This window comes from Glycine max, chromosome 18 (genome assembly GCF_000004515.6).
Source record: "Glycine max cultivar Williams 82 chromosome 18, Glycine_max_v4.0, whole genome shotgun sequence".
In the NCBI taxonomy this organism is placed as follows: Eukaryota; Viridiplantae; Streptophyta; class Magnoliopsida; order Fabales; family Fabaceae; genus Glycine; species Glycine max.
This window is the reverse complement of record NC_038254.2, coordinates 4,897,044-5,036,113: the sequence shown is the minus strand read 5'-3', so window position 1 is coordinate 5,036,113 and position 139,070 is coordinate 4,897,044. Positions and strand designations below refer to the sequence as shown.

Genomic DNA, 139,070 nt, shown 5'->3' with positions numbered 1-139,070 from the left:
TTCTCTAGGAACATGAGGAAAATAATGGTATGATGGAAGATGACCCAGTCAACTTCCATCAAGCCATGCAAGATTCCAACTTAGAAAAGTGGATTGAAGCAATGAATGAGAAGTATAAGTCCATGCAAGACAACAAGGTTTGGGAACTTGTCCCATTACCAGAAAGTGTGAAACTCATTGGTTGCAAATGGATATTTAAGACCAAGCGGGGTTCCAAAGGTAATGTGGAGAGCTATAAGGCTCGTCTTGTGGCAAAAGACTATACCCAAAAGGAAGGGATTGACTTTAAAGAGACTTTCTCTCCAATTTCATAGAAAGACTTTTTTAGGACAATCATGACTCTTGTTGCACATTATGATTTGGAGCTTCATCAAATGGATGTCAAGATGACATTTCTCAATGGCAACATTGATGAGACAATTTATATGGTGCAACCAGAAAACTGTGTCAGGAGACCCAAAGAATATGGTTTGCAAACTGACAAAATCCATTTATGGGCTAAAACAGGCATCTTGTCTATGATACCACAAATTTCATCAAGTAATTCTCTCATTTGGTTTTGAGATGAATCTTGTTGATGATTGTGTGTATCGCAAGTTCAGTGGGAGCAAGTACATTTTTCTAGTCTTATATGTTGATGACATACTGCTTACCACTAATGATATAGGTATGTTGCACGAAACCAAGAGAGATCAAGAAACTTCGAAATGAAAGATCTTGGTGACGCCTCCTTTGTATTAGGAATTCAGATACATTGAGACCGATCTCGGGGTATTCTAGGATTATCACAAAGGAGTTATATCGAAAAGATACTTAAAAGGTTTGGCATGCAGAAATGTAAATCCGGGGACACTCTAGTTGCTAAGGGAGACAAGTTCAATCTCAAACAATGCCCAAAAGGAAATTTGGAAATTCAGGAAATGCAAAAGATTTCCTATGAATTAGCTGTAGGAAGTTTGATGTATGCCTAAGTATCTATGCGTCCGCATATAGCATACATAGTTGGGGTATTAGGCAGATATTTGAGCTATCCAGGAATGGATCATTGGATAACAGCTAAAAGAGTTATGAGGTATTTGAAGAGAACAAATAATTATATGCTCACATACAAGAGGTTAGATCAGTTGGATATCACTGGGTATTCTGACTCGGATTTTGCAAGATGCCTAGATAGTTTGAGATCCACTTCGGGTTACATTTTCATGTTAGTCGGTGGTGCGGTTTCTTGGCACAGTGCCAAACAAACCCTTACTACTTCATCCACTATGGCAACAGAATTTGTGGTATGCTATGAGGCATCAAGTCATGGAATATGACTGATAAATTTTGTCACGGGGCTGCAAATTTTGAAAGGAATTGAAAGACCACTTATGTTATATTGTGACAATAAATCAATTGTATTGTATTCTAACAACAATAGGAGCTCGACCAAGTCGAAGCATATTGACATAAAGTTTCTAGTTGCTAAGGAAAGGGTACAGACTAGACAAATTTCCATAGAACACTTATGGACAAACTCCATGATAACAAATCCTTTTACTAAGGGACTTCCACCCAAGGTCTTTCATGAGCATATTGCTCACATGGATGTTTTACCATTAGAGGAATCTTTGATTTAGTGGGAGTTAGTCACTATTATGTATTTTATGTTCTATGTTAGATTTTATGTATGCATACATATACTTTTGGATATATTTGGTTATATATATATATGATTTATTATTCAGTTATTACACTTTGTACACTAAGGTTATTAAATGATCTCATTGAGGTAAAGTAGGACCAGTTGAAAATAAACGTGTATAGGCCACCTTCACTTAATTTTCATGTTACATATTTCATGATAAGTCTATGTCATTTGATTTTGTCAGTATTAGTGATCATTGATGAGTTTAGTTGTGATTGATACAATGAAAACTATTTTGGTTCTACATGCGGATGTAATCAATGGACAAGATTTTTGGAATATGCTCAAGGCATGTAATGACAAATTTTGAACTCATAAAGTCTAACACATTCATAAGGATTGTAAGGATATATATATATATATATATATATATATATATATATATATATATATATATATATATATATATATATATATATATATATATATATTTGTGATCAGTGGGAGATTGTTAGTATGGTCTAATCAATATAAAATTATGACTAAGGGCATATATGTCATAAAAGGCTAAGTGTGTAGATATCATTAGTGATATTATAATTTGATGAATGATCAAATTACAATTATTAAATTTGGGACAACTGATGATAATTACCAATGTAAGAGGTTTAGCTTCCTTTTTCTCCTTTTCTCTTTATCCTCGTCAGAAGAGAAAATTCAGAGAACATAAAGGGCTCTCTATATTTGGAAGATTATAAAACGAATCTTCTCATCAACCTTTCATCATCATTCCATTCATTTTTATGCAGTCATTTTTTCTCTACATGGATAGAAAATATGTGGTTATGATTAATGATTGTCTGCGAGAATCAAATTAGATTGATTGAATACAACACATAATAATTGTTAAAATCAAATTAGGTTGATTGATTGAATCCCAACACATGATAATTAATTATAAAGATATACATCTAACTTAGAGGGAGACATGTGACAAATTATATTAATTTAAAATATACTAATGAAGATGAGTTTAATAGAAAGAATTAATTTTTCATAATGGTAAATCAAGATCCGAATCTTTATAGAAGATGTGTTCATATTTAATATATTTAACATCTAAGTATGTCTCAACACAATATTGTGTTCAAAGAATAATATTTGTGGGAAACTAAAAAAGAAATTACACTGAAGAATAATAAAAATAATATTTTTAAAAAAATCATCAATAATTATATTTCTTTTATTTATAACTAATTATCTTTTCATGTTTTGGATACAACAAACCATAACTGATCATGTTTTCAAACTTAGAACGAACTATAATTCAAGTTTTTAACATATAAAGACTTTCCTCTAGCCAATGAAGAGAAAGATATTTTTTGCCAAGGTTTATTAGTATTATATATTCATAGTCATGAATTTTGGTGAATATCGAACTATGTTATCTTAAGAGGAATGAATTACTTTTTATTCATATAGTTTTGACATTGGGAAATTACTTTTTACATTTTTAATAAAAATATGTTGAATTTATTACTGAAATTAATTAATTTAAATACATATCTGAATTACGTTTAACAGTTCAAAATCAAATTTATCAAGATTATTTTTTGTCTAACTTCAAGATAAGCAGACCCTACATAAACTAAAGAGAAATAAAGAAATAACAAAAAATGTTGCCGTGGATGAAAAAACTTCCTAACTTTATTTCCACCTCCAAATAGGGTTATGTTGACAATATCTATTTCATCAAATATATAATAATTCTATGTGTCTTTTAAATTGGATTCATCATTAAATCGGTAACTTTTTATTTCTTATTTAATTGTGATTAAATAGGTGATAATATATATAATTTAACTATATATTGAAAATAAAACACAATAATTACTCACTATTAAACAAATAATATATGATTTAAGAAAATTAAGTAATGGAATATTTTAAACAATATTATATTAACACTATTAACACTAAGCCCCTATAGTAAGAAGATTTTGTCTTTTTATAAGTAAATATTAATTTGTTAGTTTTTATTAAAAATATTAGTGAGAAAATGTTAATTATTCACTCTTAAACTTTTATTCACAATCACTACTAGATTAAATTTATATCTATGGCAAGACTTTACCTTTAAGTCAAGTATTTGCCATCACTTAGAAGTAAAGTGGTCTTCCTCTCATAATCAACTAAGATGATCGACACGATGCTAGGAGACCACCACACCCCGTTGTCCTTGCCGTTTGCTATTGGTTCATTCCTTCTTGCTCAAATTGAGGATTAGATGAACGGGTGGTAGACTGGGCTTGATATTAATTAACTAATTGATCGTTTAACTTAACCAATCTTTTCAAGCAAGTTGGATTAGGGTTTAGGGTATTCAATCCATCAACATGTTTATGTTTTGGCTTGCCAAAAATTAGTTTTGCAATGAGTTGAGGGCAAATCAGTTTGTCGAGCAATTTTTAATTATTTTAAAATTAGGTAAAGAATAATATAAATAAAAAATAGTGTAAGGTTTTAAATTTCAAGTATAAGGTTTTAAATTGCAGACTTAATTATGATTTTATCATTTTTTATATTTGGAAATTACAAATAAATGTGACTACAATTTTAATCACGTTTAGTCACAAATAAATTTAAATATGTGTTTAATTTTTTAAATTTGAGAGTCTAATCTCTTTTAGTTCATCAAATTAATATTTTTAATTCGTTAAATTATTTTTTAGTTCTTTTAATAAAAATCATCACAAATTAAACATCCAAATTATCAAAAAGCAATCATAAAAGATAATATTACTAATACATTATTTTAAATATGTTATTTATTTTTTAGTTAAAATTTATTAAAAATTACAAACTTTTATATATATGTATATATATATCTTCTTATTTAACGAAGTCTCATTCCACTCATTGAAATGAACATATAATATGGATTTAAAATATTCTTAATGGTAAAAGGAGGTGATCTGGTGGGCCATAAATATGTATAAAAATACATTAATTAACCATCGAATCTATTTTTTTCACGTATACTATTTTTTATATTCAATATATGCTATATATTTTTAATTATTTATAATAAAACATTAGTTTTATATTAATTTTATTGCATAGTAGTGTAAATTTGAAGTTTTTTTAACGAAATCATATTTTCTGTTTTTGCTATCTTAAACTAAATTTCAGGTTCCGCACCTAAATATTTTTTATATTTAATTTAAATTAACACAAAAATATTTAAATTAGAAACCCTCATTTAACTTATATCTCATCTATTATGATAAATTACTATAATAATATTTATTAAATAACATTAGATTTATTAAAGAGAAAAAAATTATGCATCCAAAATATAAAAGGGTTTACACAGTTATTTGATGACAATTCAATAAATTTATTAAATTTTAAAATAATTATTTTAAAATAATTCATACAGTAATTTATAATTAAATGATAATGTTAAAATTTTACATAGGCATTAGACTCTTTATTCAACACTACTCCTTCAAATTTATAAAACATCAATAAATATAAGATCTTACAAATTAATATTCTTAAAATATTGGTTAAAGAATTAATAAAAAAATATTTATTATATAAATCATAAAAAAATTACAAACAATATAATTTTTTTATCTTTCAATAACAATTTTTTACTTTAAATTTCTTAATAAGTATCTTACCATACTAACTAACATTTGCCATAAATATAAACGATGAGGTGGCATTTTCAAAACATTCCTCCTTAAAAAAAAAAAATGCAGCACATTCCTTCATGCCTTTTTATAATTTTATAATCCACTCCCCTTGACCACTTCCCATTCCTGTGATCCCCGTAATTCCAAGTTTTGACAAGAAAAATATCGTAGTCGGCAGCGTACAAGGTTAAGAATACGTAGCAGCAATTAAAAAATAGTTTTATGTGATAAACTTTTTGAAAAAACACAAATTAAAAAAAGAAAAAAAAAAAGGTCTTTTGCCCACTAATTCAGCCACAAAAGCAATGGCATGCTCATTTTACCAGTCTAATTAAGCTGCTGCTTTCGTATACATGATTTCCAAAAGCAAAAGCGCTTTTAACTTTTTCCAAACTCTTCATTTCAATTTTCAATTGCCACGTTCTTTGTTTCTCTCCTATAAATTGGCTTCTCCACCTTCCATTCTCCCTCCTCACCCATCAACCCCAGCTTCCTGTTTTATTCTCTCTCTTTCTCAGAAATTTTTTCAGTCTTTTTGGATTTGTGGCATGGAAAAAAAAAGTGTTGCCGCTAAGAGAGTACAGAAGAATCTGTAAAGCTCAGGAGGGATAGCGCCACGACACTCATGATTTTCACATCATAGTGTATTTGGCGCTATCTATCCTGAGTTTCACGGGTTTTTCTTACTGTATATATCATCAAAGGTGCAAGTGCAAGTTCCAATCACCATGCCCCTCCTTGTCTCTCCGATCAACTCACTGAAAACTATACTTTTTTTTCTCTCTCTGAATGTTACTTAATTTGCTTGCTATATATGAATATGATCATAGTGGTTCAGAAATTATTAAGATCTTGGTAGCTTTGAATCTTTGTGGACGATTAATAGTTGTATGAATGTGACCTTTATCAGCAAGTTTTTTGTTTTGTTTTGACTGAACTTTTACTTCCTCACTTTGCATTTTCTTCTTCTTAATTACCCCTCCTATCTCAGGTTATAACTTGTATGCATGCTATTTCTTGTTTTCGTTTCCTTAATTTCTTTTTGTGCTTCTGATCGATTCATGTAAAACAAGAGAAAGGTGAACAAATTAATGCTTTGTACTTTTTAGTAATCTTCTTCAACTTCTTCAATAAAAAGTAATCTAGCTTTCTTCAACCTATTATTAGTGTGTTTGGGTACGTTGACAGTAGAAAATACTGGTGAATTCAACTTATTATCACCAATCGCAACACTGTTGTTTGGTGTTTTGGTGTTTTATTTTTCATGGCCTCTCCTGAACTTTACAGCTTACAAAAGCTTGCCTTGTTTTCTCTTAATTGTGGACAGAAACTCGCTTACAGAAATGAATTTGCTTATTTTGCATACTAATTTCCAATACTACATTACTACATACGGTGTGCATCTTAGAACCAGGTAGGAGTGCTTCCAGGAGGATTGTTGCATGGTTTTAAATTGCAATCAAGAGTTGAAGCTGCAATTATTGAGATTTTAACAAATTGTTTTTCCAATACAATTTTAGTCATATCAGCTGCATTTATTCAGATAATTTCTTACAATAATTGATCACAACGTAAGTGAGACTGTGTATTTTAAAACCATGACTGGTTGAGTCCATGTATGGTTATGAGTATGCATACCCGTTTTTGTTCAATGCTAATAATTTCTTGTCAGAAGTGCTTTTTCCCAGATAAATCAAGGACTTCTGCCATGGACATCAAAATTTGTATATTGGCTTCGAGATCTAAGTAGTAATACATTTTTGAGAAATTGTATGTTACCCTTGAAAATTCTCTTCTTTTTCTTTCTCTCCCCTTTTCTCTCTGGTGTAGTATCTAGTTTTATATAATTATAGATTCAAAATTTAATTGTACAAAAATTCTTAAATTTCTTCAAGTATTATAAGGTTTTAATTAAATTGCAAACTTAATTATGATTTGATATTTTTTATATTGGAAAAATTACAAATAAATGTGGCTACAATTGTAATATGTTTAATCAGAATAGATTTTAATATATTTTTAGTCTTTTAAATCTATGGATCTATCTATTTTAGTTCCTCGAATTAAAATGTATATTTTTTAATCTTAAAATTCTTTAAATATTTTTTGTAGTTTTTCCTTCAATAAAAAAAATCATCACAAATTATATATATTCAGATCATAAAAAAAATGGGTCACGAGAGACTAGAAAGAATATTTCATAAAATTTAAAATAAAAATATAAATTTTAAACTAGAGAAATAAAGAAATAGATCTCAAATTTAAATATCAGAAATGTTAATCGTGGATGTTTTTAAAACCTTGAGTATTATGTTTACACAAATACTAGCAAGTAACAAATATTTTATTGATACGTGTAAAATTGTATTGCTTATATTATTTGAGTTTTTAATAATTTTTACAATAAATATTTAATTACTTCTTTTAATTTTTTTCATATACTAAAAACCATTGATTAACAATTCCTTTATATTTATAATTTTTCTCTCTTTGATATATTTACATTTTTTTCCCCCTTCCCATTAATTGTTACAGGCCTGGTTCACTGATCTAGAATCTGTAGCCTTTTCTTCAGAAGGACCTATTCTGCTAAAAAGTTCGTAACGCATATTTTGAAGCCAGTTACTGTCTGAGCCTTGACCTGTTGACTGATAAGTGCTATACACAAAAAGATACGAGTGACTAACTGAGAGGGATCTGAATTATTGCTTTTGAATTTTTTTATATTTGTTTTCTGAAAAGAGATATTGAAGGGAGTAATGAGTTAGTTCGATTTTTAATGGCGAGTTCTGAGGGTAGCAGTCTTTCTCTTTCTGGCCTAAAGCTAAACCCTAGTGTTTATTTTTTTTTTGTTTTGTTTTTCTCTTTTACTACCTTGGAACTAGAAAGCTATATATTGTAACTACAAGCTAGGGTTTCCATGAAATTCGACTACTGCAACTTCTGCATAACTTTTTCATCAATTATTATAAATTCGACTGTGGATGTTGACTTGTTTTTGCAACTTGGTTCTGGTCCCCGGTCTCATGGCTTTCTTTCCTACTACCATAATTAACATTTTCATAATCTCCATCATTAAATTTCCATTAAAAGTAAAGTTTATAGAACAACCAGTTACTCCCTTCAATTGTCGAGGTGGATTGATATAATTGGTAGGATCAATTACTTGGCAGAAAGTGTTGTGAAATTAATTTTTTTAAGATATAGTTAATCATATAAGATATTGATTAAAGAATTAAAAAAATATTTATTATAAAATTACAAAAACGTAAAAAAATTATAAATAACACAATTTGATGTATTTTAATAAAACAAATTTCTTTAACCAATATCTTAAATACGCTATTAACATTAATTATATTTTTTATTAATGCGTTATTTAATTTGAACAGTATAAAGCTGTAAGAAAGAAAATGTTTCTTATGAACTTCATATAGTAATAGATACTCGCCAGAAAAAAACAATCCCAAAAGCGTACTGATGCTATTGTTATAGTTTAACCCATATTTTTAATTAAATTCAATTTTTAAATATATGGTTGGTTAAATGTTTAATATTTGTTCATAATCATTTTATCTGGATTAGCATATGGACACATAAGATACTTGTGGTTTTGTAAAATAAAAAAAATGAGAGTATTCAAATTGGGGAGATGTTCAAAAATCAGAATCCTAAAGCAGAAACATATTTTGTCTTTCAATTAATTAATTTTAATTCTTATTTTTATTTGATAATTTTTTTAAAAAAATATAGTTAAACTTAGTTGATATTTTAAATTTATTTTATTAACCGATAATGTAACATAATTAAACTATACTATATGTAAATTACTTGTTTATAGATAGTATTATCTTATGTAACCACATGGATTGTTTTTTTTTAAATAATAACTAGAAATCAAACACAAAATTATAGGAATTAATATATTAAAATTAATTTTTTTAAAATATATTTAACTCAAACTTTTATTATGATTTGTAACACGATCTTATTATTTGAAGCAATTTTTCTTTAATAACCTTATTACAGTTAAACCAGAAAAGCAAAAAGCTACCCATTCAATTCTTTCTTTTCCGGTCACTGTAAATCTTTTCTAATGTTCTTTTTACTCCTAATAATTCGTATCTAATAATTCAGTTCATGCAAATTGATTAGCCTGAGTTCCCATAGACGATGATGCTAAGTTTGACCCCCAAAATAGGACAATCTCCAAAAGAACTTTCTCCTTTTTTCCCCTTCCACATCTATATATTCCCGTGTCAATAATCTAGTTCCTGTTAATGCATGCAAAGGAAATCATCTGGTTGGCCATTAAGTGCGATTGGATCCAATAAAATATTCCGGTATTGTTTCGAATTTGAGAGGTTTGATTCAACTTTAGGGTACAGGAGGTGTCTTGCTATATGGGGACAAAACAACCAACTTTCATATATAATATATCTCCAAGCTTTTACTGTTATTATTGGGAGGCTTTTTATTAAATTAAATGTAAATTCCATTCCTCTTTTCAAACGTGTTTATACTTTATACTATTACATACTTTTCTCTTATTTTCATATATATATATATAGAGAGAGAGATTTCCTAATTTACTTTCACTTATTTTTTAGACCAATGCTGACCAATATTCTTGGAACATTGATTATAAAAGTAAAATCATTTTTTTTTCCAATTGGGACGCATAAAATTATATTATCTATTTTTTTTATATTTTCTTATAATTTTTACAATAATTTTTATTGGTATAAGAATTCTTACACCAATGTCCTAAAGACATTGATTATCAATATTTTATTATTTTTATAAAAAAATAAGTTAATAAATTATAACTACAAGATTGTTAAAATACATGGAAGAACTTGATGTAACTTACACCTTTAAAAAAAAAAGAGTATGGTTAGCTAATCCTATAGACATTTGTTAGAGAGAGATTTTTTTTTATAATTTTTTTATTATATTTACGTATATTTTAATATAAAATAAGTTTTTTTTAGAGATTTTGTTTTTTCTAATAGTATTCTTGAATCATCGACGTGATTAACAGTTAGTTTGGGACATTTACTATCAACTTTATGAGATGAAATAAAAATTATAGATGAAATTCTAAAACCAACAATAAAAGTATTTAAAACTTTACTATACCATCTGAAATACTAAAATTAACAATAAGATATTTAAAATTGGTTGATGGCGATACTAAGAAATAAGAATAGTACAAAAAGACAAAATATCATGAAGAGACAAATTCGTAACTATTCACTATTGTTAAAAGGTTGTTTATTTGGAAAAAAAAAGAAACAAAAAATGTAACTCATATTTATCCCTTAAGGGTAGGAAGAATATAATTTAAAATAAACAGAGAAAAAAATTAATTTAAGCGTATCTCAATATACATGATTAATGTAGCTCAATTGACAATATAACATATACTAAATTTATGAAGAAGAACTAAGTTCTATTCTCATAAAATATATTCTTATTGGGAGAGATATCTCGGGATCTCACTAGGAAGGAAAATATTAAATAGTATGATTAAGAAGAAATATCTTTCAAGAGAATAAGAGAGAGTAATTTACTGAATCTTAGCTTTTGTAATTTTTATTTTTGATTATTAAAATTTTAAGCAAAAATTATTTATAAGTCTAAGTAAGAAAAGTTTCTAAATTTGAAAAGTTATACAAAGGCTTATATTAATTTTTGTTATAATTTCTAATTTTTGGAGCATTTTGCTTATGTATCCATTCTTATTTTTTATTTTTATTATGAAGATAATATTTTTTTTTATATTTTGCTCATATTGATCTTTTTATTTAATCTTCTGTCTTTTCTCTTAGTTTTATTTGGTCATTTTTGTTAATGTCGAAGATCTTTTTCCACAAAAGATTACTATTATTTTTAAGCAAGTAGAATTAATAGTTTGAATAAAAGGATAAAAAAATAAAAATAATACTTTAAAAGTTAAAATAAAAATATAATTTAGTCAATTTAAATCTTACGTGTTAACTGATCTATTTTCCAAAAAATCTAAAATCTATAGTGAAAGTTATAAAAATTATAATATGTGAGAAACATTAAACTCGTTGCTTTTCTATGATAAGTCATCGATTAAATAATACTAACATGTTATTTTTCTAAGTGAAAATGAGGTTTTATATTTGAATTTTATAGATGAAAAAAAATTATTTGAGAATTTTCTTTTTTACTATTACTGATTAACCAAATTTTTTGATAAAAATTAATCATCAATAAAATTAAGAAATATTTTACACTAATGTTATAATAAAAAAATATTATATAAAAAATAATATATTAAGAGAAATTATATTTGTATAATAAAAGAGATATATGCAATGTTGGAAAAAAATGTAAAATAAAATAAATAAATTTAATAATTTATTAAATATACAAATGTGTTATAAAAGAATATTATATGTGAATAATATAACATATATTAATGCATATAATGAACACTAATTCTCAATATAGCTAAGTTTTTTCTTTTTTTCTTTCCGCTGTTTCTACTAATTTTGTGAAAATGGCCAATGGATTTTGAAAATTCACCTTCCTAATAAGAACATGATAATGAAGTATTAAATAATTATACAGTAAAATAAGATTTTTTAGATATAATTTACTAGTAAATGATAAAAGTTTAAATTTAATAATAAATTTTAAGATAAAATATCAAAATACTATTTTATAAATGTATAATAATCAATCAAACTTATGCTCCTACTCCTTACTCTCTCTCTCTCTATATATAGGTTTTAGAGATCAAATGCTTTGGAAAAACCCAGCTGTATGTGCATTGAATGATGTTTCTGTCTTATGAGAACAACTAACTAATTAATTTGGGCATTGGAGAATGGCAGTAGGAGAGTGGCAGACCAAAATGATTGTGCTCCATGAAAATGAATGATTTCTACCATCAATAGCTCAAACTTTTAGCTAATTTTTGTAATACACTTTGGGTCTCTAGCTACCATGAATTTGTACCAGAAAATAATATTAACACTTAACACTAATATGAATTCATAATTCTTCTAATAGGGAAAATAAAATGTAAAGCATATTAAGAATTCTCAAATAAGTTTATATTCTATTAGAATGTCAAATGTTACTATAATGTATCATATATCATCATGTACTTCTTTAATAATTCTGCAGCGTATATATTTTATATTATTATATATATAATTTATTTATTGTCTTTTTTATTTATTGAAATGAATAACTCACATTGTCCATATCAATATCATTTTCCATATCTTTATAATTAGAAATCAATATTAGGCACGAAAATTTTATATAGGTAGCATTATCCATTATATATTTATATATATATATATATATATATATATATATATATTATCATTACAAAAACCGGATTCGACGAAGGCTTTAAATTCTGTACCCTGACATTTGGCAGCTAAAGTTGAGCTGAACCATATTCAATTCCTCTGAATCTCTGATGCTTGGCTGAAAATTCATTCTTCATGGCCCTACTTGATTGTGATTAATGGGCCTACAACAGTGTCATAATTTATATTATGGGCCCCCATTTTTGTAGTCTCTCTCCCTTGGCCTTTCACTCTTTTCCACAATTTAATTTTCTGTCCATAAAATTACTCATGGGATCCACGAGAGCGTCACAATAATTAAAAAAAAAGTTGAATTTAAAATTTGGTAAGAGAAAAGTTGCAAAGTGAGATTTGTATTCTTTGATTTGAAGGAGACCAAACAAGAGATTTAATCACTCAAGAAAATTTAATATTTGAATTGTTAAATGATACAGAGAATGTTCACATGAATTTTAATTTTAACGACAAACAATGAGCTTGAATATGATTAGCCAGACAATACATGTAAAAAAAATGTCAAAGATTGGATGGAAATCACGTGTGAACCTTTTCTTTTTTTAAGAAAAATTATGTGTGAACTTAAGAATTTAATTAAAATGTATGGATAATATTTTTTTTAAATTATTATCTAATGATTGATTCTTCTGTATGGTAAGATTAATAAATTTTGTAAGTTATTTTAAATTTAATCTATAATGATTTTTAATTAGTTAAGAGAAGAAAATATTAAAACTAAATATTCTTATGAAAATTAAATTTGTGAAATTAATATAAAAATATTTAAATATGTGTGTGCACTTTATTCTTGCACTATTCAGTGTAAATTATTCCAAGTCTCACTCGATCATATTAAAAACCGTATTGGGAAATAAAATTATTAACAGTTGATATACATTAAAATTAATCTAATACATACTTTTAAGATATATAAAACTAATTACTCTTTGATAATATATTTATAATTTTTTAATTTTAATAAAACTGATGCAATTATAATTTGAAGATGGATAAATTAAAACCATATTCTATATAACATTATAATTGATTATATGAGAGTTTTTTTTTGAGAGGAGATTATATGAGAGTTAGTGTAATTAATCTATCTATATATATAAGAGTGATAAAAATATGTGATCTTACGAATTTGTAATGTAGAGACACAATGATTTCCGCCAAATAAAACATTATTTTCAGAATAAAAATATAAAATACTATTTTGCATTTTTTATCAATATTTGTTCAATAAAATTAAAACACATGCATGACCTTGTTGATATATATGATTTCTACGAGAACTATTTCATATTAAATACTACTAAAATTATGTAAGTATATATAATGTTTACCTCACAAAAATGAAGAATAAATGGTCAAGGTCAAGTTAAGCACTAGAATGAAAAGGAACACTAGTTCTCCTACTTTAACGTATATCCACTATCCTTTAACGTATATCCACTATCCTTTGTATATAGGATCTAGGATCTGCTTCTTCTCTCCCTCTCTCTCTTTGTGTTTTTCCTTTGTGATTTCGCATGCATGTGCATGGTTTTCTGAAAGTTACATGACAAGGGTATTTCCAGTCCAGCGTTTGCTACAAGCATCCAACAATGGATTGCTGCAGAAAGGCCTCATTAATCCTGCTCATATCCTGCCACAAAACATGGTTAACATTACTATCAATAACTCCACATTTTCTTACCCCATTTTGTGTCATTCAGTTCAAGATTCTCACTCTGTTGCTATCTTCTATGGTGACAATCCTTTTGTTCACTCCTTCTCACTTGTAATGTTCAATCTCATGATCATCACTGCCATCACGAGCATTTTCCGTATTCTTCTTAAGCCCCTCAAACAACCTCTAATCATATCCCAAATAATAGTAAGTTCCTCTTGTCACATTTATCATATTGTCAATTAGTTAATATATTAGAGCCAGTAATATTATATCCTCCTACAAATCTTTCTTATTTTTTTTACCGAGAATATATAAAATGAAAAAGTAAATGTATTGAAAATATAAAACATATTCAATTCTTATCATAAAGTAAAATGATTATTTAATAAGATATCGTAAGAGGATTTAGAATTATTGTTTGTACCTATATAACACCTTGTGTGGCATTGTGATTATTATTATCATCTAATAATTGAATGTTGTTAAAATTTTCACGTGTTTCCAAGGCTGGTGTGATTGTTGGGCCTTCCTTTTTGGGAGGTATTAGATGGTTCCAAAGTAACATGGAGACTGAGTCAACCAAATTCCTGATAAAAAATCTTGGAAAAATGGGATTCATGTTCTTTGTCTTCGTCTATGGTGTGAAGATGGATCCAACCCTTTTGAAAAAATCAGGGAAATTGCATTTATCTACGTCATTAATTGGCATAATAATACCCATAACGATAGTCGTTGCTGTGGCCCTAAGCATGAAAAAGATCACGGACAAACAAGAGGCCATGATTCCTTCACTAGGAGCAATAGCAGGTTACTTGGGGGTCACATCATTCCCTGTTCTCTACATCATCCTCAAAGAGTTTAACCTTCTAAATTCAGATATGGGTCGATTTGCATTGTATACAGCATTAATTGGTGACACATTGGGTATGATTTTTGTCGTGTTCGTTGAGAAAGGAGAAACAAAGATGTTGACTACCTTATGGTATATAATTTCTTTTGTGGGCTTTTTAGCATTCCTTGTTTTTATTGTTAGGCCCATAATGACATGGATCAATAACAATACCCCACAAGGGCACCCAGTGCAACAGTCCTTTGTGGTTGCTATTCTTCTTGGGGTTTTTGTGATGGGCTTCGTAACTGACATGTTTGGCATCGCAATTTGTAATGGGCCATTGTTTTTGGGCCTGGTAATTCCTGATGGGCCTGGTGTGGGGGCAACACTTGTAAAGAAGGCCGAAACAATTATGAGCGATCTCCTTCTACCATTCTCATTCATTATGGTGGGATCATACACTGATTTCTATGCCATGAGCGCTTCTGGTTGGTCAAGTTTGTCACCATTGTTTGTCATGGTTGTTACTGGCTACATTATCAAATTCATTTCCATTTGGATTGTTCTATATTTCTGGCGAATGCCACTCAGAAATGGACTAGCCGTTAGCCTCATTATGAGCTTAAGAGGCCATGTTGAACTTATATTGTTTGTGGCATGGATGGAGAAAAAAGTAAGCTCCACCTTTAATAGTTACACTAATTTCTTTTATATTTTTAATTCTGATTAGAATTTGGTTTAAGAAGAGTCTAACAACACATATTCTAACACATCCTCATATAACCCACTCTCTATGTTTATGAAAACTAAAAAAAAAATTATAGGGAAACTTGTTAAATAAAAAATTGAAACCATAAAAGTTATAATTCTTGATATATTTCAATCTATAATATTGTGTTCAAAATAGAGTAAAAAAATACTAACAATACACTCTTTTCAACACTCTTTATTATTAATTAAAACTAGTTTGATGAAAAGAATATGTTAAAAATTATGTTGTCTGTGCTAAAGTATATTATTATCATTTCTCTTTTATTTCAAAGACATACAATTATATATGCACATCTAGTCTAGTACAATTGATATATCATTGTTGTGGTTACAGATCTTGAAGGTTCCAGCCTTCACATTACTGATTATTATGACAGTAGCAGTGACAGCAACATGCTCTCCTTTGATCAACATATTATATGATCCAACAAAGCCATACATGGTGAGCCAAAGGCGGAACATTCAACACAACCCTCCAGACCAAGAGCTTAGAATAGTGTTATGTATTCTTGACACTGAAGCCATAAATGGTCTCATCCGTTTGCTTGATATCTCAAATCCAACCTCAAGCAGCCCCTTTTCAATTTCTGTTGTTAGACTAACTGAGCTTGTAGGGCGTTCCAGCCCTTTGTTCATAGACCATGAAAAGCAACAAGTTCCTCCCATTTATCAATGGACAAACACCATAAACGTCCTTGAACACCATCAGGAACTCAAGGGAATGTCCATGCAGCTCCATTTCTTCACATCTGTGGCCCCAAAGCAGTCAATGTTCCGAGACATATGTGAGCTTGCCCTAGAACAAGAAGCTTCTTTGATCATCTTACCTTTCGACAGTGCTGATGTTCACGACCATGCAGCGAGAGCAGTGAATTCACAGGTCTTGAACAATGCACCTTGCTCAGTTGCAATTTTTGTTGATAAGGGTCTTCTTGAAATCAACAAAATAGGTAGTTCCATTCGTCGAACTCCATATCGATTCGCCGTGTTGTTTCTTGGGGGTGGAGATGCTAGAGAGGCTCTTGTTTATGCAGATAGGATGGTTGCTAACCAAGATGTGTTCCTCGAAGTTGTAAGGTTTCTCCCTGAGAACTTTCTAAGGTACAATGATATTGAGAGGAAGCTTGATGATGGAATTGTGACTTGGTTTTGTGTTAAGAATGAGATGACTCAAAGAGTGGTGTATAGAGAGGTACTGGTTAGAAATGGAGAGGAAACAATTGAAAGAATTCAAGATATGAATGATGGTGCTTTTGATCTTTTCATAGTGGGAAGGAAACATGGAATAAACCCTATTCTTCTCACTGGATTATCAGAATGGAGTGAAAGTGAAGATTTGGGACTCATAGGAGACTATATTTCCTCTGCAGATTTTTTTGGCTCGGCTTCTGTTTTAGTTGTTCAACAACAAATCTTAAGAGGCTAAAATATGATAAATGTAACAAAATTAAGGATATAACATCCAAAAAAACATTATTTAGGTTTTTTTCGTAAATATACGTTCTTTCTCTTGTTTTTTTTTTTCTTCAATTTATACTACTTTTCAATTTAATTCTCAATATACATTATTTGGACTTTCTCTTTTTTTTTTGTTTTTTTAAATTTAAAATATTATAAAGTATAAATATTATATTATATAATTTTTTAATTGATTTTAAAATTACTTATTTATTAAATTAAATTTTATAATTTTTTTTAATTTCTTTAAGAAAAAATATACAGATAAAAAAATAAAAAAAAATTAGATAAAATTTTTTAATTACTTTGTATGTACTTTTATAGTTAAATTTATGTGTTGTTGATATTTTTTTTTTGTTATGTTGGTTAATTAAAAAAATAAAAAAATTAGTTAGTAGTATTAAAATAAACTAAAAAATACAGTAAAAAAAATAATTGGTACATCTATCTTATACAATAGACATAAAATTTCGAAGAGTAGCAACTGCTCTATTAGATATATCCTTAAAAATATTTATTGAAAATATCTTTAAATAAAAATATATTAAAAATATCTTTAAAATATTTATTTAACAATTATTTTTTGCTTAAGTGATAAGAATTGATATTTTTATTATTTATGGCTTGCAAATATAAAATGAAAAGATTAAAATATCCAAGATACTGATAACTATATTAAAAATATCTTTAAAAATATTTAATTAGCAATTATTTTTTGTTGTCATCCAAATGCAAGAATATGAACAGTATCAGTGGGGTATGTTCTTCTATTAATAAGTTGTTGTTAAACAAAGTCTTCTCATTTTTAATTAAATCTAATGACATAAACAAACTAATTATATTTAGTAATATAATTATATTAAAAATAATTATATTAGAAAATTCAGATTTTAAATAAAAATGTTCACCTAAAAAATATGTTAAGTAAATTAAATAATAAAATAAAAATAATTATATTTAATAATATCATTTTTCTTAAAAAAATTAAAAATAAAAATTATAAAATTTAATTTAATAAATAAGTAATTTAAAAACCTATTAAAAAAATTATATAATGTAATATTTATATTTTATAATATTTTAAATTAAAAAAAGAACAAAAAGGAAAGAGAAAGGTTCAAATAATATATATTGAAAATTAAACTGTCAAATAATATATAGATTGAGAAAAAGTAAGAGAGAGAAAGTGTATTTTTTTTTTATAAAAAAAACCCATTATTTAGCCACTTTCAGGTGCCTAATAGATAGCCAAATTAACTAACTAAATTACTTGTGAATAGTTAAGAGCTAGTATTTAGATGAAGACAAAAGTTTATTGTTCTTCAGAAAGGAATAGATAATGTATGTAGGTTCTTGTAGAGCTGAGTTATGCATCTCTTACTTCATAATCACAGGTGAATAGATAAAATGAAAAAAAAAAACTCATTTTTTAGTTAGTGGGTAAAAAGTGTTAATGACATAAAAATTGAAAAGATTAAAATATCCAAGATACTAATAACTATATTAAAAATATCTTTAAAGATATTTAATTAGCGATTATTTTTTGTTGTCACCCAAATGCAAGAATATAAACGAGTATAAAGTCTTTTCATTTTTAATTAAATCTAATGACATAAAAAACTAATTATATTTAGTAATATAATTATATTAAAAATAATTATATTAGAAAATTCAGATTTTAAATAAAAATATTCACCTAAAAAATATGTTAAGTAAATTAAATAATAAAACAAAAATAATTATATTTAATAATATCATTTTTCTTAAAAAAAATTAAAAATTAAAATTATAAAATTTAATTTAATAAATAAGTAATTTGAAAACCTATTAAAAAAATTATATAATGTAATATTTATATTTTATAATATTTTAAATTAAAAAAAAGGAGAGAGAAAATCTCAAATAATATATATTGAAAATTAAATTGTCAAATAATATAGATTGAGAAAAAGTAAGAGAGAGAAAGTGTATTTTTTTTTAAAAAAAAAACCCATTATTTAGCCACTTTCAGGTGCCTAATAGATAGCCAAATTAACTAACTAAATTACTTGTGAATAGTTAAGAGCTAGTATTTAGATGAAGACAAAAGTTTATTGTTCTTCATAAAGGAATAGATAATGTATGTAGGTTCTTGTAGAGCTGAGTTATGCATCTCTTACTTCATAATCACAGGTGAATAGATAAAATGAAAAAAAAAAAACTCATTTTTTATCTGGTTGAGCGTTGATGTTTTCTTTGTGCAGTCTTATTACACAATCAAAACTAAAGAGACTATTAATTAAACATGAAAGTTAATCTAGCATGACATCTTATATTTCATAGCACGAGAAATTCCCATAATTAACTCTATTGCTTTGTATTTTGTGAAGCACCCAGTGTGAATTTGGGTTTAAGTTGGACAATTTCCACTTTTAATTCGGTTTTTCATTTACCTTTTTTACATAATGAATCTAATGACATGAGAAAGAGTCATAAAGATAATGATTTAATTTAACCTTTAAAAAGCATTATATTTTTAATCTGATTTTTTTAATAAATTAGTTAGTTTTGTTATAAATATAAATATGAAATAGAAATTCAAACTCACAATCTCTCTTTTTTCTTTTTCTCTTATTATCTTTAAACCTTTGTTTTCAACCATCAAATAATCCTTATATCTTCATATTTTTAACCTAATCTACATAAAGATAAACTTATTGAAGAGAATTAGATGATTTTGGCATGAAGGTACAACTGAGTTCATGGGAAGTTATTTAGAGCTTCTAGAACACTCTACTTAACCCAATTTATTTGTTTTTTTTAAGATGTTAGGTAATTAATTAATACATAATCATATATTATATAATACAATAAGATAATTATATATTTAATAGAAAAGCATCATAGTATATATGCACATGATTTATACCATAAATTAATACTAATTTAAAAAAGAAATTAAAATTAGATACTCATATTTAATCATCAGTTATAGTTACAGTTTTAAAAAAAAGGTTAAAGAGTCAAATGAACTAGAAAAACGTGTACAGCGAAATTAGCATTTTCTTTATAGATTATAATTCTTAATTCAAGGAGATTATTCTTCGTAAATTTTGAGTGTACTTAATTAAAATTCAAAGCAATAATAATTTTAAAACTAATTAACAGTCAAATATTCCTCGGAGTGACAAAAAGTTCTTACTCTTCAAAAATAAAATAACTTCCCTTAAAAAATATATAACTTTTCTTATCATATGTATTTCATATTAATTAATAGTAACATTAAGAGTTACAAATAAGATTCAACACATTTAATAAATGATTGAATTTTTTAAATATTTTTACAGCAATTTAATCCTTCTTAATTTTTGATTGTGTGTGTGAAAAATATTATATTTTATTAGGAGAGACAAAATCTATTTTGATGATGAATCAATACATTAGTGATGGTTTTCAGACTCTCGAAAAAGTTCAAGTATGTTTATAGTAAATTTACAGTATGAGTTTACCATCCAGCTAGCATATCCGGTATGATAAACTCGCGGAGTTAACTTTTTGGACCTCGGCTACCTCTCTTTACAAAAATGTAATATTGAGTTAACTAACTACTTAAAAAAAACTTTGCAAATTAAAAATACGAGCTTAAGGCCGTGTTTGTGTGTTGCGTTTGAGTTGGCGATTCCGAAATGGAGGACGACGGTTCCAACTCGATCCGCCGCATGTCAAGCCGAACGCGAAAAGTTGCGTCCAAAATGGCCGCCGCGCTTGCCAGCGCTGACAACCGCACTCAGGCAACTATCTCCGCTCAATTTTCCCTCTTTTTTTTTCAGTTTTTTTATAAATAAAATACTATGAATTGAAATCTGAATAATTAATCTGATAGACGCGCGATTTTGTAACAATTCAATTTAGGCGGCACTTGCACGCTTGGATGCATTGGAGAATGACAATGCGGGTTTTGAAATCGCAGATGCCAATAATGATGACGATGACGCTTCTCTAGACGAGGAGGATCAATGTTAGGGTTTCTTCTCTCTCTTTTTTCATTTCATAATTTTGTTTCATTCCTTTTTTCTTATTCTAATGTTAGTTTTAATTTGTGGTGTCATTTTTTGAGTAAATGGTCTATTTGGTCTTATGAAATTGTGACTGTCACTTTAGTCTTTATATTTAAGAAAATGTCAAAAAAGTTCCTAAAATTATAATTGGATAAATGATGATTTTGGTACTCAACCGAATTTCTTATTTGGTCTTAATGTGTAAAAAGTGTGACATTAGTTGTAATTTTTGTGGAACCATTTTGTCATTAAGTTGTAATGTTTAAAAGACCAATTTAACATTAGTTGTAAAGTTTTGGAACCAATTTGTTATTAAGTTATATAGCAGGATGTAATTGTTGCACTTTTTATATATTTAGGGACTAAATCAGAATTTTTGTTCTTTTAAGGATTAATTCGTTTCATCTAAGTCTCCATTCGGGTCCTGAACATATACTAATATTCCTTCTTTTTGCAGTTTATATGCAGAAAAAGCAGTCTAAAGGCACCAAAAGGAAAACTAGGCAGGCAAAAGCACTTGAAGCTAGAAGGGCCCCAAGAACATTCCTTGAGCTCTTACATGAGGTCAGTGATTACAATTACACCCACAACAGGTCATACACATAAGTAGCACTCTCATGTTGTACTCTTGCCTTGATTTTTGTTTTTGTTAACCCACCTCCTACAAATGCAGGCTAACTTAGAATCATTGCCTCCTCATGTGCCCTCCTATTGGAAAGCCGCAGTTGGACCCCCAAGCTCAACCTCCCGTCGCCACTTCTGTACCGTTTGTGGTTTTTCTGCTAATTACACTTGTGTGAGATGTGGTATGCGGTTTTGTTCCCATAGATGTCAAAATGTACACAATGATACCCGTTGCTTGAAATTTGTAGCCTGATTGATATATATAGCCCATAAAAATGTGCACAAGTATTGGATACATACTGCTGTAATTTGTTATATATCAGTGTTCACTAGCACTGTGTAAAAGCAAGTTCTTTGCTCAACTTTTCCTCTTTTGTTGCCCTTCAGACTAGTGTTTTCAGTTAGTCAGTTACAATTCTGAAAACTGCATAATCTGACCCCTATTGGATCCTGTTAATCTAGTTAACCTTGTTAAAGATGTCCCCCATAGTTATTAGAATCTTATAGTTGACGATTTCAATTCTATGATTCAATATAATTTGGTTACCTATCGATAATCTCAAATGACTTTGTATCTTGCAATACATGAATGAATATGTGCAATTTTGTACCATCGATATGAATCACACAATTCACAATTTGTCATTTTTTCTTTTTACTTCTTTCATCAATTCTAAAAAAAAATATAAAAATTGGAAAGGCATATATGCTTAAATTGTTGAATGAAAAGGAATTGAAGGAGGACTTTTGAAATTATCCTATTTGATTCTATTCAACTACTTCATTTGTCATTCAATGCATGCACTCTATTTGGCTATTTCATTGCTTCATTTCCATTCTTCTAAAATAAAGCCTTCACAAACTCAAATATAATTAATAATTTTGTTTTTCAAGACTTATATGGTTAAGGTTAAGTTGTTTTATCTATTTCTAGTTTAAAATTATTACATTGAACACTAAATATATATGAAGTAATTTTTCATTGTTTTTTAATCTTACGATTTGATGCAAACTATGATTCAAAAATTAGCTTGGCGATTCACAATTTGAATCTTGATTTGATAACCTTGATGTCTTTAGTTGCAATAACTGAAGTTATTATTTAGAAGATCATCTTTATTATGTAACATGGATTATTCTGTTTTACTTTTATTATGGAGCATCCCTTTGTTTATGAGCTTGTATGTGTGTGTGTGCCTTTGTTAGACTGGCACCGAGGAAGCTTACTTCGTAGAGCTTGCTGGATAAGTTTTTCAGTTTCTTATTATTATATACACAAGAGCCTTATAACATGACAGTTGATGCATGGTGCGGATTTAGGCAATCCTGTTAAAGAGGTCCAATGATGTCTTTGCATGTTAGATATCCAGGTACAGTCAGGATCAACTTCACATGCTTGTTCATGGTGGCCTGCTAAAAACTAAATGTACCTTGTCCTTGTTTTAAGTTGCTTAGGGTGCTTTGTACAAAATAGTCCACCTGCACATTGCAAATTGCAATATGTGGACAATTCTTCCACTGAAGGAACAAATGGGAATTGGTTTCTGGTACTGAAATATTTTTTCTATAGAATGAATTAGTTATTTAGTTTTTCTCTGAAATATTAAACAGGTATTAGTAATGAAAAGAAATCATTTAAATTTTATTTTTGTTAATATAGGTTTGCAATGCCACCTAATCAACATACCGCCAACATACAGCTCAATTAAGCATAATCTAATTCTGGTATTGGAAACTGCAGAAAGCCATACTGTTTGTTTGGCAAATTCTTGTAGAACTTGTAATACAGAACAATAAATTTATTAACTAATGATGCTTCATTAACCTTAACATTGGGGTAGATCTGGTGGTGGAGGTAATACTGACTGTGAAAGGCCAACTCCATTTTCTACCAGAAGTGCCATTCCCAAACCCCAATTCAGATGTGAGTCTATGTGACAATGGACAAACCAAATTCCTGATTCGCAGCAGTGAAAGAAAACCATGTAACAGATTAATATGTGATCGTGATACAAACTGCAGAAGAAGACAAAGTTATGCAGTAGTATAATAAGTTACCTGGATTGTCAGCCACAAAACGAATGGCCACCCATCCTCCAGGAGGTGTTCCAATGGTGTTCCTCACGGGTGGGTCTACAAGGTTGAACTTGAGGGGATCAGTTGCTGGGTTGAAGTTGCCAAAACCTGAACCAACTACAAAGAAGTGGAATCCATGAACATGCATAGGGTGTTCCTCAGTAGTCACTATGCTTGTGTCCTGCAGAACAATTTGCACCTTGGAGCCATACTTCACCTTGTAGAGCTTAGTTCCTCGAGAAGGTGTCCATAGCCCCGGTGGCACATTGCCAGTGTAATCAAATTGTAAAGGGGGAACGGGGGGAAAGTCTGTGGTGAAGACACCGGGTATTCCTTCATAGTAGGCTTGCATTAAGGAGGTAGTACTTGGGAGTACAAAAGATACATTATTCATGCTGGCTGTGAAGCGGGTTCCATTTGGTCCTTGACACCGGGGACTATTAGGATTAGTACAGTTGATTAACCCCAATCCCACTATGAAATATAGATTCACATCAACTTTCTTAAAGACTCTAACCCGGGTAAGACCCCTGATCCTAGCAGTGAATGCAGTTGCAGTGGGGGTATCATTGAAGGCTGGCAAAGCTGGCAAAACTGGTCTTGATCTGTTTTGGTTTCTGCGTCTAGTAGATCTGTATTCAAGGATTGCAGTGGTGGTGGTATTGTCAAAGGGAGCATTTACAGCTGATTCATAGGCATGTGCCGCCATGTAGTAGAAACCTGGGGGTTGATCAGCAGTGACTATGACATTGAATGTCTGACCAGGTCCTATCATGAGGACTGTGGTTTTGAAGGGCTTAGTATATGCAGCATCCGTACCAACAACAGTCATTGTGTGGTTGGCAATGGAGAAGAAGAGTTCTTGATTAAGTGTACTGCTGATGATTCTCAACATAATTGTCTCCCCAGCATCTACTGGAACACGAACAGTTTCTGCATTGTATGTTTGTCACATCAATGAATCTGGAACATCTCTCAAAAAACAATTTAATGCGTAACATTTATTCAACCATGCTTTTCTTTAAGGTTTTGTCATAATAATGAAAAATACTTTAAAGGTTGAGATAATCTTTCATTTGAAAATAACTGTAGAAGATCCTAATCCATTATCAATCATTTTAACATCCTTTTTAATAGTAAGAGAATGTAGACATATAGAGAGAGTAATAATTTCACACCTTGGCTTGAGCATCTGTACAGATCACCAGGTTGCCCATTAATGGTGTATGCAACAGATGTATTTGGAGGTAATCCTGCAAAATCTGCCTGCCTTTGGAGAAGCACAAGATCCGTATCAAACCATTCCCCTGTGGCATCATCACAATACAATCTGTTAATGGCACTATAAATGAGAAGCTCATTAGCTTTTTGAATGCCCAGAAGTGAGGTAAAGTTTGATAACAGTGTTAGGAGATTCATTATGCAAGTGAATTGGGCAGAATAAGGAATTGGAAGATGGTTTTAGAGATTATACCAAGAAGGAGGGGAACTTCTTGCTTAGGCATAGAGAAGGGATAAGGAGAACCCAATCTAGGATAGATGATGAAAGCTCCATAAACAGTGGCTCTTAGGAAGCCGGTGTGAGCATGCCACCATAGTGTCCCTTCCTGGTCCCTGATTCTAAATCGGTATGTATAACTTCCCCCTGGTTGGATGGGACACTGAGTCACATAACTTGGTCCATCTGCCCATGGATTTCTCAGCATCCTTAACCCATGCCTGATGCACATAACCCATGATCACTTTGTGAGGAAGACAAATTTCATGTATCATTAGCATAGTTAATTAATACATGGACCAAGTATGTATCATCAGAATAGTAAATTTATTCATGGACCATGTATGAATTATTAGCATAGTGAATTTGAAGCCTAGAGATTTGTGTGGGGAAAAGTTCTGACTGGAGTAAGATGTTTTTAAGCATGGAATTCATGTGAAAGTGAATGATGATGCTATTTACCAGTGGATGGAGATGTTGTACTGTGCTGCATTTACTACTTTGATTACAACAAAATCCCCGTTTCTAGCTTCCACTGTTGGCCCTGGGAACTGCCCATTGACAGTGATTATGTTTTGGGTTTTGCACAGCCTCCTCACTGGCTTAGCTTGAATCTATTACAATCAAATTATTGATGGAATGATAATTACTAACCGTTTCTTAACCATATTAGAGAAATGTAGTGAATAGTTTATGATAATTAAACCAGCACTTACGACAAATTCATGAAAATGAATCTCTGTAGCTGAAGCAAGGGAACCAATAAGAGCAAGCAGGCCAAGTAAGAACCAAGAGCAACATAACTTACCAGAGAGTTGGAAAGTCTTCATTGTTGCTCTGGTTTTGTTTAATGGAGTTTCTTGGGCTGTGGAGGATTCGTTCTAAAGTGCAGCTATTTCTAGACTTATAAAGCGGGAAATGCTTGGAAAGAGAAACACTTGGGTCGTTAATTTGAATAATTAGTCTAACAAAGTAGATTGCAAGGTGCACAGCACAATCAACTGAAGAATAAATGCTAGATTGTGCGATTTAGATGTAAAGAGGTGCACAAGAGTAGAAATACATATGAATTATCAAATACTTTTCTGAAATTGCTTGTTAAGATACTAATAATCTTCTAAGGAGGTCCATCAAACGATCTTAAGGAAAATGACGTTAATAAAGAGAAAATAATTAGACCCAACCAAACCAATATTTCACTATTCACTAAGTGCTAGATCAACTAACGTCTTGAGTTTAATCCTAGGTATATTTGTGTTAAATATTTAGTGAAAGATTTTTGTTACCTATAATAATCTCAATTGATACGAATAAGATTAATTCAGATGAAAGATCTTTGGAATATAAACAAAAAATCAAAATTTCTCCATCTAACTAGGAAGGGAAAAGGAAAGATTATAATTTGTTTTTCCATTAAAAAATTGTCCTTTTAAAACATTACCTAAATAATCAAGAGTTTAGAAGTAGACATATTACAAGTAGGCACGGCAACGGGGCGGGTCGGGGTCGGGTTTTGTTTACCCCACCCCCGACTCCCCATTTCCCTCCCCGCCCCCGCCCCCGCCCCCGCCCTCGAAACCGACGGGGATGTATATTTACATCCCATCCCCGTCCCCGACAGGGGTCGGGTTTTCCTCGCCCCGCCCCCAACATTTTTATAAAATTTCATTAAAAAATATAATTTTAAATAAAACATAAAATTCAATTCAACACTAACATGAAATTTAATCTAATAGTTTCATATTTCAATGTGTTATATATATTAATAATTAGCGGGGCGGGTATTGAGAATCTCATCCCCGACCCCGAACCCGAATTTGACTATTGGGGAAAACCCGACCCCGGTCAACTCGGATTTTTCCCGTGAAGATCGGGTGGGTCTGGGGCGGGCCCCACGGGTTCAGGCCCCGTTGCCATGCCTAATTACAAGACTACAATTATCTTTTAATTGCCTTTATTCATATTACTTATAAGCTAGATCAAGTTAGTAATTTTCAATTTTCATCTCTCCTACTTCCATTCCCTGATAACTTCATCTCCAAGCAAAATATTATAAACATTATTTTTTAGTCAAAATAATGGATTAGAAATAATATTGAGTGGCATGGTTAATAAATAACCTTATTCTTTAAGTATGTAGTGATGAGTTTAATCCTTAATATGTGTCTATGAAAAAATATCTATTGGGAGAGACAACCCCTTAAATGAATCTCAATATTTTGAGAGACTAATCTTCGACTTTCGATAAAAAAATACCATATTTTACTAAAAAAAATGAGCTAGAGTCTAATTGTTTGATACAAACCATTTTAATTCAAGTTCTGACACTTTGTGCAAGTGTAACATATAACATTTAGACCAAAGAATCAATTTTTTTTTTTGAAGTTCACTTCAGTCTTTTATGTTAATTAAAAGGTTTAAAATAATCATTCATCTTTCAAAAAGTTCACTTTAACATCTTGTTTTATTTGAAAGGTTCAAAATAATCATTTAACTATTTGAATATATTCAATTTTGTCCTTCAATAATACTCAAATAAATGATTATTTTTAATATATTTAAATAGTTGAAGGATCATTTTGATTTTTTAAACAAGATAAATAATCAAATTAAACTTTTTAAAAGATAAATGATTAAATTGAATAAAAAAAGATAAAAGACAAAATAAATTTTTAAGTTTTTTTTTTAATGAAATCACAGATTCACGGTTATTTATCCTTTTTTGGGGGGTGAGTATGGTTGACTTGAATGTACATCTCCAAAGAAGCAGAAGTTGAATTTGTAGCTAAAGGCACTGAAATTTTCAAAGAAAATGACAGTAATTCCAAATAAGGAAAAGTTGCTCATTTCCAACATGATGAACGGGTTTTTATCATACACTGTAAAAACAGTGTAGTAAAACCCATCTCAGACCAGCTGGTAGCAACGATTCGACAAGTATCGGTAATATAACTAGTTCAAACTGTTAGGTGGATTGAAAATATTATAGTGGTGTGATTTGGCTGATTTTTTTAGTGAAGCGGTCGACCAAACCGATCGGAGCAAACCACTGATGTAGCCAGTTGAACCAGTTCAAGTGAACTAACTAGCAACCACATCAATTGAAAGTGAACCAACTATCCAGTCGATTTTTGGAAGAGGCAATTTGTGGGGGATTTTGTACGATATAGTATGTTTTTTTATAATTTTAAAGTACGAAATTTACAGATTATGAATTTTTTTATTATACATTGATTCATGCAGTGTGATCAATGACTCATTGATTGAGTGTCATGACTAAGTAAGTTAGTAATATCAGTCATTTGATTCAGCAATCCAAACATCAGTATCATAAGTCAATGGTTGATCTAGTTGGTGATGAAGATACAACTTATATATCACCCAAAAACTAGTGAGTAATATATATAAGGGTGTTAATAACTAAAAAGAAGAAAATATTTATTGTAGAGATTATAAGAAAACATAAAAAAATATATACATTATAATTTTACACATCTCAATAAAAATAATTCTCTTTTTAGTTCTTTAATCAATATTTCAAAAACACTAATTAGTATTACATAATACTACTTTTATAAGCGTGACAGTGATTCTAGTGAGACTCCAATACTAAACTCAACTACTACTCTTTCATCATGGGAACCATGAGTTTTTCTTAACATATGAATCCGATAGTCTTCATTTCCTTTATTTGTGCTCTGACAGTAACACATGGCAACAACTGAAACTAGGGAAAAACGAGAACTAAGAAGAAAGAAAGATAATAGGGCAGTTAAGATCAGGTTGAATTTTGTTTTTGTTTGGTGGTTATGAAAAAATGCTGTTTCTGCGGTTTAAGTCCACCATGTTGAATTGTTGACAAATGACAACACTTAACAGTTAAACACAAACAAAACTGGTAGTGATATTTTTTGCGTGGGTGATTCCAACATAGAAGTAGCGAGTGTCTATATCCTATAATGCCATGATTTAAAGAACTCATACCACTTCTGCGTAATTTGAAAGTGGCACTAGCACCTTCACTCCTTCAAATTACCAAAACTCAGCTTAATAGAATACGAAGGATAACATGGTCAGAACTAGCATTTTTGCTTGTAAAACTTTGGAAGGATGTGGTTTAGTCAAACATGAATCCTGAACATGGTAAATTGAAGGGAAAAACTTTTCTCTCAATGCCCCTTCGTGTTAGCTATAAAGCAGACACATAATTAGTAACTAGAAATTAATATGCATTTTTCTGACCTTGGTGAGATCGATCCATTAACCAACTCACCTAATTTTTTTAACCCGAAAAAAAAATACACATTTTCACGTTTTTTCAACATAAAGTTTTTGTTTAATCATCAATTTTGACACTAATTAATTTGGGCAGCGCATCTCTTTCACATAACATATTTCAAATGAGGCAGGATGATAGATTTAATTTCCATGTTCCCAATGTAAATGGTACTTGTAATATTATTAGAATAAATAGTGTATATATGACGGTATAAACAGTATTTACATTATTAAAAAATTATAAACTATCATTTATTTTAAATTTATTAATTTTTATAATAAATATATTGAAAACATATTAACGATGATGATTTATGATTAAGTGAAAATATAAAATTTATTATACTAACAATGATAGAAATTAAACTGATTATCATTATTATATTGGTTGTTTGCTAAACCTTATTTATTTCTAATGTAAGTACTAGTCACCCAACTGCTTTAGAGCAACCATAATTAGACACACGTTGGATGCATGGTACGTTTAAAAGGCTAGGTACCCTGTGTCAATCAACATTGAACAGTGGATCGTTTTGTCAGTCTCTAATTTCAAAATCTTAACATATAAAGCATCTTGCCGACCTTGACATTTTCCTTGGGCTACTTAATACACTTATACGTTGAATATAACACAAGATGACCAATAAAAAAATTTGGCTGTTGGAAATTTATATGGTTTTTACTTCTTATTAAGAGGTACAAACCAAATAAAAGCTTTGAAACCAGGCAGCATGCGAATTGAAACTTGTATCCTAAAAGGCAAGCAGCCACATTACCATATACATAGCTATTTCGAAAGCATCCTAAAACCATCGTGTGAACATTGCCAATATTTCACATAATTTGTATTCAAAGCATTTGAAACTTAAAAAAAAAAAAAAACGAAGTTATAACTTTGGAGGACAGGAGGAGGAATTTCTAGTATTTATTTCATTCGTGTGTACGATGCACTGTTCTGAACACTTTGTGAGTTGCCCCTGCACATAGCTTCCAAAGACAAAAACTCTTTTTCGTCCACATCGATTAATAAAACATTACATAAACTCAATTAATTGAATACAATTACGGGTGGAAAATGATATATATACTTGCACGAACAAATTCCTTAGAAACTCCCAATCACCGAGAAACTGAAAAGGATTTGCAAGGGAAGGTAAAGTTTGTGCCTTTATGTTTTTAGTTCTTGTGAATAAAATCATGTTTGTTTTAAATCTCTTTAAAGTAGATAATCTCTTTTTGTTCTCTTGTTTACTAAAATGTGTGAAATGTAATTCTTATCTTACACAAACTTATATATCTCCACTTATGAAAATAAGACTACATAAATATTTTTTTAATCTTTGATGGATATATGAATTTTGTGTTACTTTCATTATTGACACATCCCTTAAATATTTCATAAAATAATAAAATAATTTGTGACGACTCAAAAATTACTTGAATAAGAGGAGCGTTTCATCTTCTTCCTTCCACTGCATTTAGAGTCATCGCTCCCACTCTCTTCACTCTCATCTGAATCGCTATATCTTCTCTTCTTCTTGCTCTTGTTACTTCAATTCTTCTTACTCTTTCTCCATCTACATTCCTCTTCTTCTGATTTAGATTGAGAATCGGATTCTAATTCACTCTCGCTATATGATTTCCTCGAAGAACTAGCAGAACCCTTCCTTCTCTTCTTCATTGAACACAACTTGTTTGATTCACTACTGACAGATTTCTCTGACTCACAATCGGAGTTAGAATCTGATTCCGGTTTTGCTTTTGCTTTTTATTTAACCTCCTTATCGATCTTCTCGGCACCATTGTTTTGATCAAAAATTTCATCAGGTTTGTTATAATCTTCTAGATCATCATTCTCGCGCCTCGGAGGATTAGGCTTGACTTTCCAGATGTAGTGCTTCAGCGATTTTCTCATCTTCTGCACTTGAGCCTTTGGTATTCCTTGAAGTTCAAACCCTTCAACTCCTCGGCGGACTCAAAGTCGTAGCACCACCAATCGCCGCGATCATGATGCAGGATCATTACTGTAATCTGTAATTAAATTGCAGATTAGATGATAATAGGAGGATGGGGGAGTTAGTTGGCAGTATCACATGTCATTAGGTAGTTAATTCTGTTAGGATTTTCAAGTGAGAAGTTTGTTAGGAAGTAGTTAGTAACAACTTGCTACATATAGCAAGCTGTTGTGCAGGCTCATTCGCATTTTGGAAAAAATTCTCAATACCCTTGTAACCTCTCCATTCTTCATTCTATATCAATAGTATCAGAATCTCTTCTTGCTTGGGATTCTCTTCTACCTTTCTAGTTCTTCGATTTGATCCAAAATCCTAGTACTATATCAATTGGTATCAGCTTGGCACCTTCTAGATTCATCTCAAAATGGCAGAAAACACTAGAAATCAGTCCCTTCTTCGTGAAGTAGAAGAACGTTTGAGCTCGAAGCTGGATGAGAGGTTCTTGCAGCTTGCGGGTTCGTTATGGCAAATGCTACATGAAGACATCGATGAACTTCTGCAACAATAGGCAGCGGGGCATTCTCCTTCTCCCAGCGCGGGAATTGCGACACACGATGAGAAATCTTCTACCTATTCTTGTTATACACGTCTTGCAAGACTAGATTTCCCTAGGCTTAATGGCGATGGGATTAAGAATTGGTTGGTTCAGTGTAAGACTTTTTTTTTTCAGTGGATAATACTCCAAAAGATTTCAAAGTTAGGTTAGTTGTGGTACATTTCGAGGAAAAAACATTACAATGGCACAATGCTTATGTTAGAACAGTGGGATTGAGAAATTTTCCTTCTTGGAAGGATTATTCCCAAATTTTATTGGATAGATTTGGTGAAGTCTGTGAGGATCTTGTGGCTGAGTTGATGAGGTTAAGGAAGAAAGGATCCGTGACTAAATTTCATGAACAATTTGATGCAATTGTCTCAAGAGTGGAACTGGTTGAGGAACATCAATTGAGTTGTTTCTTGGGAGGGCTCAAACGGGATGTGCAAATGATGGTGAGGATGTTCCAGCCAGATTCAATTAGGAAGGCTTTTTCTTTAGCCAAAATGTATGAATCTCTGTTAACCCCCAACAAAAACTATTTTCTAAATCAGCCAAGACCAGTCACTTCTTGAAACCACCCTTGTTACCTACACCCCCTAAACCTACTGAAACATCTAAGCCCAAAACACAAACTACAAGAAATATTAACAAGAAATCTTACATCTGCCTATATGAGTGAAAGAAGATGAAAGGGGTTGTGTTATTTATGTGATGAGCCCTTTACACCAGAGCACAGTTTGACACATAAGAAATTACAGATACATGTTATGGAGGTTGATGATAATTCAGATTTAGAAGGGGAAGATGTGGTGGGTGAGGAGTTGGCTGTCTCTTCAGCTAGTGAACCACTAATATCAGTAAATGCTCTAACTAGAACTACTAGTTTCAGAACAATGCGAGTCACTGGTTATTACAGAAAAAAAAACCCCTTCATATCCTCATTGACAGTGACAGTACACATAACTTCTTAGATGCACATGTGGCCAAGAAATTAGGATGAAGAATTGAAGTGATTCCCTCTTTAAATGTAGTTGTGGCTGATGGAAATAAGGTACATATTTCGAATATGGTTAAGATTTTTACATGGGTGATTCAGAATACCATTTTCTCATCTGATATAATGTTGCTGCCCCTAGGTTGTTGTGATTTGGTGCTTGGGGTGGAGTGGTTGGTAACTTTGGGTGACATTACTTAGAACTTTGATAAGCTGACTATGGAGTTTGTTACACAAGGAAGGAGACATGTGCTAAGAGGGGCTTCTAATATAAGCTGAAAACAGTGAAGAAGCAGCAATTGCACAAGGCATTTTCTTCGGGTGTGCACATTTCTATGCTGCAGTTGTGTGAGGGAGAAGAAGACTTATTGTTGAATTCACTTACTACTCATGCACCTGCATCTGCCATTCCTACTAGTGTTGCAGACTTGCTATGCAGTTTTGATGATATTTCCCAGGAACCTACCAATCTGCCTCCTGTTAGGCCTGCCCATGATCACAAGATTCCTCTAGTCTCAGGTGTTGTTCCTGTAAATAAAAGGCCATATAGATATGCTAAACACCAGAAAGACATCATTGATGGTCTGGTCAAGGAGTATCTGCACTCAGGCATAATACAAAATAGTAGTAGTCCCTATTCTAGCCCAGTTGTATTGGTGGGAAAAAAAGATGGTAGCTGGAGGCTTGTGTGGATTATAGGGAGTTGAATAAGGCTACAATGAAGAATAGATTCCCAATCCCTCTTGTGGATGATCTTCTAGATGAGTTGCATGGTTCCAAGTGGTTCTCTAAGGTAGACTTAAGATCTGGCTACAATCAGGTGAGAATGGATGAAAATGATGTGCACAAAACAACATTTAAGACTCATGCAGGTCACTTTGAATACCTGGTTATGCCCTTTGGTTTAACAAATGCACCAGCTACATTTCAAGGTCTTATGAATGTTGTGTTTCAAGAATATTTGAGGAAATTTCTGCTAGTATTTTTTGATGATATTCTCATCTATAGTAAGCCATTAGAAGACCATGTGTCTCACTTACATATTGTCTTTTCTACAATAAGGTCTAATTCATTGTTTGCAAAGAGGTCTAAATGCTACTTTGTTGTAGCTAGAGTGGAATACCTGGGTCATTTCATTTCAGGTGAGGGTGTTGCAACTGATCCAACAAAAGTTGAAGCAGTTAAACAGTGGCCTCTGCCCCAATCCTTGAAGCAGTTAAGGGGATTTCTTGGGCTTTTAGGGTACTATAGAAGGTTGGTGTTTCGATATGGAAGTTTGGCAAAGCCCCTTAATGACATGCTTAAGAAGGATAACTTCTACTGGACTCAAGAAGCTAAGTTAGCCTTCCAGAAATTGAAGGATCTATTAGTCTCAACACCTATCCTTGCTCTACCTAATTTTGATAAGGAATTTGTAGTAGAAGCAGATGCCTCAGGTACGGGTATTGGAGCTGTCTTGATGCAGGACAATCATCCCATAGCCTTCATCAGCAGGAGCTTGAATGTGTAGCAACAGTCCCTATCCACTTATAAGAAGGAATTGCTGGTTGTTGTCTTTGCAGTGCAGAAGTGGAGACATTATTTGTTACCTAAGAAGTTTGTAATAAGAACCGATCATAGGAGTCTCAAGTATATTTTGGATCAGAGGTTAGCTACAGCATTCCAGCAGAAATGGTTAGTTAAACTCATAGAATTTGATTTTTGCATAGAATAGAAGCAGGGTTAAGAAAATATGGTGGCTGATGCATTGTCTCGAGGAAGTTTAGTTGAGTGTAATGCTATTTCTGTGGTTCAGCTTGAATCAGACATGCTCATCAGAATTAAAGCTTCTTGGCAATCTGATCTAGATGTTCAAAAGCTAATTTCTGAGTTGCAAATTGATTCAAACTCCCATAAACACTTTTCCTGGGTAAGGGGGAATTGAGGAGGAAATGAAGGTTAGTAATTGGTAAAGATTTGGAATTAAGGAAAGATATTCTGAAGTGGTTACATTCTTCAGCTTGTGGAGGCCATTCTGGTAAAGATGCAACCTTGCAAAGGGTCAAGGCAGTTGTCTTTTGGAAAGGAATATCCAAGGATGTTAAGTTGTTCATTCTTCAGTGCAGTACTTGTCAAAGGTGCAAATATGACTCTACTGCATATCCTGGACTGTTGCAACCTTTACCTATACCTGAGCATGTATGGTAGTACATTACAATGGATTTCATTGAAGGACTTCCTGACTCAGGGGGCAAACAAGTTATTTTTGTGGTGGTGGATAGACTCAATAAGGCTGCACACTTCATGGCTCTCTATCATCCTTATTCTGCTGCTAATGTAGTTTAATGTTTCATGGACAATGTCTTTAAGCTGCATGAGTTTCCTGACTCTATTACAAGTGACAGGGATCTTATCTTTGTTAGTCAATTTTGGCAAGAGTTTATGGCTTACCAAGGCGTGCAAGTCCAGTTGTCTATTGCCTATCACCCACAAACAGATGGGTAGTCTGAAGTGGTTAATAGGTGCTTGGAAACTTACTTGAGATGTATGTGTTATGACAATCCTAAACAGTGGTCTAAGTGGCTTCCCTTAAATGGTGGTACAACACAACCTACCACAGTTCAATTAAAGCCAGCCCCTATGAAATAATGTATGGACAAGCTCCACTTGCTTACCTTCCCTATCTACCTGGTGAATCTAAGGTTGAATTGGTTGATAGAAGTTTGCAGAAGAGGGAGAAAATGCTTAAATTGGTGAAGTTTCATATGAGAAGGGCTCAGGATAGGATGAAACAACTAGCAGATAAGCATAGATCTGATCGAAAATTGCAGATTGGAGATTTGGTTTATGTAAAGCTACATCCTTATAGACAGGTCTCTATAGCTTTCAAAAACAATGCTAAATTGGCCCCTAAATATATGGTCCTTATCCTGTTCTGGATCAGATTGGTACAGTGGCTTACAAGGTTCAAATTCCGCCTAATTCTTTGATCCATAATGTGTTCCATATCTCCCAACTTAAGAAGTTTATAGGGGAGGCATCAACATCTGTTAATTGTCCAAGTACTGATGAAGAAATTAGTCACAAGGAGCTTGAGGTTATACTCGATAGGATGACAGTAAAAAGAGGCAACAAGGCAATGACAAAAGTGCTCATCAAGTGGAAACATCAGCTTCCAGAGGATGCCACATGGGAATTTTACTATGATCTAAAGAAAAAGTTTCCTGAATTCAATCCTTGAGGTCAAGGATTTGCTTGAGAGGGAGGAATTGATGCAGGATCGTTACTGTAATCTTTAATTAGATTGTAGATTAGATGATAATAGGAGGTTGGGGGAGTTAGTTGGTAGTGCCACATGTCATTAGGTAGTTAATTCTGTTAGGATTTCCAAGTGAGAAGTTTGTTAGGAGGTAGTTAGTAACAATTTGCTATACATAGCAAGCTGTTGTGCAGGCTCATTTACGTTTTGGAAAATTCCCAATACCCTTGTAACCTCTGCATTCTTCATTCTATATCAATAATATCAGAATCTCTTCTTGCTTGGGATTCTCTTCTACCTTTCTAGTTCTTCGATTTGATCCAAAATCCTAGTACTATATCAGGTCGCGGTCTAGATACGTGGTGTTTCCGTGACCGAATTTCTTTGGTATAACATTTTCGTTGTAAGTTCTGTTGGTATGCCTAAGGTTTTTGTGCTCAGGCAATTCTGAAAGGCAATGGTGACGCTCCGTGTGGCGGTCATATGAGTCATAGCTAGGGTTGCGATGACAACGATAGTTGTCGGAGACATAAAAGTCAGGGGTGTGACGATCATTTTGTCGATGGCGTTTGTGAGGGATTTCGATTGTGGAGGATAGTCTTCCCATCGCGGAAAGAGTGAATTGAACAATATGAGACGTTTACTGGCTTCCGGCAACGCAAACAGTGCACGCATGAAGAAATCTTTGTCAGACATGGGTTAGTTCTTGGTGGTCCCTTTTCTGGTTTAGGTTAGTTTGCGGTGGTTTATAGTAATAGTGGATCTTTTAGATTTGGCGGTGATGGTGGGTGGCCAGAACTGGTGGAGCATCGGTGAAGAGTGGCCGGAGGAGATGGAGGGTCGTGTCAGAAAATGGGTTTGCACTTAACTCAACCCTACAAAACCTGGCTTGCATGATGAGGATTGCTCCCCCTTGTATAGTTTATTTTGACACTATCTTTATTCGGTGAGGCTTCAACATGCCCCATTTTCCTAATGGCTACTCACCATGTGATAAATATAGGGATCCATTTAGGATAAGCTTTGGTACTATTTTTATTCAAGTGAGACTTCAACTTGCTTCATTTTCCTCATGGCAAACCCTTCTCCTTCACAATGTTTGATTTATTTATTTTTTATTTTAATTGATTCTGGCGATTTTTAATCACCAAGAAATTTAAATTTGATTTTTAAATAAATACTAGCGATTTCTGAGTTGTCATAAATTGCATTATTAAATATTTAACAATCATCATTTAACTAAGGATAAATAGTTATTTTTGTTCATAAAAGTGTAATTCGCTGATAAATGTGTCCCTGAAAGATAAAAATACAAAATTTAGTCTCTGAAAGTATAAAAATACAACAAATATATCCGACCGTTAACTTTCGTCTGTCATCATTAATAAAATAACCTACGTGACATAAAGAGACAAATTTGTCACTGAAATGATTGTCAACATGATCATCTCTAATTGTCAACATAATTGAGCTCTTTCTACAAATCCTTGTTTCCATGGTTGTCTCTTCGTGTTCTCCCTTCTCAAGGATCACCATCAACCCAGCCACCAACCACCACTGGCACTACCAGTCGCATCGCCACCACCATCTTCTTCCAACTCTCAAACCTCACTTCTCTCCTTGTCTCTCTCTCACACCCCTCAAAACCATTCATGTCCTATAGGTGAAGAGAAGAGAAGGAAATGATGAAAAAAAAGAAGAGAGAACATATTTGTCATATAATATTTTATTGACTTTTTGTCTTCTCACACTTTGGAAATATGAATAGGGTAAATAGTCACTTTTCTCTTTGAATGTATAATTCGTTTACAAATTAGTCATTGAAAGATGAAAATACACAATTTAGTCCCCGAAAGTGTAAAATGTGCGAAAAATATATTCGGCCATTAATTTTCGTTCGTCACCGTTAATAAAATAATCAAAATTCGAAGAAGCCAAATATAAGATATATTTATTTTTTATTTATAGTAGATTGTGACTAATTATTATAATTTAAAAAAAATTATAATGATTGAAACACTATTACAATGTTTATTTTGATAAATTGATACAATGTTTATTTTGAATAATTTCTATTGTGACAGATAAATTATGGTTGATAATCAATATTATTGTTATTATTATGTTTGTTTTAAATTATGTTTGCCAATATATTTTTTAAGTGATTATTGTAATGTTATGTTTGTAAGGATAAAAATGACAAAAATTTACCTTTAAATGAAACGAAATTTCGAGTCAAACAAATTAGTCCAATAGAGACATATCGATATTTAGGTCCAATATATACCGACATTTTGGTCCAATGAAACTTACTGACATTTAAGTCCAAAAAAAATTACTGACATTTTTTTCCAATAAAAATTACTAACATTTACATCTAAAAATGGTATCTTACTGACATTTTCATCCAATATAGTCAGCATGATCACGTTGACAATTATTTTAGTGACAACTTTATCCTTCTATGTCATATAGGTTATATTTTATTAACGATGACGGACGAAAATTAACAGTCAAATATATTTGTTACATTTTTTACACTTTCCGGGACTAAATTTCGTATTTTCATCTTTCAAGGATACATTTATCAGCGAATTACATATCCAGGGGCAAAAATATTTATTTACCCTTTAACTAACAATAGAAATTTAAACAAATTGTTTAAATATCAAAAAAACAAATGACAAATTTTTTTTTTATCAAAATCAAATATAAAATTCAAATATATATTAAAGATAAAACATATTTAACTCTTTTCACAAATATATATCACATATTCAAATATATATTAAAGATAAAAACATATTTATCAAAATCAAACACAAAATTAGGGACAAAAGTGTTTGAATATTAAATAAGAATAAATAAATGAAACTACCAAAGAAAAAAAACAAATTGTGTCAAGCTTTGTTCTCTATGTTAAAATAAAAATTTATAGACTCACGATTTAGACTTGCAATAAGTTTTAGCATTAATTGAAAAATATTAAAATCGACTAAATTTAAAACAGTAGAATTTAACCGGAATAAAATGATATAAGAAAAGGTGAAGCACTTATATGAGATTAAGAAAAGTCACCATCCTCATTTAAAGGGTGTAGATTAAAAGAACTCTTCACTCTTAAGAATGAAAATTCAAAATACGCAATAGTTGCTAATCAAATATGTGGTGTTAATTGGAACAATGATGGATGATCTGATCAGAATATTTTAAAAATTTACTTTCATTAAAAAAATTCAAACCAATAATACACTGCCAAAATTTCTGCTCAGACAAACAGCTACATTTCTGAAAAAAATCCGGCTAACAGCTCAAAAGGGGGGAAAATATTTAATGTACACTCTGCAGAAAATTTTACAGGAAAATGACCAACAAAAACTAGAGCCAACAATAACCTAGCAACAAACTGTGATGACTGTTCCGACAAGGTATTGTTGAAGATGAAAATAACAGCAGAAACAGAAGCACATTTTCTCAACCCCTGGCATTGAATATATATATATATATATATCTGTTGAAATTGAAGACCCGTTTGTCAAGCTGAAATAAAACTTCAGCACCAGTAAATGATGGAGAATTCTTCACAGTTGAGCTATCTGCTGTTTCATAGAATTAAATAACTTCAATTTTGACTCACAGATGGCAGAAAATTCTGTCAGTACTTTTAGCTTCCCAGTCATCATTTTCCTGAAAACGTCAGCAGGACTCCAAGACTTTAGAGATTGGGAGATGCGATCACCAAGTTCTGCATCATTCATAGAGGAAATGAATGTTTCTAAAATGTGAAAGACCTCCCCCGGTCCATCATTATGCCCGTCTTTCCGAAGAAGTAAAAGAATATTCTCCAAATGCTCATCTTCAGGTCTTTTGTTCCATTCAGTTATCCATGTCAAAACATCCTCTAATACGTGAGATAAATGCACGACAGAATCTGTGATTGCTTTAGTCAGATTCATGCTAGACTGATAAGCTAATCCACTTTTCTTTTTCTTTTTACCAGATGGAAAACAGGATCTCAGACAAGATTGGATTACAAGTCCATGCCACGCCAAAGGTTCTGTAACTAACTGCATCAGAAGTTCCATGCCACTCCAAGGAGAGCAGAGCTGAGGCTCTTGGAACCTAACCTTCTCTAAGATATACTTCTCCAGCATAGAATCTAAGATATTCCAAATTCGAGGCCTACATCCATTTCCGTCTGGCTGCACAAGTTCATGGGAGCTCAAGCTCCATGCATTTAAAAATACAGTGAAATTCAACCAGTCAATCAAGTTGGAGTCAGAAACCTGCAACATTTTTAGAAGAGATGGATTAAATTGCAAGTAGCACCCCTATATGATAAGATATTTTCATTACAAAAAAAATAATTGAACAGTGCCTAAAAGTAGTTGGAAAAGAGTTATCAGGTGCAATTGTTTAAAAGAAAATGCCCTCATACTGCAAACCCTATAATAATCTGCACATTCATTTCTACTACAGCTCATTTTTCTATACCGTCACATCTAGTTTACAGGCATCATTGTCTGTATTATTAATATAAAGAATGTCTTTCCATTTTGCTTCTTAATTCTGAAATATCTTAGCTCATGGCAGTTATGTCAATTTAGCTCTCGATAGGAAAAATAATTATGTAGACGTAGCATCTGGATTCATGTTGGTATAACATCTCTGTTTAACAGATCTCCACAAAATATTTGAACAGTAGCATAAAAAATTGAGCAATCATACCACACAAGATCTTTCACCATTGGAGAAACCCATGACCACTTCTATTGCTTCAGTGAGAGAAAAGCCCAACAATTGTGCATAGCACTCCAGCAACAATTTCAGCTCTGAAATGATGTCTGGGGTAACAGAACCATTGACCTCAACATGCTCCTTGATTGATGCTGAAGCACTTTGAATCGAAAGATATATCATCCGTGGAAGTAGGGATTTCTTTTCAATGACTCTCTTTAAACTTGTTTCCCTATCTTTGGTCTACATTGATTAACAAACCATGCAATAAAAGGGGAAAAAGAAAAAGGCCCATATAGATAGTTTAGATTTTACTGAAACAAGGTATAAATCAGCCACAAATCATCCAGGACGGAATTGACCTACCAATATTTCTCTAGGATAATAAGAAATCCCTTCAAATGGCCCTGAAACAGACGGCAACCATCCATTAAGCTTAATATAGCAATCATCAATCACAGATACATTAGAAAATAACACCAGATTATAATCTGATGTCCAAACCATGACATTAGTCAGTTACACGCAAAAAATACCATTGAGTCCTACCAGCTATAAGGATGCCACGCCCTATCATTTTCCAATTTATTTAGATTTTTAAAAGCTCATACATAAATTCATCCATCCAAACAGACCAACCCCATTCCCATCCAGTCTGTCCAATCACTCTAAATTGAATATCTTGAGGAAACCAAGTTAAGAAACAACTTAAGGTATCAGGTTAAATGATTTGTAATTGTAAACAACGTACAAGGAAGTATTCCGTAAGCTTTAATTAGCTTTTCTTATAAGAGGTCAATTTTGATATTCATTCTAACTTAGACGCATACTTTGAGGATTCATATTGTTTATATATTGATGCTAAAAGTCGCAAGAATACAGCACACATTGTTTCTAAGCTAGAAATATGATTGAAAAACTAACCTAAAAGGTAATTTTTCTCTGAAGTTGGTGTCCACCAGGGCCGTGACTGCAAGTCTTCATTGAAGGTCAAAGACTTTGACCCTACCTCCTTAGACAGCTCAAGGAACTGAATACCACATTTCAAGCTTTGAAGGACACCCTGACAAAATATGAACTTGTTAAACCTACACCATCAAATTAAGAGGTCATAAAATATACTATAGTATCAAGACACGAATCACCTCCTCTTCTTCAATGTTATCTGCATTCTGCTTTAGTTGTAAAATGGATGTTTCAACTCGAGCCACTAAATACTGACTAGAGTGCTGCAACCTATCTTTGAACTGGACAAATTCAATTACCTGGAATATAACATTGGATCAATTCAATCAACTCCATGGACGCGGTTCTTTCAACATTACGTCAGAACCGACATGAATAGAATATTATCATGCAATGTGTACTTCTTTATTTTGCACATACATGAGCATAACCATGTCAATCAAACTATGCACCACATGGACAGATGCACTACTTATGTTTTGAGTATGTCATTCAATTAAGAAAACAACAAAACAGGGTCAAATCTTGACTTCATTTCTAACAAGGTTGCGCAGAGATTAAAAAATTTAAGAAAAAAGTTCCTTTAATGTTTTTGACTAAATTAACCATGTTCCCCTCAGAATTTAGAATTCTAACAGAATTGCCTCCATCAGTATTATCAATGGCAGACAGCAGATTATGGCGGCGAGTCAAAAATTTGCATATACATATGGCAGATGGCATGGCAGCAGATGGCAGAAGCATGGTGGACAAGATAGAAAAAATGTGTCTGTGTATGTATAAATACTAAAAAAACAGCAGAAATAAATAAATAAAAATTAAAATAACAGAAGTAAAAGGAACAAAATTAAAAGAACAAGAACAAACAGAATTGAAAAACAGGAATTTCAAAGAAAGAAACTATTACAGTATACAGAAACTGTCTTGTACCACACATGCTGGTTTATTTATAATCATAAGGATGCTACAATTAAGAATATAATATGGAACAGGATCCCTAAATATTAGCTATTTAACATTCCCCGTCTAGCTGGAGCATATATGTCATATGAACCAAGCTTGTTACAAATATAATCAACACGAGATCCCTTGAGAGATTTAGTGAATAGGTCCGCGATCATTGGAGCGGACAAAATCGGTGGTGACTTTTCCTGAGAGCACTTTCTCTCTCACAAAGTGACAATCGATCTCTATGTGCTTAGTCCGTTCATGGAATACCAGATTAGATGCAATGTAAAGAGCAGCTTGATTGTCACAAATAAACTTAGTGTCCTAAGTGTCTCCAAATTGTAACTGTTGGAGAAGTTGCCTAAGCCCAATAATCTCACATGTAACTACTGCCATAGCACGGTATTCAGCTTCGGCACTGGATCTGGCTACTACATTTTGTTTTTTGCTTCTCCATGAGATCAAATTTCCTCCAATAAAAACACAATAACCAATAATGGACCTTCTGTCTGACAATGAGCCTAACGATCTTGGCATTGCCTTTGTCTTCATATAGTAGTCCGCAACCTAGTGCATTCTTGATGTATTGAAGAATGTGCATGACAGCATCCCAATGGCTATCACAAGGGGCATTCAGAAATTGGCTTGCCACACTGACTGCAAATGTGATGTCTGATCTTGTGACAGTGAGGTAATTAAGTCTACCCACAAGTTGTCGATATCTTCCCAAGTCTTCCAATGGTTCCTCTGATACGGAAGAAGCTTGAAATTGGGATCCATAGGAGTGTCACTTGGGCGACAATCAAGCATGTCGGTCTCTGTAAGTATATCCAAAGCATTCTTCCGCTAGGAAATAGCAACGCCAAAAAAGGATTGAGCAACCTCAATGCCTAAGAAATATTTGAGCGGTCCCAAGTCTTGGTCTGAAATTGGCTGTGTACATGGGATTTGAGCCGGCGGGATATCGTCAAAGTCATCACCAATAATGATGATGTTGTCAACATAGACAACAAGAGAAATGCACATGCCAAATGGAGAATGGAGTGAAAACACAAAATGATCAGCCTCGGCGAGTCATACCAAATTGAAGTAAGGAAAAACTAAAACAGCCAAACCAGGCACGAGGAGACTGCTTCACGCCGTAGAGAGAGCATCGAAGGCAACAGACAAGGTGAGATCCACCAAAAGCAGTAAAACCAGGGGGCAGATCCATGTAAACCTCTTGTTGTAACTCACCATGCAAGAAGGCATTTTTAATATCTAGTTGGTGAAGCGGGCAATGGCGAATGACAACCATGGCAAGAAACAAATGAACAAAGGTGATCTTTGCCGCAGGGGAAAAGGTGTCCCCATAGTCGACGTCAAAGATCTAAGTATAGCCTTTAGATACCAAGTGAGCTTTGAACTGGCCAATATTGCCATCCGGTCCAACTTTCACTTTATAAACCCAGCGACAACCAACAATAGTCTTCTCAGGAGGCAAGGGAACCAGCTCCTAAGAGTCACGGGCTTGTAAAGCAGCCATTTCATCTAACATCGCATGTTGCCAATGGGGATCAGACATGGCTTCACCTATAGACTTGGGAATAGACACAAAATCCAAAGAAGAGATAAAAGAGAAATAGGAAGGATATAATCGGTCACGATGAAGAGTTAGGATTGCGAGAGTACCGAATACCTTTGCGTAGCGCAATGGGAAGCTCATGTACAGGAGACATTGGTGGAGGGACATTTGGAGTAGGACATGATTTTGCAAGATCAGTAGGTGGAATTGCCAAAGGAAGCTGCAACCATTGCTGATAGATAATAAGTGGTGGTGGAGCAACGACAATAGCCGGGTTTGGAACAACACATGGAGTAGGGACAACAATCGGAGCTGGATTTGAAAAAATAGATGGAGCATGTAGAGAAGCAATGTTGTCAACAGATGCAGAGAAGAAGGGAGTAGACTCAAAGAAGGCGACGTCAATAGAAACCAGATACCATTTAACTGTAGGGCAAAAACAATGATATCCTTTCTAAAGGTGAGAGTAACCAAGAAAAAGACATTTCAGAGTTTATCTTTACCTAGGGTAAGGTCATGAACAAATCAGGTGGAACCAAAGACATAGAGGGGAACAGGGTAGAGATCCTGTTGAGGGTACAAAATGGAGTATGGAATCTTGTTGTAGAGGACAGATGATGGCATGCGATTAATCAGATAACATGTTGTAAGTGCATCACCGTAGAAGCAAAGTAAAACATTATAATAGAGAAGAGTACAAGTTGTTTCAACTAGGTGACAATTTTTCCGTTCAATAACACCATTTTGTTGTGGTGTGTGGGCACATGATGTTTGATGTGCAATTCTTTGTGATGTAAGAAAAGACTGAAATTGGGAAGACATGTATTCATGAGCATTATCAGTCTACAAAAATTTGATAGATGTCCCAAATTGATTATGAATTTCATGTGAGAAATTTTAAAAGACAGAGAAAACATCGGATTGATTTTTCAGTAAGAAAACCCAAGTACAACAAGAAAAATCATCAATAAAAGTGACAATAGAAAAATTCTAAAGGAGAACATACTCAACTAAGACCCCAAATATCAGAATCAACTAAAGTAAAAGGTGATGCGGCAATTTTATTAACACGAGGACTATAAGAGTAACAAACATGTTTTCCTAACTGACAAGATTTACACTGTAATGACTTAAGAGTACAGAGACTAGGAACCAAAAGACACAATTTGTCCAAACTGGGATGACCAAGACATTGGTGAGCTAGACCTGGGGAGGCAGTGGAGACGCAGGCAATCGACAGTGAAAGTTGATATGATCCTCAAGACTCATGTCCTATTCCAATCGTCCGTCCAGTACGTCAATCTTGAACAAGAATAGAATTGTTAACAAAAAGGTCAGAGAAATTTAGTGAGCAAGTGAGCTTGCTAATAGAAATTAAATTGAAAGGACAACCAGGAACAAACAGAATCTAAAGAAAGGTTAGGGAGTGAATGAGTCTGACCAATGCCACAAACTTTAATTTGAGAACCATTTGTGAGGGTAATAGAAGACAATGAATCTGAAAAAGATAATTGAGTGAAAAGGGATTGGTTACCAGTCATATGATCAGAGGCATCAGAATCAAGTATCCAAGTGCCATGAGCAGAGGATTGGGAGACAAAGGCTATAGGATTACCAGACTGAACCACAATAGTAACAGGCAAGGTAGGTTGCTTGGCTGGTCGATATCGAAGAAAATTTGTATAATCAGAGGTGAAAATAGTCACATCAGCAGGTGGGGAAGGTGCAGCCCGGGGGTTGTAGTTGGCATGTCCCATTCAATTTTTCCAAGGGATCAGCGGCACATTGTTAAATAAAGTGGGATCGTTGGAGCTGCCGTGGTGGGCCATGAAACGCAGGGAAACAAGGCCAAACAGAACCTAACAGTGGCCAAACAATAGCCAAATGGGGCCAAATAGGTTCGACGGAGAAGGAGCACGGTGAGGAGTTTGCTGGTCGGCAGCATTGGGTTCGCCAGAGGGAGGTCAGCGCTAGGTTCGCTGGCCTTTGGTTTTTACCGGAAAATGAGTGTCACACCACTATTTGGCTATTGGTGTGAAGGAGCAGTAACTGGAGGGGTTGTTGGAGTGCAGGTGGTGCCAGAAAATTGTGGGTGGGGGGGTCACCGAAAGGAGGTGAGGTTGACCAAAATGTCGCCGGCAAGTGGGTCTCATCGGAAAGATGGTCACATGCCAAAAAGGGGCAGCACGTGGAGGCATGTCAGAGGTCGGACAGAAAGGGACACCAGAGGGTGGCGGTTCCAGTGTCGGGGTTGAGCTAGAGAAAAAGTGGCATGGTGGCGACCAAAAAGGCTGCGCAGTGGGGAGGAGCACTGAGCGCTCGCAGAAAGAGGCACCCACTGCGAGAAGCAAAGAAAGAGGGAGGATCGAACCCTAGGATACCTCTGATACCATATTACAGTATACAGAAATGGTGTCTTGTACCACACACATGCTGGTTTATTTATAATCATAAGGATGCTACAATTAAGCATATAATATGGAAAAGGATCCCTAAATATTAGCAATTTAACAGAAACAATACTCTTTTTCTGTACAAGTACTAGAAAAAACAGTATAGAACAAAGCAGTACAAGTATTAAGAAATAGAATTGAAAATACATTTAAAAAATACTGCTCAAATAATCTAAAGAAAAAAGAAATTAAAAGCATGAATTCAAAAATACATTTAAAAAAAATAAGCAATACAAGTACTGGATAAACCAGAATAGACTAAGCAATAAAATTAAAAAAAAAAAAAAAGCAAATAAGGAAAGAAAAATAGTTAATAAAATAATTGAGATAGTTACCAAAGCTGGAACAATAGAGAAGAAAAAAAAAAAGAAATGATAGATGCATAACAGAATTAAAAATATTATTTAATAAAAAAGAATACAGCAGAGAGAAAAAGTTTTATCGGAGGAGGTTGCAAGAGAAGATTGCCAGTGGACGGAAGCTGTCAGAATGGAAGTTGCTGATGGATGGTGGTCATCGGAGTTGGAGTTTGAGGTCACCAGTGGACGGTTACTCGTTTGGAGGCAGCTTCATGAGGGAGACTGGGAGAGGAAGAGAACCTGTGTGCGTATCTGATTCAATTTTAGGGTTTAAAACCCTTGTGTTGAACCAGTTTTGGGTCAGGCCACATGGCCCAAGTCTCTTTCTCCTTTTTATTCTTAAAATAAATCTGCAATAGGCACTGCGGCAGCCACACATTTGGCGGCCGCCATTTGAAATCTGCCACACCACCAACATATCATGGCAGTCTGACACTTCCACCATTTAACAAAACTTGCCTCCAGCCTTGCATCAATTATGCACAGACTTCAAATCAAATCAAATGTTACAGAGGATTCAACCATTTTGTGCTTGATATTATTTTTATATTCTTTTTTGGGAGGGAGGGGGGGCATTACTGTAACTAAGAATACATTATCTAACAATGTTATGCATGAAGAATTCTTTACAAGAAAATAGGCTTGCAATTCCAACTTTATGCCTTCATATGCTCCAAGTAAATTTACTCAAAAGGAAAGTCTCTAGAAACTATAAAAAATGCAGTATACATACTTTTGAGTAATTTCTATGTCGATATGCAAGAAATGTCAAATCCGCAGATTCTCTGAAGTGATCATCCATAAACTTCAGGTAATCCTTTAGAAGATTGTTTAACTCAGTCCAAAGTGGAGATACCAACATCTGAGGCAATATGTGGTGCAAAATACTTTCCATCAAAATATTCTTGACTTCCAGGGACTTATACCTGAAGAGAAGGAAAATATGCTTTACATAGGATAAAGGCAAGATATAGTCAAAGGAGCTGAAATACATATACCTAAACCAATCCGCATGACAGCAAGTCACATTATGGTGATATTTTATGAAATAATGTAAAATTAATGAATTGAACTACCGTACCATTCATGTGCCACTGATAGAGCACCACAGTGGCTATACAAATGCAGCAGCAAGATCTTGTATTGTGACACATATCTGCTTCAAGACAAGAGGGATGCGTAAGTTATTTTAAAGAAGAAAAAGTTCCTGTTTCAAAAGCACCATAAGCATTTAGCTCTCGAGATCAACTGGTTGAAGCAAACCATTTAATGCTTCAAAGCCGGTAGTACAAGCACAATATAGAATCAACATCCAAAGTAATCATAATAAGGGCCTGTTTGGCCTAGCCTCTTTTCACTTAAAAGCTAAAGCTCAAAATACGTTTAAAAGTAAAGTAGAAGTTGTTTGGCAATTTTTTTTTTTATTTTTTGGCTAAAAAGAGATCACGCATGAGAGGAGAGCAGAGCAGAGAGCCAGGGGAGAGAGAAAAGAAGCCAACTTTTATTCAAAAACTCCTTCCCCAACTTTTTTAGAAAGCTATTTTTGCTTCTTTTCTTTTAAAAAAACTAAGTTGCTTCATTTTTTTAAGAGTTTTTCATAGTATTTAGCCTAGTTTGTCCTTTTAAAGATAAGAGAAGCCCCAAGAAAAACTGGGCAAACACTACTTAAGAACACACCTACCCATCCTTGTGTCAAGAATAGACTTCATTAGCATTGTCATCTCAACCAAATAACTAAATTTAATAATCTATTTAAGATTTAGGAAATATATAACTAGTTCATATATTTAGTTGACATTAGCGCAAAGTATGAAATGAAAATGGAATAAACTGTGCAATAACATAACAAATACAAATCTGTGTTATTTATCACGCTATGGTCATGTGAACATGGCCAAGAAACCGAGAAAGTCAACAATCCACTGTATGCCTGTACCATTGGAAATGGCAACATCCATAGGTTCACAAGTCAATAGCTAGCATGTATCTATAGCTAACCATTGCGATGGTAATCTCAATCCTTCTAATACAAGAAATAATATAAATGGGAAAGAACTAATTCAGAAAAAAAGTAATCTAAATTTTAAAAAAAAAAAACTGTAATACTAATTTGAGAATTGAGACAAATCCTAGAAATGCCATAAAGTTGTAAATGATAAAGCTGAGCCCATCACAAGTTTTTTACACTGTTACCTTATGATATAGTTGCTATTCTAACTTTCCTAAATGTAATAGTTCACAAATGCAAAATATAATCTATTAAGGTATCGTGCATTGTGCAATATAATAACATATGAAGGCACAAAAAAGAGCTGGCCAGATATAGCCCAAGAAAACAACTCCAATAAGATGTTTCCTTAATACATTTTTTGTGTGCAAGATTTCAAGATATAAGGCAAAACAATTATCCCTGACCTTTGTATTGCCAAGCCGAACTCCAAAACCATAATTGCCTCTACCAAATAGCCAACATTCTGGGTACGCCAGAATAACTATACAAATAATATCAAAAGAGACGAACAGTGATCAGAGCATTGTATAAATATTTGAAATGTTAAAAATTAATTGTCGTATATTTCTAAAACACGACAATGAGTAGCAATGTTACAGATATAGCAAATTAGAATCATACACAATTCTGAAGAAAGAATGAAGAATTAAAATATAGAAATAACAAGAATTCTTGTTTGGTTTTAAAATTGAGAAACAAACAAATTCAGTTTTAAATTCCCTTATCACACTTGGCAACATTATTTTTTTGGGAAAAAAAAACTACCAAGAGAATAAAAGACTCATGTTTTAAATTCAAATAAAACACACTTACAAAACAAGAAGCATTCAATAAATACATTTTCCAGGGAACAACATCAACAGAATACAATAAGGAAAACTCTTAGAAGTTAAAACCAAGTTCAATGTTTAAATTGAGCATATCAGCCTGGATCACTCCCTACTAAAGCCATGATTGGGTTTTAACTAGAAGAAATGTCAATAAAGAAAAATAGTGAGTTACAAGAGCGGAGGATAAATATAAATTTAAAAGGAAAACAAAGGAAAAAGAAGGCATGGACAAAATTGACAAATCAACTTTCTGCCAAAAGAATTCAACACATCAAATAAGATAAAGCTGGTCAAAATTTCTGCATATTCTACCATTGACAACCTTAACACCTAACCATCATATCTCTTTGTATGTCTCCTCCCACTCCAGCACTCCCTGCCCCCACCCAAAAAAACTAGGAAAATATGTAGATTCATGTGTCAACAGAAAAATAAAAACGATAACAAGAAAAGAATCCCTTTAAAAAAAAAATTTACCAATGTGCAATACAAAAAAGAAATACATAAAGCTTAATACAACATACCTGGACCAAAATATTACATATCATTGAAAGCAGCTCCTCACCATGCATGCTCTCTTGTGGATCCATATCTTTTGAAAGCGGAAGGTTTTTGCAATACATTTCAAACATTTGAACACAAGAGACTTCAAGATCTGAGACAAGTTTAGAAGAGTTTGTATTCATTACATTAACACTCAGTATGGAAGCAAAAGCTATGACCTACAAGCCAAGCCACGAGCTCAAATCTGGATAAGTTTGTTTCCACCCTTAAGAGGGAAAAAAATATCGAAATAAAATAATTGGGAAGGGGCAGACATGGTTTAATTCATAAGGTAAGAGCTGAGACATGGTTTATATCTCTCTACCAGGGCAGAGCATTGGAAAATTGAGAAAATTCTTAAAAAAAACTAATGCATACTCATGCAACAATATGACACCCACCACTTGCAGAAGACTTGGACATGTCCCCTAGCAATAATTGTTTAATTTTGAAAAAGCTTATAGACAGCCCAAGTGTCTTGGTTAGTGGAGCTGATAAAGAGTCTCTGGTTTTCATCAACTTCTCCAAGAGTTCTGCCTTCTTATCAGTAGTGAGGACTTCAACAAACATCTCAACATCGGAAGTAAAGCAGGCCAAGTGACCAAACCTATCAAAATTAAGCAGAGTTCTTACTCAAACAATGGTAAAGTTGCACTTTCATGAGCATGCTTTAAAAATAAAAGGGACCAATTTGCTAAGGTATAACTAGTACAGCTAGCTAACCTAAAGTTGAAAATCATGTTAAAACCTATTAGAAAGTAAAAAAGTGGCACAGAATTGAAACATATCTTCGAATAGAATAAAGTAATACAGACAAAAACTAAAAATAATGTTTTCACACTTCACAACTATTAAACAAAGTAGGCCCTGGAATAAATAGATCTGAGAACCCATAAACCTAGATTTTAAACTCTATTGGATTTTTTCCCATTAGCATTAGCCAATATGAAATGTCATTCCAGCCATCTCACAAAGCACTTGAAATGCATGATTTTTTAGAAGAAAAATAAGAAAGCATAGGAACGATAAATTCTGTGCCATAAGATACCTGCAAAAGTATTGCACAACACCATCCATTAAATTGTCATCATTTCCCTTCCCACGTAAATGCTTTCTTCTTTCAATTTCTATAGTTGCCAGGTATGGACACCTTATCAAGTTATTGATGGTATCTGCTTGTAACTTCTGCACACAAGCTGATGCAATTGATATTTGACCGTCAAACTGCATTCATATAGTAGTTTGTAATTATACAAGAATCAAGTTCTGCGCAAATAATAAATGGTCCCTCCATGCATAAATTACTGTCATAAACAAAGGCCACCATAGACTAAACATTCACCTGTTCATCTGTCAAGTGTGAGACTTGGTCATTGACAAACTTTGGGGGATGAACTGGATCATTAACAGTCTCATCACACCAAATGCTCTCATCTTCTAGCAAACAACCTAGGTAATGAAGGAAACTCTCCCAGTCATCTGGACTGCCAAATGATGAAACAACGTCAATGGTAGAAAAAATAGTAATCAAGTGTGCTTCACAGACAATGACAATAAGAGGTCATATCATGGACAGCATTCAAGCTTTGGGACTTCTATAGCCTAGGTACCATAGGCATCAAGCAATTCTATTAGAGTAGACGAGTAGAATTACTCCCTATTCTGTTGTAATTATAGTTAATTATGTTAGTTGACCTCAACCAACCTTAGGTTAGTCGTCAGTTACTACTGTTAGTTGTAATAACTGTTTAGCTCTAGTATAAATACTAGAGATGTAACTGATTTCAGTTGAGTTGGTTAATATTAAAACTCCATTTCTGAATTCTGAGATTTTTCCCTCTTTTCATTTCTGAAATTCTTTTATGGCATCATAGAGCTCTTGTTTCCATCCTGAGTTTCAATGGCTTCCGCAAACAAGTGAGGGGTGATAAGAGGAGTGCTGCTGTTGGATACAAGCAATAGGTAGTGAAGATGATTAGTCAGCAACAGCAGCTGGAACAGTGGGCAAAATAGTAAGAGGAATGGTATTAGGTTGAGACTTAGTTACAGTAGTAGGTTTGGAAGGGAAAATAGTGGGGTAGTGATACTTTGACTCATTAAATAAAACATGTTTGGAGATTTAAATTCTCCCATCAGAAGCTAAACATTTCTAGCCCTTATGTGAGTAGGAGTAGCCCAAAAAGACACACTCCTGTGACCTGTATTGAAGCTCATGACAGTTGTAGTATTTGTATACTCTAAGGCAGCTTCTAGGGTGTACATCTTAATCTATGTGGATGATATCATAATCACGGGAAATGATTCTAAACTGATTCAAACACTGGTGTCTCGGCTAAACAGTGAATTTTCCTTAAAAGATCTTGGAGATTTTGATTACTTTCTAGGGCTTGAAGTCTCTCATCGTACGGATGGGTCTCTTACTCTCACACAATCCAAGTATCTTAGGAATTTACTAGCAAAGACAACGATGGATGAGGTTAATCCTATTGCTTCTCCTTTTTTTTTTTTAATCAGCAAAAATAGTATTGTATTATATATGTAACAGTACAAGTTGTACTGAATGATTACACAGGGGCCAGTTTAGGTAGGACTATGGTGTCCTAGTACATAGTTTACAACATGAATTAAGAAACCATAGTACCGGCGATATGCTAATCTCACTGTTACCCCCACTAATAATATTGTCCCCCCCTCATCCCATGAAAACCTCCTTCATATTGCTGGACCAGTGATAAAAAGGCATGTCAAAACCTTTAACCAGATTTTTTAGCCAGGTCCAGCAGAGAAATATGGCATCCTCCAACAGCTTACTGTCATTAAACCTTTCCTCTTCAAAAACAATCTTATTCCTATGTTGCCAGATACTCCATGTCAAGGACATCCACCAACATTTCCAATTTTGAAAGCTATTGCCATTTCCATTCCCAACCACATGCTGGAGGAAGTGCATACGCAGATTCTCTGGAAATGGTTCTAAGGTATTTGTCCACGATAATGATTCCCACCAAAGCAGCATGATTTTGCTGCAACTAAAAAAGAGATGTGATGCATCGTCCCTGCTCGACGGGTGGGTCTTGCAGTCAAGCTCCCTTCTGCCTTTGCACTCGAGGGCCAATCTTCGTCTGGCCCGAGGAAACCTTTGCACGCCTCCGTTACCTTTTGGGAGGCCTACACCCCATAGAAACTGTCTACCTGAGATTGTCCCTCGGCCCGTAGGTCCTGGCACAAGGTTAGAATTCTAGCTCTTCCAGAGTGGTATCTCATTGATGGCTCTGACCCCCCCAGAAGGAGGCCTTCTTTGCCCTCCACCTAAGCCTCTTCTTTATTTTTGCAAAATGGGCATGTGGGATCATGTATATCCACATTCCTCCTGCACAAATTGATTTTAGTTGGTAATCTATCCCTGATTAGTCTCCATGCAAAGAAAGCAACTTTACTAAGGACCTTGACCTTCCACAGCTCTGTAAAAGCACCATCCTGATTTTCATTAATTTGATTTGACATGAGCAACCTGTACCCGTTCGTGGCTGTGTATATATACCCAAAGCATCCTCCTTCCAAACCCACTCATCTTGTCGTTCTGGATGAATGCTGGTACCTTGAGGTCTTCTAGAAACCTCACAACCATATCCAACTTGTCAAAAAGTTTGCGTCTCCATTTGAAATCTCACTCCCAACCTTCATCGAAAAAGCTGCCCATTTGCTGAATGACCTGATTTTGCTGCTTCGAAATAGAGAAAAATGTAGGGTATTTCTGCTTAAGTGATACTCCATCCTCCTTCCATCCATCCTCCCAGAATTTGACCTTTGCTCCGCACCCCACTTTCCATTGTATACCTTTAGCTAAACATCTGTCATCCTCACCAGCGAAAACTATGTTGTTTATATCCTTCCACCAAGCTAATACTCGACTGCCTCTACATTCCCCCTTCAAGTTACACCAATCACCATATTTTGAATTTAGTATTTTAGCCCACAATTCTCTTTGGTTGTGGAAAAGGCTCTATTTCCACTTTGCGAGAAGAGCATAATTAAACTTCCTAAAATCCCTAATTCCAATTCCTCCTTTCTGCTTTGGTAGACATACTGACTCCCATTTCACCCATGCTATCTGCTTATGCTCTACCCCTCCACCCCACAGAAACCGCCTCTGCAACCACACCAATTTATCCAGAATGCTTTTTGGAACCCTGAAAAAGGAAAAGAAATATATAGGAATAGAGTTTAGGACAACCTTTATTAGTGTTAGCCTTCCCCCAAAAAATAGTAGTTTTTGTTTCCAATTCGCCAATTTCCTCTCACATTTGTTGACAATAGGATCCCACAGCTCAGAACCCCTTGGGTTTGCCCCAATCGGAATACCCAGGTATAAAAAAGGTATGTCTAGTAGCTCGCAGTTTAAGTAGCTGGCAGCAGACACCTTCCAACTCTCCGACATCCTAATTACCCCAAATCTACTCTTTGAGAAGTTAATTTTGAGGCCTGAGGCTAATTCAAAACTTCTCCGACATCCTATAATTAGTTATGTTAGTTGTGTTAGTTGACCTCACAGTTACTGCTGTTAGTTGTAATAACTGTTTAGCTCTAGTATAAATACTAGAGTTACTGATTTCAGTTGAGTTGGTTAATATCAAAACACCATTTCTGAATTCTTAGATTTTTCTCTTTTCATTTCTGAAATTCTTTTAAATTCAGACCCTGCCTTCCTACCATTCCATAAGTTTACAAGTAAAGACCTGGCTGAAGATAAACATTAACCTGTATAAAAGCACAGAATCACCAAAAAGAAAAGGTAGAATATCTATAATCATAAAAAGCTTAATTCCAAAATTCAATTTTTAGCACATTTTCACACATCTAAGATTTTTGAATTTTTTGTCCGAACAAGAAGTTGGCATATCCCAGGCATACCATGACTCTAGAATTTTGTGAAAGATATCAGCAGCAGCAGTGTAGTCACCTGCCCGAGCCAGAAGTCTCCCCTGTCAACTTAAAGTCAAAGTATAAAGGTTGATAAGAAAAGTCAAATAAGAAAAATACAAATAATGCTCCAAATTACAGTTATTTTTTTTATATTTAATAAAAGAATAACAATATTGGAATTAGAAGGAAAGAAGAGGATAAGATAGAAGTAGGACAATACAGAAAAACAAAAGTTTTCCAATTCCTCTGCAGGTCAAACAGGGAAAAACCTTGAAAGAAATTATGTGAAGAGCACCACATGAAACCACGAAAGGAAGTCTAGCTCAAAGCAAGTTAAATCTTCCTTTTGCTTGATTTAATTAATTTATCTTTTAATACAGTCAAAAGGGTATGATAGACTAATTCTTATGATGTGTTTTCCAGTAGAGCATACTCCTATATCTTATGTCCATTGGAAGTTCAAAGCTTCCTCTATGGTCAAATATTCCATTGGACAATACTACTTTATAGTATTAATTCTCATAACATTTTGCAGTTTTGTACATTTAGCAAAGCTGTGACCCCTGATATATGTGCAATGTAAGACCCCTGATATGTGTGCAATGTAAGAGCTGCACATTTTTTTCTACATTCCTTGAAAAAGATGCACTTTCAATAGTGCACCATAGGGTGCATTTGATACACACCAAGGCATAGCACAAGGAGAATAGTACAAAAAAAATTTGTAAGTTACAGAACAACTTTTTATCCTGTGCATTGTTTGGTGGAGAATGGACAGTACAAACAAAATAATATAAAATTTACTATAATACCCTTTTTAATGTTAATTATCTAAATGCAATTATTAATAATATTATTATACATCATAAATATAATATATAAATATATTATAAACATACATAATATATATATATATATATATATATATACTATATATAACATGTGATTACGTCTGTGCACGCTTCAAGAAAGTAACTGTCAAGGAGAGTGGTTAGATTTTGGGAGGAGAGTGGCACTATGCAATTCATGAGGAAATATAATATGGATAAATTTGACTTTTCAACTGTATTTTTATGGAGAAAAAGTTGTTCTGTGGTTTAGCAAGTAACAAGTTTTTATCATTTTGCCTTGTCCTATACCACTTGTTTTGTGCTGTCCCACAACAATTTTTACAAACATGTAACAAATTTTTGTGTTGTGTTGTCCCTTATTTTTAGAGAATGAAACAGACCCATAAATTGAATCTAAAAATACACTTCTATACAAATTTTAATTTCTAAAAAGACATTTGAAAAAGAGTTTTCTTTGAAGGATCAATTTTCAAACATTAAATCATTATAATACTTTATGGAATGGAACCTTTTCCATTAATCTTAGAAGTTGAAACATACAAATTTAGATTATTACTTGATCATGACTTTCACCACATCAACCAATGAGCAACATCCATGTACCAATATCCCCTTAATTTACTGGATGGCCATTTCTACTCCAAACAACTAACACGAAATTCAAAAGTTAAACCATAACATAACAGGAAGAAAACTATTGAGACAACCTGCATCCGTAGCTTATCAACTTCAATCTGCAACAGTGATCCCAATTTCCCAGAGAGAATTTCCAAAGCATCCCCAAACTTAGCTTGTCGTTCCAATATAGAAATGTAGATCATAAGAGCTGCAACCAATTTTGAAAACTTAAAACATACACATGGTATGCTTAATGACATGAGAAAATCTAATGGTTGATCGTAATAGATAAGAAAGAATAATTGGGTAGGAGATTCCTCTTCAACTTTGGATTTCGGTCATTTTCACCTTTCTTCCTAACAAATTCTTCTAACCACAATTAAGTGCTCAGTTCAAGATTCCACTATTTCTTGTTATTTTCAGTTTTTTGTTACTTAAATGATACAGAATCCTTTGAGTTTGAGTCCATCTTGGGTCTTCTTCAGTTTGTTATTTTATCATCTGGTCCAGACAAAAGGATTTGGTCTATTGGGCCTTCTAGGGTGTCATAGTGAAAATCATTCTTCCAATTTCTAAATCATTCTTGGAATACAGTTTTGCTCCATCTTGATAAACCTATTTGGAAGTCAAGAGCTCCCTCTAAGGACAAGTCCTTTATTTGAAAGGCTTAATAGAATTACTACCATACCAATGACTTGTTGCAAGTCCCCAGGTCACACAAGGCTGTTTCAACTCAAGATTTGTAAGGTGTGTTACTAGCTCAGAATGACACTAATAGCTGTAGACTGTAGTTGTTTCTTACAGTATTCTTTGTTTAGCACTTTCGGAAAAGCTAAACATTTCTGGCAATGTGTAGGATATGCTTATTTGGTTGGAGCGCAATTCTGATATCTTTAAGGAAAGCTCTCTAGGAGAGCAACTTATTTGAGATAGGATAAGGTGTTCGGCTTCTACTCGATGTAAAGCTGATAGTTTTGTTATAGAGGTTTCCCTCGTAGATATGTGTACAGACTGGGTAGCTTTGCTTCATTGATGTTTTATATCTCTTTTGTTTGTATTTTCATTCTTTATTCTTTATTTCTTTAAAAGGATCTCTTTTCTCAAGTCTCTGTGTTATCTTCTCCTTTTATTTAGATGAATTTATTTATTTTATCACAATTATTAATAGCAGATAAGAAAGAAATAAAATCACCTTCCGGCTCATGTAAGCTATGTGAAGCAACATGTTTCTTAAGTAAGCCTTCAGCTAAAAATAAAAGTTTGTCTTCTCCACTGCCGCAAAGTACCTATCAAGAGCTCAGTTCCCATAAAATAAGTCAATAAAATATGTTTTATAGACGGAATAGGTATCAAGCCCAACACCATGAATAATTTAATATATCTGAAAGAAAAACAGAAACAATGTCACATTAATGAACTATCGTTGAAAACTCCACTTCACAAGGAATCTAGATGCACAGCATGGCATGTTTTAAAATCAAGGTACAAAGAAGTAGTACTATGACATTTAGAAGTTTGGCTCAAAGGATTATAATTATCCAACAAACATCGATATCAACTACAAGCTCCCAACTCAAGGCCATCTAACTGTCACATATTAAATCTAATGGATAACATTGACGGTTATAGCTTCAAAGACCTTTAGTCAGATATTCTTTGCTATCCAGGCAATGCAATATGTTCAGAACTGTCTCAACATTAACCTAATAGCAACTGTGTGGGTTCTATGCCAAACACATTAAGCCTGACATATATATACGTGTACAGTTTCATTATGAATGTGACCAAAACTTGAACCTGAAACCAGATCAGACTGTTGAGCTACTGCAATCATCAGCAGCTTTGATCTTGGGTCTGCTGACCGACAGGCCTTCAAATCAATCCAAGCTGCATGTAAAATATCTTCTAAAAACTAGATTATTTTCTTGCATAGGTGTTATGTAAATATGTCTGGCGCAAATTAAAAATTTTATGCACTACTTCGTAATTTTTTCCCCTAGAGTTTGCATGTTCTTTGCACAATTATGTACAGGGAACTGATCAAGAAAGAAATCAAAGAATACTATCCTTTTTATTTTTTAAGCAGTTTCAATGACGACTATGATGAAAAGGAGAAAAAAATTAAGAATCAAAACAATGTTCATTCTAAAATGAACCAGATAAATGAAAAACACTAAAACATAGACCAGCACAAACTGTAAAGAAACAAACTTACTACTAATGTAATAGCAGTCTAGCAGTGATCACAACATTCTAAATATACTTTACTTTCTTATCTATCCATCATATCATGGCATTTCACTTTCGGAATCACATTTATTCCCTTTCAAACTGACTGAGTGTTGAAATAAACACTTCTAATACACACTGCACAAGATAATGAAGGGAAAACACAAGAAATGAGGAGAACCTGTAATTGGATGCTACAAACTGCCCAAAGAAGAAACCTTTCTTTTTCTTCTCCAACCTGTTGATAATGCTTGTACATTTTGATAGCTGTCTGCCAATTAGACAATAGCAAAATGTGAAGTTGTTAAAGTAAATAAAATTATAAAATAGCATAAGCATACATTCACACAAACACAAACCTGTTGTTGCTTCACAAATGAGTACTCTCGAACATAGCAATTAAACAGCCCCATCATTAGTTCCAAGTTACTTGGGAATTTACTACAGGCATGTTCATAACACCCAGTAGCCAAATCCACTGCTCAAATACACAAACTCTAGTCAACAACCAATACACACCATGCAAAACACACATAACCAATGCATCAAAAGACAGTAAAACAGCCATGTTTATTTGTTAGGCTTAAATATGTCTTTAGTCCCTGTAATTGATCCCCTTTTCATTTTTTCTTTTTAAATAATCTCTGTAATATTTAACTTTTTAGCGCTAGTCCCTGTCATTACTTAGTTGCCATTAACAATTGTTTCAGTCACTTTATACCATTTTTAATTTAGTCCAGCTAAGTATATCACATTTTTATTTAGCCCCACTAATATACCTTGTATTTTTTATTTTAGTCCCTAACATTTTAGGCATCTCAGCGTTTAACACAGCCAAGTTACGGAACGGACTAACAACGAAAAATTTGAATATTGCAGGGATTATATTAAGAAATTTTTTTAAAAGAAATAAAATCATAAAGTGGGCAAATTACTAGCACTAAAATCATATTTAAGCCTATTTGTTACTCCCTCTGGACCAAAACTATTAATGTTTTTAGCTTCTTTTTTTTTTGTTTCAAAACAGATGTTCTACAGATTCCATGTCTCGTTATTAATTATTTTCTTCCACATATATCCCCATTTAACATGACCAAGATAATTGCGATCTATTCTACAACTACTCCCATTATGGATATTTAATGAGGATATTTTAGATTAGGCTTAAATATGTTTTTGGTCCCTGTAATTTAGCGTTTTTTCATTTTTGGTCCCTGTAAGTTCAGTTTTCTAATTTTAGTCCATGTAAGTTTACGTTTTTTCAATTTTGGCTCCTGTAAGATATTTCGCTCATTTTTAGTCTCTTTAAGTTTGTGTTTTTCAATTTTGATCCCTATAAAGCAAACTTACAGGGACTAAATATGAAAAAATTAGAATCTTAAAGGAACTAAAATTGAAAAAACACAAACTTATAGGGACTAAAAATGAACAAAAAATTTGCAGAGACCAAAATTGAAAAAATGCCAACTTACAGGGACTAAAAATGTAAAAGCTAGATTAAATATATAGTTTATGAAGAGTATTACATATCTTTTAAGCTGTGTGCATTAACCTTAAGAAAAATGCTAGCAACACTCTCTTTCCAACACTCTCTCGGTCTAAAATTGGCTAAAATTTGTTGGAAATCACAGCGTCCACCAAAATTAGTGATTTTCAATAAATTTAAACCAATCACAAAGAGAGTGTTAGAGAGAGTGTCGCTCGCATTCTTCTAACCTTAAACATTAATAGTTTTGGTTCGAAGGGAGTATGAAAACATCAAACTAGTTACTTGAACTAACAAAACTATATCTTGAAGCTCTCGCCAGTTCAGTCTCTAATTTCAATTCTAAAACATTGCATACAATAACATCACACATGGCAACAAAAAGCCAAATAAATAAGCAAAAGAGACTAACAGTGATCCAAACGCTGAAACACAATCTGCAGCGTGCTGAGAGTGAGATCATCCATCAACAGAGAATCATTGGCGTAGAGAAGCTCCTTCGCATTGAGCGCAACAGATAACGCTTCGTCAGGCTTCCCCATTCGTTCCAGCACGAGTGCTTTCAGAGCCTAATTGGAAATTCAGCATTCAGCAAGACAAAAAACAAGGCGAATTCGATATCAACCAATGCAGTGAGTGTGCGAATTAGGGTTCTTACGAGAGCGTAGGGGGAATTAGGGTGCTTGGCGAGGAGCGTGGAGACGTGCTTGAGAGCGTTCTTGAACTGGCGGGAATCAATGGCGTCCCATATTGGGCGGACCTTGCGCTCGGGAATGCCGCCGGCTAAGCCGAACTTGGACGCCATTGGAATGAATCGAAGGTTCTAGCGAGCGAAGAGTGAAGAGGAACAGAAACAGAGACAGAAGAAGAAGAAGAGTGAGTGTGTCCCGAAGAGGAACAGAAAAACCTAACCTAGAAACTCAAACTGAATAAAACAGCAAGGGAGTTGCTAGTGCACCCAGCGTTATTGCTGGTGCACCCAGCAACTTTAAGAAATTCCCAAAATATCCCTGCTGCTCTTTCTCTCCATCTGTCTCGTCGGTGAACAGTACCACCGTAAACAGTGCCACCTGTGTTTAAAAATGGCACAATGCTGCCATTTACGCATTCTCTCGTTCCGTTGTGTCTCCGGTGCACAGTGCTTTCCCCGTTTTGTTCGTTTCGGTGAAGGTGAAGGTGAAGGTGGAGGTACCGACGGTGTTCGGTGTTGCAGTGGTCATCAACGGCAGCATACGAGGTACGCAGTGTTAGGTGCGTTCTGGTGTACTGCATTTCACGCGGATCAAGTTGACCCGCTTGTACAATTAATTGCTACGGATCAAGTATGAACATACGGATCAAGTTGATCCGCTTGTACAATTCATTGCCCCGGATCAAGTATGAACATACGGATCAAGTTGATCCACATACTTCCTACAGATCAAGTTGATCCGAGGAGAACATATCGATCAACTTGATCCGTACTTAATTTACGAATCAAGTTGATCCGTAAGTTCATCCGAAAGTGTTCCACGGATCAGCTTGATCCGTGAGGATCAACTTACGGATCAACTTGATCTGTAGCAGACTCTTTTTATTTTAAAGTTTTATTTTTTTATTTATTACTTTGTTTGTATTGTCATTTTTTATTTGAATTGTTTATACGTGTAGAATGAAATAGGGTTTTGGCTTTTTGGTAATTATGAGTTATTATGTATGATTTTGTATGTTATGTGTTGTATGTTTGTGTTAAAATTTTTGATTTATTGTTAAGATGGACGAAGATTAGTGGATGTATGAAGGTATAATGCCTGAAGAAGTGGATATGGATGATGAAAATGAAGAAGAATGTGGTGTGAATGAACCACATGTTGATTGTTAGGATGCATTCAATACTTCTCAGGTAATAATGTTCATGATTTTGAGTAATTTAATAAAATAAATATGTTGTAGGAAACTAAAATTATCGGGATTGGTTTGTAGGTATTTGACAGCCGACAGGATGTTTTGCGATGGGCTCGATTTGTTGCTTATGAAAATGGATTTGTGACGGTGATTGTAAGGTCTGACACAAATACAGGTAGTAGAGGAAGGACTTTGTTTGTGTTAATTGGCTGTGAAAGGAGTGGCGAATATAGGTATAGGAAGAAAGAATTTGTTAGAAGAGACACTGGGACTAGGAAATGTGGGTGTCCCTTCAAGCTTCGTGGCAATCCTATGGTTGGAGGACAAGGGTGGATGGTCAAGTTGATTTGTGGGATTCATAATTATGAATTGGCCAAGTCATTAGTTGGACATCTATATGTCGGGCGATTAAGTAAAGCTGAAAAGATACTTATTACTGATATGACGAAGTCAATGGTCAAACCAAGAAACATTCTATTGACTCTGAAGGAGCACAATGCGAATAGTTGTACGACCATCAAACAAATATACAATGCAAGAAGTGCATATCGTTCTTCCATAAGAGGAAGTGATACTGAAATGTAACATCTAATGAAGCTTTTTGAACGAGATCAGTATATTCATTGACACAGATTAAAGGATGAAGACGTGGTTCGTGATATCTTTTGGTATCACCCTGATGCAGTGAAGTTAGCCAACGCATGTAATTTGGTGTTTTTTATAGACAGTACCTACAAAACAAATAGGTACAAACTCCTATTGCTCGATTTTGTTGGGGTGACACCAACTGGGATGACATTCTCTGCCGATTTTGCATATCTAGAGGGTGAACGTCTTAATAATGTGGTTTGGGCTTTAGAACGCTTCTGAGGTATATTTTTAAGACGTGATGTCCTCCCTGGAGTTATTGTCATTGACAGAGACTTAGCATTGATGAATGTAGTGAAAACTGTATTTCCTGAGTGTACAAATGTGTTGTGTACCTTTCACATAAACAAGAATGTGAAGGGCAAATGTAAATCGTTAATTGGTCAAAGAAATGCTTGGGAATATGTCATGAATGCTTGGGGAACTCTTGTTAATTGTCCTTCGGAGCAGCAGTTTGATGAGTACCTGAAGAGGTTTGAAATGGTTTGTTCACCTTGGCCAATATTTGTTGATTATGTGAAGGATACATGGATAATCCCACACAAGGAAAAATTTGTTACCACATGGACGAATAAGGTGATGCACTTAGGGAACACAACAACAAACAGGTATGAAATTGTTCACTTATTTCGATTAACGTTGATGAATTGATGGATTTTTATTGTTGTATATGTTTATTGTTATTTGTGTATTTGAAATGTAGGGTTGAATCTGCTCACTGGGCTTTAAAAAGAGTGTTACAAAATAGCCTTGGAGACTTATGCAGTGTCTGGGATGCCATGAACAACATGATGACGCTACAACACATGGAAATTAGAGCATCATTTGAAACAAGTACACATGTCGTTGGACATGTCTTCAAAAAAACCTTATACAAGAGTGTTCTTGGAATGGTTTCAAGGTATGCTTTAAATCATATGGCTGCTGAATTTGAGCGTGTTCACTATGCTGGTAACAATCCTTCCAGTTGTGGTTGTGTGATGAGAACGACGCACGGTCTTCCTTGTGCTTGTGAGCTATCCAAATATGTTGTTGGTTGCATCCTGTTGGATTCAATCCATATGTTCTGGAGGAGACTCAGTTTTTCATATCAAGGGATATCTGAGCCCGAGGTGAGCATCAAGGAAGAAATGGAAACAATATACAAAAGATTTGATGAACTTGATGTTTGTGGTAAGTTTACTCTAAAGACAAAGCTTTGGGGAATTGCGTACCCTGATCAAAATTCAATGTGTCCTCCTCCAGCAAAGGTTAACACAAAAGGTACATCGAAGAAACCGATGAAAAGAAACCCAAGGTCAACAAAGCGTGATCCATCTTACTGGGAGTATGTAGATGCTTTTCATTCTCAGCAAAAAAATGATTCGTCAATGAGGCGTAGTTCATCATCTTCTGACCAATCCAAAAAAATGATTCGTCAGTGAGGCGTAGTTCATCATCTTCTGACCAATCCAAGAAGGATGATGCCTATGTTGGATCAATTCCAACCATTTATCCACGACTTCATTGATAATATTGTTGATGTCAGAGTTGATGGAAATTGTGGATATCGGGCGGTTGCCGGTTTATTAGGTATGGGTGAAGACTCTTGGTCGTTGGTCCGCACCCATCTGCTTATAGAACTTGCCAAATTCACAGAAGACTATATCAAGCTCTTCGGTGGCACAGGCAGATTTGAGGATTTAAGGATGTCACTACATGTTGATGGGTTAACCACGGTATTTAATTTGTGTTTTTGATTTTTAAGACTTAACTTTAAAATAAACTTTGACGTTTATATTTGTTTCATTTAGGTCACTATGGATAAGTGGATGAATATAACCGACATGGGATATGTGATTGCATCAAGGTATAATGTAATCTTTGTATCCTTGTCTCACCAACAAAGCATGATGTTCTTTTCTCTTAGAAGTCAACCACCGGGAGATCCTTCGGTGCATCGCATAATTTGTATCGATCACGTCTATGACAATCATTTTGTTCAGGTACATTGTAGATATATTTTTTTTTATATATTTATGCAATCAGTTGTGTACGATTGAGTTAATACTTATTTATTTTTGCATGTACGGCATATTTATTTGAAAGATCGTTGTCCTTTACCGCTAATAACATTGTTATGGTCTACCAATTGTCATACTCAGACGAAACAGTGACCAACTCCATATATTAGTAGAATGCAACATTATAAAAGCTTGATGTTGTACAAAAGAGACTATGTTGACTTAAATGATGATTGAAAATGTACCTTTGTTTATTTGTTATGTTAACATAAAAATGTGTTGTTTATTTGAAAAAAATAATAATTGCTGCAACTAAAATAAAGTATGCATGTATGCTAAATCGTTGTCTGAGTTGACAATACATTGGGAAATGCAAGCGTGTTAACATAAAGCATGACATGACACTGTAAGACTTGACTACACATTGGAAAATGCAAGTGTGTTAACATAAAGCATGTTACCATGTCACGTCATTGGTGTGGTTGACAACACAGACAGAAACCATGTGCACGCGTATGTATTTATTCTAAATAATTGAATCAATAGTACTGAAACTCATCTATATATATCACACAGCCGAACACGGTAAAAAATCAAACATTCATTCCTAACTCAACTCTTTGAACAAAGTATGACATTTTTGGGAGAAACAAGCAGTCAGATAATTGTGAACTCCATATTAGGTTTTATTTTTCCAAATGGTTCCATTGTTTACAACGACAGTGGTGTTTATTTTCAAACCTCCACTCCAGTACCTTTTCGAGTACCTAACGCTTGTGATTTTCAAACGTTAAAAACCAGAATACACAATACCCTTCAGCTAACTGACGAACAATATTTGGATGAAATTTACTACCGACAGCCATTCACAGATACAGGTAACCATCTTCGCTTTCAATGTATGCTACTGAAAAATAATGATGATGTTAACACAATGTTAATGTGTAATCATCAATTTTCAAGTGTTGGTCCGATTGAGTTATTATGCACCATTGGTAGAACACCAAATAGTATATTAAACATACTTCAAGCTACTATGACCTCTATTCATGATGTCCTGCTGTATTACAATGGGAGGTGGAACATGTCACGCCGAAATGAGTTTGTTGGTTACTCATTCACAGGAAAAAATCCCAAAAAGTTTGACATTCCTTCCGAATGTACCATGGATGAACTGAAAGATTTGATCAAGCAAGTTGCACCTCATGGGATTCCCCCTTATGGTATTCATGAAACACAAACGGTAAGGCGATTGTTTTTTCGACAACCAAGCCACGATAAGTATTCAGATAAAATTATCAATTTTGAAATTATTAAACTGAAAACTAATGATGACGTACTAAAGGTCTTAGTGTAGTCTAACTACTAGAAACAATTTGGGCCAACAGAAATTTTATTTAATTATGTAGTGAAATTTGAAAGTATATTTCAGTCCTTTGAATTAATTATAGAACTAATCTTTAGTTTTAGATTGAGGTTTAGTCATATTCATAATTTTTTGTTCCTAATTAATGACGTTAACACTAATATTATAAACCAAAATAACTTAAAATATATAAAATGTTCAGTCAAAAACAAAAAAATTTCAAATACAAGAAAAATATATGCATCGTTCGAATATGATAATATAAAATGTTTAAAGAAACTATGGTTGATCCGTATGCCGCCTACGTCGAGACCTCACATACACATTGCCTTCTTCTGTGACACCCCTGGCAATCCTGATGCATTCTTCCATGACCTCGTGTGTCTTTGTGCCTGCCGTGACTATCCTAAGGTTGAGCAGACGCTCCAACCTTTCAGTGATCGCATGGCAAACATCCTATTAAATAGAAAATAAACAAATTAGACAAATTAATATTAAAATAATTGACGTAAATAACATTTGATACAACTAAGAAAACAATAACACTTACCATTGCATGTCTAGGCTGGTCCACATGAGAACAGGGATGTGTTGGTGCTGCTGCTGGTGGCTTTGGGACTTGAGGGATATGTGGCTTCACAAATGAGGCATCATGCATCGCAGGTGGATGTCGCGGCGGATCTGATTGTTGTGTCGCGATCATGAATGGATGAGAAATGATGAAGAACCAGTCCATGTACTTGGGCGCATACTGACCTAGCACAAGACATATCTCACCTGCTGAGGCAAGATGGTCTGAGTAGTACATCCACCTGTCGTCTATTTTCTGAAGGGCTACATAAAATCAACTAATGCGCTATTGAGTTCCTCCTATCACCTAAAATCAACTAAGGTTGGGTTCATATCAAATCATTTGGCTTAAGGTGTTCCACTGAAGTCAAAAGTAATTCAAACTAACCAAATATCAAACAAATATGAACATGTTCAAACAATTCAAACAGTACAATACAAACCAAAAGTTGTAGCATAATCAAATTTCAAAGCAAATTCAACATCATCAAACAATTACAACATAATTCAAAACTTATTTCATTATTCATTCGTATTCTACTTCAGCCTAAAACCCTCAAAACTAATCGTAGACCCTAATAAAAAACATTTTCCATAAAATTTAAACATATTTGACATTTTTTTAAAATTAAAATAGGATAATACAGATCAACTTGATTTGTATGCTTCTTACGGATGTAGTTGATTCGTAAGAAGCATACGGATCAACTTGATCCGCATGCTTCTTATGGACCGTAAGAAGTATACGGATCAACTTGATCTGTATGCAGCTTCTTTCATACATAACCTACGCGGATCATCTAAATCTTAACCTATCTCTACTGCGAATAAACTAAATGTCTATGCGAATCAAATAAATCCATACACAATACATTACACTAGCAACAATGGAACCAGAAACGCAAACGAAACCACGGGGAGGGAGAAGAGGGCTTACCTCGACAATGCCGATGGGGTGAGCACAACCAACGGGGCTGAAGAAGAAGAAGACACCACGGGGCGCGCACAACGATCGAGGCTGAAGAAGAAGGGCGTAGGGGCTCAAGAAGGAGAAGAACAGGCTGAAGAAGAAGAAGAATCACAGTCGCGGTGTGAAAAATGGAGGCTGGGTGTACAAATTTTTTTTTTAAAAAGGCCAGGGGTATTTTGTTCTTTTACCTTTAAGTGTTGGGTGCACCAGCAATAATATTGGGTGCACTTAGCATCACCCATTAACTAACTCTCTCATGAGATCCACCCCCTCATCTAAATTATTCATCTATAAGAAAGAAAAACAAACACAACCATGTCACCTTTTTCTCTTCTCTCCAGCTATTCATCACTCATTTTTTACTCATTGATCATTATAGTGACTAGCAACAAAAACTTTGATGAATAACTTGATCACATCCTTTAAGTCCCAAAAAATAATTTTCTACCAATGTATAAAGATCTCTCCACTAAGGGATTGAAATAGGCACTGGGAACGGGAATCAGGGAGCACCCCCAACGAATTGAAACATCCAAAAGGAATAGATGAAGACGATGTCTAAAACTTTGATCCTAAACAATAAGAAAGCACATGTGCTTTGAACTTTGTTGCTAGGAGATACATGTGTATGTATTTGGGGGTACGGGGGGTCTACTAAGAGATATACGAGTGGGAGAAAGAGATGAATGAGAGTGTGTTTAGGTTTAGGAGGGTATTTTGGGAGAAAAGGGTAAGGAGGGGGGAGTCTATAAGTAATTAATGGGAGAGAAAATAACAACTGCAAAAAAATATCATTGGAAAACATGAGTTAAGCCCAATTTTTCTATTCTCACCACTACTAGAGATTTTTCTTATGGTCAAGTGAAACCAAGTTTCAAAATAGTATTAGGACTTGTGTCTAAGTGGTCTCTCAAAGGATTAGTGGATATTTGAGCAATTAAGATTAAGAAACTAAGGTTTGGTAAATGTATTTCTCAAATTATTGTGTTTGAATTCCATAAAAGAATAACTTAAGAGTAAAAGCAATAAAATGAGAGAGAATAATTGTAGAACGATCGCAATGTTGTTGTGAAAATAGATGGTTTGGGCAGTCAAGGTTGAACTTGGTTTCTCCCTTTTTCAATGCAATAACCTTAATCAATCTAGTTATTCATACAATTCATCTTCATTTCACAATTATATTCTAACACCGATGTTTTAGGGAAAAGAGTCTAAATTATTTGGATTAATTTTTAATGTCTTAGAAATCATCCTAAACAATCAACATTAACATTTAAGAATTAACAGAGCCTAAGTGGTGTAGAATTATGTCTAGAATCAATCCTAATTAGGTACTCTTCTCAGTTTGAAAATCAAATAAATGTCTATCGACTAAACTATCGATTCCTAAGATCAAATAATAGGTGATCAATCTAAAACAAACATTAAGAGAAGAAGAATAATAAATCTGAATAATTGTATTAAAAGAAAGTATTACATGAAATCAGGTTTAGCTTTTCCAACCCCATAGATGAGGAGATTAGTTGCTCATAATTTGATTACAATCACCAAAAATGAATCATAAGTATGTGTAATGAATCAAAGCTAAAAGCCTAAAGAAAGGTTTTATTCTCTAACAAAAAGTTGTTCTCCAAACACTCCAAAATCCCCCTTCAATTGAATATAAGGTATTTTATATTCTAATATGTGCTTAGGCTTGTTGCGACTACCTCGCTTAGGCGTGAGTAACAACTCACTTAAGTAAGATCTTATGATCTTCAAAAAATTTAGCTTTTGTCTATCCTCTCTTAAGTGCACAACAAGCCACACTCAAGCGAGGAATCCACAACTTCATTTCTTGTAAAACTCCACAAAAACATAAAAAAGTCCTAAAAACTAGCATTCTAAAGATCTTAGGTGCTAATTCCTAATGTGTCCTGATTTTGAGTTAAAACAAGGTTCAATATACAAAAAATGCTCGATAATTGTCTCAAATCATATGTAAAATTAAAATATATTTGGCGATTATCAATCACCCATGTGCAGTATTTTTTTTATTGTAAAAATACCATTTCCATGGAAATATGATTTCTTTGTATAAGTATACAACAAACTCACATTTTGGTTGTATAATTTTGGGGTTAAAAAACATATATAACAAAATCATGAGTACATTGTTACTTGCACAACATAATCGTGTTTCTATTGCATATTTTTTTCACCCCAAACATATACAATGAAAACATAATTCTGTTATACAAGTGTACAACAAAATGATGTTTTCGTTGTTTATTTTTTATTTTTTTAATTTGAATTTTTAAAAGGTATTTGGTAAAAAAATGAATATTTAGTGCTTTGAGGATATTTTTTTTTAGTAAATATGAATATTAAAAGTTATTAATAATTGTATCAAAACTTAAAGATTCATATATATAAAACTTAAAAATTTAAATTAACAAAAACATTATTGTTTAGTAAACATCAACTAAAAAATCTATATTAATAAAAAATCAACAAATATATAAAACTAAAAAATATAAATTAACAAATATATAAATTAAGGGGAGGGAAATGAAATAGGAGGTCGGACTGGGATGTGAGGAAAAAAATGAAGAAGAATGCAACAAAAGTTTTGAGATAACCCTATGTAAGTTGGTGGGAAGAGAAGGAGGAGGGAAAGTGACACTGTGAGAAAATGATGTTAGGAGTGACTAGATCAACTTACATAGGGTTGTTCTAACTTAATCAAAGGTTTTAAGTTCAAGTTTTTGGTACGCAATTATGTTAAATACTTAGAAAGAAAGTTTTATGGTTTATAATGATTATACCCAATTCAAATAAGATTGTCTCTAGTGAAAGATCCATGTGGTTTTAAAAAAATAAGGGTGAGAATAGCACCCTCTTCTCTGCTGGGCACATGTCCCATTTTCATCGAGGCCCAAAAGATTAACAGCTAGCCTAATTTTTATTCAAAACTTGAGAAAACCTATGAACCAACTTCCTATCATAGCCGAAAGTTAAACCCATCAGAAAGTAAATATATAAAAAAAGGCTAATTTTTTTTAGTCTTTTATCTTAATTTTTTTATTCAATTTGTTCCCTTAAATTTTAAAAAATCCACTTGTTATCATTTATGCTTTAAGGGTCTTGCTAACAAATATTTTTAGGACATTAGTTAAAGAATTACAAGGAATAAAATATTTAGTGTGAAAATCATATAAACTTAAAATAAGTCATGAATAATATAATTTTGCGCATTTAAATAATTTTTTTTCTTCTTTTGACTATTTAACCAATGTTCTAAGAACACTCCTTAGCATTTGTCATGTTTTAAAAGGAGTTAAGAATGGTCCTTAGGTTAGATATAACTTCTTTAATAATTTTAAGGTATTGGTGGTTAAAAAAATAAATTTTCATTTTTAATCGCTTCAAAAAAATTTATATATTTTTAGCCCCCGTAAAATAAATAAAAATACACCATTGTTAGGCTTGGAACTAGGCTCAATTAATTCAAAGCTAACTTCAGGTCAAAGGGTGATATATTTCAATTTTATTGGATTAAAACAAAAAAATTTACATGACCAAAAATAAACATTTTTAATTTTATATGAATGAAAAATATATTTTAACCTTTTTATATATAATGACATGGTTAACATAAAAAAAAAGTTTATTAAAAATATGAACATAACGGATTATTCTTGTATTTGACAATTTATTTATTTTTTTGGATGTAATAGATGACTATATATTAAAATATCACTTCACAGACTAAAATAACTACGGACATAATATAAAAATAATTTGATTAACTACTTGTTAAAAAAAAAAAACTACGGACATAACTACTTACAGTAATTCATAAATAAAGACAATACCATAAAATGTAAGACACACTTATCCTAACCAGTCTTGCAAATTTCGTATTTCTGGATGCCTCTATTTTTACTTTGACCAGTATATATATACTTTATCATGATATATAGAAGATATTTCATATATATGCAGAACTGATGAAGGCATTTAATTAATACCAATTTGATTAAATATCTCCATTAAATTTGATTGTAGCCAATTGAACCGGTGCATGCACCATCGAAAATATAGATTCCTGTGGCCAATTTATCTAGGACCAAGAGCTTGTTTTAATATTAGATTTGATTGGATACTAACCCACTCGTGGATAGAAATCATATTCAAGTTTATGGGTCTTGCCAGTTAAGATCAATGCTTAAAATTGATCTCGATCGATCTCGATCTCCGTTCTCCAAGAACCCATTCAATGTTTCGAAACATGAAGCAGTACTTACAAAATTATATTCTAGATTTGGTGGTTACAATAACATCCCGAGGAACTTGAGGTAAAGCTCTACCTTAAAATGCACAACCATATGAAAATTAAAGATATACATAATCTAATTCTAACCTACCGCTGATATATTCCACTCAAAATAAACGATGTGATGTGACAATAGTTGAATACGAATTTGTACTTTTGTGTTGTGGTTGCAGTCTTAATTGACTGCAGAGAAGGGAAGAGAGGCTTGTTGCTTTTTTTTTTAATTTTAATTTTAGGTTAAATATTTTTTTCATGAAAATATCGTGAATTTTTGTTTTAATTTTTATAGAAATATTATTTATTTAAAATCTCTGCATTTAAAAAATAATGTGATTTTAGTATTTTATATATAATGAGAAATTAAAACTATATTATTTCGTTAAATAGAAAAATTATGGTAAATGTTTTTTATAAATTCTAAAAAAAAAGAATCATGATATTTTTACTTTTTTAGAGGTACAAAAAAAAATCTATAAAGCTTTTATTTATTTATTTATTTTATTCGATTTTGATGTAGGGGATCTTTCTGCAGCTCTGTAATATGTGCTCTCTTTTTGCATTTTTTGGTACTCTAACATATGAAGCAGATATTTTCATTACATCGATGTAACATAATCAGTTCAGTTCAGGATTGAAAATTGTACTTTATATATATATATATATATATATATATATATATATATATATATGCGTTTAAAATTCAGTCTTTAGGTATGATATCGATTTTTATATACAACATTAAAATTAAATTTTTTAAAGTTTGATTCTAATTAATTTGAATATGGGTTGATTACATATATGTTAATGTAATATTCAGTTATTATCTAAGTATTATTACATTTATAGTATTAACAATATTATCGTATACGTGCATGTCTATTTCAACGTATACGTGGATAATAACTCGTCTTCATGCCACTTGCCAGGTCACTAAAGCGATTACATCTTGATTAATTTTAGGCTTTTTTTAGCAAAGTAGCTTGTATGTTTACCACAAATGAAAAGGGAACTAAAAAAATCTAACTGGTAGATCAGCATCAATGAGAAAGATAAAGACGCAAAAGCCATTCACAACACATAACTTGGATCTTTGATAATAAAAAAAAAAGAAGATGGCCATTAATTGGTTTGATGGTCTCAAATCTAATGAAGGGTCATTTTAACCATGTTCAACCAACCATTTCAAGATTTTCGATAAACAATATATATATATATATATATATATAAAAGAAGGGACTACAAAGAAAAGGTACCACAAAGTTACAGTACAGAACCCACACATAACCTTGATTGGCTCCCCCATGTAACCAATAAAACAACTGTGAAAGCCTTTAGATATGACTACCCCTCGATCCTCTGATTTCAAAGAACCCGATCTCCCCGCCAAAAATAAAAAGATGACAATTATTAAAGCTGTTCCCTTAATTCTTAAAACCCGGTAACTTCAACAAACCCACAGCACTGGTAATCAAGCCTTACTTGCTAGCTTCACGTATACCAAGAGATGGACAATTATAATTTGGATATGGTTAATTATTGGCATGTATGTAAAGCATTTTTTATATTCAGTCTAACTTATTATGTATGAATTTCAAGATCAAATCGAATGATTCACTTTAAACTGATTAAAAAAAGAAGGGTGATGATACAATTTGCAAATTTCATTTTGTCACCACTGTCGATTTGCGATCGTAAACTGATTGCAAAAGGAAGGGTAATGATGATGATTTTACAAATTTCATTTTGCCACCACTGTCGATTTGCAATAGATATTCAAACATGCACATAGTTATATTTTGTACTGTTCTAGGATGATAACCTCTACTCTCCAAGTATAGTGGTGCTTGGTGTTGCGATGGAAGGGGTATTTAATTTAGTAAGGAAAGATTGCAATGCCTAAGTTAGTAATATTTTTTTCACAACCCTAGTTAGTTTTATCCATGGTCCCTTTTGTGTTCTTACATTGTTTATTTGCTTATCTCCCTTTTATTTTTTATGTACGTAAGTTACAATTAATGGTAAGAAGACATTGAAGGTACTCAAGGTGGTCGAGGTCGTGGTGGGTTATCGGTGGCTAAACTGGTGTGTCCATTATGGCTTTAGCTACTGCCTCAAAGGCAGCTACTTTCAGCATCTTCAATTTTGCTTCCTGCGCCTTTAAACTTCTGGAACACTTAATCTAAAATCTAAAAATTTACATTTGAGAACGATCTTTTCAAAATGTAATTTTACATTCCAGATTAATTACAAATAATAATTAAGAAGATGCAAGAAGTAATTGTCCTGACAAATTTGACCACACGTCTATTCTCTTAAATCTGAATAGGTCCACCATTGACGTGTGGTGAAAAGAAAAAAAAATCTAACGTTAAGATTACTCTATTACCAAGCCTTCTTCATTTTCTAGTACGATTCCTACTGTTCTTTGAACATTTGACGACTTGTCTGCGTACATTATCAACAAATTAGTGGAGTGTTTTCAACATTTTAACGACACAACAACCATAAATATTTATAAACAAAGTGCATAGAAAAATAATTTTATTATTACCATAAAATTTTATGGAATCCTCTTGTTCAATCAGACATATATGTAATTACCAATGTGTATTATTACGTATAGGTAGTAGCAAAACCAATAAATAAAAATCTGGGGTGGGGATTGAGGATCTGGGAGATCTTCTAAAATATTACTCCAACTCCAAACCCTATCAGAATTACGGGGAAGTGGTACTATAGTACAAGTCCTAAATTTGTCGTGTACTGAAACTGACTTGCTATCATTTAGGCCTGTTTCTGTATGTGGATTAAAAAACAACAACTGATTATCACTTCGCTTACAACATGTTTAAATACTTTTTAAAATCATGTTAACTATCTTAAAATTACGGTATTATCATGATGTTTCAAAGTAACTATATGTTATTTTGCATTCATCTAGATTTCATAACTCATTTTTGGCTTACCTCACCGTCATCCACAAACATGCTATTAGGAGTTAGGACTCATCAACCAACACCAAGTTTATTTTTATTTCTTTGATCGAAAATATTGATGCCATTTACTCATTCACTATGATATTTAATTTTTTTAGTAAATAAAAAATGTAAATAATTTTTACATTGTTGTTTGATTACAAATTGATATATGTAAAAAATCACAAATTGATACTGATAGATTTATTGATTCTTATGTAGTAATGACTATATTAAAAATAATATCTATCACAACTTTTTTGTCTTCCAAATCAGTGTTTTAAAAGCATTGATTCTTAATCAATATTGTTAATTTGTTGGTTAACGCTTGCCTTAATTTTAACAAGCTTATATATATATATGGCTCAAGATGAAGACCAATCATCATCTGAATCTCAATCCTGAACCTAGAGATAATAGTTTCTCGGGATGTTAACTTCACAAAAAGGACATGCACTTACTTGACTCAGTTGACTGATATGTACAATAACAGAACGAGCCTCGAGGTGATGGTTGTGAGCAGTTTAATTATAATACTACTCCAATATCTTTGGTCCTTTCGATAGAATGAAAAAAAAGAAGTAAGTTAAACCTTATTTTAATGTTTATTTATTTTTTTTCCTTTCCACTCAAACAAATAATTAAAAATTAAAGATATAATACTAATTAAGAAATAAAAATGGAATTTTTTTATTAAAAAATGTCATTAATAAACTTTTACTGTGATTTCTAATATATTTTTAATACAAATTTTAATATTTTTATTTTAAATTTCTTAATCAATATCTTTAAAATATTGATTATCAAGACTCTTGAGATTAATTATGATATTTATATTGTACATATTATAAAGATCATTTCTAATTATTTATTAAAACTAATTTCTTTTACAAAATATAAAACATTTAAAGACAAAATTTTCATCTCAACCATTTTTTTTCCTATTAATGAGAGTTAGAATTCAAATATTTAACCTCTTGCTTAAAGGACCTAACTCTATCGTTATTTGAATCAATTAGTTGTTGGATAACTAGAAGGTATCTAAGATTATGATTTTTTTTTTATAACTAGAAGGTATCTAAGATTTTTATTTGGCATGTAACCAATTTCTCTCACTCCTGATCATTTTGAAGTAATATAGTACTACCCTGGAGTTAAATATTTACAAAACTGGTTACTATTATTTAATTTTACCAATCATATTTTAAAAACAATTTTTTTAAAGTGTATTCATTAAAATTTGATATAAATTTTTTTTATTAAAATTAAAATCACAATTAATTGAACAGTATTTTTGGATGATATCATTAAATACAATTAAAATAACTAAAATGTACTTATATTTTAGTTTAAAAATATTTTTTTTGCATATATTTAGATCCAGAAAAAATAATTCTAGTCATGATTGGTTTCTCAAATCAAAAATCAATTCTAAACTTTAGTCAAGAGACTCAAATACGAAATTACTTGTTTAAAAATTTTTAGTTTATATGATTTTTTTATATACTAGTATACTATAGTAGTACCACGGCAGCATTAAATTTGTAGGATGTTATAATAACCAAACAAATGATTATTACTCATAATTTATACATACTAGCTAGTAAGTTACTTAAGCACATTTATTTAGACTTCGAGAAAGATAAAAATAGTAAGTGTGGATTGATTAATTAATGGGGTTTCCACCTTGGCTTTAGTGTAGAGACAGACTAAGTTCACGTTGTTCAATAATGGATTATTAGTTAGTACCCCTCAAATTAAGCTTCTTTCTTTCTGTTAGATTTAATACTAGTGCACTAGGAATCTTGTAAATGGCAAGCCTCGTGCGTTTCTTTAACTACCACAATAGTTTATGAGAAGCCTTTGATTGAGGTTTTCAGCTGTTGTGGTCGGTGCCTGAAACCTAAGTGCCACGAAGCTTCATCCTCTATACACTGTGTGCATCTAGCCAGCACACCAACACCACTACCTTCCAAAATTAGCAGTTACACTTACCAGATCACACGGAGAAAAGAATAAGGAAAAAAAAGACAGAACAAAAGTGAAATGTATATTGGTTAGAATGTAAGATCTAGGTGACATTAAGCAATCTTAAATTCTTAATATTTACATTTTTCTTTTCTTTTGATTTATGATGTAAAAGCTTTTGTATATATCCAAATAATGTTAGTCCAAATCGAAAGAGATTTTTCTTCTTGACCTTTTGTCTCAAGTTTGAACTTTCATGAAGAAATTAATTGTGAGAAATTAATTAAGAAGACAATAAAAGAGCCAGCAGCCAGCACATAGCTAGTTAAATACTTAAATATATGATAATATGAATAAAAATTGAAAAAGCCAGCCACATAATAGTTCAATAATATATATACCTAATTTTTTTCAGGACAATTACAAGCATAACAAAATATAAGAAACGAAAAATTTGCATTTATATAGTTGAAATTTGAAACCAAATGAGTTTGAAAAATGAATCAGAAAAAAAAAAACCAGTTTTATAAAAATTGGGACTTTGAGATGTCTATAGTATTCTTAGAATTTATTTTTTTATAAATAAATAAAATGAATGAAAAAACACGTATTCTGATCCATTAAAAACATGGGGCGATGCCGATGGAGAGATCTGATCACCGAATTTTGTAGACTTGACGGGTCGTCTAATTTTCACACGGTTTCCACCAAAATTTTCTGATCCATTAATTGAAATATTATATATATATATATATATATATATATATATATATATATATATATATTATTTTCTTTGATTTCTTTATTTTCAAACAAAAATTATGTAAGCATATATATATGGAACTTATTAGTTTCATCAATCATGAGTTGTCCACATCATTACCTAATTTCTTTCATGAAAAAAGAACATACAAATATCTGTCATGAAAAGAAGTTTTTTGAAGTGATGGAAATATCACATCATGGTAGTCCCCATTCCCTCCAATTATATGTATGAAACATGAAAGGTAGCTAGCTTGGTACGTAGGATGAGCTAATTAATATTGGCTTGGTCTACATTTAAACTAAAAGGGAAAAAAAAATCATGCATGGAGATAACTAGAGGATGACTGCATCAATAATTAAGTTGAATCATTGCCCAGGCTGGTTGAGAGCTAATTAAGCAATATACTTCCGACCTATGCTTAAGGGAGTTAATTAATCATCACTTACAAACCAACATTCCTTTTAACATTGATAACACCTACTAGTATTTATGTACATGTAAGTATACAAATACACTAAAAACAAGAAACACACTCAAATTAGTGTTCTTATAAAAATTGTTTGTATAAGCAACTATAAACAAGGTTGCTTTAACTATTGAAAAAATAATTTTCTAAACTAAAATGAGAATTTTTATGTGAATAGAAAGATAAATACTAAGTTAAAATTTAAGTTGAGTTTTATTATTGGAAATTTGGAATGAAAACAAATCTACTCACTCATAAGTTTAGTTGAGAAAAGAACATTGGTCTAGAAATGCAAGTGCTTAATCATTTATGCAGCCTTTAAGTTTTTGGACACACCGCCGTACGTAGTTGAAGATATGTACTTTCCCAATGCAATACGTACCTAGGTTTTTTATTTTAATTTTTTTTTCAAATATTGGAGTAATTTGAAGCCTAGCCTGAACATTATGACCTAGGGATTCTGTTGGTAAACATGGTTACCCTTAAAAGCGGATTTCATAGATAAAATTAGGAAACGGTTAAGGGCCTTAACCTTATTCTCGATCCCTTTAATTTTTTTTTTCATAATTCCTTTGTCTCTTTTATCGGTGAACGAGTTTCATGTTAGGTGCCAATATATTTATCTATTTCTTCATAACCTTCGTACAGATGATCACACTACTTCCCATGGCAGCTTCTGGATCTAAATTAATGTTTGATCAACCAAGGTCTCAGTTTATGGGAAATGATATTTTGTTTCTTCCGTTTATTTAATAGTTGTGATACCACAGAGAAATAACAATATTGTAGTACAAAAAGTAAAGTTTTAATTAACTTCAAACCTTTTATAATTACTATATATCCCCTATTGCATGCACACATTTAATGGCTTCTCCAATATGTACATCTATTATTCTAGACCACATTTTCCTCATTTAATATTGATAGAAAAAAATGAAAACTAAATAAAAAAAGTGTATACCAGACTACCAGTTCTAAGTGTATACTGTGTCCCTCCGTACTAGATAGTAGTAATTAAATATGTATCAATTAATTTAAAGACAATTTGAAGCATCCTTTAATTTTAGTATATATACAACTCATAGAATCATTAATTGATGCATGTCCTTTTGGTATGTTGTTTTTTGACTTATTTTTTGTGACTGTAAATTCATAGTTTTGTCCTTCCAAAAAAATCCAAATTAATTAACCTGCATGATTCCAGATACTCATGCCCACACACTAGCTTATTAATAAAATAACTACTCATAAGTTGCAAATAATTTTTCTTGTAGGCCTTCACTTCAATTACCATTTTGGGTATGCCTGAAGAACGGCAGAAATTCAAACTTAAGTGAAATATTTTTTTTAAAAAATTTTACTTACTTATAGTTTGTAGATAGTGAAAAATGAATGACGAATATTTCTTACTCACTTTGATGTTCTATAAGAGAAGAGGAAAATAGATGAATAATTAATTGCTTTCCATGCTCTGCTGAAGAGTATAAATTACACTTTCTTCCATTAAAGATGCTTATATTACACCTCCCCCATGCTTAATTTATTTTATAATTACACTTGTTTTTAAGAAATAGATATAAATTACACTTTAGTATATCTCTCGAGTACTTAACATGATTAAATACTCAAAACTTGAAGTCAAGACAATTAGTTAAATTAAAAGAATTTTGTATAAGTTGATCCATGATCAATGATAGTTTTAACAAGGAACTTTAATTATCTACTTTAAAATTTCATCTAAAATCTTGATTTTATCTTCTAAGGTTCCAAATTTGATAATTGATGCTCAAAACTATTAATCATGTTGGTAATTACCATGAGAGAAAATAATACTCGAAAATGATTATTACATTAAAATAGACTCAAAATGTGCATTTTCATCTTTTCATGGAAGATGTATATTTTAAAATAAGAAAAACACGAGCGTAATTTAAGCATAGTCTTTCAACAAAAAGAAATATAATTTGCTAAATAGACTCTGCAATTTTTTTTCTAGTTAATTATGCACAAAGATAAACATGGCTGTACTACTAACCATAACTCATTTTTAATTCACTTATTCTCAACCTTCATCAATCTTTTATTTATATATATATATCGCCTACATATATAGTCAAAGCAAAACACTCATTAGTCATATGGGTTTAATTTTCCTTAATAAACCAAGATAAAATTGAAAGATAAACCAAATAAGAAAATTAATGATTCTATTAATATAGATCCATAACCAATCTTGGCAAAATTAACTATGGTAGTCACTATACTTCTTAAAGCAACACAAGACGGCTAGCCATAACCTATACACACAAGTTAGTTACACATACAAGGAAGCCAACCCCACCATGTGAGTATTCAAACCCCAAAAATTTGAAAAGTCACATTTTTTAAAGGGCACTTTCGTCAATTAGAATCCACCCAGTTCCATAATTATTAACTACAACATCATCATCATCACCCACCATTATTATTAAATCCTCCCTTTGTATTACAAGTACGGTTGTTGCTATATATACACAACTCCTCCTCCACCCTCTTCCTTGTTCAAACAATTCCCCAACATTCAAAGCTACACTTAATCTTAGCCAAAAGGCCTATAAAGGTATATATACCTTTTTTTTTCTGATCAAGATTCAAACCCTAGATCAGTTTTAATTTCCTAGCTATAGTTTTATTCATAGAGCAAGAATGGGAAACAGCTTAAGGTGTTGTTTGGCTTGTGTTCTTCCATGTGGGGCTCTAGACTTGATTCGAATAGTCCATTTAAACGGCTATGTGGAAGAGATTACACGTCCAATCACAGCAGGAGAGGTTCTAAAAGCCAACCCTAACCATGTTCTAAGCAAACCTAGCTCTCAAGGAGTCGTTCGTCGGATTTTGATCCTCTCGCCGGAGACCGAGCTCAAGAGGGGCAGCATATACTTCTTGATCCCGGAATCTTCACTGCCGGAGAATAAACGGCACGCCGGAAAGGGAAGCATTGGTGGTGATAGTGGTATAAAAAAGAAAGCATCAACAATGAAAAGCAACAAGGGTAGTAGTGATGTTGATTATTCTTCACTACCACAAGGGTACCTCAAAGTCACTCACAAAGGTTCTAAAGAGAAGAGATCGTCGTGCCGGGATCGCCGGAAAGGCCGCATCGGAATATGGAGGCCTCATTTAGAGAGTATATTGGAAGATTAGTCGGTTTTTTGTGCCGGCGGCCGGTGGCCGGAATCCAACATGGCCGGAAAAGAAGAGAAGAAAAAGAAAAAAAAATGTTCAATTATTGAAATATAGCGACACGACTTTTTTTTTTCCCTGTGTTTTATAAATGTATGTGGGAATTTGATTTTGTGGATAAAAAAGTTTACTTTCCCTTCCAATTGTCTTGCTGAGTTGAATTTGGTCAAGCCTTTTAATCTGTTTGCTTTCCAACAATAAGGTAAAAAAGAGGGAAAAAAAAAGTTACCAAAAGTGAAGATTTCAAGTTTGTAGCAAGCGATTTCCAACCTCAAGTTCATGCAAATTAAATATCATCCTTTTTCTTTATTTATGTCTGTTGATATGCATGTATCGAAGAAAAATGAGTGTTTAACTTTAATTTGTACCCCACAATCCGAAAGCTTGTCTATTTGTCTTAAATGGCTTGTCCAAGTGAAACTTTGTTTTTTTTTTTAATCATAAATGAAACTAAAATTTAAGAGTAGTTTCGTTTTCTAAGCAAAATAATTGTGGCATCCAACTAATGCTTTAAAAAATAGTTTTGAATGTAGCTCATTTTCCAACGATTAAGCCGAGTTTAATTTCCGTTATTTAAGTGGAATTGAACATGCATGTTCGAACATACTATATGTCTATAAAGGAATCTATTTATAGAAAACGAAACTAAAGAAAAAGTCTTAAGCTGACATTATTATTTCAATTATATATAACCAATTTTGTTTGGTGGCCTAGAGTGTCATTCCAACTTATTAAGGTGATGAACAGCTGTAACTATATTATTAAATTTACAAGTGTTTTAGTTCTTGTCATGAAGTCAAGGTAAAACTTGAGCATATAAAATTAAATTAATAATCTATTTTTTATGAAGTAGGGAGGGGATTTCGGATAACAACCTTATTAATTATAAATTAAGCAAAGGTATAGATTATGTTCCGATTAAGGTTAATGATTGCAAGTCTACACAAGCTTCATCCCCAACCTTTTTTTATAACATTAATGTCAGGGGAACGAGTTGGTTTTATATATAACAGTAATTTAAATTTTAGAGTTTTTATATAAAATATAATTATAACTTATTTTTTATTTGATTATAATTATATAAAATTATTTTTTTAGAAACTATTAGTTAACCTAATTTCTTAAAATCATCAGAAATCTGATTTTTTTATTTATTCTATTTTATTCAAAAGTTTAAAAAAAAATTGAAAAATATTTTTTGACAAATAAAGTTGAAACAAATCACCTGATCAATTAACTTTTTATTGTTTAGTATATTATATTTTGAGAATTTAATTAAAAAACATTAATAATATAAAGATTTTTTACACTATTATTCATTATATATTGTTATGTAGGCTAAGATTATTAACTTTGCAAATAATTACGGATAAAATCATTTTTAATACTATGGTTTTCAATTGGTTAGTAGTTAAAAAAAATTATACTTACAAATTAATCATATTTCCAATGTTTCTTGACATCTATATATATATAGAAAAAAACAATACCTCAATTAGTCAATTGTGAATCATAAATAATTAATGAGTGAATATCTATGACTAATTAAGTAGTTAAACTAAATACTTAGTCATTAATTAAGGTTGGCTAAAATATGTTTTTAGTTTTCTAAATTTAAGAGTGTATCTTTTTAATATTTTAAATTAAAAATTTTATTTTTTTAGTTTGTCAAATTTGCAAAATATTTTTTTAGTCTCTCTTGCACGAAAAAAATCCACCATAAATTATGCATCCAAACTGCAAAAATCAGTTAAGAAAGACAAAAAAAGTCATACAAAATGTGAGAGACTAAAAATATAAATTTTAATTTGAAAGATTAAAAAAGACAGACCACTCAATTTATGAGATTAAAAGTATAATTAATCTTTAAGGTTTTCATATGCCTTAAATTTTAGTTAGGATTGTTTTTTATTTTTATTTTTATTTTTATCGTAGTCTTTTATAGTCTCGCTGATTTAGTTTTCGTCATTTACTAAGTGTAAGGATGATTTTGTAATGAATAATAGATATCTATTAAAATTAGTAAGAATAAACTTTAAATGAGCGAAAAAAATATAGACTAATGTTATACCGGTGGGAATAATTAAATGTTTCTTTTTTTAAAAAATTATAGGAATATATCAATATAAAAAAAGAATATTACGTGATACTTACATCCTTCAATATTTTAGAAATCTCATTGGCACTCTTCATTTATTTTTATCTTTTTTTTTTCGTTTCATCAAATACTTATTATATTTTTTTTCTATTATTCATCTCTCTAAATTTATATTACTATACGAGGTGTTCGACAGAAAAACATTTCCCTATAAAATAAGGGACCAAAATTTAAATGAAATGAAACTATATACACAAATTGTTTAGTTTAACTCCTTTTTTGAGTTATTACTCTCTTATCTAAAATTTAAAATTGCTGAGCAACTTGTGCTTTTAAACAAGAAAATGAATATAACAAAAACTGGAAGAAAATGTTGAAAATTTGGGGTTTATGAAATGAGTATGACTACTCACTAGAAGAGTATGTGACGATATTTAGTTATAAAATCAGAAGGAACCATTTGGCAAGAAATTAAGATCTATATTATATATAATAGAAACATTAATAGAAAGAGAGAAAAAAAAATTAAGGTGGGGCTTGCTGGGTTTATGAGGAATATGACTACATATACTCCATGATTTGAAAATTAAAGTAAACGTGGCTAGCTTTATCTTGTTGTCTTTCAAAAAACCAAATTCTCAAATAGCGACATCTCCACGCTACATTCATAAAGAAACAAAAGCAAACAAGCTGGCATATCTTCCTTAACTTATTTTCCATTAATTACTCAGTTTTTCACATGATGGATTCCCCCCTCCTCTCTCTCCCATGCTAATACTATTAGACAAGTCTTTGCACATCCCTTTGTGAGTCCAACTCATCCATATATTATTATATTAATTGCTTTGGACCCTTATGCCTACTTTTGCTTCACTCCACTATGTGTAGATCGATGGACATCTTTTTTGGTGAACCTGAACCAAAATCAACTGATTAATTGTTGTTAGTTTACTTTTTTCGAAATCAAATGGTTTAAATTTTCGTTTTAAACCACTAAAATATAGGATTGATTGGAACTTTAATTTGGAAGCCCTTTTTACAAAGCAAAGTGTCACCGATTTCAATAACGAATTACACAGGTAAATTTATCTTAGGCTATAGGAATATTAATTAACTGTAGAAATATAGACACTAGTTTAAGATTATTTGTCTTCTAATTAATCTTAAGTTAGACAAATTTAATGAATCTTGTTAGAGTATTCATAACGGATGAATACTTAAATGAGTTATTTATTATAAAATTTAATTATTTATTTAATTTCTATAATTATTAAATTTATTCTTTTTAATTTTTATAGTTAACAAGTAGATTTTTAATCTTTAAAGTTTAAATTTTAATTTTCAAAAGATCCTTTCATTAAATTTTTTTAATTCACAGTTAAAAAAATTTACTCATAGAGTTAAAAAAATTTAATAACAGAAACATTTTAAAAATTAAGATGTAAACGTCAAGAATAAAAAACTCACTTATTAAATTTTAAGAACTAAAAAATTCACTTATTAATTATATGAACCAAAAGATATAAATTTGGTATAAGTAGAAATTAAATAAATAATTAAATCTTATTTTAATTTTATGGTTCTACAATATCATACAAATTTAAATATTCTACATAAAAATTTACTCAAATATTAAGGTCATTAAGGTGAGTGTTTTATTTAATTTTTTGGATCTTACCATAGTTAATTTCTTTCTTTTAGAGCATAATTTTTTTTAACAAATTCCTCTCTTCTCACTTCATTAATGTGTATAAACTAAGTATGGATTGGAGTTTCTATGACAAGCCCGACAAATCAGGCTTTGGAGGGCTGGTGAGAGATCATTATGCTTACTGAAATTTTGGCTATTCAGGTTCATGATGTAGGCTATTTATCACGGTATCAACATGGCTTTGGCTTGAGGAAATTTGAAATCTAATATGCGAAAATGATTTTAAGATGACAATCAATTTCATTAATTTGTAAAGGGGTGGTTCCTACTCACCCTTTCTCTCCTTTGTCGATAAAATTAGTAGTTTTCTTCATAAGAAATAAGTTTCAATACTCTTTGAGAGAAGGTAACAACTGTGCAGGTTGGCTGACTAAGAAATAAGTTTTGGAAGACAGTCCCTTTATTGCTTTAGATTCTTGTCCTACAACTCTTAGGTCTAAATTGATAGCTGATGCCCTTTGGGTGTTTTTCCTAAGGCATAACTAGTGAGCCCATTCTTTTCGTGTTATTATATTTCTACTGCATTAAAAAATAAGAAAGGTTACAAATGTTCTTAGAAAAGAAGTTGGTTCTCACTAAAGGATGAATTCTTTCTGTCATATTCATGTTCTCCAATAACTCTTTTTTCATGTAAGAAATTTGGGAGAACACAATAAAGGTAAATATTGATCAAGGTGTTTCTACACCACCATAGAGACCAAGAAAAGAAAGTCACAGAAGGGAGAAAAAGTTAACATTTCTGGAATGCAATATAGATTTAAGTAAGTTCCTAAACTCTATTATAGAAACTTAATAGTATATTATAATAAATTTTGTGGAAATGCTATTAATATAGAATGCTCTTTTTTTTTCGCAAGCTAAAATAACTTGTTTTTAAGATACTAATAATCTTATAGTTTTCATGTTTATGGAAATGCTATTAATATAAACTACATGCTTGAATTGGGACATTGCATAACAATTTGAATGTTTAAAAGTATTTTTTTATTATAAGAAATGACATGTAAATAAGATTGTTATTAGACAACACTATAAATAAGATTGTTATTAATAAACCAATCCTATTAGAAATGACTAAATGAAAATAAGACAATATGTTATTAGAAATAAATTTAATTGTCAAAAGTGATACACACAGTTATAATTAAATAACTAAATGTGTCATTTTGTCAATTAACATTTATCAGCATTAGTTAATTAATGCCACCAAACACATTATTATTCAATTAGCTAGTGATAAAAACATATTTTGTACAGGATGCATAGGATGAGTTTTGGCATTGAAAATACTTTATTTTCTATGTATTATTTTAGCAAAACTTACGTTTTTGGATAAGTGTGTAATAAGAAGACCCCCAAGAGAGAATAAGTGAGTAAATAACTCAAAAGAAGACATCTTGAAAAGTAAATAGGCACTTCTCGATAACATGATCGTGCTATGTTCAACACAACCATGCTATGTTCAACATAATTGTGCTACAAATTTCACAAAAAGAGAATCAATGTCACTTTTTTAACACAACCATGTTGAATCATGAAGGCACCAACAAGTTTGAATTTTGAATTTGTAGCTCTTGTAGGACAATCGTGCTAATTTGAGAATGACTATGTGGACTCTGCACTTATACTCAGAAAATGTTGTACTCAGAAAATGTTGGTTATAAATAGAAAAAGAAAAGTTTTTCTTTCTAAGAGAGCCAATGATAAGAGAGAAACTTAGGCATAGAGGACTGCGAGGAACACTATATGGGTTCTTATTTGTAAGATTTTTATCCCTTTTTGGTTTTTTTTGTTATCAATTGTAATCTTCTGCCTTCCAGTGCTTATGGTTAGTTGATGACCTTTTCTAGGGTTGTGATGTGAAGTGAACATATAATTCATTCCTACTATTTTAATTGAACTTTTGGTGTTCCCTTTCTCAATAGAATTATTTCATTGTTTTGTCAATTCTAGGAATTAATCAATCCTATTTTTTAGAGGATTGTATGCTAGTGATCATCTACTTCCAATTGGTAGAACTATGAAATAACTAAGTTTATAAAATCATGTGTAATCAAACTTGTTTTACGCATCGGTTACCTTCTAAGTTTTTAACTTTTCAACTCCTAACTTATAACTTGTATGCTTTCAAATAGCTTATAAGATAGTTTTGCCAATGTGGTTGCATTAATTAATTAACACATAGTATTATAACACTTTCTAAACCACCTTAATTAATGACCTATTTTTACAATCATTTTAGGGTAATAATGAAATAATCAATATATAATTTTTTATTAAAAATTATAGCCTTGATAATATTAAATATATTTTTTTCTTTTTAATTTTTAATCATTATATTATTTGCAGAATGATTTAAAAAAATACTTGAGCAAATTACACTTGCGTTCCTTGAGCTTTTTTTGAATTACACACCATACCGCTCTTTTTTCTATTCCTATATTAACTCTTTTAATGTTTGGAAACCTTCAACTGACATTTCTTATATATTTTGCTACCTTATATATTAAGCAAACATTAAATAAAGAAAGGTGTTATATGTAATTCAAAAAAATCTAAAAGGATGTTATGTAATTTGTTCAAAATACTTAAATCATTAATATAACAAAAATTACCTAACAACCTTTCAAGATATATTAATCACGCATCAATGTTTAACTTACTATACTATTTTTTAACTCATTTTTCATACCTTTAATTATTCTTAGAGCTTCAAATTGTATTTTTTGCATACTTTTCTAGTTTTATCTATTTTCAATCTTGTAACAAGCTCGTGACTCTCTTGCATGTATTTTTTTTTTAAGTTTAAATACCTTGCTAATGTATTCTAAGGTGCATTTAAATAAATTTCCAAAAGTTTGTAAAGATATCAAGTACCCAGGGTGAATGCATGTAAATCACTACATCAAAGACTTTCAAAATTTCAACAGATATTAACCTATAACAAATATTTTTTAGAGTTAAATATCCAAAAAAATGTTACTTTTATTATAGATTTTTTTTCTTAAAAATCACGTAATATACTGAAATTCATAATTAAAGGGGGGTTGTTGTTGTACAACCAAAACTGAAAATGTAAAATCTGATGTCGCTAAGAGGTTCCCAAGTGGACCAAGTTCAGGAATATCACACCATTCTGTCAAGCCCAATGTACATGGAGAGTCTGCCATGTGATGTCTACCCACTATGACCAAACTATAATGTCCTTCTATCATTCGAATAACTTGTGTTGTTCCAGCTCCATCTTCCACAATCTCTTCCTTGAAGGTCACTTTGCCTTCATGGTAACTACTATAACGTATGTGCTCCATCAAGTCAATGTAAGGGTTCTTTGTTTTCCTTTGGTTGTCTTGCATTTTAATTGTTACCCAAAACACTGTTAGTCTCACATTTGGATGTTGAGCCATACGTAAACTATAAGCCAAGGCTTCTTGGTCATCACCTCCACCTAAGAAGACCATGGCAATTTCACAAAGTGACTTCTCATATATGATTAAGAGTTTGCCTCTCATTTGGCTTCGATCTATAAAGATTCCAACTGAGCAAGGAGCTTTCTTTAAAACATTTTGGTTTAGTATCCTAATTGAAGCATTGGAGTACTCAACATTTCCATCCATGGACCATTGCTTATGAAATGGCATAATCACAATGTTAGATTTGGAGTCCATTGCCATGTAGCATATATCATCGTGCATGCTTACATATGGGGTAATTGCAGTGAAACATTGCAACATGACACCCTCTTTATTATGCATTTGAAATTGATCAAAGACATTTTTTATGTGTTGAGATGACTTGTTAGTACTTTTACTTTTTGTGAGAGTGGAAATTGCCCTGCCTGAGAGCTCCATGAGATGTATGACAAAGACTGAAATGGGTGTAGCCTTTGTAGGGTTGGAGGCTTGAAGAAGGTTGATGATTGGATATACATTTTCTTCGTTGTGAACACAGACAAGTATTTTGATATCAGGTTCATGTTGACCACCCTTAATTGTCTTTCTAATATAGGCTTTATACCTCCTTGAAGGATCATATATGTAATGAACTACTATAGATGCAAATCCAGTTACGACCACCATAGTAAATATAGCAAGGGTGAAAGGTAGTTCTTCTATTGCCTATTGATATACATCAAATAGAAATAAATTAGCAATATATATATATATATATATATGATCACATGTTATATGCTAAGTAATACAATTCTAAAACTTCTTTATATGAATACGAGTTTAAAAAACTTATTGGATTAGTAAATTGGGATCATTGGAAAAGGTGTATTGATATGGAATACAAAATTCAGATGTAGTTGTGTAGGTGTTTTTATCGTCATGCTCCAATCAAGATTGGAGTTCCATCTCAATAATTCCCGAAATAAAGATTTGCATTAAAAATTAGCATGTTACCAAGATAAAACTATAATTTTAATTGAAGAACAACACAAAAAACACTTAAGAAATTACATCTATGTTTTGTTTGTATAGTTATTTCCTTATTATTTTATAATAAAAAATGAGGTAATGTACCTTAGAATTTAATAACATGTTGAGCATGCAGAGATCAACAAGGCCTTTGCAACACATGATTAGAGCTAGTGCAAAAGAATCCCAAAATTCAATCTGAAAGTGAAGCGATGGTAAAATGGTTCCCACAAACTTTCCTACATACGTTGCAATTAAGATAACTTGTATGGTTATTGTCTTGGATTTTACTAATGAAGGAACATTGGTCCTGAGGCCAGTAATAGTGCAATAAGATGGAACCATTAAAGTAGAACCAATAGTGTCAAGTCTTTCAGCCAAAACAGAACCTAAAGGGGGACCATCTGGCAAGATCAAGCCAAAACAAAATGCAACAAGGAAAGGAGGTTGTCCTGCAACACTTGCAGAAAATGCAACAAATAGTAATATACAAATGATTGACAAGAAATGACTTTCTGTCATAGGCTTTCCTTGTGGATTACGGTTGGAGATCCATATAACCAATGGCCTTAGAAAAAAGAATAAGATGGAGAAATAACAAATTGTCACAGCTATTTCTGTAACAGGTATATATGTTTGTTGTTCTACTGCTTTAGCACTATTGATTACCACAAAATACAATATCCACATGCATGAATCACTAACCATGGAAGTGGATATAGCCATGCGTCCAATTTCTGAATTAAGAATGTTCATCTCAGCTAGGAAGCCACTAATAACAGGAAATGTAGTGACCGAAGATGATATCACTAAAACATGAACATCAGTGTCTTTAATCCCTTCAGGGTACATTACTTTAACAATATTGAAAATTACACCACCAAGTGCTATAGCAGACATGTGGCCTATTAGACCAATTGTTACGGCTTGTTTTTCTATCTTTAAGATTAGCTTGGGATTGATTTGCACCCCCATCTTAAAGAAATGGATTATCATGCCAAATTCTGCAAATGTTGTGAGTGTCATTTGGCTTGGTGTTGAAAATATCATCTCATAACTTGAATTGTGTTGACCTAGAAATAAAGGACCCAATATGATTCCAGCCTGATGAGACCATTGAAAAAGGAACACAAGATAATAAGCCATTAGATCAAATCCAGTAGAAAATTCATGTTAAAGAAACAATTGTACATTTTAGAATAAATAATACATGGATTAACGGTCTTCCAATGACAAATCATCATGAATGATAAGTTTGTTAACTTTTATAATGATTATTGTAAAATTCATAATAACTTAAAAACAAATTCATTCCAAAACATGGCTTTATTATAATTATTTTAAATGCTTAAGCTGAAATGCATTTTCATGCCCATGAATGATTTTATACTTTTAGCAACTATGGTCTCCCTAGATAATACAATATAATAACCATGCATGTTTATTAAATTCTTTACTTTATTATGAAAATGGCATTCTCAAACACAACTTAGTATAATTATTTCAAATGCTTAAGTTAAAATACATGTCAATGAACATTTTTAAACTTTTAGTAACTATGATATCCCTATATAATACAACATTGAATAAAAAATGAATGATATCTTTGTATTGAAAGGTTGATATTGTCTTTAAATCCCTTTGGTTACCAATTGATAACTACAACTCAAACTAATCGACCAACAAAACAATAGTTGTTAGTTTTGATGAAAAGAAAAAAAAAACTTACCACAATCTGTGAAATGAGAAAGGTTTGATGACAAGGCCTTAACAAGAGATAAATGATTCTGCCGACAATGTACATAACAATAATTTGAATAAATAAGACAGATGTGTCTTGGTAGAGGGGATTGTCTCCAAACCAAATACCCTTGCTTGTGTGTTTTAATACATATTGACATACAAATTTTTCATCGCCAATCATTCCATAAGAACTCAATTGATCTGTCCTTTCAATATCCATTTCAATAAATTTAAGAAAAGTTAATGCTCCAAAACAATGGCCAAAACCCAGACCAACGATAGGAACAACGCAAATAAACTTCAAAGAATGTGAGAGAGAAAGAGAGGTGATGGAAAGAGAGACTAAAATGACAATTTAGACAATGGATGGACAAGGAAGTAAAAAGCTTAATGGTTTAAAAGTGACAATTTAGTGTTATCCGATATAATTGGGTTAGTAAGAATAGTAATTAAAAAATAAAAAATTCCTTAATTGTTGGTATGAGATGTGGTACTATGCTAGATATGTAACTATAACTTATGATTTTTGGTCTCAGCTAAAATGTAGAAGATAATGACCTATGAATGTAGCCTGATGTTCAATGCATATGCATGCATGTGTGGATACATAAGATTTGTAACAATATAAGATCACCAAATATGAAGATTAATTGTATATTTTAAAAGTATTTGTGGGATACCATGTTATAGGTATGAAATATCCACTGTCTTTTCCGATGATTCATTTATGTTGAAAAACTTGATTGACTAACTGTGAGATTTTCTCTTTCAACCACATTTTTCATCCATAAACCTTAAATCCAATACCTTGCTTAAAAGATCTGAATCTAATTTCACTTAAACCAATGACATTATATATATATATATATATATATATATATATATATATATATATTAAGATTATATAAAAGGTACTACATATTTTTTGAACTCTGATTTTTTAATATTTAATAATATATTTTAAGATGACTATTTTAAATTCTAAAAAATTAATTATTTTTTGTAATATTGGTCTCCTTAAAATATTCTATCTGTAAGATATTGTCCTTTCAAATTATTTTTGTTTGAATTAAAGTTTATTTTGTAAACTAGTTGCATTTGTATACATATAAGCATAGTTGTGAAACCTGCCCCAATCATTGATCCGATCGAGGTAGTGGGTTAGTGGTCCAACTGGTGGGTCAATAATTAGCCTGGTTTGATCTGATATATATTAAAAATTCAAAATTATATATATATATATATATATATAAAAATATATAACTAACATTATTTGAGTAAGAAAAATTCATTCATATTCCAAAATCCAAAATAACCATTGACAATAATGAGATATCAAAACGACGTTGTAGTCCTTTTTTTTTTTTGTAAAATCAACCAGGTCAGATTGGTCCATTTGGAATCGAATACCTAACCGGTCGGGTTCGGCTAGGTTAATTTCTTAATTGATCCAATAGTGAAACTGGTCCAGTTAGGCCACCGGGTCCCGATTGGACCAGTCTGACTGACTGAGCTGAACCAAGTTTCACAACTATGCATACAAAGACAAATTCATCTACAATTTAAATAAATTAAAATTTAATAAGAATTGTTAAATGTAAAAGCAAACTATCCAAATTGACACAAATTTGTGAAAAAATTTCTTAGAATTAATTTCCAATTGAAACCAGATGCATATCAAATTTTGAATATAACATGCTACTTTGTTAGTCTAAAATACTACTAATGAATATGAAAAAAAAAAGCTACAATGACATACTCATCCATTGACTTAGGTAATTTATTTTTGTAAAAACTCAACATTTTGTCTCCTTTCAAGGGTAGATCAACTGACCAAGCAAAGTTGTAACTTAATTTCTTTTTCATGGATTAAACATAAACAAGTATAGTTTTGGTTGACAAAAATTGTTTCTTCTTTATGGTTGACTAAAAGCACAAACTATAACCATAACATATAGTAATGTAATATCATAGAATGATTCAAGGAAATGCACCTTCATGTCGTTGTAGCATGCATATAAAACAAATTATGTGACCAAAATGTATATACTAGAAGCAACGACTTTCATGGTCTCAGTTCTGAACATAAACATGTTTATAACACCCAACATTGGTAAAGATTAGAATAAGATTTGAAAAAAAATGAGTGAGTTTAATTTCTATCCATTGTCAACTTACATTTTTTTTTACAGTACTATTCTTAAATGAGAAATCACAATAACTATTACTTTTGTGCATAATATGTTTTTGGTCTCTCAACTTTTAATAATTTTCATTTTGAACCCTTAAACAAAATTTTAACCACTGTCAATCTTTATAATTTTAATGTTTACTTTTTTGTCAATCTTTATAATTTTAATGTTTACTTTTTTAGTCTTAGTCGCTTAGTATCACTTTAAATGATGATGTGACAATCACATTAAAGTCATGGGGCCTATTAATTTGATATGACAGCCACGTGTTAAATTTTTGGGTATATTGTGTTTTTAGTCCATCTTTTTATGAAATTCATTTTTAGACCGTTAATTTTTTTACTGGATTTAGTTCCTAAACAATTTTTTTACTAATCTTAGCCCGCCAACAATTTTTTTGACTAGTCTTAGTTCCCTAATTTTTTTCTTCATTATTTTTAGTGCTTCTCATCAAATATCACCATTAAGCGATTACGTGACTTACCACTTGGACTACTAGTACGATCTAATAGTCACTTGATAAAATATTTCTTGTTCAAGACATTTTCTAATGGTTCAAAGAAACTATAATTTTTTTGAGGTTTTAGTCCCTACTCTTTTGTTCGTTCTCATGCCTTCTCCCCTTCCACATAGACTCTCTAATCTCTCCTAGAATTTTTACATGTAAGAAAATTTTTAGTTCCTTAGAACGGCTAGAAAATGTCTTGAACGAGCAATATTAATTGAATCATCTGACTATTACATCATTCTAGTAGTATGCATGCCAAGTCACGTGATTGTCATATCATTGCTTAACAATGATACTTGATGGGAAGACTAAAAATAATGATAAACAAAAGTTGAGGGATTAAGATCGTTAAAAAAAATTAAGGAACAAAGTTTGATATTGAAGGACTAAATCCGGTTAAAAAAATGTTGAGAGACTAAAAGTGAATTTCATTAAAATATGAAGGATTAAAAACATAATTTACTCAAAAAATTGACATATGACTTTCATGTCATCATTTAACCATTCAATGGTCGGGACTAAAAACATAAATAGAGAAAATATAGTAACTACCAGTCAAAATTTTGTTTAGGGATTAAAAACAAAAGTCACCAAAAGTTAAGGAACCTAAAACATATTTTATCCATTTTTTAAGGTAATTATTATAATAGTCTACAAACTTACTAATCATTAGTTTATAATTGGGAGATAAGTGAAAAAGTCTTTAATTGGTGCATAAACTATATATTTAATCAAAATGAGCAACACCCAACATGTAATATATCACTGTTTATATAAAGTGTTGATATTTTCCCAATGTCATTAAATATTTAGATAAAACAAGGCTTAAATATGTGTTTTGGTCCTAGATAATTTAGTAGATTTTGTTTTAGGTTCTTAATATTTTTTTTTATTGAGTCTCTAACAAAACAAAAATTTTATTTTTGATCCTTGTTATTTTGTTTTAGTCCTTTTAGTATTTTTTATTTATTTTAGTCTTATAACATTTTGTTCATATTGTATTAATCCCTTGAAAAATATTTGATAGTGACTAATAACAAATTATCTATATATTTTACGAACAAGAATAAAAATACATATATTAGAAGGACTAAAACAAAACAACAAGGATTTAAAATAATTTTTTATTAGGTCTCAACACAAAAAAAAAATTAATAGAGTCCCAAAACAAAACTCCATTAATATATTTTAAGTCCAACAATAAAAAGGTGACCTTACATTTATGCATATTTTATGTAAAAGACACGTTAAGGCTAATTCATGCAACACTAGAATTGTCGAGATTTTTGTGGCAACACCAATCATTACATTAGAGCATATCCAATGGTGTTGATATAAACAATTCAATTTATACCACTTTAATATTAAACAACTCAATTAATTTTCTCTATAATGAATATTTTTTTTACAATTTGTTTAACTCACAAATGTTATATTTTTCTCTTTTATATTTAATACAAAGTTAAGCAACACATAAATAATAATTATTTATATAAATAACTCTCTTTAATTTTAAGCAACTCAAAATATCATGTGATACATCAAAATAATATTTTTTTTGTTAAGCAACCCACTAAACAACTACTATTATTGATGCTCTTAGTGTTTAATGATCTCTGTCATGACATAGTTTTTGTGTTCTGAGAAGCTTCTTGTTTTAACTAAAAATGATGTATTGACTAATGTATTGTTTAATCCTATGAATAAAATTTAAAAGCAAGAAAAAATAGTTTTAGAACATAATTCGAAAAATGAACATGCATATCAAACATTAATGATCATGAATTAAGTCACTTAAGAATAAGCAAAATCACTGTTAAGGAATAAAAAAGAGAGGAGAAAATGAAGACAAAGAAGAGACAATTAAATTTGGAAACACAAAGGTTGTACATTATCTATATCCAAAGTGCACTAAGTTTATACATATGACTGCTGGTGTCAAATCCTAATATTTTGCTATATATCTTCTTTTCTCAAATGTGTGGATTCTTCTGGATCACGTGATCCCCAAAATCTGGTTTGTTGTTGCACAACTAAAATTGATGTTTTGGCTCCTATATTTAAAGAGGCAAGAATCTCTCCTATAATTCCCAATTCTCCATGCTTCCATTTTCCAATTTCTGACATTAATTTTGAATCTGCGTGCTTCCTCCCAACCATGACAAGGTCATAACAACTCTCCATGTATTCAATAACTGAAAGTACATCCTTTCCATCCATTACCATCTCCTCTTTGTAAGAAACTCTCTCATTCCGAAAAGCCTTAAGCCTAAACTCACTCAAGATCTGTGTGTCAAGCATTTTGCTCCTTTCTGTTCCTCCAACAATCTCAGTTGGAGATGAGAAATGAAAAAGAGTAATATGTACATAAGGTTGATCTAACATGCGTCTCGCATATGAAAGTGCTTCTCGATCATCTGCACCACCAAAGAAGAGCATAGCTACTTGATATATTGATCCCTTTTTGAAGCCACACCAAAACATCTTTTGGTTACCACGATCAATGAGGACACCAACTGAGCAAGGAGCTTTCTCTAGGACATTCTTATTGAGCTGCTTAAAAGCAAAAGATGACTCAGTTGTCCCTCCAAGTATCCATTGCTTATGAAAAGGTATGATGATAAAAGTTGTTCTCTTTTCAAGTGCCAAGTAGCACACATCATTGTGCATTGTAGCATAAGGAGAAATGCCCTTATAGGAATGTAGTGTGACCTTGCCCTTGTATACATCTTCAAACTTGTTGAATGAGTTGAAAATCTTTTCAGTTTGAGTAGAATGGTGACTAAGCATTTTTCGCGGCACGTGTGCAACAAGAAGAGAGGAAGATCTCCCCACAAGCTTAATAAGCTGAAGCACAACTAAGTTAATAGGGCTTGCTTTAGTGGGGTTGGAAGCTGCAAGGAGGTTCATAATAGCCAAAACATTATCATGTCTATGAATACAAGCTAGTATGCGTAGTTCTTCATCCTTTCTGTGATGCATAATTGTCCTCCTTTTGTAAGCAAGAAACCTCTTAGAAGGATCATATAGAGTTTTCACAATAGGTGACACAATCCCGGCTACAAGCACTAAAGTAAGAACCAAAATTGTAAAGCATTCATCATTCATGGCCTGCAAAACTCATAGAAGTGAAACCTTTAATAAATAAGTTTTACAAAACAAAAACTCTGAAGTTGTAATGTGCGAATTAAAAGTTTTGCTTACTTTTTTTAATTTCAAGCTAATCAACAAGTACAATTCAATAGTGCCTTTGCAGTTCATTATAAGACCAAGAGCAAAGGCATCTCGGAATGGCATCCTAAGGAAGATGAGAGGTAATAAAGCCCCTAAAACTTTCCCACAAAAAGCAATGCAGATAATGAATTGAATTGTAGCTATGTTCTTCATCTTCTGTATGGCGTACACATCTGTCCTTAATCCAACTATTATAAAAAGGATAGGCACGAACACCACTGAAACAAAGGAATCAAGCTTATTTACCAATGCCGCTCCTAATGGTGGACCATCTGGTATAGCCAGCCCCACAAAGAAAGATACAACAATCGCATTTAGGCCAAAAACTTCACCTAAGAATCCACAAAATATTAGTGTTAGAAAAACACCACATATATAAATTTCTTGAACAGGTTTCCCTTCTGGTGATTGTCGAATTGCCCATATTGCAGCTGGGTGAACTACAAAGATGATGAATATAAGAAATAGCGTGGGGGACAAGAAAGATCCAATAGATGTTCCTATTGACTTTGTGGAGGATAACCTTGCAACAAACTTTATTGTCATAACAAAAAGGAAACAAATATCACACACTAATGAAGAAGAAGTGGCCAATCGCCCAATCTCTGAATTGAGGATCTGAAGCTCAACAAGAAAACGAGTAATTACTGGAAAGGCTGAGATACATTGAATTTCTATCACAATAGGAAGCACCTTAGAGACATCACTATCCAATGTTGCAAAGCGTGTGAGCATAAAGACAACCGTTTTGGCAAAAGTGTAAGGAACAAAGTAGCCTAAAATTCCTATGGCAAAAGTCCTTTTGCCTGATCTAAAAGTGATGGTTGGATCTATCTTTACCCCAGTTAAGAAGACAAATAACATAAAACCGAAAAAGCCCATGGTATCAATCACATTTCTTCCTTTTGATGGGAAAACCTTGTCAATGAATGCTGTGTTGCGCCCCAGAATAGAAGGACCTAAAGTCACACCACCCTGGTTGACACAAAAACATTAAAGAAATGAAATCAGATACATCTCGTTAGCCTCTAAGTTTCAATAAAACAATTAATAACTCGACATCAAATGGACATGAACATATATAAAGATCAAATACAAGAAATTAAAGCTTGCATATATGCTTACAATAATCTGAGAAACAAAAGACGGTTGACCAAATGGCTTGAGAATAAGATGAATGAAATGGGTAAAGATGAATATGAGGCAAAGTTGGAGCAAGAAGACAGGGAGATAATATGCAAGAGGGTCATCTCCAAACCAGATTCCCTTGGAGTTGATTTGATTAGCTGTACTGTGGCATATGAAAGAACCTCCAAACAACGTTTCTGCCTTGGTAATTCCAGCATGCATGGCATTGTGAATGAGGTTGTCGTCCTGGCCTACTTTCATCGATATTGGAGATGCATGAGAGTGGTTATGAGACATTGAAGGGAATTAAAAACACAAGAATGTGATTATGAGAGAACCCATTTGGGAGAGAATTGTGATCATGGATGGACGAGATAGAGAGAGAAACAATGTAAGAGCTAATGGTTCTCTTTCGTAAGTTACCTTGACCTTGTGTTGACGAAACATAATCATATTATAATTATCTTGTCTTTTTTATCCATTCAGGGATATTTTTAAGAAAGAAAATAGTGACTAATTTCTTTATCTATCTATTTATAATACATAAAAATAAGTAATATTTAATGATGCAATTTTGCCATCAACATTTTAGCTTACTCATTGACATACTTTTCAACCTTCACTTTCGAAATAACTATTTTAATTGTCATTAATCTTAATAAATTCTATAATTTTCATAACTTTTAATTCTCATTAATCTTTCTCAATAAATTTATATTATATTCATTTCAACTGAGTTTTTTTTATATTCATTTTGAGCTTTTTTTTTTCAAATAGTAATATTTCATCGTTTCTTCTTATTTTTTTACAGCATCGTTTCTTATTTCTTAATCACCAAAAATAAAACATGTAATTAATTTTTAGTTACTCACTTCTTTAGCCACATTTTTTAATCGAAGGATTTTTTTAATCAGATTAAATTGAGGTATACTAAATCAAAGCAAGACATTAAACTAATTGGACCAGAAATAATTTCACAAGATAATAAATGGCAACACGTTGGATGCCACATGAGAGCTATAATATACATTAACTGAAATGATAAGAATTTCCGCATCGAGAGCTATTTGGTGCATATCCACTTATTAATAGTTTTAAGTTTTAACCTCATATTTTACCAAAATAAAATAAAATAAACAGTAGTAGTATGGACAGTTCTATTCGTGTCAAATAAAGCCTCACTTATTTTTCAGTGAAATCAGTAATATTTGTCTGGAACAAAGAAAATCATCTAACAGAAAATGAGCATTTGCAAATTGCTTTTCATTCGTACCTGGGCAATAATATCTGAATGCAAGGTAGCTTTCCCTAGTGCAGGGTCACTTACCAAAGAGGATTATGCTCCCGTGACTTAGGAACTGCCTACATCATGTACAGAGGGTAATTTGGTGATGAAACAATATCAAACACTCAAACTTCAACATCCATTGAATTATTAAATAGTTAAATGTAATATTAATATCTTTAACCTGTCACTCAAGCAGCTGCAACTGAGCAACAACATTACCTCAAGAAGAATGAGAAAGAACCAATTTAATTGTGTGAGATCCTATAGAACAATAAAAAAAAAAATCTATATCTATACAAAGAATGATAGAACAGCAGTGAAAAAAAATACTAAGTTTCTAGTGGGTTATCAGTTATCAGCTACCACCATTGATGTACAAGAACTCCATAATTTCTGAGGGAAGTAAGCAGATCCAGGCACTGAGAATAGGTCTTGTGATACTTTGCATTTCTCTGACCAGGGCAGCATCTCTGCCACCTATTGTAATGGCACTCAAGGAAAAGCTCATCAATCAAACAGATAGCCCCAGTCTGAATCAGCCTTGGTATGAGATGAAACTCAGTCCCTTCCACATCCATCTTCACCACCACAAAATCCCTCTTTGTAACAGCACCCTTGAGCCATTCTGCAAAATCAAAACCCTGAATCTTGTCCTTGTCACCCATATGACTAGAAGAGGTCTACACAGGGTTGATCCTCCCCATCCCTCTCCCTCTCCCTCTCATCATCACCTTCTTGCTTGGGTCTCTGGTGATCTCAAAGAACAATGTCTCATTCCTCACCCATGCTGCATAGGGCAACAATGTGACCCCTCTCTTTGCCCTATACTCTTCATGAAATGCTTTATCAGCCTCAATTGCATAAACCTCAAAGGTTCTACTCTGCTTTGGGTACTGTTTCCTAAACCAACTTCCAATGTTTGAACCATAGCTTCTAGCTCCAACATCAACATACACATACCTATTCTTAAAGCTTATGTCAACCAAAGAAGTTAAGTACTTTATGTTCTCCACATTTTTCTTTAGTATAATCCATGGTTTCAATGGCTCTTCCTCTATCAATGCCTCTGCATTTTTAACTATTTCACGTTTGTATCAGACGTAGCACTTATTCACGACATTGTTAATATTTAGGGTTTTGATTTCGAAATTAGGGTTTTTGTTTTTCTTCTTCATCAAAATTTCAAGAACCGGAGATGAATCAACACTGTTGATTTCTCCAGTTCTGATCAATTCAAAGCAATCGAACAGTTCAAGGAAAGATTCGAAGCTGTAAGCGTCTCTCACCGCCACGTGGACCGCCGCGAAGCCGCCGGGACGCAGCGTGCGGCAGATCTCGGCGGCGAACTCCGCCGACCGCGGGGACTGCTCCAGGCCGCCGTTGCAGGAGAACTCGAAGTCGAATGCATCGCCGGAGAACGGATGCCGGCGAGCGTCGCCGTGGAGGATCATCGGCGGCGACGGTTTCTTGAAGATTCCGACAGAGTCGACGACGCCGACCTCTTTCAGCGCGAGGACGTCCTCGCCGGAGTGTCGAAGCAGGGAGCGCGGGAGTTCGGGGAGAGGAAGCCCTCGGCGATGAGGTCCTGGAAGATAGCGGCGTAGTGTTCGACGGAGCGGCGCCAGTTCTTGCCGGAAAACGGATCTCCGGCGTCGGAGATGCGGGAGGGGGCGGTGAGAGTGAGGTTTTCGGAGAAGAAGCAGAAGTCGGCGGAGTCGTAGGTTCAGCCACGGACGGTGACGATGATGGCGAACCGCGCGGCGAAGTTGAGGACGGCGAAGGAGAAGAGACAAACCACAATGTTCCGCAGGGAGCCGTGTTTCGCTGCGGGTGGTTCCATGGATTGATGCGGTGTAACCACGGAAGAAGAAGAAAGAGTTCTTAGCGAGTGAGAGAGGGGTATGGTTTGAAAATTGAGTCTGGTTTGGAGGGTAAAACGGCAACCTCATATGTTTCACTTGGCGCTAATGGTTTTGAGAATAATGATTGTTTTGTGAATTTTTCTTTCTAAGTTGTTTTATTAACAAAGTATCATTTTGTTGGTGTAGATGTCCGGGCTCATATTCCTATTTGAGTATTAAAAAGTTGAAATAATTAATATTGAGTTACATGTAAGTAATAAAGTATAATTTTAAGGTAACATGTTAATATTATATATTGTTTAATATTACTTAGAATAAAAGAAAAGATGCACAATAAAAAGATGTGAATCAAACGATTACATAATTGGATAATATGTATCTCATTAAGTTATGAAAGATCAAGAATACTAATTCATGAAACATCAAGAGGTAGAAAAAAAGATTTGAGAAAAAAATATAAGTCAACGAAAAAAGTTTATAATTAATCAAAGCAAATCATAAACTATTTAGTCAAAATTAAAAAGAAATTAAAAATTTGTTTGATACCCAAAGGTATTCAACTTACAACATTAATAAAAATATGAGAAGAAGGCACATGAAATAACCTCTAGTATGCACATAACTACAATCAGATATTAGTAGTGTTAGACCGTGTCTTCAAATTGTTGACTGTATTTTTTTTGTTTCTTTTTTATCGAATCCCTTCCATCATAAATTAAAGAAAGCAATACACACACAAAAATTACTGAGCATAAACCTTTCGTTCATGTTTAATTTACAATTAAAATTCATAGAACATTACAGATGACAACCAAAATCTTACAACATTAATAAAAATGTGAGAAGAAGGTGCATGAAAGAACCTCTGGGATACACATGACTACAATAAGATATTAGTAATGTTAGACCGTGCTTTCAAATTGTTGACTGCATTTTTTTTCTCTTCTTTTTGATCGAATCCCCTCCATCATAAATTAAAGAAAGTAATACACACACAAAAATTACAGAGCATAAATCTTTGTCCACGTTTAATCTACAATTAAAATTCATAGAACATTACATATGGTAACCGAAATCTTACAACATTAATAAAAATGTGAGAAGAAGGCACATGAAAAAACCTTTGGGATGCATATGACTACAATCAAATATTAGTAGTGTTAGCCCGTGCCTTCATATTGTTGACTGCTTTTTTTTCTCTTCTTTTTGATCCAATCTCGTCCATCATAAATTAAAGAAAGCAATATACACAAAAAAATTACAGAGCATAAACCTTCCGTCCACGTTTAATCTATAATTAAAATTCATAGAACATTAGAGGTGGTAACTGAAATCTTACAACATTAATAAAAATGTGAGAAGAAGGCACATGAAAGAATCTTAGGGAATCACATGACTACAATCAGATATTAGTAGTAGTATCAGCCCGTGCCTTCAAATTGTTGACTACATTTTTTTTTCTTCCTTTTGATTGAATAATATGTTAAAACTAATAGTGTAATATTTTAAAAAATTGATTGTTAAGTACCTACTAATTAGGAATAAGTCAACGTCTAAATTATGATTATTTTCATATCCTAACAGAGTATGGTCATTAATTTAAAAAATATGATTATTTCTATATTGTAACAAAATATTTAAAATTAATTGTTAAGTACCTATTAATTTGAAATGAAAATTAACAAAAATATGAATAAAATATGTTTATTAATTAAACGTCAATAAATTGACAATAATTACGACAAAAACAAATACAAAATTGATATTGTTTTAATAATATGTTAAAATTGATAATGTAATATTTAAAATTAATTGTCAAGTACCCACAATTAGGAATAAATCATCGACTAAATTATGATTATTTTCATATCTTAACAGAATATGGTTATTAATTTGAAAATTATGATTATTTTTGTATCCTAACATAATATTTAAAATTGATTATTAAGTATCTATTAATTTGAAATGAAAATTAACAAAAATAAAAATAAAATATGCTTATTAATTAAACATCAATAAAATATGTAACCTTTAATATTTAAAAGGAAAGTTTTCTCTTCTATAAAAGATACATATAATTTAGAAAGAAAAAAAATAGAATTTGTTGGATATATGATTACACTTCATCTTTACATGAAAATTTATTAGTATTTTTATAACTATTAAAATTCGCTTACTTCAAACACTATAAACTTATTTAAATTAACTGACTCAATCAGATTTGTTAAAAGAAAAAAAGATGGATGCATGATTGCGGTTCATCTTTAGATGTAAACTTATCACTATTTTCATAACCACTAAAATCTAAACAAACACCGCAACATATTTAAATTAACTTTATTTTAGTATAACTTTTCATTCAAATTAATTTCAACAAATCTAGAAACATATCAAGTACTCGTAAGTCAGATAATATAATCGTATTAATATTGAATGGTTATAAAATTGTATTAATCTACAATTGTATCTAAAATAATATAACCGATTTTTATTATTGTTATAATAAATTATTATAAATGATTGTTATTATGATAATAAATTAATATAACCCACGGTCTAGAAGGCTTTGTGTTTGTCTCGAATCATGAATTGACAATATTAGTCTAATCATTTTTATTATTATAATAATATATCATTATAAATTATTATCATTAATTACAAAAAATATTTTTGTTTTTATTATTTTTATTAGATGCAAGGCTTTCACTCTAACCGTCACACATCTGAATTCAAAATGGGATTGGATGTTCAACGGTAACTCTAGTGATGCATTTTTTTGTTTTTGGAAATATTAATTCATTGGAAATAATAAATGCTGATTGATATTGACGAAAATCATAAATGTTGATTGACATTAAAGCACCAAAAACGTAGAAGACATAAAATAATGAGAAATTGAAGGAAACAAAACGCAGCAACATTAAAAGTAAATTGTTTTTATTTTTAACCTGTATAAGCACAAATGCCAAGAATATCTACAACAGAGATTTTGTACATGTTGATACATTATCATAATAAGAACAAAATTGGAGAAGATTCAAGATCACTCGTGAACCTCAAAGTTAATCATAGTAATAAACATCATTTTTTTCAAGTAATACATAGATGAACATGGTAAAGAAAGGAACCCTAACATGCAACAAAAAAAAGATAAAAATAGGTAGCAAATGCAACACAAAGATCCATATTTTTCCATATTGTGTCATTAAGGCAGAACAATGGTAATTCAACTATGTTCATCTGATACTTATGAATGGCGTCCGTTTCTGAGAAATTCAACGGCAATCCAACACAAAAAAAAATAGCAAAAGTGTTGTCAGTATATAGAAAAGTTAAAGATGATGAATAAATTAATAATAACAATTGAAGTATAATATAATAAATCTGACCGTCAAAAGCGAAGCACACAAAATGATGAACATGCAAGAGAAATGAAAGGCAAAAAATTTGAATCTGACCAAGTAGGAGGAACAACAAAAAATTTCATCTTTAGTACTACAAGAACAAACAAATAAAAAAAATACAAAACCCAAAAATAAAAAATCGTAGAGACAAATCCAAGCAACATGGATACATGATCGCAGTTCATCTTTAGATGTAAATTTATCACTATTTTCATAACCACTAAAAAAATGCATACAAATGCAATAAGAGGTAAAAAAAAACAACAGAAGAAGACGGGGAGGAAAAACGAACTTGTAATCTATCCAACATACTATGATCTATGCCTTTTGTCTTGCAAAGGAAGTAGAATACTCAACCACGATTAAATAAGATTGAGGAATACAAAAAAATTCAATCTTTTGTACCGACAGAACCTAAAAATCAAAAGGAGAAATAAAATACATCACAAACTTGTCCTCCGAATGCTGCACACTATTTGTTGTCTTTTTTGTTGCTCTCGGTGAGAACTTTATGTTGGAGAAGGCTCAGGAACACAAAAAAATTAATCCTTTATCCTGCGAAAAGTCATCATAACCCAAAACAAAGGCAGAAGATGCAAAAAAAATAAAGCTTTTATGTTGCAAAGGAAGAACAATAGTCAGCCACGGTCAAATAAGCTCGAGGAACACAAAAAAGACTGAGGAACACAAAAAAATTCAATCTTTTGTACCACCAGAACCCAAAAATCAAAAGGAGAAATGAAATACATCACAAACTTGTCCTCCAAATATCGGATACTATTTGTTGTCTTCTTTGTTGCTCTCGGTGACAACTTTACATTGGGGAAGGCTTAGGAACACAAAAAAATTTAACCTTTTATCCTGTGAAAAATCATCATAACACAAAACAAAGGCAGAAGACGCAAAAAAATTAAAGCTTTTGTGTTGCAAAGGAAGAACAATAGTCAGTCAGTCACGGTCAAATAAGCCCGAGGAACACAAAAAAATTCAATCTTTTGTACCAACAGAACCCAGAAATCAAAAGGAGAAATGAAATACATCAGAAACCTGTCCTCCAAATGCCGGACACTATTTGTTGTCTTCTTTGTTGCTCTCGGTGACAACTTTACGTCGGGGAAGGCTCAGGAACACAAAAAAATGTAACCTTTTGTCCTGCGAAAAGTCATCATAACACAAAAGAAAGAAAAAAGACGCAAAAAAATTGAAGCTTTTGTGATGCAGAAGAAGAATAATAGTCAGCCACAGTCAAATAAGCCCGAGGGACACAAAAAAATACAATTTTTTGGACCGTCAAATAACTGTCAAACCAAGAAATCACGTGAGAGAAAACAACGGGCAAACCAAGCAACAACCTTTAGGTTTTTCGGCCAAAACAACCAAATGAAAAAAGAAAACACAGAAGGATAGGAGAGAAAAGAACCCATAAATCATTTTTCGGCCAACCCAAGCAAAGAACTGTCAAACCAAGCCAAAAAGCTTCGGCCTTTAGGTTTTCCTCTCAGAAGAGAAAACAACCAAGCAAGAGCCTTTGGGTTTTTTTGGCCAAACCAAGCAAACTGAAAATGAAAACGCAGAAGAATAGTTTGGAAAAGAACCCATAAATCAATGGAGAAAGAACCAAGCATATGAAAAACCAAAACACAGAAGGATACTGTTGAAAAGAACTCAAAAATCATTTTCCAGCCAACCCAAGCAAAGAACTGTCAAACCAAGCCAAAAAGCTTTGGCCTTTGGGTTTTCCTCTCAGAAGAGAAAACAACCAAGCAAGAGCCTTTGGGTTTTTCGACCAAACCAAGCAAATGAAAAACGAAAACGCAAAAGAATAGTTTTGAAAAGAACCCAGAAAAAATTATTTTCCGGCCAACCCAAGCAAACAACTGCCAAACCAAGCAAAAAAGCTTCGGCCTTTGAGTTTTCCTCACGGGAGAGAAAAGAACCAAGCATCAGCCTTTGGGTTTTTCGGCCAAAACAACCAAATGAAAAAAGAAAACACAGAAGGATAGGAGACAAAAGAACCCATAAATCATTTTTCGGTCCAATCAACCAAAGAACTGTTAAACCCAAGAAAAAACCTTGAGCCTTTGGGTTTTCCTCAGTGAGAGAAACCAACAGACAAACTAAGCAACAACCTTTCGATTTTTTAGCCAAAACAATAGGAGAGTGATGGATTCCCTCATTCCCGTCCAGCATTTGGAGAACAACAACACCAAAGCATTGTCTTGGATTGCAGTGGAATGAGAGAGAATGAAGAACGAGTAGGAAAAAAAAGAAAGAGAATGAGAGAGAGAATGAGAATGGGAAACGGTGGAGAGAGAATGAGATTTCTGAAGGAATGGGTAAAACATCCAGTAACTCATTTAATTTTTTTTATTAAAAAAAGCGTAAATGTTAAAATTTGCTAGGCCGACACGTCACCAAAGATTGATGTTGACATTTTTGGGCGGGAAATGGGAGCACGACATTGCGACAACTGGCCATCTAGGACCTTGTTTGTATAATGATAGATGATAATAATAATGATTGTTTTACCCTAAGAATAACTTAAATAATTTTAAGAGAGTAAAAGCTATCAAAGTTATCCATACTCCATCCATTACAAACATGGTTTATTTTATGAAAAGATAAATACTAATATATTAATTAATGTCCTAAAATCACTATGGAATAAAAATAGGAAGATTTTTATGAAAAAGTATAATGGTATATTTTACTATAATTTTTAATACAATTTTAACTTTAAAACTTTCTATTTATAAATTTCACAGTCAATGCTATTTGTTCTTAAACACTGCACACATACGTTGGTAATGGTTCCTTAGGCCAATTCATCCATCACAATAATTCATTAGATCATTTCGCTCATTAAATATATAGGTCTAATCATTACTGTATAGATATTTCTTAAGGGAACACAAAAAAAAGGATAGATATTTCTTCAAGAATCTTAATCATGATCATCAATAGCAGATAATTCACTTATGTTTAATGATAAGTTGCATATAATTCATTTATTGTTAATTTAATTATAATGCACAAATACTTTACTAATAGTATAAGCAATGATAAGATGTACAACCCATAGAATTTATGTGATGATTGATAATTGTTATTCAAAAGCACAAAAGACATAAAAAAAGTAGATGAAAATTAGTAATGTACTCCAATCTTATAGTTTATTGTGTGAGATTTGTTAAATAACTGATTTCCACTGAGTTTTACACAGTGGAGACTTCATCTTGATGACTAGTAATGTTTTCATTTAAATTTTTCAGGTTTTAAGCAAGGAAGATTGGAAGTGCATCTTGAAGGGTCGCGCTCAGTGCGCAAAGTTCGCTAAGCGGGGGGAATCCGTTCAGCGCTAAAAAGAACTCTAGAGAATACAAAGTCAAATAGCATCGTGCTCAGCGCACAACCAGCTCGTCCAGCAAAACTTTTGTCGCTTTTCGCGCTTAGCGCGTCCACGTTTGCTCAATACCCAATCACTAGCTCTCGCTCAACGAGACATTGCTCGCTGAACGCGCATCCATAAACTGAGAAACCCAAAAGTCTTTAAAGCTGGAAGAGAGGGGGGTATGAAACGACACATGTAGAGTGAGAGATGAAAAACAGAGAACCAAGACTGAAGGAAGACAAGCAAGCTGCTTTCCTCCCATTTTTTGCTTCAGCACTCCATTTTCTCCTTGTATTTTCCATTGTAGTTGAGCTTTCCATGTTAATGGAGGGCTAAACACTCCATTGTTGGGGAGTTTCCCACCGAGCACTCTTGATGTAAAAACTCTAACTATCTATTCAATACTATTGCTAGTATCTTTGCTTCTATCTGTGGTAATTTTCATATATGTGACTTGATCATCCATTTATATATTTTGTTAGGATTTAAGTGTTGAAAAATGTTATTAATCCTTAGAACTTGGTAGAGCAACTAAAATTCTTCATTTCTAAGAATAATGTGAAGTAATTTAGTACAGTTTGCATCTCATTTGTCATGTGGCCCGCTTAGGCTGAATTTGTTGAGGAATCAAAAATGAAACTAGGAGAGTTAGACTTTTTCATATGATGAATTGCGGTTAGAGTAAATTTATAGGTGCGAGTGACATTAAGACAATATTAAATAGAGAAAATTTTTTATAATTGTTATAGTTCGCTAGAATGCTCCCCGACATATTTGACTTGGTATTTGTTTCGTTCACTAAACTCAATGTTTATTTCTACTATTCATTCTTAGTTTGGAAAAATTGTTATAGTTTACTTTATGACATGAATGATTTGCTAAATTTCACATTACTCCAACGGTAAATTGTTTACAAACTAAATATGTGTTATTGAAGTACAAGAAATTATTTGTGGATACGATACTTGGTCTTACCGTTTTAATTATTATTTGAATGAATTGATACACTTACCAATTGGTTAACAATAATATAAAATTCTCTTATACTGAAATGTAAGAAAGTGATTTATTTAATGTATTTGATATAAAATTTCTTTAGATCAGTACAACCATATCTTGAGTGACATTAATCTTTTATTCAATAGATTGGGATATTATGGTATTTGACCCAACATAAAAAAATAATAAGATATTCTATAAATAATTGATGATAATGTTAAACTGATAATGAATATTGTTCAACAATTTATACAATATCTTATTTCTTTGTCTTTAGTTCTAGATTCCTTTTTTGTTACGAACGGGATGAGTATATTAAGAACGAAAATGGCCATCAGGCCTTACATCATCCTAAACAAAATCACCAATCTGAGGAGGGACATCCTCAATCCAATAGGATTCAAAAACCAAAAAAGAAGAATTTGAATGGAAAGTAGAACTCTATAATCTTTGATGATACCTACAAAGTAGTTGTTAGAATTGGAGTTTCTAGAGGCCCAAGCAGAAACTAAATGAAGACAAACAGACTCAAAAACCACAGGATTTAGTATTAGGTAACCAACAGATTCAATAGCCCATCTAAACGCCACTGCTTCAGCAATATATATATATGAACCTCAACACAAGTGGGCAAAGACTTTGTAGCAGCAGCCATGACTTCACCAAACTCATTTCTAAAAATAACCCCAAGTCTCGTACCTTTCCCATCCACGATAGAAGCATCAAAATTACCTTTGATATCTTCCAAATTGTCCTAGCCAATTCAGAAACCCTTGCCAGCATATCTAGATCTCCCAACCTTAAACAATCCGCAAATTTTGAGAACAAAGAATCTTCAGGAACTGAAATGATGTCCCCTAGCACAGAAGCAAACCAGATGTGCTTAACTTCTTCAGACAAAAGAATCGCATGGGAGACAGTTTCCACACACTTTCCACACCGAGGGTACATATCATCAAACATCAATACCCTTCTCTTTAAATTCTTGGGAACAGGAAAGACATTTTTACAAGCTCGCCAAAGAAAATTCTTGCAATTAGGAATCATCTTTATCTGCCAAATTTTCTTCCAGATATCCCCCGAGAGCCTGCTTGAGGAAGCATAAGGATTAACATTAGACTCTAAGGCTTGATAATAGCCAGATTTCACCGAGAAAAGGCCACCATCAAATGAATTGCCAGATGAACTTATCCTGGTGGAGCAAAAGCCGAAAAGGAATGGCTAAAATCTTTTGATAGATATAGCCAAGAAACATAGTTTTCAGCCTTTGAAGATCCTATTGCCTTGAGTCTTGGAAAATAATCTCAACCACCAACATATTTGGATCAACACTAACATCAAGATTCCAATAAGCTAGTCCACCCATAGAGTTCGACACCCGTCTATCATTAAAAAGCTCCACCATAGATCCATCCCTGATACACCAAAGGGTCCCTTTATGAATCAAGATTTGAAGATGATGTTATGCTGCTCCAAGTGAAATTGGGTCTGTAATGGGTTTTTGCTTCTTCCAAACCCTTAAGCTTCTTCCAAATTAACCTTTTCCTTGACAAATTAGAAGACTTGAGTCTTTGACCTCCCAATCAAAGAGGGAAGACCCAAATACTTTCCATGAGCAACCGCTAACTTTACACCCAAAAGCATGGCTAGTTGATTAGTTCTGATAGAAGGAACATTTCGGTTGAGGTTAGCTCAGATTTATCAAGGTTGATACTCTGCCCAAAAGCTTGCTCATAGACTTGAAGAAGATGGTCTATTTGGCAAGCCTCCTCGTGAGTGGAACGAGTAAAAATGATGTTGTCATCCGCGAATAGAAGATGGGAAATACTTGGAGCTACGGGACAGATTTTAACTCCATGGAGGGATTGATTTTGCACTGCTTTGGTAATGAGGAAAGAAAGAGCCTCTGCACACAATATGAAAAGGTAAGGGATAAGGGATTCCTTTAAGACACAAAAAAAACAACTAATAATAGCATGATTCTAGGTGACATTCTTCAAGACACAAAAAAACTCTCATTCGAGATAATGTTTAAACCTCTTATATTATAGCCCGTAAGTGGACCGGTAGGCTGGTTTACCTCCGGTTTCAATTGATATATAATTTGTTGGATCAAGTGGCCTCAAAATAATTAAGAAGGGAGTGTTGAATTAATTATTCATAAACCTTTACTAGTTAAAAATTTACTCTTTTAAGACTTTTACTAAATTATTAAGAAAATGAGGAGTAGAAGAGAAACTTAACAGAAAGTAAAAGCGGAAATTAAATGCACAACGGAAAATAAAAGAGTAGGGAAGAAGGAAACAAACACACAAGAGTTTTTATACTGGTTCGACAACAATCCCCGTGCCTACATCCAGTCCCCAAGCGACTTGCGGTCCTTGAAATTTCTTTCAACCTTGTAAAAATCCTTTTACAAGCAAAGATCCACAAGGGATGTACCCTCCCTTGTTCTCTTTGAACCTAGTGGATGTACCCTCCACTAGAACTGATCCACAAGAGATGTACCCTCTCTTGTTCTCAGTCAAACCCAAGTAGATGTACCCTCTACTTGTACCACAAAGGATGTATCCTCCAATGTGTTAAGACAAAGATCTCAGGCTGTTAAACCTTTGATACTTTGTGAATGAGGATACAAAAGAATTCTCAGGCGGTTAGTCCTTTGAATACTTTTGTATTAGGGAATGGGAAGAATCAAAAGAATTCTCAGACTGTGTAGTTTTGAATTCTTTGACAAGGGAGAAGGGAGACACAAAAGAATTCAGGCGGTTAATCCTTCGTTCTTTTGGAAAAGGGAGAAGAGAGACACAAAAAGAATTCAGGCGGTTAGTCCTTGGCGAATTTTTTTTGGCAAAGGAAGAAGAGAATGAAAAGATGAATAGCACAAGTTTTCAAGGTTTAGAAAACCAAAAAACTTCAGAAAGCTTTTGGTACAAAGAAGAAGAAGAAGTTCAAAGAAGAAGAAGAAGTTCAAAGAGATTCAAGGCTTGTAAAGGATTGTATGAAATAAGTGTAAAAGTATTGAATGAATGAATAAGTGTATAACAAAGCCTTGCTTTTATAGACTCTTCATGTCTGGTCAAGAAGACCATTTAGAAGAGTTATAACTTTTAGAAAAACTTAAAACCAATTTGAAAAAGTCAAAAACCTTTTGAAGAGTTACATCTTTTGATTTATTCAGAAACAATCACCGGTAATCGATTATCAAATCAGTGTAATCGATTACACAAAGCTTTTATGTAAAAGGATGTGACTCTTCACATTTGAATTTGAATTTCAACGTTCAAAGGCACTGGTAATCGATTACCAAAACATTATAATCGATTACAACTTTTTGAAATTAATTGAAACGTTGTAAATTCAATTTGAAAACTTTTTCAAAATAATTTTGCTACTGGTAATCGATTACAACAATCTGGTAATCGATTACCAGAGAGTAAAAATTCTTTGGTAAACATATTTTGAGAAAAATCATGTGCTATTCAATTTTTGAGAAAAACTTTTCATACTTATCTTGATTGAGCCTTCTCTTGATTCTTGAATCTTGAGTCTTGAATCTTGATCTTGATTCTTAAGATCTTGAACCTTGAATCTTGATTCTTGACTCTAAACTTTCTTCTTGATTTACTTGAGTTGTTCTTTGATTGATCTTTGATTCACTTGAGTTGTTCTTTGATTGATCTTTGAACTTTTTGTCATCACCTTTGTCATCATCTTTTGTTATCATCATTGTTATCATCAAAACACCTTTAAATCACCTTTGATTCACCATAAAACTTTGCTTCTACCTAATTTAGTATCACAACACATTAGTCAATAGCAGAAATTAATTGATATATATTCTAGCAATTAGCTTTTATATGATTGTCTGTATTCGTAATATTTTCATCAATTTCGAAAACCATTTTCATACAGACATATTGTTCTTAAAGTTGAAAGTAAGATTCCTTACTTTCAACCTCAAAAAAATAAATAAATAAATCATGGTACCTTTTTGAACCTAGCAGACAATTCATCGAACGACTAAGAGGGAAAGAAATAAATCCCTTATATATCCATCTAATCATGACTAATTAAGGTAAGAAATCATTACTAATTGCATGGAAATATTAGTCAATAGCAGAAATCATTACTAAATATTACAGTAAAAAAATACTAAATATTATTATAGAAAAATCATGCAAATATAATAATAATAATAAATTATATCAATGCTGTTTTTTTTATATAGTTTACATCTCTCTTTTTTTCATTTTTCATTTTAACGAAACATTGATAAATAATTGTTTAATATTTAAAACATTACATGACATACATCTATTGATGTATATAACTTCTATGCAACACATATAATTACATATTAATCGATATGTAAGAGGACCATCAAATTCGTGGATCAACGGATACCACGAGATTATTTTTAATTAACCAATTTTCTTGGATTCAAATATCGGGGAAGCCGATATGCAAGAGGGCATAAAGCATAAAATAGATAGAGCATATCACGATCCTGTTGCTGCCTTTAGTTTTCAATTGAATGACAATTACGACAAAATGTGAAAAAACACTTCAAACTTCATAGGAAGCAACATTAGTACTCAGCCTCGTAGCATTTTTTTGTTTTGCAAATTCATGTTTCTTAATTGTTATTGAAGAATTGGTAACTTGCACGTCATTAATTATAAGCTCATGCCTCGTAGGAACACTGCTCATTCTCAACGCTTTGCTCTGATCACCCCCAAAATCCTATGGTGGATCAGATGTCATGACCCCACTTGGATAGGATTGATCGATGACAGCTATTTGTTTAAAAGGAAAAAAAAAATTAAGTTGACGTTCACTAGCTACCTTACCTACCAAGTAATTAATTCTCAGCTCCCAATCTTTGACTGAGATATGTCCCTAATCAAATACTACAAAACCAGTGATAGCCACTTTATAGCTTCTCCAATCAGCTAAGCTATCTTTTCAAGATATTTTTTAATTTCCAGTAAGATTGGTAGGGACCAAAGGTACTCCACATTAAGTTTCTAATTAAGATGACAAGAGATAGCATAGCACCCGCAATAAATGTGAAATAATTGAAATCTAGTATGTCATACTATAATATAATACATAGCAGAAATAGTTTCAGACAGCACATTTCGTGTACAAATTAAGAGAAAGAATCCTGAAAATGAGTTTCTAGCTCCCAACTGAAGTCACACGATTACTAAAATAATGATAAAAAAATGTTTTTACAAACACCTGTAACATACAACAATGATTAAATATACAGTATACCATATACCAATCTGTGGGTGTGGAAATATACAATAACAATACAAAATTAAAAAAATGGATGAAACTTAAATGTAATTTTTTAAAGTATTTTTAGTGTTATTCTTCTGTTAGAATTAGAGTTTCACCTTAATAACTCATGTTGAATTCTAATGCAAATTTTTGTTACATAAATTATATAGGTGAATCTCTGACTCTAACTGACAAACAGAAATTAAAATACCTAAGTTATAAATAAATGGAATGAACCGGGTATCTTATTAGTCAAGTAAAATCCTAAACCAACCCCTTCCAAGAATTCCAACCATCCAAAACTATGCATAAGAAAATATTCTTTTAGCATAGGAAAGAGTCAAGAAACGAGTCATCTCCAGGCTCCTCTTTGGCTCTAGTGATGAAAACATTGTCAGATTGTTGATTCGTGTAAGACCCCATTAATGGATTTCCAAACCCTGAGAATCCAAAACTTCCTGATGAACTCTGCTGCATGTTGGGGTTGAAATGTGATGATGTCCTTTCTGGTGCTGCTGGTGGTCTAAGACTCTGAAGAGAATTGTTATTAGTGTATAGAGAAGTTGCTGCACTAGTGTTGTTTGTGGTATTGGTTATTGGCAATGATCTATTCATAGAGTTGTTGCCACTTCCACGTGCTGCAGGCACGTCATGGTTGTGTTTTCCCTCATAGGTTGTGATCACTGCCCTTAGGTCTTGTGAGGCTCTCTCTACGTGCTTCCTCACTGGACATCCAGGGAATGTGCACTTGTAGTAACTCCTATATATTCAAGTCACAAATTAATTAAAGACAAATTAGTAAGAAAGGACAATATGTGAATAGACATCACATGGTACAAAAGATTAATTAATTCGATTCCCACATGCACACGTGAGTGAAACCATGGTTGCCAAATTTGACCAAAGAAAGGAGTTTAAGACAATGCAAAAGCAAGGCAATTACAGGTGCATGCATGCTTTAGAATATATTCCAAGAAAGAGCCACTATTGCTAACGAACCTAATACGATATATGGTTAGATATTTTGATGGCACGTATCATGCATTTATGACGTGTGTTTACCACATTTGAATAGCTAGTCAAGTCAAGGAGAGTGTAATGATCGTTTATTTCTTTCTACTAGAATTAGAATTAAGGACTGATGGGATTCTTAATAAAAGTTTTAAAGTAGAACAACTTTATAAAAGTTGGATAATTACTTTTATCAATTAAAGAAAGAGATTAAAAAGTGCTTCTTTTTTTTTACCTTGGATTTGGATTTCCCTTGACCACTTTCTGCCCGTATTTCCTCCACCTGTATCCATCATCTAGAATATCGATGTCACTGGTTGTCTGAAACACAACTCTGGGTTCTCTCACTGTTCTACTTTCTATAGCTGGCATACCCTCATTTTCACCTTCTATTCTCCTGCAATAATATTAATGAAAAAAAGATTGATTAAAATACACTTTATTGAAGGGACTATAACGTAAAAAATAAAATTAAGCTCACCATCTTTTGGCATCAGGTTCATCATTATCAAACTCATCTCCTCCTGATTTAGTATGATCAAAATCATCATCTTCCATTGATATTGATGAGTTTTCAGGAGTGGCAACCGAATCCATTTGATGTGGTAGTTCATTAATGCCGCCATGATTTGAATGAGGAATTGCAAGTGATGAGGCAGACAATGAGTTCCTCTTCGCAGCTTGAGGCTTGGGATGGTTATGAGTGCCTTTGTAAACTATCTCAGTAATTTGTCCATCTAAGGATCTCTCAACTTTTTTCTTTGTTGGACAATTAGGGTATGTGCACTTGTAGTAGCTTCTTGGATTTTCACTTCCTTTCACTTGCTTTTGTCCATATTTCCTCCAATTGTACCCATCATCTGATCTTCTGCTTAAGGTCTGAACTTGTGGTGGTTGGTAATTTTTATGATCTGATTGAAAACCATTCCTGTGGTTATTATTCTCAGAGTTGAAACTCTGCATCGCAGAAGTGGTTTCAGTTTTCACCATGCTCATACTCATTCTTGAGGCAAAACCATCTTGTTTAGCAATTTCTGGAAAACTCCATCCCTGTTGATTAACAAAAAAAGGTCAAAACATTGCTGACAAACTTATTCTGTAAATTAAGCATAGAATTTGCGTATTAGTGAAGCTTTTGTGCACTGAAATTGGTCACGCACGGTTTGAACTACGCCGGTTGAAGATTGAAATCCATTTGAAGATGGAAGAGGAGGGTGTGTTTGTGTTTGAAAGGAGAAACTTGAGAAGCTCTTGTCTTCTTCTTTGACATGCTGCTGGCTTTCCCCATAACTGCTCTTCCAGTTGAAGCCTTGACCAGCAAATGATCCAGTTGTTGGAGATGGCAAAACCTGAATTCACAAAAAAAAAAAACACACACACACACATGTGCATACCCATTAGTCCAAATAATTACACGAAGTTATCATATGCAATATTCACAAAACACAAGCCACACAATATTAAAAAAAAGGTTAAATTAAACCACCAAAATGAAAAACCATGTTCAAAGGTAGATCATCACTCGTGTAACACTCAACACACCTTAACCAAACCAATGAAGATTTAAACATGCAAGATGAAATATATATAGCCTATTTGGTTCCATATTTCATGTGATTTTTCACGTTTATTAAGAAGTTAATAGTTACTACGTTTACTTATAAGAAACTAATAGTTATAACTTTTACATTAATTACAAACTGATTCTTTTTTACTTCTCAACAGGTTTCAAAACACGATAATAATCAAGTAGTCAACCAAAGTCTCACAAGAAAAAGAAAAGTTTTAGCATTTTTTTTTTCCATTAATTCTACTGGGACCCTTTGTTCAAGGACATAATATTGTGTAAGGAACCAAAAGCTAAAAGAAAAAAGAAAAAAAAATTGAACAAGGCTGACTTACGTTGGAAGAGTTAAGGAGAACTGGGGAGTCAAGTAGTTCAGCAAGGCTTAACCCATGAGGAATGTTAAAGTTAAAGTAAGAAGAAGGAGAAAATATTGGTGGAAGATGATGGCTAAGAGGGAGAGAAGGAGGGGGTGTGGACTTGAATTTCGGCACACCACCAGAAGAACCTGCTTGATCCGACGAGGACGACTTAAGATGAGGTCTTTCGGAAACTCCGAGGTTGTGGTCGGTGGTGGGAGAAGAAAGAAGGTCAGAGAAAGAAGTGATCATGAATATGGAATTGAGATAAAATTCTTCAGAGTTGTATGAGGCAAGAAGAGGCTTTGAAAGAAAAGCTAGTGAGATGAAAAATGGAAGGGTTTAATTTGGCATAATAACATGAAAGGGAATATCTAGAAAGAGAGAGGAAGAAAATGGTTACGTGTTGGATAACCAAGGATGAGAATTCAGAAGAGGGTTCTTCTAGGAAAGTATCCCAAGAAGAAAGTTGTGTATTTTAATTTTTAATTTTTAATTTTTATTACTACTGCTTGAAAGAAAAAAATATTAGTATAAAGTTTTTATATGGGTCAAAGTTGTGGGTTTGACCGGTTGGCGGCTCATGAAGAGATATGTTTGTTTTGTTTTGTGTGTTGTTATTGCTTTTGTGGAATTGCGTCTCTTGTCAATTGGCATGCCTTGGATTTGTGCAGTTATATGTCTTTGGCATTGAATTTTAATTAACTTTTGAGGATATTTTGTCTGTTGTGTACATGGCATTATGCCCAGTTGCCAACAGACCACAGTTTCCTTCTTCTTTTGTCAATGGCACAATATAGCTCTAATTGCAATCCTCCAAGACTTTTGGTGTTTTGGTCCTGAAGTTGATTTGCTAGATCATGTTTCTACAATCTATTGATGACATTAGTTTATTTTTACATTGATTTTTAGTATGCTCCTCTTTTGACATTTCATACATTATTACTTTTCCTTTTTTTTTTCAAAGAATAGTAATTAATAATATTTTAAAATATTAAAATAAAAGGTAACAAAAAATTCTTTAAAATTAACAAATAAAAGCATACAAAAATAGTAAATAGAACTAAAAAATTGAGTCAGATTAAAGTAAGAAAATGAGACGATCCCACTTGGCCCAAATTTCCTTTAGGCTTAGAATTAATGTCCCAGCCTAACTACATGCTAGATCAATTTGCCAAATCAACCCTAATTAAAAAAATTAAACATATTTAATATATAAAATTTTGAAAATATATAAATTTACAATAAAATATTTAATATGCCCAAATTTCCTAATTGATCCTTAAATTTTATCTATTCAATAAAATAAAGCAATTATTATTTATTATTAAAAATTTAAAGTACACATAAGAAAATGACAGTGCAAGTATATATATATATATATATTAAAAAAGGAAAACGTTAACGAATACATATTTTTTTTTATCAGTATCAAAATAGTTGGTTACGTATTTAAGCTATATCTTTTAAAGGGCAGAACAAAGACACAGAAGAGATTAATATTAGGAAAATGCTTAATAGTACAAAAACAAATTTGTATGCCATACACGAATTACGTGGCTCTTCTAATGTATTGTTATTTGTTTTAGCTTTCATTCACGTTGCCTCCTTCTGTGTTTTTGGTTTGTTTGGCCGCTTCGATCAATTTTTCTTTTGCAATCTCAATTCCTCTCGAAGACCCGATTTGACTCCATAAAACTTTCACTACTATTGATATGTGCTGCGTGTCTCACATACTTTTATCATCGTACAAGGAGAAATAAGAGAAGTGGTAGGATTATATTGATGCAATGGAATCAACAGCTACAAGTAATCTATTATGTTCCTCATGATTTTGTGACACCCAGTGATATCTGTTTCTTCATGCTTTGAAATTGAGATCTTGTGCCACCCAATGGTTTCGGTTGTATTTGTATACTAGAGGCTGTTAAGGCTTTGGTACTAGTTTGCGAAGATTTCCAAAAAAATAAAAATAAAAAACACACAACAGTTTGCGAGAACTTTGGACGATTAGCAGAACAGTATTAAAAATTTGTTATTTTATTTTTCATTTAGAATTTAATTTATTACTGTATTTCTTAAAATAATTACACAACATTTTCGTGCATTTCGTGCCATGAATCTTCGTATTATATAGCATTGTTCTTAATATTAAGGTTAAATTAGTTTGTAGGTCACGATATTACTATAAAATTTTTAATTAGTTTTTTATATTTTATTTTTTTAATTAGATTTTTATATTAATTTTAAATTTATAATCAGATTCTTATATTAATTTGTCATGATGAAAAATCTGTTAAACTTAATGAAATATTCTTTATATACACATGCGTATATGAAACTCTAAACCAATACACCTAATTAAGTTAATTACATTAGTGCATGTGAACCCGAAATGCCATGCTGCCTGTTTCGTCACTTGAGTTGGTAAAATGCTTGAAAATGAAGTGCCAGGTGGAATGGTTTCGCTTGCAGTAATGACCAAATGCTTACAAAACAAACCCCCTTAAAATATGTTTGAAAAGAAACTCACTCTAAAAAATAATTTGTAAATTAAACCCACTTTGATCAATTAGCCTTTGTTGAGAACTGAAATAAAATGTTTGGTTAGGTGAGATTAAAATGTTCATTTTTTTTAAAAAATAATTTAATTATACATCAACTAAATTGAAATATATATTAAAATTATCATTAAAAATCAAAATAATAAGATAATAATGTAGCTTGATTACTATTGGTTAAAAATTAACAATATCAAAACCCCATATCAAGGAGAACACAGTAAAAACTCTCTGTTATTTAAAACGAGAAAAAGATTATATAGGGTTTAATTTTTATGTATCAATAATGTAAATTTTTATATTATCAATCAATTAAAAACTAATTTGTTAATGAATTTTAAAATAATTATTAAAAAACAATAAACTTATTATATAACCATTAGAAAGCATAGTAATAGTAACTTTTAAAATTGTTATTACAAAATTAATAAATTTATCATATACTTTATTTATATTTATAATTAAATAACAATGCACTTATAAGAGTATAACCTATTTAATCCATTATATATGGATAAGTTGCATGCTATATTATTGAATACTTATCTCTTTTTTTCCCAAGTATATATCATGGCATTAGTTTGCCAATATGCCACTTAATAAGATCTAGAAACTGGAATTTCTTTGCCAATTCAGATTTAGAATATTCTCCAAAGGTGTGTCTGCTTAAGAAGTTAGCAACCAAACCAACTGACCTGGTTCTTTGTACAGATCGAAGAGACAAAAAGCAATAGCTTGGACACACGCACTCATATAATATTCACCAAAAACAAGTTGTTCTCATATATTCAATAATAATAACTCACATATATAAGGTTCACCAAAATCAGTTTGGTCTTAGATATTCAATAATAATAAAAAAATTGTTGATGATAGTATTGTTATGAAATAGTTTTATCAGATCGTAATTATTAATTTTCGTTAGGAAGCAACATACATAAGATAAGTATTTTTATCTTATTATTTATTTTATATTCTAATTTGATGATATTAATATTTATTTTAAGTTAGATCCATTAATTAAAAAGATTACCCTCAATATTATTCATGTAAAAAAATATTGAACGCATGAATTGAGTTAAACCTAAATGCAAAGATTCACCATAATACTGTTTGAAGTTCCAAAATTTTGAGCAGTTAAATAACAATATATATCAAAGTCTCTTTTACAATACCAAATAAAGAACAGCGCCATTATATAATACATTAATACCTGAATAATTAATCGAGATAGATTCAGATTCAGTATCAGTTATATTTAATTATGCATCATTACTATTTGGTCCTTTTTCTATTCTCTTAAAAAAATATAGGCTTTTTAATTACATAAAGCTCAACTATCTCTTTCGTTTTTTATTTGAAGGTATTGCTGCACCTAACTCAACAACAACTATAAATTAATCCATGCAAACTAAGATCATCGATCAATTTAAAACGTGGTTCAGATGTATAAAAAAAAAAAAATCAGTTTGAAATAGTAATAATCAGATAACTGTTAGTTCGTTCGTTTTTCTTTTTTTAGTTCGTACTGTTCTCGTGTGTTGGCAGAGTAGTCCATGAAATTGAGCACAAGCAGTCAAATTAGATGATGGATACATGCAAATTTCTTGCAGTTGAAAAATATACGGGTAATGATTTTATCTTTAGTAAATTAATTATACTGATATCCTGAAATCTTTTTAGATTGCACACAATATATTTTTTTCTGTCCTTGTATTAAATATTTTTTAATCATTTAAAATGTATTAAACTGACAACTTTTATACTATACTAACTTCCATAATTGTTTGGAAAATATTACATTTACAAAGGTTTAAAAAATTAAGGTATCTTATGTAATATGAGAAAATCTCAAGGATGGGAGTATAATTTATCCTTTCATCTTTTACCATTCTTTTTATTTAATTATATTCTTCTACTTCGTCTACTTCTATTTATATATTATTTAATATTATAATGTGTAGATTAAGAAAAATAATTAATCTTCTTTTCATTAAAACCATTTATATATGTTTTTAATGTGTTTCTATCTCTTTTACTTATCAAAATATTTTGATTCTAACCCTTTAATATATTTATGTTTTGTTTTAGTCTTCCTAAATTCAATTATTTTTTTAAAATCTCTATTATCATTCAATGATAAAGTGACATGTATCTAAATTTGTCACGTGATATCTATTTTTATTTAATATCTTTTTTATAAAGTAATAGAAAGATTATTAAGAGGGTGTTGTAAAAAAATATAACACTACTCTTTTCATTTGTGAATCTATAAACATATTCTAAGGAGACAAATGTTTAGAGCATAGAGAATACAAAATATATTTAATGTCTATTATATTGTTTAGTCATTTGAAATATTTTACAAAATGTATTTAATATTTTTTCGTGTCTAGGAACTCAATAGGTTTCAAGTATTAAAATTGTTTGACCTTTTCTCTTATAGTAGTGGATAGAATTTGTCATTTGAGAGTTAGGTGGAGTCCTCTTGACCGCCATCAAGTTTCTGGAAGAAGAGAACAAGTCAAAGGTAATATTCAGAGACACATAAATTACAGGGAACATTCTCTCCTGAAACGATTAAGTAGTCACTAGAATTAATTAAATACCATTTTGTGCCAAAAGAGATATATTAGTAGAACGTACCAAAAGGTGTTAGCTAAAACAAAGCACTAGAAAAGCCCCTACAACGTTGACTTTCTTGAGCTCAATCAAAGATTAAAAAAGTATTAATAAAGCGTGCGTTCGATCGTGGCATCATAAGTTTTGGGGTCCAATGACTTCTTCACACATATACTTAAGTTTTTGTAAAAAAACTTTTTAACACTATCAGAGTCTATCACCGTGAGGCTCTAGCTGACTCTATACGCCATTGAAAGACAATTATATTATAATCGATGCCATGTGAATTTACTCAACATTGGCAGCAACATATTCACTTTCGATTTTGTATGAAGATAAGCATTAGGGTGTTGTGAAGAGGGAAAAGAAGGGGATCGAGGTAGGAAAATGTAGTAGAAATTAGTCATTTTCCTTTTTTGGGTATCAAAAGAAGTGGAGAGGAAGTGTGGAAAGTATTTTATAGCTTGCCTAACAATTTAGAAAATAAAAACAGAAAATAACATATAATTGTTTTCATTTTTTTTTCTATATAACTTTTGAAAATATGAAATAAAGTGAAAATAAGGTTATTTTTAATTATAAGTAAAAATAAAAAATGATAAAAAAAATCCAAATTAAATGACACCCTTTACTATTCATTTCTGTAGTCTCCGGTTCAGGGTGCGCCAATTTATTTGGCATAAGACCGCAAGCAAAACAATAGATTATGATTGGGCCAAAGCGGCTCCAATTGCAGATCCGGACCCAGTTTCTACGAAGTGAAAAAGGCCCACAGGCCGATGGGGTGTTGCTAGGTGCACCCTGCACTTAAGAGAAAAAGATTGAAATACCTTTGATCGGTAAGTCTTTTAAGTTGATCTGTAAAAAGCTTACAGATTAACTTGATCTGTAAAAGACTTATGAATCATCCTCACGTACACTCATCACAAATACAAAGAAAGCACAAGAGTAGTTTTGATATTTTTTAAAAATACTGGGTGCACCTAACAACACCCCGCCGATGACCACCGTGACCCAACAAGAGTTGAGAGAACCTGCTTATAACTCACAAGCATGTAGAATACAACCTTATTTCAATTCCGAAACACAATATGGCATAATATGCATCCATAGCAAGAAAGAAACAAATGTGTTGATGGTAAAAAATTTGGGAGGACCATGGCCCCTCAGCTTTAAAGAAGCTCTACCCCTTATATATAAACCAGACGTATCTTTCAACAAAATTTTATTTGGATCAAATAAAATTATTATAAATAACAAAAGAGTATTTAAGGTAATTATAAATAACAAAAGAGTATTTAAGGTAATTGCATATTCAAAAATTGAATTTGGAGAGCCAATTGAGATTCTTTAGCCGTATATTGTCACCGCTTTTACACATGTCTTCTGCTTAAAAAAAAAAAACAAAACTCATGAGATTAAACTGAAACAGTCAGCCAAACGTGAAAGAATAAAATTATACTTCTATTTAGTATAGTCTTTGTAATTTGTTTTTTTTTTTTTAAGATAGTCTTTGTAGTTTGTTAACATCTTTGTGTTAATAACATACATAAACTTTTTTATAAAAACATTTTAATTATTAATTTAATTCTTACATTTTTCAAACTTATTATTTTAGTTCATATAGTTAATAATCTAAAATTTAATAAGTGAATTTTTTAGTTTAAATTTATATTTTAATTCTTAAAAAATTTTATCATTAAAATTTTTTTAACGACAAATATAAATTTGAGAAATTAAAAAATTCACTTATTAACTATAACAACTACAAAATATAAGTTTGAAAATTATATTAACTAAATAATTAATTAAACTTAAAAAAAAAACATATATAAACTATTCACATATAGCAACGAAATTGTCTATAACTGTAACCTAAATTCTGAGCATAAGCCTCTTATAAATAGCATGGGCTACAACCATTCTTTCACCATGAAGATCATCCCCGGCAGCAAGGCCGAGCCGGAGAAATTCTCCGGCACGGTCACGGAACACGAAAACCGCAACCGGGAGACGGTAAAATTGGTGTACAAGGCATTATTGCGTGATGCCGACACGGAGAAGCTTGCGAAGGTGGTGAGGGCAGAGTTGGAATGGTGGTACCACGGGCCTCCTCACTGCCAGCACATGATGAAAGTGTTGACCGGCGAGTCAACGACGGCGCAAAAGGCCTTCAAGTTTAGGCCTCGGAGGATCAGGGCCGTCGGTGACCGCGTGGTGGTTGAAGGGTGGGAGGGGGCGGGGGAGTACTGGGTGCACGTGTGGAGGTTCAAGCACGGGATCATTACTCAGCTGCGTGAGTACTTTAACACGTTGATCACGGTGGTGCATCGGGTTTCGGAGGACGGCGATGAGGCTCGCTTGTGGCGGAGCACCAACCGAGTTCGGGTTCGGGTTCACGGGTCGTTGCCGGATCTTGTGCTTTCCATTTGAATCATAAGTACCATGAGAAATGTTAGTAAAGTATTTTTTAATAAATAGTATGTTAGAAAAAAAAAATATATGTCACTTGCTATCACTATTTACGTATGTGATATAATCAGACAAGAACCTTGGATCATGATGGATGTGTTCTTAGTCAGTCACTTGTGGTGGGAGGAATTGGTTTGGAGCTGTAACTTCATGTATGCCGAAAAGTTTATGCAGTTTGCAGCATATAAATATCTTGATGATTTTATGTTTTGTTTCAACTAGCTTAACACCCAAGGCAATCTCACAATCTCTTCTCTCGTTTGATATTGTTATATTTTGTTTCAACTAGCTTAACAACACCACCACATTCCACAAGCGCGTGAATCAATTAGTATAGGATTGTACAAGTTTGATTAGAAGTTTTAGGTAACAATCTTAAATAGGCAATTGCGTTAATTATTTGAAAAAAAAATCTGTTATTCATAATATAACAAGATTACCTAACAAGATTACCCCCAATGCAAGAGCATGTGTTCAGAAAAAAAACACATTCCGCTAATTAACAATCTCATCTTTCGCTTGATATTGTTATGTTTCTGTATGAATAATAATATAATATATATAATTCTAGATTTCTAGTGCTACTTTAATAAAAGATACCTATTCGAGTATGTGTAAAGATGGCTGGCGTATACAATTGACAACATGAGTGCTAATAATCTAAATTCTAAAAAGCAGGCGATAGAATAAAAGATGATGATACGTTGTTAATATTTATATAAACACCCACTATTTCAACAGCCCCAAACCATAGCATAACATACAATTACTAAATGTCACAAAACCCACACAATTGCACAAAAACAAGCACACTCACAGTATAGACCCAATTACGTGCACATATATAAACTACGTGACATGCACCACTCACTATGTGGCATGGTGAACTTTTGAAACCCAACCACCATCTAATTCTAATACCCTAGATTGGCAGAATAAGTCCAGGCACAGATTCATCACAAAGCCTACTCTGCCAAATGCATTGACACTTGGAAGCATTTGGAAGCACTTGTTGTGATAAAAGAGTCACGGTCACGGAAGTGTTCACATACTCTTTGACCTGAGTTATGAGCCCATCAGCAGTGACGGTCCACGCGTGCACCCACCACACCAAATGGTCATCATCAAACCCTTCAGCAATTACCACTGGCCCAAAGCCCACCATGTGTTGTGGAACCAAAGCCTTTGAGGAGGGTGAGGAGCCCGTGAGCCAGGGGACCAAGTGGTGCCGATGGCATGGTGGGCCGTGGAACCACCACTCCAAGTCTTGGGTCACAAGCCCATGGAGCGTCTCGGGGTCTTTGGAGGTTAGGGCTTTGTATAACTCTGTGACCACTCTCGTGTTGCGTTCCACATATTCCTCCAAGCATTCTTGTGATTGTGAGTTAGCCAGCTCCGGAACACAAGTAAACATATACTAGGAATGGTTCTCGTAAGAGGTTTAGAAACTCGAAAATGAAAGAATCACACGTTTAAGACGTGAAAATTATAACTACTAGTTTCTAAAATTTAGAAAATTGCATTCAAAATGTGAAATCAAGCACGCTGAAAGTAGAGAGATTGTACTTGGTATTGCTTCTTTACTTTCAAATTAAGGAAGAAAGCTATGTATTTATGGAATCAATGTTGGTGGGAATGGAAGTGCATGCAGGGTGGAGGTTCTTATATAGTAGTGGACCTGCGATAAAATAAATTTAAAGGGTCAAGAATAGAGTCATCACATCAATTTTTTTTAGTGTTAACTCTCAGGTTTATAAGAAAAAAAAATCTTGAATAATTTAGAAGAAAATAATTAAAATCTAATAAAAAATTATTTCTATCAAATATTGAACTTAAAAATTATCTGAATGATTTAATCTTCATTTAAATATATTAATCACTTGTGACTGATTGTTTGATTCATCACATCAAACTTTGTCAATTCTAATTTTATGTACGCAATATTCCACTATTAAAGTTCTTTATTGTTTTGATTATTCAATTACTCCGAACGCATAACGTTATTGTTCATTCCCCTTCTTTGTCTTTTTATATTTGGTTGTTTTAGTTACTTAATAATACAACATATATATATTAATCTTCATTGTCCTAGCTTTGCCAATCATTCAAATTAAGTAGTTAGGTTAACCGTGGGATACATGGGTTAATTTTTTTTAATATTTGTTTTGTAATAACAATTAAATATGTAACATTATACAGTAAAATTTAAATAGGAATATTGTCACAATATTATACTCTATAAAAGGGTAAAAAAATACAAATTGTGCATATACATACTTGCCCACAACAACAAATCAAATTTTCTATTTTTCAACTACTATTATTACTAAGTCCATCAAAAAATGACCCCCCAAATACATAAAATGTCAAATACATACTTCCTCACTTTACATATGCACTATATGGCAACCAATATCTTTGTATTAACTTGTGTGATGTTTTAGAATTATAAATTCATTACATCCAAAAACTCTCCAATACATAATGTAACTTAACTTTGTGAACTATATTTATTGTCTATTACTAAAATTGGCTCATGGCACTTGCATCGCTACTCATTGCATCCCATAAAACTCTTTAGTAATATAAAGAAAACTAAAAAAATTAGCATTGACCTTTGATTAAAGGGAACATCTGAAAAAAACATAATCAAACATTTTAATATTGGAATCAAAGGGAACATCATCAAAATGTAATGCATATGGCTTGAATTTGCAAATCCATTTTGGCCTTCAAAATCTATTCTAAACAATACACCAAATTTAATTTCTTAAACTCGAACTTGTCAAAAAATAACTTCGAACCATTAATTAGATTATACTGGTCATGAACATTCTTAACACAATATTTGATTTTTTTTAAGACAAACAGATTTAGTAATTAATAACTATGACTCTTTGAGTATAAAAAACACTCAAACCCACAACAAGGAAAATATCTAGCACAATTTGAAATATTATATTAGCGATGTTATTTATAATTTTCTTTTTAACATATTGGTAGCAGCACTTAAGTAAGACAAAAAAAGATAAGTGAGCCGGTGAAGATTAACTTTTGACAACATCATCGCATTTAAATTTTAACGACATAGACTCATGTACATGTCACAAGCTCGTTATCACATTAGATATTATATTAATTTCCTGCAATATGGAAACGTGGGAACTGGGAAGATCCAATAAATGTTACTGCTTGGTAACTAGTCATCGTGTCATACTGATATTGGCTCATTGGTTCCTATGTTGTTTTTTGAAAATTTTAATGACCAAAATGATAATTATTAATTTATTAATTTTTATTAATAAAAATATTTGAATCAATAACATCTTTCTTTTTCTCTCTCTCTCTCTCTTCTTTCTTCCTTCAACCAATAAATAAACAACTTATATATCTCCATAGAACTCTAATTGGGCTGCGTGTGAACTTTAAGAGCGCGCCCGACAATGTAAAGTTAAAACGTTAAGAAACTTCTATATGAAAGAAATGCCTAAAACATCAAGCTAATTGCAGTTGCATAATGTATTTGGTGTATCAACAAACCTTAACTAACAGATAATTATTTTAGAGAAAAAGGATTATACATTCATAATATAAAAAAAATTATATAATCATTAAATCATAACTCATAATATGATTATTTACTTTTAAAATAATTATCTTAAAATAGTTTAAATATTAATTTATGATTAAATAATATTATAAAATTATTTTACATGCATGCAGTGCATAAACGTTAATCTTATTATTTTTATGAATAAAATATATTTTTTCTCTCTTTAAAAATTTTGAAGTTGGATTTCAATTTTTCTATTTTTGTGTTCATTTTTTATACCTCTAAAATATATCACTTTCAATCCTTGACCCAATCTAAACCACTTTATTGTTATTCAAACTATTTTGAAAATAAAAAATGATGAATTTTAAAATGAGAGAGAGAGAAAATTAAAGAGACATGCAAAACCTGAGCTTTAAATTTTTTAAAGCAACCCTCTTTTTTTTTTACTGAAAAAAGGGTAGTTTAAAAATTTTAACACAACCCTAAGCATATATTATATACATGTTACCCTTATTTTATTTATCATGCATCAATTATATTTTTTATTCTTTTTCATCCATTGTCATGGATAGATATTCAAAATTTCTAACTGAATTCCTTAACGTGCCTCCCAAAGGGACCTTTGGTTTTCATCAAGAGACGCCCAAGCCTTGAAGTGGAGGGCCAAGGATCATGAACTAGAGTTAAGCATGTGCTAAAATGAGACTAATGTGCTTTGTACTCTTTGAACAGCTGAAGGGAAAATGAATCAGAAGAGGCGTTTTGTTAACTTTTTACGTTTCAGTTTTTTTTTTAAAAAAAGTTAACATAACTCTTTAATGATTTAATATTTATATTACCTTTAAAGGATTTTGCTTCTTAGATGTTGAATTACTACTCTAAAATTAATAATTGTAATTGCTTCTGTAGTTTTATAAATATTCTCAGTTATCATTATAAACTAAACAGTACGTTAATCTTCGACAAAGTTTATATAGACAAAATATACATTTTCATCTTCCAACTCTGTTTTTTAATTTTCAAATATGTGATTTAACTTGATTTTCTTCAAATTTGTTCTATAATTTTATTTTTATTTTTCGCACAACATATTCCTTATTGTTAACGTGTTATTTCACTAAGTAAATGCAGTTGATACATAATTTTGTACTATATAGTTCTAACAAATTTTCATGTGACATATTATTGATTCTTTTTCCTAAATTTAAAAATGTAGTTGCATATTATATAGAAATTGACTGAGACTACATAATCTAAGATTATACAGTAATTTCTCGTGTTAAAAAATGTGGCGTTAGTATTTTTCTTTATCTAAACTAGCTGGTAGCAGCGTGATGTGATTAGAAATCAAGATTTTAACCTACCTAACGTATTAGTATTTTCTTATTCAAATAACCCAAGTTTGGCACTTGGCAATTGTCATTCCCAATCAAAACAAATTTTAATGCAAAACCAAATCCCCATTATTCTACATGCATGATTGGTGTCTTATATACGTACGTCATCCACCCATTTTGTGTGGCTCGAATTTATAGTTTGCAATTTGCACCAATATCACCGACATTAGGTATGTTTGGAGATAACATATAGTAAATGTAATTAAAAAGATCTTAATTATGCGTGATATTTTTTTAGTTTAATAGTGATGCCACTAAAATATAAAATAATTTTAGATTATTGTCACAACTTTGTTAACATTGTCATTTTGATTCTTTGACTTTGACTCAAAGAATTGAAACAATCGAATGCCTACTTGGACATTCCATGATGCTGAAATCCCAAGCATGTACCCTATACGCAAATATTAGCACAATATAGCTCAGGTCAATACCTCAATCAACATTATAATGAACGTAAAATTAATTAGTTGCTTTGACCTCTGAAAGTTGTTTTGGTCACAGAACAAAAATACACTAAAGTAGGCATTTTCCTTCCAGCTAGCCTAGCGAGCAGCTGATTCAGGAACATCTATTTAAGATATCACATAAATATATTTTGTACAAGATTTGAAGAAAATTATATCAAATGATCGTAATTAATATTTTCTTTTATTATGATTATTCATAAGTCACCTAATCCAAGTAATTTTGAATTTAGAAATACTTTGGGGAAAAAATAATGCACCTTTAAGTAGTTTCCATGCCATTTGTCTTGAAACATAATGAATAGCAATTCTTTCTAAGACGCGTCTAGTCACCACAGTAACATATGATGAATTTGAAACAAAATCAACTTAATTAGTTAGCTTCCAAATACTGTTATATAAAAGTAGATATAAAAACAATACGAGACTTCAAACTAAAGTAGAAATTATGGAACAAATATTTATATTACTTGGGCATTTTTTTTAATTTTCCAGAAAAATTTGAAGGACCAATATCTTGATTAATATATCATATATAGCATAAAGTTCCTTTAGAATCGAAAATATATATAAAAAAGTGATGTGAAGAAAATTAATCAAACTGGCGTTATCTATAATTGATTCGACTTGAATGAATTTGATAGGAACTTAGGTATTAATTAATGGTGTTTAAGTTTCTCATTGAGTAGTATGGGATGGTCGGTGAAGTGTTTAAGTGTTTAGTTCTCTCTGCTTAACCTTCAGCTTTTCTTAAGGAAGAGTTCTTTGAGTGCTTGGGTGCTTATCGGAATTAAACTAACTTCTTTGCTGTTTTTGTCGCATGACTATTGAAGGTTAAGAAAAAGAAACACAGACATGCGAGTCATATTTTATGAATATTTAATTTGACAGTCTAAGAAGTTTTTGTAATATCGAGTTGCATACAACATTTCATCGCCAATTATTCTAAGTTTCTAGCACCAAATTACAAATTAATGGCAGTTGCACATTATATTTGAACCAGTAATGAGAGGCATAAGATAAGGCTCACCTCAGGGATGATTTACAGTAATGACTTTTTGAAGGAAACACTCAAATTGCCACGAAGACCATCTTGTTTATCCTGTAGAAACTCTACATCATCTTGTTCCATCTTTGCACGAGGCTCCATAAGAGGCAAATAGAACATCAGAAATAACGTCAATGTAATTATTGTAAATGACTTTAATTCAAAAGCAGAAAACATTGGTTTAGGCTTGATGTTTTAATGCTTGGTGCTATATTTTTTAGAATCATGGTAAAAATATTTCCCAGGTACACTTCCTATACTAGGAATGAAATCTTCAGACATTGTTGCTCCAGCTTCATAATAAGCAATTGGTGGCCTGAAACTGAAGTTTTGTGGTTATAGTGTCATTATAAACTCAATATTAACCAAATAAGTAAAAATTATAGGGTAAAAAGTAAGAAAAAATGCATAATTCAAGTGAGGAATAATTTTAACATTCTTTTTTCTTACTCCTTATATATCTTTGTCAACATTGCATATTTTGTAGACTTTGTAAAATAATATAGGGGTATTCACGAGTAAATGTCACCCACGAATTTGAATTGATTTAAATAAATTTAAATAATTTGAGTTGGATATTATTTTTGTATGAATCAAACCTGATTCAATCCATTTAAACTGGTTGAATTTTGGGTTAGATCACGATTTTAATATTTCAATCCACTAATCTGATCTATTGACTCGTTAATTTGTATTAATTTATTATTATTTGTTTATTTTTATATATAACATATATAATATATATTTTTAAATTTTAAAAATAATTACTATTATGCTTCAAATGTTGTGGTTCAAATCTATTGTAGTAAAGTTGGTTGTAGAATATTTATTATATTTTTTAATTTGTTTCAAACTATTTTAAATTTGTCAAATGTAATAGTTTTAGTTTTTGGAATTTTTTGCCTTGGTGGTGTGATACTTGTCAAATTATATCTTAATTTTTAAATTATATTTAACATAATATGTTAGCATATATGATAATAACGTGATTTTTTCCTTCACTATTTGATACTTGTAACAATTATACATACTAAATTTTGTATTCCATTTAATAAAGATTTTAGCTTATAAAAAATATTGAATTGTAAAAGATAACACGCAAATTTAAATATTTTGACCCATTGAGTCAACCTAATCCAAACGATTTACAAATAAGTTGATTTGAATTGGATTATTAATTTTTTTTCTTGAAAAACTAATTAAAACTAATCCATTTAAATTTGATTGGATTAGATCATAAATTTAATCAAACTCACTCGCATAATTTCCAAGATAATGATAAGGATGCATCCTTAAAATTTAAACTGCAAAATCACAATATATATATAAAAACTACACACTCCATCTTCCACAACATTCACTATAACATCAACAATTCAACATTATAGTGCATAATAATTTGCATACGTGACTTTTTTTGGGGAAAGAAAACTAAAAAGCTGAACAGATGAGTGCAGAGAAAGGATAAAAACACTTACTACTTACTTTCCAAACCAAATAGTTCTTATTAGACTTAAATTCATTTTTTATTCTTACAAATATATATCAATTTTTGCTTTTAATTTCTATATTTTTTAAAGCATTTTTTGTTTTGTTTATGATCTTTGTAATACCCAAATATTTTATTTATTGCCAGAATATCTATTACATAAAAACTTGTGTGATTCCATTTGGTGTTGCTACATTGGTAATGTTGGATTGTCTAGTGGTAACAACACCTTATAAAGCCACATAAGCATTCTTACAATGGATGGACAAAAAAGCACACGTTTAAATATTACATGATCATAAACACATAAATTATAGAGATCGCAATTAAATAAAAAGTGATATATTTGCCTGACAAAAAAAATATTTAAATATCCTAATTAAATCATGTAAAACACACAAATGATTAAAATAAATGCCAACAACTAGATTAAATTGTGTAGAGAAAAACTAGTGAAAGATCATACCAAAAAATGTCCTTTGAGGCAAAAGAGGTGGAGACACCAAAAGAGATATCGATTTTCTCAAACATCAATCACAACATTATATCAAAATAAAAAAAATCTACAAGAGCAAAGATCGACTAAAATGGTTCAATGGCAAAACTAATGTCACTTCAAATTTCTATAGGTTTGATTTAATTTTGTGAATAAATTCATTAGAGTTTCACATGCATTAAAATGATATTCACATTTTAGAATTATAAATCTTTTGTACGACCTAAATAACCATGAAGACTAAATTATGTAACAAATTCAAGCAACAATAGGATACCTTGGTATGGGGTTTGAGACACAAATGTTAATGAGGTTACAGTATCGCCAAAAATCAAAATGGGAGAGGCTAGCCAAGAGAAAGTTGGAACCAGTAAAATTTAAGGCAGAAGAGGAGTTAAAAGAGAGATAAGTGATAGCAGTTAACAAATGTGCTTGGTATGTACGAGGAACTATTTTTGTGGTTATTCAGATCTGTGATTTGTCTCTATTCAACTCGCACGAGGTCTTATACTTCGTTACTTTTTGCTGCAGTTAGTTTTTCTTCTTTTTTTTAAACAAAGTTTAAGGTGCAATTTAACCAAAATTTACAACCAAAATACGACGTGGAAGAATGTCAGGTTTTCACAATTGTAAATATGCACTTCATTTCACAATTTAAATGTAGTTAGTAATTAAGATGTTATTTTACCCAGAATTAGAATTTTTGACTTAAATTAAAATCAATTTTATTTGAATCGGATAAAATTATTATATATGATAAAATTCTCCCTCAAAATATTTAATACAAATGCATGTTTACGAATCAGAATTAGAGTTCGTTTTCGTAATCTATATTACTTTTTAATGCAAATTAGACCAAACTCTAATATTAATAAGAAAACAACACAAAAAACCTGAAAATTGCATATAATCTTTCTCTATTACTATGTTACCTTAGAGAGAGTTAACCTTTTTTCTTTTTTTCTTAAAAAAAAGTTGACAATTACTATTTATACTCCCCTTTTTCTTGTACACCTTTTGTAAAGAAATTTCCCATAAGACCCCAACACCCAACCCCCCCCCCCCCCCCCCCCAAAAAAAAAAAAAACTCTGCATTTGCAAACCTTTCGTATCAAAAAGTTTACTGAAAAAAATACAACAATAAGTAATAAAAAGAAAACAGAATGAACACCTAACCCCTAGACCATGCAAGAATAAAGAATGAACATCATCGTTTATATCTAACCAAATTTCATACCATATGTTTTGACATATATAGTTCCTTCCATTTGTTGCAACAGATCAGTTTTAGACCTGTTGTGGTCAGATATTGATGAAATAGGATCCAATGAATGAGATATGTAATTAGCAGTAAACTAATGCCCCCAAAATGTTTTCACAGGTTTCTTCTCGGCTTCAAATAAGATCAGTTAATAATTTTGACAAGGTTGGGTGAGTGTATATGCATAATATATCTCTCTAGGCTACACTAATTAAAAATTAGGAATAATTACTTGAATTTGGTGATACTACTGCGTATTTCTTACTTAACCTACAAGAGATTATAAACAGCATGACAAACCTCACAACGAAGCTCAACAATAATCCAAAGCCACCTTGACCATTATGCCGAAACCACTTCAGAGTTCAGACGTGCCCTTTTTGGTCACTTGGCAAAATATCACATCTCTAACACAGCACATATTGAACTAACTACTTAGCTCTCATAATTACATTCCAAAGATTAGTGTCAGAAAATTATTTTAGAAATTAATTTTTGGAGTGTATTATTGTATACAGAAAATAATTTTTAGAATATTTTCTCATTTCCAAAATAAATTTAAGAACTTAATTTTCAAAATCAGAAAATAAATTAAAAAACATAGAAGGAAAATGTATAAATAAAAAAGGAAGACTGCAAATGGTAAGTGTTGAATTCTATTTTTTTTTCTGTTAGTTTCTTTTCTATTAAAGTTAGTTAATTTTCTGTTATAGACATAGCCAGCTCTATATAAGCTGAGTTCCCTTTGTATTTGGTGCATTGATTGATAATGAGAAATGATGAGCACAATGCTTTTTCTCTTTCAAATCTATCTTTTCCTTCCAAATTTATATTTTCTGCATGGTATCAGTTGAAATTTTTTCTTCCACTGTGTCCTCGGCTCCTTCCTACAACCATAGTTGTTGTTTCGATTTCTGCATCTTGAATCGAAATTCTTCAAGCCTCCTCCTCAATCATGGCTGACAATGTTGTTGTCAATAATGCAACTTTTGCAAACTTGTTGAATCCCTATTATACTCATCCCAATGAGAATCCTGGTGTTGCTATTATTGCTCAGGTTCTCAATGGTGCCAATTACCACTCGTGGTCGCGTGCTATACTCCTTGCCTTGAAAACCAAGAAAAAGGTCCAATTTGTGGATGGTTCTTTGCCTCGCCCTACTCTTAATGATCCTAATTTCACTATATGGGATCATTGTAATACCTTGGTGGTTTCATGGCTTCATCATTCACTTGATCCAGATATCTTGCAAACCATTATGTGGATGGAGACTGCATCGGATATCTGGAACACTCTCAAGAAATGCTATTATCAAGGAGATGTGTTTTGCATTAGTGATTTACAAGAAGAAATCTATCTGCTTAAACAAGGTGATACTACCATCACTATTTACTTTACGAAATTGAAGGGTTTAATCCAAGAATTAGACAATTTTCGCCCTATTCCTTCCTGCACATGTGTTGTTGTTTGTGCTTGTGATCTCATTCCTGTTATTAAGAGTTACAGAGAAGGAGATTATGTGATTAGATTCTTAAGGGGCCTCAATGAACAATACTCTACAGTTAGATCCAACATAATGATGATGGACCCCCTCCTTGATTTAGATAAAGTTTTCTCTATCCTCATTCAACAAGAGAGGCAACTTGTTGTTCAGTTTGATGATTCTCTAGTTTTTGCTCAAGTGGATACTAGCCATGGTACTTATGGCAGAGGCAGAGGTCATTGAGGCCATACATCAGGTGGCAGAGGTCGAGGTAGAAGCTCCAAGATATTCTCTTATTGTAACAAAATAGGTCATATGGTAGATACCTGCTACAAGAAACACGGTTACCCTCCTCACTTGCATAGAGGAGGTGCTATCAACCAATACTCTATGGATGATCAAGAAATTGAAGATGATTTACAATCTCTTAGACATAAAAAGGTGTCTGTAGATGGTTCATCTGTAGCTTTCACACCAAAGCAACATAAGGCTCTTCTTTCCTTGTTGCAACAAACTTCTCAAGCCTCTCCCTTTCACACCACTAATCAGTTGGTTAGCTCTCATAAGAATGAGAATTCAGGTATTTTCTGTGCCACTCTTCATGCTTATAGTTCCAACATAAACTCTTGGGGTTTGGATAGTGGAGCTACTGATCATATGTGTTTTTCCCAAACTCAGTTTCAATGCCTTAAGCAAATTAGACCTATACTTGTTAAACTACCTGATGGATCTCAAATTCAAACCAATTTGGCAGGCACTATACATTTTAATGATCAACTTTACCTCACTGATGTCTTGTATATTCCTTCTTTCACATTCAACTTGATTTTAGTTTCAAGACTCATAGCTAATCTACATTGTAGTATGATTTTTCACCCTACTGGTTGTTCTATACAGGACAACTCCTCCTTGAGGACGATTGGAGCAGCTGAATTAAGTGTTGGCTTATACATCCTATCTTCATCACCAACTCAGTTGTCCTACACTTGTAAAATCAATACCATCCCTTTCAATAAATGCAATGTTTGGCATAATAGGTTAGGACATATCTCTCATGATAAGCTTGTCAAAATGACTAAACTGTACTCTTCCATTGACTGTACAAACTCAAGTAAACCTTGTGACACTTGTCATATTGCAAAACAAAAGTGGCTACCTTTTCCTGATAGCCTTATTGTTTACTCTTAATGTTTTGATTTGTTGCACATGGATATATGAGGTCCCTATGCTCATCCTTCATTACTTGGTCATAAATATTTTCTTACTATTGTTGATGACAAAAGCATATATACATGGATTATTTTTCTAAAATTAAAATCAGAAGTTTCAAATCATATCAAACACTTTATATCTATGGTTGAAACTCAGTTTTCTGTTAAATTTAAAAGCATTAGATCAGTCAATGGCCCTGAATTTGCCCCGAACAATTTCTATGGTTCCAAAGGCATTCTCCATCAAACTTCTTGTGTGGAGACACCCCAACAAAATGGGGTTGTAGAGAGAAAACATCAACATCTTCTTGTTGTGGCTAGAGCTTTACTTTTTCATGACAATTTACCTATTCTTTTTTGGACACAAGCTATCTCACAGGTTGTTCATATAATAAACAAATT

General features: G+C 32.1%; 10 protein-coding genes, 1 non-coding gene and 2 pseudogenes across 13 annotated transcripts; 5 read left to right on the top strand and 8 right to left on the bottom strand.

Moving 5' to 3' along the window:
* The first annotated feature begins 5,919 nt into the window (after positions 1–5,919).
* On the top strand, positions 5,920–6,021 carry MIR390G (microRNA MIR390g). The gene has a single exon (NR_126733.1). It is a non-coding gene; the product is annotated as a microRNA MIR390g (primary transcript).
* An 8,109-nt stretch (positions 6,022–14,130) lies between these two features.
* On the top strand, positions 14,131–17,396 carry LOC100806621 (cation/H(+) antiporter 24). The gene is made up of 2 exons (XM_041011955.1): positions 14,131–15,872; positions 16,269–17,396. The coding sequence occupies exons 1-2, from the start codon at positions 14,844–14,846 to the stop codon at positions 17,394–17,396; spliced, it is 2,157 nt and encodes a 718-aa protein (XP_040867889.1). The 5' UTR covers positions 14,131–14,843.
* Positions 17,397–20,952: 3,556 nt separating this feature from the next.
* LOC100804465 (SWR1 complex subunit 6) lies at positions 20,953–22,565 on the top strand. The gene is made up of 4 exons (XM_003551160.5): positions 20,953–21,198; positions 21,320–21,425; positions 21,923–22,029; positions 22,139–22,565. The coding sequence occupies exons 1-4, from the start codon at positions 21,094–21,096 to the stop codon at positions 22,340–22,342; spliced, it is 522 nt and encodes a 173-aa protein (XP_003551208.1). The 5' UTR covers positions 20,953–21,093; the 3' UTR covers positions 22,343–22,565.
* A 1,145-nt stretch (positions 22,566–23,710) lies between these two features.
* On the bottom strand, positions 23,711–26,554 carry LOC100806093 (laccase-3). Its single transcript, XM_003552883.5, has 6 exons — positions 26,380–26,554; positions 26,126–26,277; positions 25,640–25,884; positions 25,344–25,472; positions 24,148–25,098; positions 23,711–24,046 (listed from the first exon to the last, which is right to left on the bottom strand). The coding sequence occupies exons 1-6, from the start codon at positions 26,491–26,493 to the stop codon at positions 23,916–23,918; spliced, it is 1,722 nt and encodes a 573-aa protein (XP_003552931.1). The 5' UTR covers positions 26,494–26,554; the 3' UTR covers positions 23,711–23,915.
* A 13,379-nt stretch (positions 26,555–39,933) lies between these two features.
* Positions 39,934–62,162, bottom strand: LOC100800201 (N-terminal acetyltransferase B complex auxiliary subunit NAA25). 2 transcript variants are annotated; one of them, XM_003551157.5, is made up of 19 exons: positions 61,903–62,162; positions 61,657–61,813; positions 60,118–60,236; positions 59,940–60,029; positions 58,722–58,815; positions 57,619–57,737; positions 56,049–56,119; positions 52,480–52,621; positions 52,186–52,361; positions 51,539–51,744; positions 51,119–51,249; positions 50,169–50,245; positions 48,835–48,909; positions 48,487–48,679; positions 42,609–42,728; positions 42,388–42,526; positions 41,830–41,870; positions 41,455–41,706; positions 39,934–41,012 (listed from the first exon to the last, which is right to left on the bottom strand). In XM_003551157.5, the coding sequence occupies exons 1-19, from the start codon at positions 62,047–62,049 to the stop codon at positions 40,308–40,310; spliced, it is 3,054 nt and encodes a 1,017-aa protein (XP_003551205.1). In that variant the 5' UTR covers positions 62,050–62,162; the 3' UTR covers positions 39,934–40,307. The 2 variants fall into 2 exon arrangements, with proteins under 2 accessions (XP_003551205.1, XP_040868007.1); XM_041012073.1 differs by lacking the exons at positions 61,657–61,813; positions 61,903–62,162 and having other exon boundaries at positions 59,940–60,025; positions 60,118–60,220.
* Positions 62,163–81,717: 19,555 nt separating this feature from the next.
* Positions 81,718–82,541, top strand: LOC100306192 (uncharacterized). Its single transcript, NM_001248267.2, is given in 1 exon segment — positions 81,718–82,541. A coding segment is annotated over 1 exon segment (498 nt). The 5' UTR covers positions 81,718–81,863; the 3' UTR covers positions 82,362–82,541.
* Positions 82,542–89,220: 6,679 nt separating this feature from the next.
* On the bottom strand, positions 89,221–93,513 carry LOC100804488 (cation/H(+) antiporter 14). Its single transcript, XM_006603060.3, has 4 exons — positions 93,501–93,513; positions 92,360–92,715; positions 90,736–91,734; positions 89,221–90,327 (listed from the first exon to the last, which is right to left on the bottom strand). Exons 1-4 carry the CDS (start codon positions 93,511–93,513, stop codon positions 89,221–89,223), a joined length of 2,475 nt encoding a protein of 824 aa, XP_006603123.2.
* A 3,403-nt stretch (positions 93,514–96,916) lies between these two features.
* On the bottom strand, positions 96,917–100,843 carry LOC102665255 (cation/H(+) antiporter 15). 2 transcript variants are annotated; one of them, XM_014770303.2, is made up of 3 exons: positions 100,709–100,843; positions 98,278–99,282; positions 96,917–98,184 (listed from the first exon to the last, which is right to left on the bottom strand). In XM_014770303.2, exons 2-3 carry the CDS (start codon positions 99,187–99,189, stop codon positions 97,030–97,032), a joined length of 2,067 nt encoding a protein of 688 aa, XP_014625789.1. In that variant the 5' UTR covers positions 99,190–99,282; positions 100,709–100,843; the 3' UTR covers positions 96,917–97,029. The 2 variants fall into 2 exon arrangements, with proteins under 2 accessions (XP_014625789.1, XP_006602070.1); XM_006602007.4 differs by lacking the exon at positions 100,709–100,843 and adding an exon at positions 99,433–100,186.
* Positions 100,844–101,065: 222 nt separating this feature from the next.
* On the bottom strand, positions 101,066–102,700 carry LOC100803967 (uncharacterized; annotated as a pseudogene).
* A 12,864-nt stretch (positions 102,701–115,564) lies between these two features.
* On the bottom strand, positions 115,565–119,012 carry WRKY62 (WRKY transcription factor 62). The gene is made up of 5 exons (NM_001361407.1): positions 118,585–119,012; positions 117,843–118,031; positions 117,164–117,732; positions 116,918–117,079; positions 115,565–116,431 (listed from the first exon to the last, which is right to left on the bottom strand). Exons 1-5 carry the CDS (start codon positions 118,855–118,857, stop codon positions 115,996–115,998), a joined length of 1,629 nt encoding a protein of 542 aa, NP_001348336.1. The 5' UTR covers positions 118,858–119,012; the 3' UTR covers positions 115,565–115,995.
* A 6,692-nt stretch (positions 119,013–125,704) lies between these two features.
* LOC100803430 (wound-induced protein 1) lies at positions 125,705–126,486 on the top strand. Its single transcript, XM_003552880.4, has one exon. It carries the CDS (start codon positions 125,721–125,723, stop codon positions 126,219–126,221), a length of 501 nt encoding a protein of 166 aa, XP_003552928.2. The 5' UTR covers positions 125,705–125,720; the 3' UTR covers positions 126,222–126,486.
* A 556-nt stretch (positions 126,487–127,042) lies between these two features.
* LOC102664858 (senescence associated gene 20) lies at positions 127,043–128,018 on the bottom strand. The gene has a single exon (XM_006602006.4). It carries the CDS (start codon positions 127,672–127,674, stop codon positions 127,183–127,185), a length of 492 nt encoding a protein of 163 aa, XP_006602069.1. The 5' UTR covers positions 127,675–128,018; the 3' UTR covers positions 127,043–127,182.
* Positions 128,019–131,485: 3,467 nt separating this feature from the next.
* On the bottom strand, positions 131,486–134,073 carry LOC100802898 (uncharacterized; annotated as a pseudogene).
* Positions 134,074–139,070: the final 4,997 nt, after the last annotated feature.

Excerpts from the sequence above, each read along its gene's own strand:
- LOC100806621 (XM_041011955.1), top strand. The coding sequence starts at position 14,844 with ATGTTGTTAAAATTTTCACGTGTTTCCAAGGCTGGTGTGATTGTTGGG. Across the intron at positions 15,873-16,268 it reads TGGCATGGATGGAGAAAAAA|TCTAGTACAATTGATATATC; the intron begins GTAAGCTCCACC and ends ATGCACATCTAG.
- LOC100804465 (XM_003551160.5), top strand. The coding sequence starts at position 21,094 with ATGGAGGACGACGGTTCCAACTCGATCCGCCGCATGTCAAGCCGAACG. Across the intron at positions 21,199-21,319 it reads GCGCTGACAACCGCACTCAG|GCGGCACTTGCACGCTTGGA; the intron begins GCAACTATCTCC and ends AATTCAATTTAG. Across the intron at positions 21,426-21,922 it reads TCTAGACGAGGAGGATCAAT|TTTATATGCAGAAAAAGCAG; the intron begins GTTAGGGTTTCT and ends TTCTTTTTGCAG.
- LOC100806093 (XM_003552883.5), bottom strand. The coding sequence starts at position 26,493 with ATGAAGACTTTCCAACTCTCTGGTAAGTTATGTTGCTCTTGGTTCTTA. Across the intron at positions 26,278-26,379 it reads TTCATTTTCATGAATTTGTC|ATTCAAGCTAAGCCAGTGAG; the intron begins GTAAGTGCTGGT and ends TGATTGTAATAG. Across the intron at positions 24,047-24,147 it reads TTTTGTGGCTGACAATCCAG|GAATTTGGTTTGTCCATTGT; the intron begins GTAACTTATTAT and ends GCTGCGAATCAG.
- LOC100800201 (XM_003551157.5), bottom strand. The coding sequence starts at position 62,049 with ATGGCGTCCAAGTTCGGCTTAGCCGGCGGCATTCCCGAGCGCAAGGTC. Across the intron at positions 60,030-60,117 it reads CATTTGTGAAGCAACAACAG|ACAGCTATCAAAATGTACAA; the intron begins GTTTGTGTTTGT and ends TCTAATTGGCAG. Across the intron at positions 58,816-59,939 it reads TTTGTAGCATCCAATTACAG|GTACTTTGCGGCAGTGGAGA; the intron begins GTTCTCCTCATT and ends AGCTCTTGATAG.
- LOC100804488 (XM_006603060.3), bottom strand. Across the intron at positions 91,735-92,359 it reads TTCTCATTTCACAGATTGTG|GCTGGAATCATATTGGGTCC; the intron begins GTAAGTTTTTTT and ends TGGTCTCATCAG. Across the intron at positions 90,328-90,735 it reads ACATGTTATTAAATTCTAAG|GCAATAGAAGAACTACCTTT; the intron begins GTACATTACCTC and ends GTATATCAATAG.
- LOC102665255 (XM_006602007.4), bottom strand. The coding sequence starts at position 99,732 with ATGTCTCATAACCACTCTCATGCATCTCCAATATCGATGAAAGTAGGC. Across the intron at positions 99,283-99,432 it reads CTTTTGTTTCTCAGATTATT|GGTGGTGTGACTTTAGGTCC; the intron begins GTAAGCATATAT and ends TGTGTCAACCAG. Across the intron at positions 98,185-98,277 it reads TTAGCTTGAAATTAAAAAAA|GCCATGAATGATGAATGCTT; the intron begins GTAAGCAAAACT and ends TGAGTTTTGCAG.
- WRKY62 (NM_001361407.1), bottom strand. The coding sequence starts at position 118,857 with ATGATCACTTCTTTCTCTGACCTTCTTTCTTCTCCCACCACCGACCAC. Across the intron at positions 118,032-118,584 it reads TTCTCCTTAACTCTTCCAAC|GTTTTGCCATCTCCAACAAC; the intron begins GTAAGTCAGCCT and ends TTGTGAATTCAG. Across the intron at positions 117,733-117,842 it reads CAACCGGCGTAGTTCAAACC|GGATGGAGTTTTCCAGAAAT; the intron begins GTGCGTGACCAA and ends GTTAATCAACAG.
- LOC100803430 (XM_003552880.4), top strand. The coding sequence starts at position 125,721 with ATGAAGATCATCCCCGGCAGCAAGGCCGAGCCGGAGAAATTCTCCGGC.
- LOC102664858 (XM_006602006.4), bottom strand. The coding sequence starts at position 127,674 with ATGTTTACTTGTGTTCCGGAGCTGGCTAACTCACAATCACAAGAATGC.